Source organism: Conger conger, chromosome 5, assembly GCF_963514075.1.
Source record: "Conger conger chromosome 5, fConCon1.1, whole genome shotgun sequence".
Classification (NCBI taxonomy): domain Eukaryota; kingdom Metazoa; phylum Chordata; class Actinopteri; order Anguilliformes; family Congridae; genus Conger; species Conger conger.
Genome location: NC_083764.1, coordinates 56,285,837 through 56,407,732, shown reverse-complemented (window position 1 = coordinate 56,407,732; position 121,896 = coordinate 56,285,837). Strand labels below are relative to the sequence as shown.

Sequence of the window (121,896 nt, the reverse complement as noted above, 5' to 3'; positions counted from 1 at the left end):
TATTGATGTATATTTTGACGTTATTCTTTTTTTTTTTTTGGTGAAATATATTTTCATGATAAAGTTAGGTCCTAACAGCCACTGAAGAAATATAACACTGATTGGCCACATGGTGGTACTATAACTCTCATTTTAATTTAAAACATTCAAACAGTCATAACTTCTGCCCCGTTTTGAGGTAGACATGAAACCAACCTCAAAAGATGTCATAGTGTTGAATTTTTCAGCATTTTTCTTTATCTACATGCTACTTCATCTACAAAAATATGCTCTGTGATAACCCAAGCTCCACATGCAAAATCTTGTTACAAGTCTCAGGTCAGAAGGAAGGGAAGTTGTAATGTAGATGCTGACAATTCCATATCCAGGTAAGGCACTGTCATTGGACTGAATACAATGGGAGTATATTAGAGATATTTCAAACATCTTCCACAGCATAAGTGGAAAATAACATAATATGTTTAAAATATATAAAGTCTCTAAACCTCTAGAACATTCAGCTTCTGGAACATTTTGAAATTTGTGACCTAAGAATTAGACGGTCCTAACTGCGTTATGGCTAGCGTAGCGGTTAAGGTACATGACTAGGACACGCAAGGTTGGTGGTTCAAGCCGTGGGGCCCTTGAGCAAGGCCCTTAACCCTGCATTGCTCCAGGGGAGGCTTGTCTCCTGCTTAGTCTAATAAACTGTATGTCAACCTGGATAAGAGCGTCTGCCTAATGCCAATAGTGTAATGTTCTGAGATACTGAGCTTCAAAGATACAACGTGAATGGGATCCAAACAGATACAACCTTTCATATTTTGCATATTCAGTATTTTTTTGTACTGTTTAGGGAACACATGTATTTAGTGCCCTATAAACAACATATTTATGACACTTAAATTCATTTTTCTAAAAAATGTCTATTATTTGTCTATAATTCTCAGTTCACGAATTGTCTGATAAAAGAACAGCCATTTACTAACAATGATTTGATTATATATGATGGCCTAATGTATTGTAACTCATTCATACATTGTAACTGATCATAATGTGGCACACACTGATTTACTTTCATGCTTCTCTTGTCCAGCCAGAAAATGTCAACGTACTCCACTGTATATTTCCATTAAAATGCCACTAGGTGGCAGTGTATGCAAGGATAAACCCTAGGGTCGGCTCAGAAGCCGGTATGTGGAGCTTTTTTTAGTTTAGCGGGGGAATAGTCACATCATATCAGATTAATAACATATTCCTTTTTAGCACTTCTCTGCAGTCATGTGTTTCAATGGAAGGTTGTTTCATCTTCTGCCCTTCAACGCCCACATGTTCCAATCAAACCCAGGACATCTGATTCATATTGCTCAGAAACCCCACCCCTAATTCTTCATCCAGTTAAGAACATTATAATCACATATTATTTATACACCTTAATGGGTTAAGTTAGAAATTACATGAAACATTTACACATGTGCATGTAAGCTAACCACAAAACAAAATAAGTTCATGTTTCTGGTCTATACCCTTCCTAAGCTAAGATACCTGTCTTCTGCCATTAACAGGGAAAAAAATAATTATTTGCTGAAGTCTAGGGACATTGTGAACAATTCAGGTTTATTTGGAATGTGGAGAAGGTTTCACATCTTGCAGACAGCATTAAAGTATACTTATTTAGGTCATACATATTGTTTCTAGCTCCTTGCTTTAAAGAGTCATACATTTTCCTCGGTGAGTCACCTCAATGAAGAGAGAAAGAGTCACGATCTGTCTTACCATTTTTGGAAAAGAATGAGAAGAAAAACATTACATTATGGAATGGTAATTTATTAATTATTTTTAAAAAACGAAAATATATGAACAATTCAGAATAACTGCTTTAAACAAACTGTACATTTTATACACGTTGTATGAACCGATTGGAATGTTTACGGATTATCATCTGACATTGACCCCCCACCACCTCCTTCAACTGTGCAAAAAAAAACAAACCCAGCATGCAAAAAAAAACAAAAACAAAAACTGCTACAGCACCTGTGGGAGAGAGACAACACCTCTCTTAACTAAGAAAAAGACAGAGCAAATTGATATATTCTCAGCTGACATACATGTATTAGTTTTAAAAAGAGTAGGAAGGCACGGACAGGCTTTCTTTGGAGGCGATGCGGAGGACGGGTGACGGGGTAACACTGTTGGGGGTCGTAGGAGTGAACCCGGGGCCTCAGGACTCCGTGTAGACCGAGGAGATCTGACTCAGGCAGCGGTCGAAGCCTCCCACCTGGAAGAAGACATTCTCCTCCGGGCTGGGACAGAACCCCTGCCCCCCCACGGCCTGGATGTCCTGGACCAAGCTGAACCCTGCGCAGAACCACAACCGGATCAGAACAACACTGGAAAAACACTCACAATGTAGATCTGCCAGTTTTTGACCTCTTTTTGAATGTTTTTTAAATATACTCAATTTTGCCATGGGTAAATGATGTGCCTTTTATATTGATTGCTGTATAATAACTTTAACTGTCATTTCTGCGAACCTTTGAATGGATTTAAGTGTTTGAAGCCTCTCTGTGTGGATATATTTTTGAGTTATGCAATGTGGATTTAACTTGGTAATATGTAAGTAATGTGAAGTTAATAGTTTCCTTTCTGTAGTATGTTTATTTAACAGAAATACATTTGTTATCCAATAGAAGACACATTCTTGACTATTGAATGGGGGTTTCTGGTATCACTTTGTGTGGCAAAGTGGGCAACCTTTTAGCACCCTGGCGAAAGGGAGTACCCTGGCTATAGTTCAACTTCATGGCCACAGGTGAACAGCTCATACACACAAAGGGACGACATTAGGGATGGGGGGGGGGGGTTAGGACAATTTCAGGGGCCCTACATTAGAACATCAAGGGTTCTGAATTTCTGTATGTTTACACTAGGACTCAAAACTATACTGTCCTCTCAGGTCCACTTTTGCACGTGTTCTTGTGTTTGATTTGCACTTTGTTGGATAAGGGCGTCTGCTAAATGCCACGTAATGTAATGTAATGTAACATAGGAACATAGAGCACTGCTAATACTACTACTGTAGCCCGAGACCAATATGCCTTCAGCTCAGCATAGCGGAGCCAGGTTAGAAATGCGATGCTGGCACAGGCTCACAGAGGGGAGGGAAAGCTATCTGCAGCGCTCATGACATGCACAGGGTGATGGAAGGCCAATATGAAACACGGAGCAGAGAGATCTTGGCAGGGACGCTCAGGAGGAGGACTGGGCCGTAACGCTCCTGACACAGGCCATAAAAGACATAAATAAAAGAGCGCAGGCATTATGTCCTGCTATCTGCTCTCAAAACTGCTGCTCTGAGCCAAATGCCGGTACCGTTGGTTTACAGCAGCCTTAAGCAGAAAACACTGCTTTACACCACTGACTCACGTGTTTACAGGACCCAAATGCCTGCATGGAATTTGTTTATTTCCTAAAGCTTTACAAATGCCTTTGAACATGTTAGAATATTTGAAAATAAAAATATTTGGATAATATTAATCTCCAGTCCAAGTGACAGACTGCATTGTTTCTAATCTTAATGCTTCACACGAGACGCTGCATCAAATTAGACAACACGCTTGTCCCAGAATAGACTAGGGCTAAATTTGGATATAATAAAAATGATGATAATAATAATAACAATAATAATAATAGTATTTACAGTATATACAAATTTACAAATTCTGTACTTTATTTACAGAGCACCTATAAATGTCCGCAGAAAAGGCCTTCACCACTTAAGCACTTAAACACCATGGAACCCCCAGCAGACAAGCTTTGCTGTGGCAGACCTGAGCAGACCAGAGCAGACAGGAGCAGACTAGAGCAGGCCAGAGCAGACCAGAGCAGACCAGAGCAGACAGGAGCAGACCAGAGCAGACAGGAGCAGACCAGAGCAGACTAGAGCAGACAGGAGCAGACTAGAGCAGGCCAGAGCAGACCAGAGCAGACCAGAGCAGACCAGAGCAGGCCAGAGCAGATCAGAGCAGACAGGAGCAGACCAGAGCAGACCAGAGCAGACAGGAGCAGGCCAGAGCAGACCGGAGCAGACCGGAGCAGACAGGAGCAGGCCAGAGCAGGCCAGAGCAGACCAGAGCAGACCAGAGCAGGCCAGAGCAGACCAGAGCAGACCAGAGCAGACAGGAGCAGACCAGAGCAGACAGGAGCAGACCAGAGCAGACCAGAGCAGGACGGAGCAGACCAGAGCAGGCCAGAGCAGACAGGAGCAGACCAGAGCAGACAGGAGCAGACAGGAGCAGACAGGAGCAGACCCAAACAGACCCGAGTGGACCGCAGCACGCTCACCCTCAGTGGCACTGCTGGAGTTGCTGAGGGCATAGCCGTTGGGCCGGTGGGGGTTGAAGCAGTGGGAGTCCACCGGGATGTGGATATCACTGACCACCGGCTCCATTCTGTAATTATCCCTGTAATGGAAGCAGCTCTGGAAACTACCCTGGTAACCTGCTGAGAGAGAGAGAGAGAGAGCGCGAGAGAGGGAGACAGAGGGGAAGAGAGAGGCAGAGAGGGAGAGAGTGCAAGAGAGGAGAAGGAGAGAGAGGGAGAGAGAATAGAAGAGAAAACAAAAAAGGATAATTGCATTACTTTTGCTGAATTTGAAAACCACAATGAAAGCAATCACAATGTAATTGTTTTAGCCAGGTCAAATATTTACATTCTACAGAGTGTCTGTCATTGTGTGCGTTCGGCCGACACTACGACGGACAGCTGACTCAGGAGGAGGTGCTGAAAGGCCCAGCTCTGAGGAGAAACTGTTTAAAGATTGGCCGAAGACACAGCCAATCAACTGCGCCGGTTCAGCCTTGAGAGATACTGTACCCACCCGACACCTCTGTGGTGAAATGTGGTGGTATACACTCAAAAAAATTAATCCTTGGATTTACATTAAAAAATGATGGTACAGGTACTAATCAGCTGATGTCCCATATACAGTACCGTGTGCAAACACTGTTCATCATTTTATTATCTAATCATTTTTGGAGTGTTGGCGTTCAGGTTAAACCACATGTGGTTGAAAAGTGAAAGTTCTCTAACCGGCTGGGCCATGGGTAGGCAATCTCAGAGTTAAACCGAGCCATACCGGGGTTAACCCAGTCCATTTATATCAGAAAGTATCCCAACCCACATTTCCACCCCCTTGACGTCTAAATTCCATCTTTTGCTCAGGGGGCGACCTGCTTACTTCAGTGAGAGCGCAGGGGAGACGAGGTCCCTCTGAAATCACGAGTATGGTGAAATTTCATACCGCCAGGATGTGAATGAATATGCGTAAGTGGAATAACTATTTAAACTGATTAGAAAACGACATGTTCAGACGTAATCCCACACAATAAATTAACCATGAGTAGCGAGTAGGGGGAAATGAGGAGTAGATTTACGTTCCTATTTTAGGTGTTTAGCAGACGCACTTATCCAGAGTGACACAGCTCTCAGTCATTCTGCGATACAGCTGGATATCTCTACTGAAGAAATACAGGTTAAGTACCTGGCTCAAGGTTACTGCGTTGGGAATTGAACCCAAAACCTTGGAGTTAGAAGCCTACTGTAGCTCTCTAACCATTATGCTACACTCACAAGAAACTGTTCAGGCTCATTGTGCAAATAAACCGTGTATAAACCCTTTAAGGTAATATTTCAGATTTAAGTTTAAGAATACAAAAATGTTCGTAACTGAACATTATAATGCTGACGTAACAATCGCTACTGGTAATTGAAAGCAATTGAGTTCTTGAACATTGAAAAAACATTCCAAAAAACTTGGTTAGTGGTAAGTTTGTCCATATGCATCGGGACAGGCTAGCTACAACTGTGCACAGCGAAATGCTCAGTGTTAAATTGTCTTAAATTGTCTTTTACACCGATGCATTGAATCCCAGCCGGTTCCGTGTAACCTCTGCGTTGAATTAACACACAACTGAACTTTACTGTGTGTTTTTATGCATCCCAATGTGTAAAATAAACAGGATTAATTTTTTGATAAACAATCCTTCACACTGCCACGTCCCTGGGGGGGGGGGGGGGTGAAGCTGTAAGTGAATGGAAACAGCGGCGATCTCTGCTCTTCGTTACCACCCAAAGCATGACGTGACTCTGCCTGCAGCTATCGAACACAGCTGGACGGTGATGGAGTCCTGCCGATGACCACTGACCACAATATGAATCAGATGTCCAGGGCTTGATGAAGCTAATAAGAACTAGGCATGGGACAGAGGGAGACCCGATGAAGCAAGACTAGGAAACTACGGGACTGGAGAGAAGAGCGATAAAAAATGAATATCCAATTAATATACAGTATGTTAATAATGTATTAAATTTTCTTATTAGTCTTATTAGCAAGGATAAGGGGGGCAAGCTTACATGACAATATGTTCTATAACCACTTATTGCTTTAATGGTCAAATCAGTATGACACTTGTGTGACAGGCCCACTTGGTCCCAACAGAAACGGATGTCAGTTTCATAGTTTACTAGTTTACTCAACCGCCACTGTCTGTTTCATAGTTTACACAACCGCAACTGTCAGTTTCATAGTTTATACAACCGCCATTGTCAGTTTCACAGTTTACATAACCACCACTCACATTCTTGGGACATGACTTGTGCAGGTATGAGTAGGAGGAAGACTCTCAGACACGCACAGCTCAAAAGGCAGACTTATAGGCGCCTGGGGTCTGAAGAGACACCACCGAACCAGCCGACTGAAATCCTCCCCTCCCTGGGTGACCCTTCAACCAATCAACTCGCAGGGCTGCTGGTCACATGACGGATGGTGTCCAGATCTGACATGAGACAGTGGGCCCATCCAGGCACTGCAGCAGTGCCTTAACGGGAGGAGCCACCCAGTGGGCCCAGCTCAACTCCTGGTTGAGGATCAGTGAACTAAAGCAGGGGGTTTAGACATTGTGCTGACAGAGAGGCATGGAGCAAAACAAAGGGCTGAAGAAGAAGTCAGTCCTCCATCTTCCACCCTCTCAGTCATGGTGCCGTGTTCTCCGGGGTACGCCAGGGGTCTTTGGCAAAATCAGTCCAACAGTCAACACCCAGATTTGGGCCACAGAGGCTACAGAGGCCCCTGGTCTGGACCCGCGATTCTGCTTAGCGGATGGTTCAGCTGCGCTCAGCCACCTCTGTCCGTGAACTTCCCGTTCGCTCCAGAAACCAGCACGGCCCTCTGTCGGGTGGTCTCCACACCTGTATCAACACGCTGAGTCAGCGCGGACTCCACCAATGGAAATCGCGCGGCTGCGACCATGTGACCGGCCAGGAACACTGTCTGCATTGATACTGTTCAAGTACAGTACATTTAATTTAAATGAAATAAACCTGCCAAGAACGGGAAGCATCTCTAATGTACCAATAACCGTAAAGGTTATACTGATAGGGCTGATAATTTAGAATGACATTTCGTGTTTTTCGTTAATCCTGAGAGTTTTTTCATCTGAGCCTTCGTGTCATACTAACTCCTTTAACACGCACTGTATCAGAATTTCCCCCTTTGAGAACAGTGGGCTTTTTCCAGTGAAGTCATGTCCATTATGTTCTAATCACGTGCCAGAAGAAAAGGACTCTCGAAACAGGGGAGGTGTACTCAATGCCCACAACGGCAGTTCACAGTCATTACCCTGATTCACTCCATCTGGACTTACAATGTGGATTAAACAACAAACACAATCACAAATGCGTATTAAAATAACAACAATAGCTCACTTTGTGAAACACGAGTTGCATGAGAAGAGGGCTGAACGACGGTCTGTTTTAGTGGTTAGCTGGGGACCCTGCCAGTACTACGGAACGGGCAGAAACCACAGCCGGAAGTTTCCGCGGTGTGTCGCAGTCCTGCAGGACCCGTGCGTCGACTTTCCGAGCGCAACAGAAAGCTGTTTTCATTGATACCGGAAACCCAGGCCTCTAATGCTTTAAACACTTCCTCTCCATTTTATCGATGAACACACACACACACACACACATACTCACATGCACACTCACACAAGTGCTCACACTCACACACACACACACATACACACACAAGTTCACACACACACAGACACACACACTCAAACAAGTGCACACACACACTCACACACAAGTGCACAAACACACAGACACACACACTCACATACTCTCTCACACACACACACACACACACTCACACAAGTGCACACACACACACACAAGTACGCCCTCACATACACACACATACAGGGGGGTTTGAGAGTTAAAGAAAAGGTACAGACCAGGTTCAAAGCCAATTCCGTCCAAGAATAATTGGCTGCATGAGCAACAAAGGTCTGTTTTGTTTGTGGAACGTGACTTAAAAAGTCAAATTGGACTGCTTAAGTATGCCTGGCATTGGCTGCCATTTATGAAACACTTGCCCACTTCCTTTCATCTTAATTTCACAAAAAACTACAACAACAATGCTAACAAAGTAAAGGTGCAGAAGCACAACCCGACCAGAAGTTATGTTCAGCAAAAACACGACATAGGTTTTCAGCAAAACCCACATCAAAACCACTCTAATGCCTCTATGAAGAGATGTATTTTATGTTACAGTACAGCTTAACTGTGTCTCAGTTAAAAATAAGCACACATGAGAAACCATGAGTTTCCAGTGAATAATATGCACTTTCAAAGTCAGTTTAACAGTAGGTGGATTTGCCCTCTAAGCCATCGTAAGCGCTTGTAACCCACAAAACAAGGTCCTCCATCTTGCTTCTTACCTTCATGTATGGGAGGGTCCTGGTAGTGGGTGTAGGGTTTGTGCGGGTTTGGGATCTGCTGCTGGTCGGGGTGGGAGCTGTGCTTGTCCAAGGGTGGGGCGGGGGCGCTGGGACTGATCCTGGAGGACAGGAGAGGGGTCGCCATCCTGGGACGAAAGGGAGGTCACAGGCCAAATTCAATCACCACTATTCACACATTACATTACATTATTGGCATTTGGCAGACGCTCTTATCCAGAGCGACGTACAGTTGATTAGACTAAGCAGGAGACAATCCTCCCCTGGAGTACTGCAGGGTTAAGGGCCTTGCTCAAGAGCCCAACGGCTGTGTGGATCATATTGTGGCTACACCAGGAATCGAACCACCGACCTTACGGGTCCCAGTCATGTACCTTAACCACTATGCTACAGGCCACTACGCTATGCTACCGGCCGCCCCACATCATTACATGACATTATTGGCATTTGGCAGACACTCTTATCCAGAGCGACGTACAACAAAGTGCATAACCAGGGATAAGTGCGCTGAAAGACCCCGTACAACAAAGATAAGGACCAGGGCCAAATGTTTTTTTTTGTTTTTTTTCAATCATCAATCAATGCATCAATGCATAGCAACCCTGGTTTCATTTTCTCCCGGGTCATTAGTGCTCCTGATTACCACACCCAACTCCCAGGTAAAGGGAGGGTGAACACACCCAACTCCCAGGTAAAGGGAGGGTGAACACACCCAACTCCCAGGTAAAGGGAGGGTGGAAAACCCAGAGATCTCGCCCCTTGAGGACCATCTGTCACTGATCCCTGTTACAGCATCAACGCCACTGGCAAGGAACAAGCTCTTAGACCATAAAACATTACATTTACATGACATTTATTTATTTGTCTTTACTCTTATCCAAAGTAATTTAGAACACCATTAAGACTACAGCTAATGCGAAAGACAAATGTCATTTCAGGCGCCAGCAACTCAGCCAGTACACAAGTGAATGACAAGATGTGAACTTAAAATGGCCGCCACTGGGAGTGCGAGTGCTGTGTTAACTAATTGGCAAGGCTCAGCAAATCACATGCAGCAGACTCAGGAAATAAAGTGTTTTTTTTTCCTTGGGTCCTTTGAAATGTCTGTTGAGAAAATGATTCACAAAGCACTTAAAATCCAAGCTTGCTCATAAAGGGGGGAAGGATTTGGAGGGCCTGATGAGTTCTCGTAATGACTCGAGGTGTACGTCCGGACCGTGGAGAGCCAGAAGAGAGGCGCAGATGCGAGTCATAAACAGCCTCATAATTTCTCTCCATGACAGAATGTTTTCATGGTCTATGACAATTCGTTTACAGACAAGATGCAGATTAGATCAGACAGGGCTTCTATCTGAGACTGATTTCATTAGACAGTTGAGTCAATCATATCACTACATAAATAAATCACGGTATTTCAGAATCCAAAAAAGTGACAACACTGCCAGACGTGGAAACAAGCATTTCTAATGCGGATTCATGTTTACATTGTCTATAACTGTATTTAGATGATTTGTTTCGGTTTGTTCGATTTATTTATTTGCCTTTATGGAAATTTGATGGAATTTGTTCACTTATGCTACTGAAAAGTTTTTGTTTCTGGGTTTTGCATTCCAAGTATGTGTTTACTTATCTGTAAATCCGATTGAAAAGATGTAGTGACAATAGTGTTATTATGCTATTAACAAGGCATGGCATTTTTACAGTGGACAATTCATGTTCAAAGGCCTTACTACATTTGAAATTCGGCAAAGAAAAGGAACATTTTAAAAAATGTAAGCATTTTAGCTTTTTATGTGGTAGCCTATTCACAGAACCTGGATGACTAATATCCTAATGCAACAAATCGGAAAAAATAAAGATCAAGGCTTATGTTAAATCTTGAAATCAAAGACTTGAAATGAAGTTGGCCCCTCAATGAATAAAATACTTTATTGACACAGTAAGGAACGGTAAAACGACCCGACAGCCTTTATCCCCTCTTGATAGTTACAGCTCATTCTTGTAATTGCTTGGAAAACCACAAAGGATGTACGTGGTAGCGGTTCCCATTTGAACCCGGCTTCAAAGCCGAAGGCAGCTTCCCTGCGCTGAGAAGGACATATTTCCGTATTTTCACTTCTGCCCTTCAAAGAGAGCCTGTCAGCATCACGGCCTGGGTCTTAGCTGGCACACGCTAATGGTCAAGGAACGCTGATAAGCTTTTTTCAGAGGTGCGGTGATTCTGTTAATAAATTGGCCAGCCCTTATCAACGGCAATGATTTCACGCCGCAGAGTTGCAGGCCCCCGACATTCAAAACTCGCAGGGCGACCACGCACCTCGCGCTGAACAAATATTTCCGCGGAAGTCTTTCTCTCTGCCTGTGAAGCTTTCTCTTTCCCTCGCCACTTGAAAGGAGCTCATTTGGAATTCGGCATTCCGCGTTTCGCGACGGGGGAGAGCGGGAAACGCGAAGGTGAACCGGAAAACGCCGCTCGAGCGGGGGCGTGTTGCTACTGCTCGATAAAAAAAAGTTCAGGTAGCAGGCTCCTAAAAGGAATCTCCCCCCCCCCCCCCATCGTCCCCACAGGCCATCGTTTCAGGTCCCAACCTGGAGTCTGACGCCGACTCTTGCCGAATTCGGCTAATCCGCGCGGCGGTGGGGGCCCAGCAAGCCGCCATGTGTTTCTGCGGAGAGCCAGGTCCCACGGGGACTGCTGTCAGCACAAACTCAGGAAACAGTTATCCTGTTCATATTTTTACAACTAGCCTCTATATGCAGCTAAAGTGAATCACGAGCTAATCACTGCCAGCTGCAACGAGTCGAGGCCGGAGGAATGAGAGGAATCTATCATGCGCCAAATAAATCCTTCCCAGGTATTTACCTTGCTGATCATCTTCATGTTTTACCTTCTCATTCCGAAGGGCCTCTCTCCCTCTCTCTCTCTCTCTCTCTCTGAAAAGCCTCTTGACTTTGGTCTCTGGAGAGATTGCTCCCAACTGCCACTCCCTCCCTTTTCGGAAGGTGGTCCGGGACCGGTGGGGAGGACGGGGAACGCGTGTTCGTGGCGTGACCCTTAGTGCGGAGGTCGGGTTCGTGTGACGATCCATCACTCGATGGAACGCAGTGATGAGGAGATTTTTTTTCCCTGTCCTTTTGGGAACTGCCACAGATAAAACTCTCCGTTTGGATGAGATGGAGGAATGAAAGGGTTGCATGTGAGTCTTATTAAAGCTCCCTGCTCATGATGGGGAACATGCTTTGTCACGGAAACGCAACTGCCTGAGAAGGATTCATCTGAGGTTAGCGGAGAGCAATTTGTACAGTAACTAATTCAAGGCTTTCCCTGCGTTCTGTTCAGTTTTTTTTCCTCTTTTGCCAAAGCGCATCTAGATTTATTAACTGTTGAGAAGAAGTTGAATTCTGGTGGACATGCATGTGGTAAGGCCTGGGTGTAGAAGCTTCCAGAAAACAGGAATCCTCCAAAGGGGATCGCCTCAGTGCAGCATTACACAATACAGCAACAACGCCACAGCAGGGAAGGGCTGTCCTTGGTTTACCTGCACCGTCAGTGAGATAACAATAACGTACAATGTGTTTGGCTGGTCTGGATCGAAGGACAGGTGAATCTGTAGTGAGCCAGTGAGTGATTTACCGTGGCAGGGGTCTGGGAAGCACTGGGAAAAGGCAAGGGTGTTATTTATGGGGGGGAGGAGGGTTACAACCACCCCCAAGTATTAAAAACAGGCCAAATAACTGCCCCCCAACAATATAGCAGGATGATGAGAAAAATAATTTCATAGAATAAAAATGAGGATTTCATGTTGCGATCGGGAGATCAGTAGCCTGAAGAAGTATATACATTATTGAAGCATGTTGAGTAATTTGTCCTCTGCATTTGACCCATCGTAGTTACTTAAGATCAGTGGGAAGCCACCAGGCAGCACCCGAGGAGCAATGCGGGGCTAAGGGCCTTGCTCAAGGGCCCAACAGCTCTGGAGAACTACACCGGGGCATGAACCACCAACCTTCCAGAACTCAGTCATGTACGTTAGGCACTAGGCTACAGGCTGCCCCCTCGATACAAGAATCTTCCCCCTCAGAATTCACCAGAAATGATCAGTTCACAGCCGTCCTTTAAAGAAACGTTCGTCTGGGGGAGCATGCCCTGGAACCCCCCTACATGGTTGCAGTTCCCTGGATCTATGCATTTCAACCCCCCCCTCCCCCAAATATTCAAACTAAAGCTTTGCACTTGAGAGTAGGGAGTAGGATGCCTGATTTGAGACATGAGTACAATGACTCCGGTGATAAATGAGGGATTAGCCACTGCATCCAGGTATGTATAATGGCGTGACTGCATGCACGTGAAGAGCAGGATAAATGCTCTAAGCTGCAACAGGTGGGCGCCGCACATTCGTGATAGCTGAGGTTGGCTTACCTCCCTTCGTCCCCCCCCTCATTATAAAACAATTGAAGAGGCTGAACGTCTCTATAATGCAATCCATTATCGCCATCATCTTGGTGTGCGCTGAGACAGGGTAATTTAAAAAACACGGCCCGGCCTCGGCTTTCCACACAGCGAAGCACATTCGCAGAGGGCCGATTCGGCTGACGGGATAAAGGGAATCAGACGTGCGATAATAGAATATTCCGCGGGAGGAAGATTCATGAGGGGAAGGCCCTCTATCCCTCGTTCATCTTCGCTCTTCACCTGGGCGTCCCCCTCCTTCTGGGACCGCCCGTCAAGGTGCCTGGACCGGGTTCTGACGGATCGCCGAGGCCGCTTGGCGCGGGACGGTGGGAATGTTTTCGGAGGGAGCCCGCTTCTGGTTCTGGTTAGCGAGGCGGCGCTCCTCTTTAAAGCCCGGCTTTGCTGTGCTGTCCTCCGCAGCTCCGCGTCTTCAAGCGGGGAGAGGAAGGAGGCCAAATCAGCGTGGCGGTAGCCACTGGCTTCCAGTATCCTTTCATCGCGATCCTCCTCCCTTAGTTATTACACTCCTCCGTTCTCCACAAATGCACACAAAGGGACCATTTCTTCATGTCTTGAAAATGTCTTAATTTTTGTGGCAATGCAGTGATGGATAGCTACTCTTGCAGTGATGGATAGCTACGCAAAGTGTAGGGGGTTTCCCGGTGTCCTGGCTAAATTCCCTGGCATCTAATCATACCCTGATTTAATTGCCAAAAACATTGTTTTCTCCCTCTCCACCTCAGCTGATGAGGTGAGCATTCTGGCACAAAATGGCTGCTGTTGCATCACTCAAGTGGGTGGTGCTCATTGGTGGTGGTTGAGGTGAGTTTTCCCCCTCATCACTGCAAAGTGCTTTCAGTGTGAGAAAAGCGTTACTGTATAGTATATAAATGCTATTATTTATCTGTCAAAATAATGCCTTTGTCGAACTTAAAACTGAGCAAATAATGAGATGAACAGAAAAGATTAAAACTAGTAATGAGTTATGTAGTTTTAGAGATCAAATCACTGCTGGTAGATTTCCATTTTCCCCTTTCAATAAAAACCTAAGATGATGATTGTTTCAGACGGCAAGAAATGTACCCATTTTGTTAAGTGACATATAATGTAATCCTGCATGACATATTGAATGATGCACATCTCCTCACCAAACCGCAACATCTTACTACTGTGAGTTCCGTATTAAAAATGTGACTCTCAGGGATATCTAAAGAACACACAGTGTTCGAGTGTTACTCAGTGAAAGGAGTTCTCTCTATCTCCCCTTATCTCTCTCTGGTAAATTCAGCAAGGAGCTCAAATACAGTAGTGGCATGTACAGTAGGTACATCATGTTCCAATCATGGATGTAAATACAGGAGAAATTTACAGGGGGACCGGGATGGGAGAGGGCAGTCATGGACGAGCTGGGGTGGGAGGCATGGAGAGAGATTGCAATCATGGACCAGGGTGGAACCTTCATTTTCTGGGTGTAGCAATCAAAATCTGGGTGTGCCCAGGACACTACTGCCCGTGCTCCAATCCATCTCCATTGAAGAGTAGCCAAAACATAGTAAAACTTAAACTTCCTAAGAGCTCCAGGCACTCTTGCGTTATGAAGAATGTTAAAAAGCCTTTATTGTAATGGCATATCTACTGATATATAGTGTGAAAAAGGTGTGCCTGAAACTTCTACTAAGTTGATTATTATTTTTCGGCTACTCTATAAGCACTCTCCCAAGAGCACCTTTGTTTTGCATTTTGCGTGAGCTACCTGGAGTTTACCCACACTTATTGAGTGCTCTACCTTTCCTTTTACTGACCCATCTGCACTGAGTCTCCCTTTATTGCAGTCCTGTTGCCTTCTGCCACGACAGCTCTGCCTGACTGCGCCGTGTTGGGCCGACGCCTTCATTTAAAGCGCTGTTCTGGGGAGGGGGCACGGTTCCCTTCATCCTGGGGCGGTGACGACTCCGTCCCGCTCCGCAATGTTTGGGCTGCGTTAGCGGCGCCGGGCGGCTCCCAGAACCTCGGTGGCGAGGGGGCTGAATTTACGGCCGGACCGGCCGGCTGGACGTTTTTACGAGCGCGCGAATCAAAGGGGGCGCCGCGGGGGACGGGCACCCCTGCCGATGTCCTGCTACGGAGACGGGACGGAGCGCGCTTTCTCCAGGACCCAGACCAACACGCCGCCGTGCCCGCCGTTTATGCGGCGCTCCGCTGCGTAGCATAGCACTGCACACGCCAGGGACAGGGCCCGGTACAGCAGGGTCTGTGCGTAAACGCGCTGGGTCCAGGGGAAGGGTTGAAATATAACGGGTACAACGCAGTGCCCGTAGCGGCTACCCTTCCACTCCGCCTCGTTTACACAGTCTGACGTTTATGTGGGTCTCATTGTTGTGGCTTGGCAGCTCTCTTACCCCACTGGATGCAGGACTGACGGAGGGGTTTATTGGATCTTGCACTTGTTGTCAATGCGCCTCTTTCGAAATGCTGTGTGAAGTAAACTGAAGGCTGGTGAAACTGAAGGCTTCTTGGGGAACCGTGCCATCGATCTCATCCAAGCACCAATCACAGGCGATATAGCTGAGGGTGGATGCGTTGTGCAGTTAATCATACACCAAAACTTGAATTGAGGGCGGACATAAAGTCTTTCAGAAATGCCAGAATCTTCTGTGCTTTCTGTGCTGTTAATAAACACGCAACTGCATTTCACAATACATGTCATGCCATTTCGATATAGAGCCTGAAGTGGGAGACTTTCAAAGCTGGATTTATTTTGCAAGTCATTTATATGACTATATATTTTCTGAAGCAAGTCAGGTTCCTTTTTCAAGGGTAAAATGACATTCAAGTTAATGTTCAATCTGATGGGGAACTCACATTGCCACAAGAACACAATATTGACATCGCTCCACCTGGACATCAAACCTTTTAGTTACAAGAACAGTTCAGTAATTCAATTCACTTCAATTTCCTCAACAGGCCGTCCAATCCTAGCTACCGTACCTGGATTCGCTTTTCCCCCGAAAACCACAGATTTTATATATACGCAGTTCAGTTTTTGTTGGGAAGTGCAGCTCTGGGTGTCTGGCTGACTCAAGAATAACTCGAGCCTCACGACGATCGTACAAAGATGAAAGGAAGCATGGTGAGACCCGACAAATCCCAAAGTTTAGCGCTGTAATCGGGGTGGTGGTGACATATCCTGATACAACAATTAATCATCACTCCTCGTCAACCAGCTGCGCGATTCATACTGTAACATTCTCCAGATGTGACATCAGCAGTTTTGCTTAACTGCAAAATAAAGCTCGGAATTTGGTCGTCAGGAATGTGTGGAGTTTTCGGAAAAGAAGGAGCGTTACTTTCCTCAAAACGCCAATGCCAGAGAAGGCTGCAGTCTCGCCATTTATTGCGACTAAGGCTTCATTCACATCCACCTCTTCTGTCTGGAGGACTGCAGTCCTGATCTAAAATGCTGTGTTCACCATTTTTCTCTCCAAAGTAAGACAGGGAAGCAGCTGTTGTTTTTTCACCTTAGCAGCTCATACCCAGCTAGACCACCTTTATGACCAGCTTGGCCATACTGGTTGACCAGGTCATACCCAGCTAGACCAGCTTTATGACCAGCTTGGCCATACTGGTTGACCAGGTCATACCCAGCTAGACCAGCTTTATGATCAGCTTGGCCATGCTGGCTGACCAGGTCATACCCAGCTAGACCAGCTTTATGACCAGCTTGGCCATACTGGTTGACCAGGTCATACCCAGCTAGATCAGCTTTATGAGCAGCTTGGCCATACTGGTTGACCAGGTCATACCCAGCTAGACCAGCTTTATGATCAGCTTGGCCATGCTGGTTGACCAGGTCATACCCAGCTAGACAAGCTTTATGACCAGCTCAATTTTCAAGCTGGTCAAACAGACATAGCTGGATTTTACAGCAGGGATAGCACTGGTACTTGCATGTTTGTCACCATGCTCATATATGACTGGACAGAGGTCATTCCCTGTTTGTACAAGGAACACAGCATGACGAAGAGAGCTGAATCAAGGGAAAGCCACAGTTACTAATGCATGAGCCATATCTGAAATTGCTTCTGCAGGCCATGATGATACATGCATTTCGGGGAAAAAAAACGGAATCTGCAAGGCTTCAGAACAATAAAAAATGTCATCTGTTTACAAAATGTGTTCCCAATAAGCATATTGAGCCCTTTTGCAACTCTTTTTAATCATACTGCTGCAACACTAAACACAAACTCAAAGACAATTTCTTTGTCTCTGCATCTCTTTTCAGGTTTAGCTACCAAATAAAATGAAGGTTTGTGTTTGCAAGGTTTGCTAGCGTTGTAAAATTGCTCATTTGCAACAGCCAATACTAATAAACAACACTGCTTGCTAGTAACACACACAATTTGTCATTAGAATGCAATACTCTTGTACTATCAAACAGTAAGAGTTGTTAAAGAAACAAGACTGACAGCTGGCAGGGGCCATTGTAAATTTTCTGCATTTGCACCTGACTGTATTTAGAGAACAAAGGGGAACTCACACTCATATATATGCTCTGTGTGAATTACTGGTTCTTAAAAATGTGTTCTGTAGTTCAGTTTATAAAGGTACTTCCTTTCAGGGAGCCCGTCAAATGTACTCTCAGTATTTATTCTGCTTATTTTTTAGACTTATTGGTCTAAAATTCAGGTCTGTCGACAGGTCTACCTAAAGTGCTCAGTGAGTGTACATCCCAGCCCGGCCTAGTGGACTACAGACCCATTCTGGGACCCACCTCACACACTCCTGCAAGCCATTTTAGCTCCTGGTCCATAGTCCCTGGTGTGAAGGAACCAAAGAAACAGGTGCACGCGTTTCTGCTCCGTAAAGAGCGGACCCAGGACAGTGAAAGCTTTGACTTTGTCGGCGGTTTGCAGCGTGGCGACCAAGCCAGCCCAGAAGGCGGCTGCCCTGCTCCCATCGATTTTCGGCGGCCGAACCGCGTGACTTCCCGCAGTTTCCCCCGTCCATAAAGCCCGTGTTCATGAGCGGTTCGTGGTTTGAAAGCGGTCCAAGTTTTTTTTCCCCTCCGTTTTACGTGTTCAGCCCCGTCGCAGTGTGGCCGCTAACCACAGATTATACACCCAACACACATCACAAATATACCTCGACTGGCATGTTTCAGTATTAGCTGCAGAAATAACACTAGCGTTTAATAAGTAAAATGAGTCTAAATGGCCCATTTCAGCCAGGGTAAACACATTTAGCCATGAGGTCAGAGGCTGCTCGTGTACGGCGAAGTTAAGTCAGATAATTTTGTCAAAATGTTTAGTGTCCTGCAAAACCATTTGGGAAAAACAAGTGCTCGGCTGATATTGACCTTGGCAAGGGATGCCACACCACAGGCTTGGACTATTTAAATCAAATGCTCGATCTCCTGACCGATGTGAGGAGACGTTTTGTAGGCCGTCTGCTGCAGGTCTTGGCCCCGCGCTTTTCTCCCAAGATTCGCCGGGATGAAGCAGACATCTGTGTTTATGTGCATTTTGATCAGCCACATCACGCTAATGGAATCCACAAATACGGAGGACGGAGCTGTGTGAAGGCTGAGCTGTCAGCGCCTCTCTCCCCTCAGACTGAAGGCTCTTTTATTTTGGTGTAAAGAAGAAGAAAAAAAACCTCGACTTCGTCAAAATGTCTTCAGCGAACGACGCGGAGACAAGCTGCATTTGGTGGGATCGAAATACCCTTTCCCCCCATTTTTTTCTCTGAGAGGATTTTTATTTTGAGAAGTGTCGGGGGAAAGTTTATATTGAAATACAAACTTTGATGGATTTTGGTTCTCACCGAGTACACTTTTTCCCCCCTTATTCTTTGTCCCACAGCCAGGCTGGAAATATGGTCATAAAATCCATGAACACACACGAAACTGCGCTTGTTTTTAGAGGGCAATGGGCTGAATCTATTCATATACGTGAATGTACACCCCTAGATCATGGTTCAGGAGAAAAATGTACATATTTGGGCCACATTTGGTCATTAAGACATTTTTCTCTGTTATAAGAAATCAGTTATACGGTCTGGAGGCCTGGTACGTACCACACATATGCCCCCTTGCCATAACACACATTTGTTTTTTAGTTTATATTGGCCTGGTCTACCATATTTGATTATCTACCCTTCTGTAACTTAAGATCTTACTGAAAGCTTCATTTCAAACATTGCTGATCCAATTTGCATGGCAATATGGTATGCATTATTGATGGATTAGACAATATTCTGGAGATCTGGATACACTGAAGTAGAACAAAATGAACACCATAAGTCAGTTGGCTTTCTGTATCTACATATGACATGCAAAAGAGTGAAGGTAATTCACTGTATGGTTATTAATCCTCCCGATAGGTTTATAAATGGCATGACTCAAAGGACAATGTGAAATGAATCCTTTAAAATGTGTGGATGAGGCCTAATCATTTCTAGTGGTTCTTCTCCACAAAAGAGATAAATTGAGCATGAAGTCCTGGGCCTTGTACCAAAGCCTGTCTACACTGCAAAGTAATAATATAATTAATAATAAAAGTACAGCTACAAGCTGTTTCAAAACATAGCATAGGTCAACCAGAAAAACAATGTCAGGCTGGGAGCTGGTCTGAATTGGTCCACCAGCTACCAGCTACTTCAAAACCTAGCTTGAGCTGTTTTTTTTCACCAGGACTGAAAGACCTGAATTGAGTATTGTCAGCAGCAGCCTTTTCGCACTGATTTTTATTCATTAATTCTGTAAAATTAGTTACGTACATCATGATCTCAGTATTTATGTGACATGCTTTACTCTTCTCAGCTATAATCTCACTCACACCAACAACCAGGAATATGGGAGGCCACTGTACTCTTGGGGCTTTGTCAGTTCTGCTTGCAGATATGTTTGCATATTACATTACATGTCACTTAACTGACGCTTTTATCCAAAGCGAGTTACAGTTGATTAGACTAAGCAGGTCACAATCCCCCCTGGAGCAATGTGGGGTTAAGGGCCTTGCTCAAGGGCCCAACGGGATCTTATCGTGGCTACACCGGGGATCGAACCACGACCTTGCGGGTCCCGGTCATGTACCATTACGCTACAGGCTGCCCCACATATTTGAAGCTATCTTTAAAAATCTGCTCAAAGCACATATAATTTTGCTAACTGAACAGTCAGTTCATTCTAAAAATTAGTTTTAAATATCACTGCATCGTTTTCTAATTTTCAAAGGGCCACATCAATCTCTCATGATCAGTTTCTGTTATGCCGTGCTGTGTGTCATCATTTACAAACACTGCCATTTAGAATATTTCGTTTTCATGAAGACCGTGAAGGGCAGAGGATGAAGCGCATCTGAAATTCTGTTTGGCAGATCTTTTTATGCGTACGATCAGAATGAATTAAAGAAATTGAGAGCTGACAGGGAGAGAGAAGAGATATATGCCTGGATCTGTTACAGATGGTTCCTCACAGTGACAAATAGTCCATGGGCCACAAGAGTTATTGGTACCATGTGCAGAGAAAAACCCATAAAGCTTTAACATGGGTGTCCCCTTCTTTAAATTTATAGCTGATATCCTGAATAAGATTATCTATATTGTGTTTACAGATAATTATCCATGAAAATTCCATGATGTTACTTAAAAATCTCACAGTTGGTACGCAAAGAAATTGAGAAAGCATTAACGATGTAGAATTTAATCATTAATTTGTGCAAATATGGAGTAACAAAAGAATAGTTATTTGGGCGTGTCTACCAATCGGTCATCCGACATACAAAACTGAAATGCAGCGGAATTAAGTTGCTGCAAAATTTTTCATGATGGGGCACATGTATTTGGAGAATTTGCTAATTTTATATGACAAATGAACTTTACATGTTGTGACCAGCAACATTTTCTTCTTCATAGTGGATATAGCTTCTTGTGAAATGAATATTGCAGATGTGGCTGCTACTGTCGCTTTGAACACAGTTGAAAGTGAGCAGTCCGGTATTATTTAGGGGTGGGGTTTTCGTTGATTGAGGGACATTCTCTCCTGTTGTACATCTTAGTCAGAGAGCAATCATACAATTATTTTGCTGCTATAGCAGACATCAACATGTTTGTTCACTTACATGCTTCCTGTGAATAAAATTAATAAAGAAAATGGCCGCCTCTCCTGGTTTAGTCACTGCATCCCAAGCAAAGCAGGACATTAAAAATGGCATTTTGGACAGCAGCACAGGATAGAGAGTAAGATAAAATCAGAGGGTCTCCGGGACTGAGATGCACAGCTTCGAATAAGATCCTTGTTCCCACGCACTCAGCGAGACGCGTATAATTACGAATCACAAACGTGGCGCTGCAAACCTTGACCACGTCCCTGACCCAGTGGAAAAAACCCAACTGGAAACAGATGAGTGGATGTGACCGCACCCCACGCCCACCTTCAGCAGACACTGACAGGGCTGAGTCAGAGCGACTGGACTGCCTGCTGTGCTGTAGGCTGGGGGTCCACCATCGAGATGCATGTCAAAGAACCGGCCATGCCAGTCCATGGAGGCTGGCATGTTTGACTATGGGGCATTTGGCACCAGGTGCACAAAAGCAGTGCATACCTAAATGGAAAAGGCTACATACGGTATACACTGTAAGAGACCTGGAGACAGCTTCCACATACCGGTTCCATGGATTCCTATGGGAGCTGTTCGTAGGTGCATGAAGCCAGTTGATTGAGGCTGCCATGTATGACTATACGGGGCTTTTGGCACACTGTGTGTCTAAACGGTGAAGGGTATGCAGTGTGCTTGTGCATCTGGTGCCAGTGGCTCACTAACCTGCAATACCTCTGGTAACCACTGGAGTTTGTGAGCTTCAGGCAGAAGTCAATCCCTGGTCCCCTGGGGTCTACCCCCACGAACTAAGGCTGCCCGTGCTCGGTGCCGACACCCGCAGGACGAGGGTGGATGACGGCGGATGTGTTTGCCGAAGGTGAGGGCGTGACCGGGAACTGTGCGGGTCAGTGACAGAGCCGGGTTTTTAGCACTGACCTCGAGCTGCTCCTCTCCCCTCAGGACAGGTTTAGCTGTGTGCCTGCTCTCCAGAGTGCTGCTTCTCAAAGTTCATTTTAACTCACTTTAATAGGAATGGGAAAATAATGAGCGCCGTTGAGGGCTGCTGTGGGACTTTGGCGAATCGGAAACGGATAGCTCTGGAAGGAACCTGTGACCTCTACAAGGGTTCTCCTCAGCAGTGACTTTGTTAAGGGACAGGGAAAGCAGGGTTGGGGGTGCAGTGACAGGGCGTTGGAGGGAACCGGGGGTAGGTGATGTGATGGGGATTGTGGGGGCGGCAGTTACTTGGATGGGGGACAGGGGATTGAGGTGACGTGATGGCAACACGACACCATGACACATCGGTGACGGTCAAACCTTGAGCAGCTGCCAAGACCCGAGGAGGCCTCACTGAGAAGCTAGGCCTCACTAAGAAAAACAAAATAAAAACAGAACCTGATTTCTGACGAGGTGTTCTCTGTGGTCTGTTGAGCCGTGCCACACCTGCACTGGGCAATGCGTAGCACCGTTTGTCGGTACGGGCGTGGCAGGTCTGTACTCACCCCTCCCTGGTGTTGTCCATGGCTGACGGCGGGGAGAGGTGGTTGTGGGGGCTGCTGACTCCCCCTTCAATGCCCAGAGGCCTGGAGGACAGGTCCGGGGTGGAGGAGATCAGCCCAGATGTGGCTCTGTTATGGGGGCCGGTGGAGCCAGTGAACATCCCTGAAAGACAAACAAAGTCAATCCGCAAACAGAAAAACAGGCCCGAATCAAGACTACGGCTCCCCGCCTTCGTTTAAGCCTTTCGCCAAATTAGGTAATTATCATGCCAACATGCTTTTGTTATGACAGCGAATCCCCAGATCGACCCAATCAGGGCCCTTTGAAAGGAAACGTTGCTTGTTTGTGCTGTTTGTAATTTGCAGTGCGGCGTTTACCCTGTTGAGCAAATTTGGAGCAGTCTGGGGTAAGCTGGTATCAAAAAAAAGAAAAAAACGTTTTTTATTTCATTGATCGCTTTATTTTTAGATGTTGAACATATTTTCCATGAAACTGGAAGCTACCACATTATGTTGTATTTGTGCACAATTTAACAGGTCTCCATGGTGCCTGAAATATTTTTGTAGGGCTGACTCAGGTTTACCAAAGAGTCATCCCATTGAGAACAAAAGCAGCTAATGGGTAACACTTTAGACAAATGTTACATGAATTGGCATTAGCTAATGTGGTTCTCAACTTATTCTCAACTAACTACGTTCATCTGTACAGCTTTGTTAATGTATTTGCATCATTAATTCATGTTAACTACATTAATTAAAGCCAATTCATATTAGAATAATAAATAAATGGTTTGCTAATGTATACATATTCATGCACCTAATACATTAGTTGTAGTTAACATGTACATTAACTAATGAAAAGTTAATTTCATGCTTAATTAATGTATTTGTAGATCATGAATTCAAGTTAAGAACTATATTAGTTAATGCCAATTCATGTAACTTGCACTTTACACTTTTTGTAAAGTGTGATTAGTTAAGGATGTAAACGGGCCAGACTACTGAGGCTTTGTGTTTTGTAGCTCTCTAGAGAACGCCTAGCACAGTGTGAACTACGTAACCTGGCAAGCTAGAGAGCTATGTGTGTGGAAAAAAATACTTCCTATCTTGAAAAGTAAAGAGAAAATGACACATCAAAAAAATGGGCTTATATAACAGTTTTATCTGTCTGGGGCAGGTATTGGCTGCCTGGCTCACGGTCACTGGATCATAGATGACATCACAGAATGCTTTCTGAAATAGATTTTTCTTATGGAATGGGGCAAGGGAAAATGCTGTCAAACAGTTTTCCACAGTAAAACATTCTTCAGATTCCACTTCACCAACTTGGTCGTGTGCAGTTGGTTTTCCCGTAAAAACAGAAATGATTTTCCTACACAAATGGGTCCAATATCACTACACACAACACTGACTTCAAGGAAACAACAATGGTTTTTGATGACCATTCGAAATGATGCTTGCATGTCTATTAATGAATCTGCTCCTTTGAATTGTAGTGGGAACACATGGACACACATTCTGTGACTGTCCAAGTCAGTTAGCAAAGGGTGCTCCTGGTTATTCCTTGGGTCCAGCTGTTTGCCAGGAGAACCTGGGTCTAGTGGACATGCTTTTGACATGATTACAACCATTCATCACCCAGAAACCATCAATCAAACCCTTTAAATGCTTTCCCCTTTAGCCTCCACATCTGCTGCTAAACCAGCAACATACCAGCAAACAATGGCAGTGATTTCTGCAATTTTAGAGGTCATTTTGTGGAAAACAACTATCCGGTGAGGGGACGTTTGGAGAGACCACACGGCACCAGACAGAAGGCAGAGTGCCCAGGGAAGGTGCCCTGAAACTGGGTACAGTCTGTTCACCAAACTGTTTGGAATAACTGTGGTCTACTATTGAGCAATGGTGATGCTGCTGCTGAGAGAAAGAGAGAGAGAGAGAGAGAAATGGATAGAAACTCAGAGAGAGATGGATATAGACTGAGATAAATGGATAGATCTAGAGAGAGCAAATAGATGGATAGACAGAGGGATGGATAGAAAGCAGGAGAGAGATGGATAGAGACTGAAAGAGAAATAAATGGAACGGAGATGGATTTAGATTGAGAGGGAGAGAAACTGATACAGATGGACAGAGACTGAGAGAGAGCATGAGAGAAGGATAGAGAAATGGATAGACTGAGAGAGCAAGAAAGAGAGTGCCAGAGAGAGAGAGGTGGATAGAGAGAGACTGAGAGAAAGAGGTGGATAGACTTAGAGAGAGTCTGAGAGAGCAAGAGAGAGAGAGAGAGAGAGAGAGAGAGAGGCAGTCTGGGATTGCGTGCCTCTCGTCTGTCTTTAACCCCGGTCACCTCCTCTTCTCCTCTGAACCCGCTGAGCCCCCGAGCAGCTTTGAAGACGCCTGCAAAGGGACCCGCTCCGTACACATAATATTCTGAACCGGCCGCCTCGGCTGGCTTCCTCTCCTTCACTCATGAAAGGGCAAGAGACTTGGAACATGAGAGGTCTCAACTGACCAAAGAGAAGAAAACATGATGTGCTATGTTTGTCAAATTTCCGAGCGACTGTATTAAGTTAGTGGACTTGCATGGGTTTTGGGTCAGGGTGACTTCAGCTTTTCGCAACTCTCAGTGAACGAAGGCTGAATCCAAAACCGCCCTCTTGTTCACTTATTGACTCAGTTTTCGAGCCAGACGTGTGAGCCTCTTATTACCGAGGGACATCCTAATTGATTGAAGGCTAAGTGAGCAAAGTCGGTTTATTACACAATTTTTCCCCCACTCAACTGCCCCTTGAAACCAGGCAGCCTCATTAGGCGACCCTTGAGTGTGGAACTAAGCACTGATGAGCCACAACTTTGCATCAGAAGAAAATGTTAAATCGAAAATGTAATTAAAGTAACTGCATTACTGACAGAAAGAAAACAAAAACAAACTTTTAAAGAAAGCTACAGGGTACGATATAGTGAAGTCTGTGTTGCACACAGTGGAATCTTTACTGATGAGGATGAACGGTCTGTTGCAGTCAAACCTTTTTCATGTTAATGTTCTTATTTCAGTGATTGGAGATAATGGAGATGCTGGAGGTAAGTGGTCTGGGGCAGGTAAAGCTGCCCTCTGTACCTACATACCTGTGAAGATGGATGTGAGAGTGGTCTGGGGCAGGTAAAGCCTCCCTCTGTACCTACACACCTGTGAAGATGGATGTGAGAGTGGTCTGGGGCAGGTAAAGCCTCCCTCTGTACCTACACACCTGTCAAGATGGAGGTGAGGGTGGTCTGGGGCAGGTAAGGCTGCCCTCTGTACCTACACACCTGTGAAGATGGAGGTGAAAGTGGTCTGGGGCAGGTAAAGCTGCCCTCTGTACCTACACACCTGTGAAGATGGAGGTGAGAGTGGTCTGGGACAGGTAAAGCTGCCCTCTGTACCTACACACCTGTGAAGATGGAGGTGAGAGTGGTCTGGGGCAGGTAAAGCCTCCCTCTGTACCTACACACCTGTGAAGATGGAGGTGAGAGACGGGTGGGCCTACACACCTGTGAAGATGTCGTGACTCAGCCCGGGGGACCTGCCGGCCTTCCCGTTGTGGAGGTGCTGAGAGGGGCCGGAGCTGTGGAGGTGCTGCATCGCCAGGCACTCGCTCAGGATGTCCGGCTCCAGGTGAGGACACGACTGCACCTGCCAATCAAATACGGCGAGAGAGAGAGAGAGAGAGCGTGAGAGAGAGGTGAGGAACCATCACACGTTTTAGTGAGAGAAGACGCCTAAAAAGAATGTGTTTTTTTTTTTTTACAAGTAATACTTTTTCCAACTTTATGGAACATATTTTTTCACTTCCTCTGTCGTTCCGCTCGACCGGCGACCATTTTGAATCTCTTAAATAGAAACGGAATGGCACCAAACAGCATGAACATAAACGGTTGATTAATGAGGATTATACGCCCCCCCCTCCTGCTCAGCGTGATTAGCCAGAAACCTCATGGTAGGACGGATGCAATTATGCAGCCCCATGCCTTCTTGTATGGCTTTCCAACTGCATTTCCCCAATGGGTGGACTTCTGTTTCAGCTTTGTGGAAAAGAATGCCCTTTCATAAAGGCCTTTGTAAGAAGACAGGCTGTCCTCATGACACAGTTTAGCCTCCTCTCCAGGATAACAAGACCTGCACTGGCAGAACAGGTCGGGGAGACTGTAATGCCATTTATTGTTTTCAATAACCCTGCTCTTCCATGGTCAGCGACTTGACTCTTGCGTCTATATTCTAGTTTGTGCAACTTCAGGACTTGGCTCTTATTGACGTTCACTGGCCCTGATGTATTTCTTTTTCTCCCTAATAAACTTGATGTACAGTCAGAGATGGAGAGGGAAAACACATTTTGTATTTTCTCTGAGAACAAAAAATAAAAACGACATCGTAAAGAATGTGGCAATTCATTGTGGTCTCCAGAGGAAACGACTTTCGTCAAATCCTCGTTCTGTGCCGTAGGCCCCCCATTTTATCTCGAACATGAGGACAATTAAAACGCGAAAAAGAAACAGCCTTCAAGTATTTACACGTTAGAAAGCAAAGATGAGGGCCAAGTACAAGTTGCGTTAATGAGTTACTGCTCTGAAGCAACACATGTTGCTCCGCTTGCGATTGCAAGACGACATTGACAGGGATTAGCGTGGCGCTGTTTCCATAACTCCAGGGACGTTTCCTGTTCACTCCAAATATCTTCAAAGGGGGAAAGTTCCATCATCGTCTAATGAAGTTCAGATGAGACCGTTTAGAGTTAACACCACAGGATCGACCGCAACGGCGCAACTGTGGTCATTGGGAAAAGCGGCTGTTCCTTCCTTTGCATCTTCCCTTAATATAATTAGCAGTATTATTTCCTGATGCAAAAGGCATGGCCATGTTTGGAGGGCAAAACTTGTACACATGGAAAGCATAATGTATTTACTTTAAATTCCAACTGAATTCATTTTATTAAATTCCTTCTGAATTAAGTCTAAATTCCACATGGTTACCGCATTAAATCCAAAGCAATGTACTAGAAAAAACACAGGGAAACCATTCTGATTTCACATAGTTCCCTATAGACTTTCATTACGAACAATTCCAAACTTTATTCCGGAGTGTTACAGATTACATGCATCAACACTAAATGAAAAAACGTAAGAAATTCTTAGCGTATGAAAGGGACTGTTGGGATTATAGTTATTCATTATTTACTTATTAAGAACCATATTTCTAAATACTGCATGCATGCAGCACATGTTTTGTATGAAGAAATAGCTTTTTTAATTTGGTAATATTTACGATTGTTTGAATGCTCTGTTCGGATTAACAGCTGGTCTTGTCATTTTCCATTACTAATTTATATTCTACATTTTGTGGTGTTCTGTGGTTGTGTACAAGCAGAGGTTGTGTAATTTAGCAAGAATTTCAAGGAAATAAAAGCATTAGTAATAAAACTACAGTAATGAGCATGATGACATCTTGGCACTGTTGACCAGGCAAATGCTTGGGCTTCGTGTCGCTTGAATCTATGTGCGTATTTACTCGAAAATACTTGTTACAGTTGCTGTAGTCCTTATTACATGTGCATTGTGTGTTTGATTTATGTAAAGTATATTGAATAACAAGTTTGTTGTTGTTTCCAAACACTCTGGCTCAGGTGAAACATATTATTATTATGTACTGCTGTCAGGTGTATTGTCCTGGCGATGTCTAAGGTCTAGTATTCGGGTATTGTAACTGATATTTGTAATTTACGCATGTCTTTGCAAAACAACGTCCATTCACCAGTGCTTTCATTCCGCTAATTGTTGAAGATTTTCAGAAGCAGCCTTCTGCTTGGGAAAAAACATCCCCAAGCACTCTACTGAGGACTTCCACTCAGTGGAAAATCTTGGAAAATCTGGGAAAAGGCTGGAATAGCTACAACGTCAATAGCTGCGAGAGCTCTTTCACACCATTTGTCATAAACCACACGCTGCAGTTCATCGAATCGAATTCTCCTCTTTCCCCCCGATGTTATTGCTCGTGCGGATTTTTCTGTGCCGAGATGGAACTGACAGGCTTGTTTGACGTTTTTATGCCATAGCTGTCCCCTGAGGACTCCAGACCCACAGCTTATTAACAACACTACAAGCTCACATGTGTTTCTGTTTACAATACAAAGCATGGGAATACAAGCAGGACTACATCACCCACAGCTGGTACATGGCGAATCCCCGCACAACAATGGCTCCATTCTTTTGATACGTAGAAGGAACTCATTGTGGATAAGTCATTCATTTTCACAACGCGCAGTGATACTCGGTCATATCTGGACACATCTCCCTTGTTGTGGAAAGCCTCTTTTAAATGACAAATAAAAATCCAATTAACTTCACGGAAGAGTATATAACAGGAGAAATTTGAATAATTATATTTTTATAGCGTGGCGTTATTTTGTTATTGCCTGTGGGTGACCGCGTCTAGCCGTAAAACCCCAAAATCCTGCCCCTCAACTTGAAGCGACGGGTTTTCCAGAGAAAAATGGTGAAACATAATATAATAAAGCAGGACATTTAAAGAATGTCAAGTTAGTAACATCCCATAATCATTCAAAAAATGCTATCTTCAAAGTATCAAATGATTACTTCATCCAGTATTTCCCAAATGCTATTGAGTCAAGCTCTTGGCATTAGCACAAACAGTGACCATTTTAGCCACAGACTTGCATCTCCTTTCATCAAATACATTACATTACATTATTGGCATTTGGCAGACGCTCTTATCCAGAGCGACGTACAACAAAGTGCATACCCATAACCAGGGATAGGTGCGCTGAAAGACCCTAGAGGGAAGTACAATTTCAATTGCTACCCGTACAACAAAGATAAGGACCAGGGCCTATTTTTTTAATTATTTTTTTTAACAACAAATAAACAAATAACAAAGCAAAAGGTGGCTTGCATGGTGACCTTTTGTAGTTGGTTTGTGAGTGTGTGTGAATGGATGAATGAGAGGCATTAATTGTACAGCGCTTTGGAAAAAAGTGCTGTATAAATGCAGTCCGTTCACCAAAGCCACTTAGATTGGGCAGTGACACCAACCTCCTGCTGGTTGACCAGGTAACTCACCTTTTTGTGAACCTGCTGCTCCTTGGCGGAATGCGCCTTGACGTGCTTGCGTAGGGAGCTGGGGTCGGTGTAGCGCTTGGTGCAGCCGGGGATCTGGCATGCGTAGGGTTTCTGCCCACGGGAGATAAAGCGAGGAAAGGCATCAGTAACACAGCGTGCTCAGTCCCCCGACTAACGCCGTAGAGACACTGAATGAGACGACGCACAGGGACCTGAACATACAGTAAGGATGTAGAGCTAGGTATAAAATCAGCTCCTGTGTCTCTGTGTCAGTCTTTTCACTGCCTAGTTTTCATCTTTGCCCCCTGGCTCAGATAGACTATAATCCAACAGAAGAATCAAGTAAGTAAGTGCTACACTTTATTGACCTAATTTTTCCACTGCATTTGACCCATCCTTAGCAGTGGGCAGCCAGTGTAGTGCCCTGGGACTAGCTCCAGTATTGAAGCCTTGGTATTGAAGCCGCTTGAAAGCTTGGTCAAGGGCAATGGCGGGAGTTTAGCTAACTTGACATGCATGTCTTTTGGTGATGACTTACAGACTAATACGCAAACATAATGTCTGTGGCACAGGGCCCATAAGTAAGTTTACTGGTCACTGAATAAACCGATATTCACCATTTATTTTCTCTGAATAGCTGCGTGCAATCCAATAACAGTTTTTCACTACCTTACTGTAAAACATGCATAGAAAACATTCAGTGTAAAATCAACTCTAAGAGAGTCCTTTTAACTTTAATAGAGTGCATTTGGTGCCTGTTGGGCTCATAAAACCTTGAGCTGATTTAACAATAAAAATGTTGCAGTGTAGAAGTATATTTGTTTCTTTTTTTCTTGTAACAGTCAAGGCAGAGTTCAATTGGTATTCACGATAAAATGTTCCAGGGATGTGTTTATATTTATAAGTATTTACTGTATCATGCATAAAAATGGGATTGGTGGGGATGTCATCTGCTCAGTTAGGTTATGCACGCGCCAACGAATTAAATCAACTCCACATCTGAATATATCTAAACGGTACATAAACAATATTTAAACCCAGATAGCAGGTGACTTCGGGCCAGAATCAGTGCTAATCCTACCCGGAGTCGCTTGCTGTCTGGGAATACTTGTCACACACAGTTACTTAAGCGTGTTAAAATGAACTAGTGGTGGCCCATGAATCGTCCTGAACCAATTCCGAAAAACAACGAGTTGTGACTGACAATCTTCGCTAAGTTAATCAGTAACCTAAGTCAGACATATGTATGTGAAAGCAATCCGCTGCTGATGAAACATTGTCGAAGTAGGCCTGCATGGGACGACAATCCAAAACAGATTGAGGACAGTTATACAATTAAAGATATACAACTCCCCTGCCTCTTGCTCAATTGGGCTGTCACCGAAAAAAGCACTTAGATAAATAAGTGCAATAAATAAGTAAGGGCTATTAGCAACAATGACGGACAAATGATCGTGTTCTTTTCTTCTTCCTCCGTGTTTGGAGCTCTCTCGTTTCTCTCCGGCGCGGTTGCGTGTGTTAGCGTTCCCCGCGCGCCGTAGCTATGCAGCCCATATGGAAATGGAAGCCCCTCTTGGGGGGTGGTTGTAAGGGAGAGCTTGGTAACACTTTCAAGCCCAGCTACCACTACTCACGGCCAAAGCCATCTGTGCAGAATGTACACAGGGAAGCCCCCAGGACCTTAGTGTGAATGAGCTGGTAAACACGCCAGAGACCTTTATGAGAATTCCCTGCGCTAACATTACACGTCCTGCGTTTTGTTCGCGGAGGAAATGTAACGTTTGCTAAACATTCGAAATCTTACATGTCACTCGCTTCCCTGATGATAATATTCATTTGGCGTAATTAGATGGTCAAATATTTTTGCTGGCTGTATGTAAACGATAAAAGGCCCCTTTGGTTGCCCCTCATGCAGGTGCAGCAGTGTGTGTTGTAGCGACACTTTAGGGTCGACTATTACACACAAATATTATGATATTCTAAGAGACGGACGTATTACTTCAGGGTGGCTTTAATCAATTGAGAAAGGTCGACGTGATGGATGAATCAAAACAGGATGTAGAAACAGTAATCACTTGTTTAAGAAAATGAAAGCAGGGTGAGAGTTATTTGAAACAGCACAAAGTTAAAGCCATACCTTAAATCCCAGCCTTTAAATAAGGATGAAAAGAGAAAGAGGAAACACAGAAGAGTTTATTTTCAGGAAAGCATTTCTCATGTCCATTGCTGCATTTAGAATGTATTCAGATTCACGGGATAACAATAACTGATTGCTTTACACATCCTTTTACAAAATCTGTTAAATATTCTTATCGTAATGTATTGAATGTATCTTAGTAAGAGCAACGGTTGGGTTAACCAATTGACGTATCCAACGATGGTGCCTGCAAGATCTAATATAATAGCTTAATATGGAGGACTTACATACAGTAAGCTTGCAGTTATAAGCGCATGAAAACAATGTGAAACTATGGGCTCAGTAACATAAAAATTCAAAAAAAACAAAGCGGCTCGTTAGAATTAATGCGAACAGGGTTTTCTAATAATATCCCATTTCTCATGTGTAATTTTCTGTAAATGCACACTGTTTTTGGTAGGCTTGGAAAAAGCAGCCTGCATGCACCTACTACACTTTTAGGATAAAGCAACAGTACACATAATACATTCCTTAATATGTGTCAGAATGGAAAGACAAGGGGGAATAAGTGAAGTACATCAAAAAAATAACATTATTTCACCCCCTTCAGGTTGTGCACCATTAACATTAGGCGGTCAAGGCGGTAGGATTGAGCGGTCATGCGCAGTGATTGCCATCCCTCTGTCTATTATTGCTGAAGCAGGGGCATCCGCAGGGCAGAGGTGGTCAGGCAGTGTACTGAAGCAGATGTCAGTGGTGAGGAAACACATTCAGGGAAGCCCGCAGAACCAGGAAGTGAGGTCACAGCCACATTAAAGCTTTTTTTCTGTACCGGTGGTAAAATAATGAGCGCTGTCTTCCCCAGATCAGCGGTTATTATTAGTTGTAATGCTCCTTATTATTCAAATTTGAGCCAGTATGTGAATTGTCTGCACGTGGGGTTGAGTGGCTCGCATTGCTGTCAAGTGTGGCGATGCAAGTATGTAAAGACGCAGAGCTGCTTTGAAACATGGCCGAGAAAATTACATCTGACAAGTCCCAAAGCACCGGGGCTTTCTGCTGGGTTAAATTATGCAAATGCACACCCCAGCTGTGAGGTGGATCTGTGCATTTAGCAAACAGGGCCCCTCGACCCTACAGCACTGCTGGGAGCGAGCGCTAACACTAGCGCTGTTGTCCGCCGGCAAACCGTGCAGCCCGTACGTTTATAGAGAAACATGTAACTGAGCTTGGGCGCGTGTTTACCCACACGTCTCTGTGCGTTATTTAGGAAGACCGACATTATGTACAGTATATTCACGCTTAAGTACTACCACGACGTGTAAAAGGAATTGCTGCCAAGTTACGGTAGCGCAAGAATATTAGCATTCCCCAAAAATGGCTACTGTAAGCCGTCAAGCGGTGGCCGTATGGCGTGTTAAACACTGTGCCATTGACTAGGTGTGAGGAACCCGTCGGCGAGCTCACAGTAAGATTTCCAGTGAGGTGTTCGGCGCTGACAGGCGGGCGGAGAGGTGCGGGGTGTATTTACGGGCGACCTGCGAGTGCACGTGCGTACCGTGTCCAGGTGCGTGCGCTGGTGCTTGGCGCGGTCGCTGGAGTTGCTGAAGGCCTTCTGGCAGCCCGGGTGCTGGCAGAGGTAGGGCTTCTCCCCGGTGTGGCTCCGCAGGTGGATCTTAAGGTTCTCCAGCCGGGAAAAGGCTTTGTTGCAGCCCTCAAACTGCGGCAGAGAGCACACACACATACGTGCATACGTGCACACACATACGTGCACACACACACGTACACACACACACACACACACACACACACACACATATACACACTTAGTGGGGACTGCTACAATGAAAGTAGTGTACCAGCATATCCTCATGAATCATACCACTCTTACACATCTGCTCTCTGTCAGGGTTTTTGTCCAGCAGCAGACATAGGCCTAAGAAGGTTGGCAGCTACTGTATACACAGCCCCACTAATGTATCCTCCATCACAACACAAATTCTGAGAAAAAAAAATGTACGACATTTGTTTTTCCACTTTTCACTGGTAGCTCAGGATCCTGAAACCCTGCAGCACTGTCCTCTATCAAGCCAGTGTGGTTAGCATTTCATTTTGAGATTGTTCTGTTTCTATCACACCGAAACAAAAAAAAAAAACTTGACACAAGTGCTGCTTTGTAATGAAATGGACTGAGCCAGCATAGTATTCTTTGACACCACGCACTTTGAACAAGAAGCAGCTCTTGTGTAAAGTTTTTATTTCTGTTGCTTAGCATTTCATTTTGACATTGTTCCATTTCTATTACACCAAAACTACCATTAAAAAAAAACTTTAGACAAGAGCTGCTTTGTAACAGAAAATGTACCTTGAAAAATAAAATTAAATGCTTTTTATATGCTTGAGACAACATCCATCTGCCTTTTTCCTGGCCCAAATCAGGTGTCTGACAATATGGCTGATATTGTTGAGCAAATGGTAAATAACAAGCCGCACTTTATAATGAAAGTTGAGGTGCACGGTCAAAAAGGACTGAGCCAGCAGGCCAATCTTGGACACCACACACACTTTGAACAGGAAGCAGGCGGGTGCACGGGACACCCTCAGGGCACTATAAACCATTTTAAAGAGAAAAAACTCCAAGCGCAGCAGGTCGGTCAAGATATGAGCCCGTATTAAAGCAATGCCATTTACAACCGTAATACAGCCCAACCCCGAAATAAATTAAACACTGTAAATTAAACGCCTCGGAAAACAGCGTCGAGCTATACAATAACAAGTACCTCGAATTGCATGTGACAGAAATATGGTTTTAAAAGTGTGAGAAAAACCGCGTGAAAACGTGAGGTCCAGTTTAGTGTTACCCGCGCAGTCTGCTGCCCGAGGCCGTTTATTGTGCTTGGCCGCGTTTCACAGGGAACCGCTGTAAAAGCTGAAATCGGTCCTACGGCTTGCGGGCTTTGAGCATGGCAGGTATAGTGCGAGGCGTGGCGTCTGACTCGGCAGAAGCCCGCCTTTGCGCTGAAAGGCCGATTGTCCCTGACGCGCCGGATGAAAATCATATAGACAATCGCGCGGACAGCGCAGCTCGCGGAGCAGCCGTGTGGACTTTCTCCAAGCGAGGCACAGAGGTAATGACCCGAGAACATCGATTTCCGATGGCTCCCAAAGTTAAAGATCCATAAAAAACTATCCCCTGGAATTTGAGCTCAATCCAAAAACAACAGTTCAGAGAGCCAGCTAATTTATGCTGTAGTACTAATTATTATATATAGCCAATAACTCATTTAGCGTTTAAGTGGTGAAAGAGATACTACTCCTTCGCACCAATGATTTATGGCATGCATTGCGCATGCTCTGATAAACCTCTAAATTCGGCTGAAGCCTTTTTTTTTTCTTTTACCATTTCAGGCATTGTTTTGGCCTTTCGATCCAGAACCAAAGGAATTTCAAGCCTTTGTTTCCATACCTTTTAATCCTTGTTATGTTCCATGTTTATCTGGTACCCAAACATGGTCTGAAATTGTGTGCAAAAGGATTTTCAGATAGCATACAACCATTTGACTGAAAACAGTGCATTTCAAACCATTTTGCAAGCCTCTAAAACTGAACCATACAGTGCCCTGTAATTGAAAGCGTAGATAATGTTGGTATAAACCTTTAAAACTGTGAAGGAACAGTCATTCTGTTCTGTCTTACAGCATGGCAGCCAAACCTTTTTCATTTAAAACTGTGCTTTGCTCTCGAATATAAGAGCCCTAAAGCAGAATCACAGTAATTTGTCCAGATTAAAAGGCAATGGTGTTTAGGGTAACAACCTCTACCCTTACTATTTGTCACCCTAAAGAGACCTCAGAAACAAGGCTTTGCAATCCATTAAATTGAACCATAGTTCCTTACGAGAGTAGAGCATCGCATGGATTTAATCAGCATTCATGCTTTAAGTAAAATTGTACACTCTACTAAATGCTTTATTTAAAAAATTTTTGCCAATGTTTTGTTCAATGTTTTTCATTATAGTATGTTTTTCATTTCAGAATGTTTGTCATACCGTGTTTGTAAATATAACATGTTAGAGTTTAATTTAATTGTGAGTCACAGATAAGGACAAACGCCAACTGAATCCAGGCCTATGTCATACGGTTTTGTCAACCATATTACATTTCATAAATTATAAGAAAACATGACCCGACTCGAAAAGTTTCAGTTTTAATTTCTGTGTTATGCAATGCATTGAAAGTGAGTAAAAATAACACATGCCTAAACAATGAAGCCATTTATAGCCCGAAATCCTTTGCAAGCACCCTTGAATAGCTGTGCGCTGTTCTGCCGTCCCGCAAGCCCTATACGTCTTCAGATCGTTTAAAGTAATTATATTTTCCTCCGTGGCACTTTGGTGCACGCTCATCTAATCAAAGTCTCTGGAGCGCCTCTCCGCGTGATGTGTAGCCATTCCGCTAATGGTCCTATACGATTACATAGGATGCTCGGTTGCCATGGTAGCTGACATCAATACACACACTCACGTAATCAGGTTTGCCCCAGTCACAACAATGAGGCCCGCGCCATTCAGGAGTGTGCTGTCCGCTACCCCAACCCCGCCCCGCCCGCACAATAACGTGACTGTTCCCTTATCTCAGCTCTCCATCTCCATCGCCCCTTTATCCACCAATCAAGAGTGAGACACACATTCATTCAGTGTTGCCCCGGCATGAGATTATATTTAGCCTCTCATTGTCCGGGGACAGGCTGAAACCCGACATTGAGGACTCTCTCTTCTTTTGTCTTCCCCGCTCTCGCCCATTTGTCTCCTCCCCCCGGACCAGCGAGACAATGGCAGCAGAAGATCTCTATTCTCCAAATGGCTTTTCAACCCGTCCCCTGCGCTCATCCCTGGCCCTACTCTATTCAGCGGTCAAGCACTTGACACTGGGTCCGCCGGACTGGAGGGGTAAGTGAGCCCCGGCATCAGAGCGGGGGATGGGGGTCATATGACCCAGGCTGGAGGGACGTGTCACTTCAGCACCTGCAGGGATCAGATCGCACCCCGGAAAGAGCACAGCTATCCTCCGCTTTGATAGCCGCTACACGTCGTTCCACAGAAACATATGTCCGCCCTGCTGAAGAAAACGGCTCAGGCTAGGCTTTGAAACGGCTGGCAGCTGTTTGACCGGTTCAGACCAGCTCCGTAATCAAGATGGTTTGAGCAGCACAAGCTATGTTTTGAAACAGCAGGTCGCTGGCAATTTCAAGCAGAACATAGCTGGATTTTACACCAGGGCAAACAATGCTAAGTGACCAATCACCAGTCAATAAAACAGTTGACCCAGTCCTGCCTCACGCCAACCCTCTCCTAAATTGCTTTGGTGCTTTCAATATGGTGAGAACAATATTGTACCCATTATATGGTACTTTAAAACAAAAAAAAAGGGTTACCCTGTAGAGGCCTTATATTTTTGGTTGCCCCATAGTTTCCCAATAGTTTTGTCCTAAACATCTTTAGCCATTTGTCTTTAAACAAAATCCCCACTTCCAAGGTTTAAAAAGCAACATCTGAGCTGTGAGAACCAGTGCTGTACACACTGTAGCTGCGTTTGCTACATAATCACTCAAAACTAAACTGCCAAATACTCCGCTGACCGCAATAACATGTAAAAACAAAATATAAACTGGGCCATGTTACAGCAGAGTTAGGGTGGGACTCCGGGTGAGTCATCCACAGTTCCTCAGATTGCCAATGTACTACTTCCCCTCATCTACACGTCAGGTGCTCACAGGTGACCAGTTGACATCCTGTAACCTTAGGATTTATGAGGTTCCATCTGTGTTCTGAAAGATCCCAAATTGAATGGGCGCAACCTTTTACATTTAGCATTTTTCCGTATTTTTGTGTAAAACTTCACACATAGACAGTATTTCATGCCTTATAAAGAACATATTTATGTCAACTCTTTTTTGTCAAAAATGTCTGTTAGAGCCTCATAATTCTAAGGTCTTGGTCTGTCCCAGTCAGACCTGCCGCTTTGAGCACCGCTGGCTCTCTCCTGTAGCACTGTGTGGCCTGCAGTATGTGATATAGTCACTGGCTCATGGGGTGGTCGTACTGCAGTATTGCTTGTGTGCTGGTGTCAGTGGCCCAATGGTAACTTGAGTCATAACTTGCTATTGCCAACTAGATTTGAAACTGATGAATTTGAAAATAATTCTGTCATGTTCTATTAACCTTGCTTGAGTTCCAAGGAAAGCTCGGGCAAAGCCCAGAGGGTAATCTTTGTGAATTGCTACTGGCCGTAATAGGTAACTGGCAATGGAACGGTGCATCCAACCTTTTCATAAAACATTCCTGTATGTATTAGCTGTTTGTACATACGCAGACATTATGCATGCTCCCCTGTGTGATAAAGTAGAAGCCCTTACGCTGTATGTTGAAAATGTCCTTTCCATTCAGAACGTAATCTCTGAGGCTGTACAGCATCTTTGAGGCAATCTTGGAAACCCTCCAGAGGAGCAGTTAACTAGCTGCACAGTAGTTTCACAGAAGATTAAAACGGTCCAGTAAGTGAATTAGTCTACACATGGATAATATTGTCCTTAGTGACCCACAATTTATAACAATTAAACCAGAATTAGTCATGGTAATTATGGATTAATTAGAGGCAATTATGCATTTGTGGATATGTAAAATGGCTGACAGGCTTAAAAGCAGTTGCTCCAGCAGTTCAGTGGCAGTAGTACAGAAGCAAACATTAATCCGTAAGCAAAACTATACCACATTTTGTACGATTTTATATTCTTTAAACAGCTGTCGCTTCTATTGACTGCTGTTCCCTCACCTAGCTTTCTCCTATTTATCCACTGTGGGGGACCACTGTACAGGCCATTTGCAAAGTGCTGGCACACTAACAGCTGTGTTAGCGGTGTGCCGCTAGTGGGCACAGTATGTGTACTGGGTTTAGGTTAGGGCTGTCCTTTCACCGCATATCCAAACCTCTGAAAAAGGGAGGATGAGACTAAATAAGAACGACAGTACTTAGGTATCCTGAATGTATGGTTTTGTTCTTGTTTTTAACTTTCATGTCTATGTGTATTGCTGTAATACATCTTGGTTTTCATTTAAGGTATTATCTTTGTTTGTTGCTGATTGTTTGTCTATGTGTATTGTGCATTGTTGTCTTGGACACCAGGAAGACTAGCTGGTTGTCAAGGCGTGAGCTAATGGGGATCCTTATAATAAACAAATAAACAAATAAAACAAATGTCTAATGATGGTGTATAACTCTTGCGACTCTCTTGGTCTCTTGATCAGAAGGCAGTTCATTAATATGGGGTGGGCCCATAGCTATGGCTCAGAAACCAGACACTCTAGCAGAAACGCATTCACTACAAAGGTTCTTTAATTCTGCCCGTTGAAACGATTTCACAGTCAGCCCTCCCCTGTCCGACAGCCACTCGAGTAATAATAACAAGGTTACAGTGGCATGCAGAAGTTCACCGCAACACCTGACTCGAATCCGTATCAGACAATTGACACAAACGTGTGTGACATTCCGGCCCGACATACGTGTTTCGCGAGTTCAAATCGCAACCGACAGATTAGGAGGCCTTAACAGACCGGGCCTGGAGCTGGGGCAGAGGGCAGTGTTTTCATGGGAAATGAGTTCTGACTACAGGAGAGAAGCCTTCACAGTTCTGCAGCTAAATAGATGCAGTGTACCATTATAAAAGCTCATTAATAATCCACACAGCCATAAGATCATCGAAACAAACTGAGCATTGTTTTGTAGCACTGGGGAAAGTACGGGTCATGCCGACTGTTGACATTTCAGACTTCTGATGGAAAGCACCGGAAAAAACGAGAGAGAAAAAAATAAAAGCCTCAAAAAGATTTTATACCACCGTTAGGAAATCTCCTGCCTGATCCTTACACTGTCTTACAGCCTGGCCCAGGTCCGCCGTCCCCTGGGGCCGTTACACTTTTTTGGGGGAGTGGTGTCTTGGCAGCTTTTTCCTTGCGAATAGCCGGCGGGCTGACCTGCCTGGAGACAGACACAGCCTCATGAAGGTGATGCCTTTGAAAGCGGCCGTGTGCCCGCCACACCCGGGCTCCAGTCCGACCGCGTCCTCTGGGGACCGCCGCTAATGATGGGAAAATTCGGATTAAAAAACAATTAAAACCTTTGGCTGCTGAACGCCATTTAATGGCTCGTAACTCACGCGAGGCTGGGCTGGGATGAGAGCAGGAGTGTGCCGAGCTGGACCTGCGCTGAGGTTTCCCTCGTTCCTGCTGCCTTTTTACCCCCTCTTCTTTTAATAAGGAGCCAAGACTATCCATTTACTTTAGGTGTAGATCAAGGAGCAGAATTCACACCTACAGAACATACTGGCTAAAAACGAGCTCTTACGAGGGAATTGCACTATTGGATTCAGCTGTTCAGAATCTCTCAGAAAGCCTTGGCTTGCGATTTTGAAATATGGGACTGATGACAATATAAGAAAGAGCCATGTAATTGACAAAATCTGCAAAAGTGCATATGTGAAACAGTTACAGCTAATGTAAATGCAACACGTTTTTGGATAACTTTCGGATTATTAAAACGAATTGGTACTTAAACCGCATGACTCTAAAGGGTGAACTATTTTTGTCAGTTTACTTTTTACAGTGTGATTTGGCAGTATAAAACCACTGTGTAGTAAAATTTATTTGTTTGAGGAATAACGTTGTTGCCTGAGTATGATTATTATTTTTTAAAAAGGCCCGATAAAATCTAGCGTTGGTCATTTATTACCAAAATCCTCGCTCCGTGGACCTATCAGGAAAACCACAATCACTTCTGCTACCTTCGGTGGAGATTTCGAAAGGAAATGTTCGAGCGGCAGGACAGAGAGCAACATGTGCATTTAATCTTTCTGGTTACAAATGCCCTACAGCTACCACAGTAAAGGGCTGAAAAAAACCCGTAAATGGATGAAATTATATCCATATGATTATATGAGACAGTTAAGGAGAAACACGTTTCTCGTGTACTTCATCGGGGACGAAATTAAACACAGCTTTGCCTAAACATTCAGATGAAATAGTTTACACATATCATTTCCACATCCAACCAACACTTCTCTGCACGGCCCTGCTACATCTGTTGCAAATCAGCTTCATCTGAATCAAACATTTGCTGATTTTTTTTTTTTTTTTTTTTTTTTTGCGTGTCTTGAAGTTTGTTCGAAATGAATTCATGCATCATGATATCGTTGGGAAGTATTCTCCTTCTTTGTTTTGTTTCCCCGAATTTCAAAATACTTGCTTTATGGATGGTTTAAGTGAGATAATAAATACATAACCCGTTTAAATGCTTTCCAGATGAGCTGCCTCACTGTAGCCCTGGTGAGAGTTAAGCTAATGCATGAGTAAGGGAGGTAGTCATTCAGGGAACATATTTGATACAGTATTGTACAAAGCGGCCATGTTTGATGCCTAACATGAGTTCCTGCGTTAGCTGAAAAGTTAACTCAAACTAATTAGATTTGTATGCGCTCCATGCGAAAACAGGAAACGATTTTATTATTACTGAATTAAGCATCTTAAATGGTAGCAATGGCAGCAAGTTTTCCGACTTCCAACCAGGCGTTCCTGGGCTAGATTTATGACCTGACAGTTTGACAGAAAGTGAGGAGGAAGCATATGATTGATTTTAACCAGGGCAGTCTGTCGTCATTGCTAGTTTTGGGGTTATTGTGGTACACAGTGCTCTTATAGACCTTTACAGTCCAACAGGCAACACGCTGTTTTGTAGCCGTTAGCAGCAATGCTTACAGTGATATTTATCATTGCGTAATTGCGCTGTGTAAATGGCGGAGTAAATCGCAGGTGTTTTACTAGCATCCACGCTCTCCTGCGGCCTTAAAGACCAATTCTTCCTTAGCAAGCAGCTTAATTACCGTGAGCCACTGTTTGTGTGATTCTGTTAGAAATCACGGGCCAAGGGTGAATCACACAGTGTTGTTGAAGAACATCCTCCCAGCTTTGTATCATGGGAATGGAAAAGAACACTCGTATGGTGGGCATTAAAAGATTTCCCAACAGCCCTCGCTCTTGGCTTTCTGAGGAGAAACAATCCCTGAAGCATTTATCAGAACCGGTTTGCCTCTGACAGACCATTGCTCCGTCAATTTTTTTATTCCAATTTTTTTTTTCGCAGTTCCATATCTTCTCTCGCCCGCCATCTGCTCGTTCCTTTCTTCGAACAGTCTGGTCTCCGTCACCTGGAGTATCAGCGCATTGGGATCAGCGCATCCACAGAGAGACTTCAGTCGGAAAGCAGGGAGGCTAGGTCTTGTGTCAGGCAAACGGCCGATAACATTCTTGTCGTTGTAAAATCCAATTGGGCTCTGTTTGTAAATATCTCAGCACTTAACCATAACAGTTATTACCATGTATAACCTCTTTGTCCCAGATGCTTCAAGTAAACATGAGCGTTTTTCCCTCTCTTTGTTTTCATGGGTTCATCCTATCTACTTGGCTATCGCTGAAGGTAAATATACTACAGCTGTTACAACAATTATCCCCGCCCCCCTTCCCCCCACACACCAATTCATCTAATCTTTTTAAAAATGCTAATTGGACAGGGCTAAGCAACAATTGCCTTCACCACTAGCAGTTCACGGAGACACTTCTAACTGCAACTTCATATTCTTCTGAAGACTGAGAACGGAGAATGACAGCCCCTCCCCTAAATATGAGGTTTTGTCCAGGTTCTGCAACCTGAAGGATATCACTTTAAACAAACGGCGCATCAATTTGTGGTGTCACGTTCTCCTATCTGACAGCCCGCACCATTTCTGTCCCACACACTACCCCCTTGTGCGGTTGCCGTGGAGACCTGCCATTCGAGAGGGAACACCATGCCCCCCCCAGAGCTTGCCAGGTGAGCCCGGATACTGTGCGAAAAGACGGAAGCACGTCAATCGACTCCCAAGGCTTGACGGTGGCGGGCATTTTATAGCCACTTAGCACTTGGAGGAAGAGCTCTTTATGTCCGCAGACACCTTTGAGTGACACGCCAGCGTCGTCACGTAATTGCTTTTCCATGGAAGCCAGGCCAAGCGGTTCTCCAGCAAGCCTGACGAAGATAATCTCACCCGCCGACTGTTTCTGGGCCTTCCCCCGAAGCCCTGCCTGCACAGACTCCAGGCCAAACTGTCAGGGATTTCCCTGTTTTTTGGGTCCCGCCAACATCTTCAATTATTCCTATTTATTATAAGTCTTTCATTTATTTAGGATTACACTGATTGTGAATGACTGTTCTGCTAACTGACTGTTGACCTGGATCTCTTATCTCATGTCCTCGGCGATGGAGGAGTTTTTTCATTTCTTTGTTTCTTTCTTTCTTTCTTCCTTTATTTCATGAATGTAATATTTAACCACGTCGTACACACTCACACAAATATTTTCAGGATTAATAGTATACTTAACAGGAATAGTGCTTCTAGCATATTTCTTTCTTTTTCACTGCCACCAAACTAGGGTTTTAACCAGCGTGTGCACGCACTGCTCTAACATTCTTCTTTTAAGGATCACAGCCATAATCCAGCATACCCACAGGAACAGAACAATGTGTAAACTGTGATGCTACAAGGGGCAGGGGGTGGAGACCATATGCCACTCATTAAATATATAGAAAACACTCGAGTCGCTTTAGCGTAATAGTCAATAACGCAGGGATCGATCCGGTCAGAGCCACAATGGCGGCGGCATAACCTCAAACCGCTCTTTGTATTTATTTATTTATTATTCTTTTTTTGCATGTATAGGCGCGGCAGAACTGCCGTTTTTTTCCGAGACCAGCTGCGTACAGGCTGCACAGGGTCTGACAGCTTGTATACAGTGGAGCGGAAGCCTCGGTCTGCGTCCGGTTTTACACACACTCCCAGTGCCTGCAGTCCATTATGTTTGGAGTCCTCAGCGCAGTTTATTTGAGACTGGACCCAGGTGCTGGGCAGACCAGCCGGGGCAGTACCACACCAGTGAGCCTTGCGGTCTGCTGAAAGATGGCTCCCAGTGGCTCCGAGTGACAAGACAAATGCGGTGAATGCTGTCTTCCGCCCGGCATAGATTGGCTCCATATTGATTAATATCGTAGCCGACTGTTGTAAGAGTTGAAATAACATCAGTGCTTTTTATTAAAGCTGTTATTATTCAACTTTAATAAAGCTTTTATTAAAACATTCCCTGATTTTCTATTATTAAAAAAATCCCAGCCACTCCTTGCGGCTCCACGTATTGTAGAAGAAAATGGTTTCCTGGCCAAATGCGAAACAACTACTGCATAAGGTTTGTGGTGCACCTCAGTAGCACTGCCAGAGAGATGGGGAAACATGGCATGTAGTTAGAAAGGGCTTGTTGTCCGGGCTCTTAAAAGGCATACCATACACCCCATATACAGATGCTACTCTACAGGTGTAGGAATGACCAACTCCATGTTCCAGACCCTGCTGAAAAAAACCAGCTGAAGCTAGGTTTTGGTAGCTGGTTGACCTGTCCAGATCAGCTCCATACTCACTGTGGGTTGACCAGCACAAGCTATGTGTTGGTAGCTGATCATTTTAAGCTGGTCGTAGCTGGATTTTACACCAGGGCATACCGGTCTTGACAAACATCACCATAGTTCAATTTTAAACTCAGAAGGAAATAATTATAGAAGCCTCTCAGTTATTTACTCCTGAAATCAGCAGCCAGACACGGACGTGCCAAGGCAACATCACTCATATTCTGCTTCCACCTCAGGACCCCATGCACGGCTTTTATCTGTGTTCCTGAAAGAATGTCATTGTTACCGGGATTGTTTTGATTCGCTTGGTATAAAATCATTAAAAGAAAGAAACGGTTTCTTGGAAAAACGCGGAATCACCGGACATTCGGTGCAGAATGACAGCACAGATGGCAGCAGTGCGATTCTGTCATTCCCGAGCACGGTCTTATTCCAAACCTCTGGCCATGGCAGGAGAAACGAAAAATGCCATTTCAGTCAAATAAACATCCCAAAGGGGAAATTAATTGCCTCTTCCACGAAGCCTCGTCAGAGTGCTTCACGTTCTCAGCACGCTGACCCTCCGCGATGTCACACTGGCCGGGCCTCGCTGTTCCCTCCTCTCCCCGGGGAGGGGACTTGGAACCGCGAAGCAGGGAATACTGGGATAGGGGGGGTGGGGCCGGGGGAAGGCAGAGCTTAATCAACGCAGACGATATTACAGCGCGTTTGCAATCAGCTTAGCAGAAATCGCCGAAGGCGTCCGTGGGCCGGTACCGTCGTCAGACTTGAGCTTTCTTTTTTTTTTACCCATAATGCCTACATTCGCTTGCTGTGCTGTTCGGGCCAAGCCGTGAAGCTGAGGGAGCTACGCAGAACACAATGAGCGCCTCGCTCTGTCATCACTGCTGACTGCTGCGGACATATTGCTTTTCTGATGTCTTTCCACATACAAAATGGGCACTTCACTTCAGCTCAAATGCTCCCCCTCGACGTGCAGTCGGACTATGCGGCTAAAACGAGGGCTGTAATAGACACGGCCGATACAGTGGCTTCCCATGGCACCGCCGCTGTGAAACTGCTAGCGCCGGTTTGATGTCAATAACGTGATGATCAGCACGCTCCAGGTTATTTTATAGTGAGTCACTCGCCAGATGTTGCGGTCTAATAGCTTTTCCTGCATTGCCAGACAAGTTAAAGCCCCTCTTATAGCCTCGTGGTTCTTCCTCCGGGCTGCAGAAATGTGTAGCATTTCTGTAGGGAATCTTCCCGGGGTGTTTGACAAGAAAAAAAAGAAAGAATATATAGTGGTTTGCAGAGCAGAAGGTATTTTAGCAATGACGGCTGTTATGGCCAAGTAGCTGCATAATTTTGTGGTGGATGCAATGATGGTTAAAGAGACAGAAGGTAATATTTTAGTTTCTCAATTATTGAAATGAGGAAAAGGTAATTTTGTGATGAACGAGCACATTGTTCTCAGGTTAAAATAAAACGGGCCATTTTCGGGCAGGCTCACGTTTAAAAATGCAAGGACCTCCAGTGGAAATGTTCTGTATTTGCGATTCGAGTTGGTCAATTACCGGGATGTGAAAGCACCTTTGCAACAGATGTGCCGTGTGCAGGGGGAAAATGAGGAACACATCCTGCATTTACTGCAAACGGAAAAGCAGTTCCACTTAACCCCTTAAAAGCGGGACCAACCGAACCCAAACACCTAACCCCCCAAATGTGGGACCAACCTAACCCTAACCCCCTAACCCCCTAAACGTGTGACCAACTTAACCTCCTAACCCTAACCCCTTAAACGTGAGACCAACCTAACCTTAACCTTAACCCCCTAACCCAAACCCTAACCCCCGAAATGTGGGTTCAACTGTACCCAAACCCCCTAACCCCCTGAACACGAGACCAACCTAACCCTAACCCTAACCCCCTAAATGTGAGACCAACCTAACCTTAACCCTAACCCCCTAACCTTAAATCCCTAAATGCGGGACCTAGCACTATTCCCAAGAGGACTGAACAAACACACATACAATTCCAACACAAGAGGGACCAGTTAAACTACTTAAAGACTCTAGTACTCTGAATGGCCCGTGTAAACCTTTCTTTCCCCAGGGGCCCTGATAAGGGACAACATTATAAAGAAATATATTTTCACTAACCTAACCATAACCCCCTAACCCTAAACCTAACCCCCGAAACGTGGGACCAACCTAACCCTAACCCGCAAAACGCAGGGCCAACTTAACCTTAACGCTCTAACCCCCGATACGTGGAACCAACCTAACCCTAACACCCTAACCCCCGAAACACAGGACCAACCGGGGAACCATTTCCACCGGACTTCATTCCTCAAATCAGCAACTGGTCGAGCGTCAGAGTCACCCCGCACAGAAAAAGCACGGCCTCTCTCTCTCCAACCCGGCGCGGCTCTCTCTCCCTCCTCCCGCTCCCTCCATCTCGCATTCACGCCAGGCCAGGCAAATGGTTCGAATCTGACAACAAATAAACATGTCGGTGACCCTCCAGGGTGCCAAGCAAAACACACCTCCTTTCCAGAAGTGCGCTAATGCACGAACCCGGGAGGACGGGAAAAATGGAACAATGGGTCAAAGTGGCATCGTGATCAATGCCAGCTGAGGTGCCCCGTAAACGAGGGGCACTTGTGCAACGCTCGTACTCGCCAAAGACATAAACTAAATAAATAAATAAGATGAACAGTAGTGGTTGGTACACAGGAAAGTGGGGTTTGGCAGCTTCTGCCTGGGCAGAAAGACCGTGGCCAAGAAAACAGGGAAAGGATTACGTTTAAGACCCCCGTGGCTGTGTGTCACTGGTATTACTTTGCTGGTCCTGGCTCTGTGCTCCACAGTGTGTTTTTTTCATCTCCCAGTAGCACGCGTAACCTCTTGCCTTCCAAACTCACCCCTCTGCTAACCTCTCCATCAAGATGTACTGCCATGACCAACCATTTAGCGATTTTAGGTGAAAGATCTCGATACGTGACTGAAACTTTCTTAACTCAACATTCTCTTGCTGATGTTGATGCTGAATCGCACCTCATGTGTGAGTTCTATGACCTTGATATGCACTGTTCCATATGTCACTTTGGAAAAAACGGTCTGCTAAATAAAATGTAATGTGATGTAACTATCACTACTGGTAACTGAGAAGCAACCTACTCTTCCCAGGGTTAATACCTTCGTGCCTTTGTTCATGTTGCAGGTTATTTGTGTCACTGTAATTTATGAGTTATTCACACACTGATAAATGGGCAGTCCTAAACTACGACATTTTCTCCTCATAATTCAGTGGTAGCTGTTCCATACAGTTTGGAGTTTGTATTTGGAAAACTGTTTTCCTTCACTTTAGGACATGATTGGGCCAATTCTTGTTTTCTCTTGAGAAGTTTCTGGGGCCATGTTGACAATGGCTGGTCTGTTGCCTCTGCTTAATGTCCAATGAAAAATATTACTTGTGATAGCCTGCAGTCACTTCAGTGCATTATCAGTGTATTTATTTGTTGAGTTTCCTTTAACTTATTTATAGAAGCAGAGGCAACCCACCCGCACCAGAAGACAAAATGACAATGTACTGTGCTGAGTAATCAATAAAATAAATAATAATGCTCCACTGATGATTCAACACAAGATCATATCGATTCAATCAATCTGATTCAATAGGGGAAAGTATTGGAAAGAAGAAGTCACTGAGTTCAAAAGTTTAATATGATGTATGATTCAATGCCTGTTCCTCTGCAGATAATGGGGTATGACTGTTTTAAATAGCTGTAGTGAAGGTTCCCGAGTGGTGTAGCTGAGGTACTCTTGCGGGTTACAGTGATGCAGGCCATGGCCAATGGGTCAATAGTGAATAATGCCAGCCCCGACACTGGTGGAGACTCCCACAGCCTGACACATGATTGGCTGTAGCCTCCCTCAGGGAGGGAGGGTCTCCGGTCTCCAGGGCAACCCCTGCCTTATTGCCCGCCTGGGGCTCCTCTGATTGGTCAGACTGCGCAGACCACAGTTTGCTGTGCCAGCAGGCCTGGCAGAGCGCAGACCTGAGGAAAAGTGGTTGGCGGAGTTAGAGGCTCATGCTAGAGAGCTAGAGGATGCCATGGTAACGGACTGGCCAACGGTTTTGACCGTGCGTTCCAAATTGGGGTGAAATATGTGGAAATAAAAACCCCTAATAAAGCCGTCTAAATCTGCGCCAAAAAAACCCCCAAGAATTACAGGCCTATTTCTAATCAGGCCCTCTTTATTAAAAAAACTAAAGTCTTGACTTTTCACTCAGATGAAGCAGCACCAATCAGGTTTAAGGTTGCGTAAGTGAAAAATGCTCCAAACTGAAATATGGAGTGCTCCAGCGCTCTCTTCTTATCTCAGTGTATTCCCTGTGCCCATGTTCCCCGTGGAGAGACGCAGTGCCAAGTTCCACTGCTACGCTGATGATACAGTCCGCAACCGTAACTCTCAGTGAAATATGGTGATCTACCAGCCGAGAGGAAACACATTCCATACTGACACAAGGAATTGGATTGCTGTGAACATCTTGCATGTAAATTGGTATCCTAATTCAGAAATTTGTCAGAATATATGACGATTTGCTCTTTAGCAACTTTCCCCCTCCCTCTGTCACTCGTCCCCCCTCCCACCTTAAATCCCCCCCTTACACCCACCGCCCCCCAAAATACTGAAATTCCCCTGAAATCAATAAACATTGTTAACCTGATATTGTGCTGTGATTTGTCTCCTGCTAAACAGCATACATGCATACATACATGCACATTGCACAAAGCCCAGCTACTGCATGTATAAACACAAATTCACAAACAGAATTTATAAAGTAAACAGACAATAAACTGCACATGCACAAGGCCACTGCCAGGTGTATATGCGACAGATCATTTTTGGAATATTTCATCCAAACTCAGGGTTGAAAGCTAACGTCGTTCAGCGCAACACCTATTTCTGCTCCCACCTAATTATGTACAATTTGATTAAGCCAACCTGCCAACTGCTGAAAAGTGTTCCCATTAAAATAAGAACATTACCATTCCAAACATAATTTAAAATGCCGTTTTCATATTTATGGAAAACTCTGCTTGAAATTACTCACTGGGTACTTGTTTACCTTACAAGTAATATGAATTTGAACTTGGCACTAACTGGCATTACTGTGTTTGCCAGTGAGAGTGTCGAACCAATTACAAAACTCTGTTTATTCATATTTAATATAAATTTTCCAAATACGCACTAAGCATGACCTAATTTAATGTCTTGGCAAAATCTCTTATATAGTATAAAACTGGCTCATCCGTAACGCTCGTTCAATTTTATTTTTTCCTTCCAGAAAATAATAAGCAATTTCTGTGGAAACATTTAGCGCCATACTCTTTATTTATAATATAATCTGCATGAGACGCATAGCTGTCTAAGGCATGCATAACACAAACGGCCCCTTTCACTCGGACACAAAGCGGGTAACGGTTTAAACACATTGTATTAATATAAACTAATAGAGAAGATGCAATTTAGATGATGAAATTCTAAACACATGTTGGGTTTGCTCTGTACTGTACATTGCGTTTCTTTTTGGAGAACGCCGCTGCTTTTCACAAGTGTATTGTAAAAACAACTATTAATTTCATTGTTTTCTAAAACAAAACACATTTTGAAAAGAAATACTGTTTGGCGCGGTTTCAAAGCATAGCATTTCACATGGTTCCTGATAGCCTTCCCCGGAGGAATATAAAAGAGTTATAAACCTCGGTATGGTAGTATTTACAAACCAGGCCCGCGATGGCCTCCATAATAATTCAGTTCAAATGTACAAGGACTTCTGAGTTTCTCGCCAAACCAACCGGCATTCCTGAGAAGTAGTTCAGAGGTTCAGCAGGCACAGTGAATAACTCTTAATGGAGCAGGAAGCACAGGTGATGCACTGTGAAAAATACCTGAAAATGAAAATGGAGGCATGTGTGGTTCTATCTGACCTAATGCAGAGTGTGCTTCACTCTCCTCTCTTTCAACAGAATCACAAAGAATCACATAAATTAGTGAATTAAATATATTCCAAGCATGCTAATATCATAAGCATGCTAATGTCTTAAACATGGTAATAAATACATGCATAGGGAGGTAGCTTATTGATAGTTTGGATTCTAGAAGCAAGTTGATGTGGAACACATCATTGTCCTATAGGCAATGAACAGCCATAGGTAGCTTTGATTATGATATTTCTGCCTTAAATATTTTGGCTGAACTTTTTGGCCCAAATATTAAACAGGTATTTTTGTTGTGAACAAAACAACTGAATCACCCGACCTTCCCTAAATAGCTTTGAGTGTGCTGCATCTCCCACAATTGATCTAAACAGATGCAAATATATTTTATTGGCATCCATGAAGGGGGAACACATTTTTATTATTATTATTTTTAATAAAATGTCAAAATCCTCCTGACCAACCCATAATTTATATGGTCAACTACAAACCGCAAACGTGGTTTCACAAGAGAAACCTATTACCCAAGAGCTGTGGCTTTACGAGTGCTTGGCTGAAGAGTCGGTTCCGTCCGTGGACCGTTGGAAATTGGACAGACTTCCTCCATCAGTGGAAGAAGCAGCTTATTGTTGAACTGTCAGCGTTTGTATCGCTGCCCGAAGCCTCACGGATCTCCCACCCTAATTAAGATATGTTCACGACCGATGGCAAAATGCCGTAAAATTGTTTTTGGCTACTGCGCCCCCATGGGTTATTTTTTTGGGGGGAGGGGGGGGGGTTCTGCGAATGGCTTGGCACAGGGGTTGTGAAATGTGACAAAGTGGAGATGGCACGAGGCCCAGGCCACGGTGTCACTTGCTGCAGAGGGGGACAGCTGTAAACCAGCACCGCCGTCATAATGCAACCGTTGATCTACTCCGCCACTGCACCAGCATTTTGACAGCGAGTCTCCCCTCCTGTCCTCTCTTGAGTGTGGTCAGGATCACAACGCAGTTCCCTGAAGAGGGCATTTTGTAAATTGCACCATTCGATGCAAATTAGTTCTGCGAAAAATGTGAACCAAAAATTCAAGTTTGGTCTTCGTATTTCCTTGAAGGTTCAGTTTATGGAAAGGGCAGGGCCAAGGGCAGGTCTACACAGGATTGACCTCTCTAAACACCTACTCTGAGGCTGTGACCTGAGATATTAGCATCATTAGCAAGGCTTATCTATGTTAGTAGCCTCATTAGCAAGGCTTATCCGTGCAGTGTTTACCCTGCTGATCCGTCCGTTTCTCGAGATTCCCTCCTTTACCCCCTCACCATCTTCTCCCCCCTTTTGGGTCTGCTAAAGTTACACTTCTTTTTTTGTGGGTCTGCTCCCTTTGGCTGTTTGGCTGTCTTTGTAACTAAAAATCAAAAAAAGAAAATCAACAAAGGCAACCTTGCTTGAAGTTCAGCAAATAAGGGGGAAAAAACAACTGTAGAAAGAAAAAATCTGTTGACCTCAGAGGTACACATTTGAAAGTCAACAGTGAAAGTGAGCATACACATTTGAGAAAACAGCTCTTTAGTTAGCTGTCATCGTGGCTGGTGTCTACTTTCCATGCAAGATGCACAACGCTTGGTGTGAAATGCAACGCCGGCGTGAACATGTTATAAATAATGTACAGAAACGCAATTCCTTAAACTCCCCGGGAGAGGGGGGCGGGCTGTGGGGGGCAGATCTGTCAAAATGCACCTGATCTCAGTGAGTGTTCTCACATAGCCACACGTGATTAGCCTAGCTTCACCCAGGGAGGGAGGGTATCAGATATCGGGCATTCCTCTGGACAATTGGGCACCCACGTTCCGTGACCGTATCGTGTGCTGAATAGAAGCGTTCGTTCTGCAGCATTTCGTGACAGAGAGTGCTCACCAGCTCCCACCCGAATCAACAGACGATGTTGTGGCAATGGGACAGGCTCACAATACCACTGGTCATTCCAGACTGTTAAATAACTGAAAGAAATGGGATGAAAGTAATTGAAAATAAAATCAGAAAGGCAGTGCGCTGCTCAAAATCTTTTTTCCAAAAGTAAGCATAACGTTCCAGTGCGGTTTGGTGTCGATACACAGTCAGTGATGTTAACAAGACATCGCCACAACACATCAGACTGACTGCAATCACTGCCACATGTCAACTTGACAGGCAACACCGCAATACATAAATCTGACACAGAGTGGTTTGTTTGTACTAGATTCAGGACAGCAACATACGCAGGTCTTCATATGGTAGTTCAGTGTGAAGAACGTCTTGTGCACATTTTTGATGGATTTACCTCGACCTGGACACATTATGAAGACATATTTGTACAAGGGTCCCTTTCTGTCGATGAAAATTGATAATGAAAATGGACATCTCAGGGGTAATCGGATGTTCCCTGACATTTTGCTACTTTTCCTCGCCTCTCTGCTAGAACAAAATTCTTATCTGAATATCATACTTACAGCATCAGGATCACTTATTTTTGACTGATATCAAAAGATAATTACAAATGTACTTACACGCACTATCGTTTAGCAGCAGAGAATTAGCCCAAATGCAATTATGTCATCTTACACTCCTAAACCTGGAGCTGAGAACATTTAAAGAGGTTACCAGTGGACTGCAGAGATTTTTTCTTTTCCTCTGCTCCTTCCAATTCTGAAACTATCTGGCAACTTAAGTTAATCACTAGTGTGGAAATACAATTTATCCAATTCCCCTCAGAATATTTTTGGATCGGCCTAAGACTCCTCAAATCAAGTTTTAATCCCTCAGAGATCTGCAAAATACCCTGAACTGAGCTGGTAAATCTTTCTGCATTCGTTGCATTTCTGCTCTACTGAACCTGATATGCTTTGCTCTGAAGGTTAAACTAATTAAGGGCTTGTTCAGGGAGAATTATGACACAATAATAATGCAAAGTTGAGCTCAGCCGGACTATCAGGTTTCATTTTCAGGACTCCGGCTAAAGGTTTTTTACGAAACCCAAAATAACATGTTTTCTGAGAAAAGCGATTAGAACAAATCGAACATGGTTCTTCTCCAAAACATGCAACGGGGCCCTGGTTACACAGAAATAGCCGAGGTTTCTGAAAAGAAAAAGAAAAAACGAAACAAAAACCCCTCAATGATAGCTTATTGCTGCCGACACGTGGTCCCGAGTGCTCTCTTTAGCGAAAGGCGAAACACATGTTGTTTGGAAAGAGAGAAGAAACGGCCAATAGAAGATAAACACACTGAAACAAACTGTGAAATTCATTTAATCCCAACGGCAGTGATGAAGACAGGTCTCTGGATTCACCCAGGCACCGATCACACACACTTATCGTGTGACCTTGGAACAGCCGATAGTACAACATGCCCTTTAAATGGCATTATGTGCATGGGCTACGTCAGCATGGAACTGGGGAGTGGATGACCGGTCAGAAGGAAGAAGACACACTGGATGGTCAGCTGATGAGCTCTGTGTACAGTACCATATTAGCTATATGCGCATATTATGCCTATATTTTGTCCTGCTAAATTAAAAGCTGTTCTTGCACCATCCAATGGCCTGGCTTAATCAACAATGTTACAACCTATGGATTACTGATGCATAGAGCTGCTACCAGCATGAACATGATCATGACGATCTTAACCCCAGACAGTCAATGTCCAGAAGGTGATGGCAGAAACACATACCTATCTGTCTACCTATGCCAGACACCCACTTAGCATACAACATTTACTTTTATAGCAACTAAATCTACTAGGAATCTACTGTATACCCATGTCATACATCTTCTCAGTAAGATGCTGAATTCAGCTGAGAGAAACTGAGAGTAGCAGTTGAGTGATGGCTAATATTATTCATTTTAAAGTGACAACATGGACTGGAGAAGTGGGGTGAAATGGGAGGAAACTTGCCGAGGATGCACTAGCCACGCTGGTAATTGCAGATGTCCAGGCCGGACTCGAGGCCTGTCTCCAGCACAAAGACTATGCTCAGACAATGCAGCCACCACATCTCCAGCACAGAAATGAAAACTGCATTAGTGTAAAGTCTGACAGCAGGGCTTTGATGGCTTGACAAGATTTTGGCTGACCCATTCCAGCAAGGAAAACTAGCAAGCGCTATACATTTCCAGGCCTTTTATGCTCTATTGCCAAAATGTCAGTCATCTGACAGTCCTCATACAATTGCAGCTAATGCATTTCATCTTTATCTTTTTTTTTACATATGGCTTATCACAGATGGTCAGCGTTTATCTTATTAACGCTGGGCTCATGCAGCTGAGGGGAATACAGGATGAGGCAGCAATGGATGTCATCAGGGACTGTCAAAGTTAATTTGGTAATATACGCCTTCTTGACTCAACGGTGCATTCATATTAGAGCGCGTGTGCATTTTGAAAACAGGCGAAATAACATGGGCGCTGTCCTTCTGGATTGTGACGTTCTGTCTGTTTTGGTTTCCCCGGGTCATTCCCTGGGGTGACATCACCGTCGTAGAGGATGGGCTTCTCGGCTCTCCGGTGATGCCATTCGGTTCCTGGAACGCTCCTTCTCTTTTTCCAGGGCGCACCGAACGCCGCCTCAAACTCTCCAAACTCTGACGAGGACTCTAATCAAACGAGACGGTAGTGTGCTCGTCTGGAATCGATAGCCTCTAGCGCTTTCCGCTGGTCTATATTTTCCACCGTCGCCCGGACCAGGGGCGAGACAAGTGTCTGCTGTTGTCTGCTAATTTACATGAGCCCGGGCGCAAAAACATGATGTCAGTCAGAGCAGGTGTCTGCTCCAAAAGCCTAATAAAACCAGCCGCCTACTTACAAGAAATCAAATTCATGTCCACGCGTCAAGTCAACTGAGCTGAACTTGTTATTCCTGACATCCCCTCTTATAAATGATTCTAAGGGCGATCAATCTCTGTGACAGAGGAGATTAATTTCGCTCACTCCTGTACTACATCACTGTCCTTGTACTGGGTTGCAGGGCATATTAGACCAGTTAGGAGATGTATAGTAGATGGCCATTTACACTCCATGGTGCCCATACAGGCATTCAGACTGTTAAAGGTAAGTTTTTATATGTTCTACTTTCTCCAGTAGATTCAAGAGCGTGTATAATTGACATGTCAGGTCTCCTATCCCATGCCTCTCACCAACATTGGCGTGTTAGGGAAAAAAAAAGGATTCAAACACTCCGTTGCCTTGGCTCATTAACAGAAACTCGACACAGGAGGGAAACTACTGGCTCAGTCTTAACCGTGGGCAGCAGCTCCCAGCCTCAACGAGGGAGGCCTCGTGAGTGAACGCTGTGGCTAAGCTATCCGGACAGGCTTCGATGGCACGCGTTCATAGCGCTACAATCCCATTAACGTCAACTTAACGAGCGCCTTCTACAAACACGCGGGCCTACCGCTGCCCCGGCCCGGCTGTAGCAGAAGAGACGCGTGGGCCTTTCGCTTTAATCAGCTCGAGGCGCTCGCCCCTTTTTAAAAAAATAATAAAAAACTCCACATCGCGCTTGATTGCTCACCAAAGCCCATTGTTGACATAAGGTCTCCCCACACGCGCCCACTCCGTCCAACAATGCCACTCTATGGCAGTGTCTGGACCCCATTCCGGGAGACAGCGTAATAGATCTGAAAACACCGTCACTGCAGTTGTTCCACCCTGCCGGCAAATTTATTGACATCATGCTTTCTGAAATATTAAATTCCGTGATATATGCTGACTTTTATTTTCCTTCGTGTAAGGACACGGCTATAAGTTTTTTAAACACTGGCTTACTTGACATCAGGCCGGACACTCCTGCTAGCACATAATCTCCCTCTGTAGCATGTGTCAGCTAATTGTGAGGCGGTCTGCCTCTTACTCCATTTTCGAAACACTCCCTCAAAAATTATCCAGATGGTATGGTTTAGCACCTCCACTTTTCAACAGAAGAGATTTAAACAAAATCTAAGTTGGCAACACTAATATTTTCTCTGGAAAATTAGCAGTTCCTAAAACATTTTAAACATTTGAAAACTCTCTGCCTGTATTTATGAAAAGTATACTCAGATATGAAACACCCACCACATGTGCAACCTTCACATTTCGGGTTTGTGAATAAGTCAGTTCATTCTTGGACCGTTGAATGCATTCGTTACAACACACTTTCCATTTCTTGACAGAGAAATGTAATTACGGCCTTATAGCAAATCATTTTAAAATGCATCAAATTCAACACAGCACTTTTAAATTGTCCTCCCAAGTTTAAACAATGATTGGTCATTGGAAATAGTCTCTGCAACATCTCTCTCAAGTTGTTCAGCACAGAGTGAGCATAGCTGCTCTCTGGGCCAATTTATCAACATGGCAAAAAGCTAATCCAAAATTCATAATCAGAACAAATCTTCTGTCAAATCTAATTCAAAGACGAACTGAATGACTAATTAAAAATACTTTGCTTCAGTTCATACTCAGACCGACCATAGCCATCTTATGGTCTTTCAGTTCCCTCTGTTATTTGAAATTAAATTCAGACAGCAACTTCAAGGTTTTCACAAATTGAACAGGATTAGAAATGACAATAAAAAAAGAGAATTAATAAAAACCAGAGGTCACGGCATACAATGCCGCTTATCCATATGCAAATTTTGCCTGTGTTATTTACAAAAGGAATCCAAAGCTTTGATAGATATTTACATGAACTTCAGGTTACATATTTGGGTTGTCTGAGTCATAAAACCCACTCAATTGTCTCACATCAACAACTAAGATACCAGTCTTAGGATGATTACCAGAATATTTTTGTTGGATATATTTTTAATATTAATGCAGACAACAGCAAAATGCAATAAACTAAAACAACAGCTGAATTAGGTATGAAACATAACAGGATATTGCAGAGAGATTATGTTATTTCCTTTTAACTACTTGGCCTGCCTGAAGCGATGGCCATTAAAACGGGCATCGGGCGGCTGCCATTTTAAAATCTGACTGTAAAGCGCGTGTTTACTGTTTACGGATGTTGTGCTTTTTTGCAGGTCATACAAAATGCACACAGGTAGGGATATTCAGGGCTCGAACGTTCAGAGAGGCTTTTCTGTTTATAATGAGTTCTTTCTGCCAAAATGCCGTATTTAACAAACGCAAAGCAGCTGTTTTCAGGGGGTGTGGGAGGGGGGTGTTATACTTGGACGAAAGCAGGCTTACCTCATGAGTGTGTACAGTGGAAATGGCTGCTGGAAAGATAATAAAGGACTTAGCAGGCTTTTGGTCAAGCGTTTGGTTTTAAATCAAGATGTCTCATCTGTTTCCTCTGAGCAAATCGCTGGAATTCCAAAATGCCTTTGTCTATTGCATACAGTTCACGCAGGAAAGCAGTGTACACACACACACACACACACACACACAAGCACACACACGTACGCACTCACACACATTCACTCAAGAATACGTCATCACTGAAGCAGCCATAGAGACCCAGTATGACTAGAGGCCTTAGGTTTTCATTTTGAAAAAGTGCAGAAAACACATTCAAATGCATAGCACTGTATCAAAATCTGAGTTTTGATTTGTCAACACAATCCACTCTGTAGAATCACTGTTCAGCGTAGCAACAAATTGTCAAACACTGGTAATTAAAACATTTCAGACAGGCCCAGAAAAATGTTCCGCTGAAATGCTGTGAAATGCAATAACACCACAAACTGTGAATAAAATTCATCTGAGATTCATACACTCGAAGCTCAGGGCCAGAATTCACACAAGCCTCCCTGCATCACCACATACCAGGGATCAGGCTGTTATGAGCTGGGCAGAAATTGCACAACCGACTGGAGTTTTTGGCATTCCTGTGGGCCTGTTTAGAACACCTCACCGCCCACATTAGCCCCTCATCGTCTCAAAACCTGGAAAACTCATCCGGGTTCCGACATTCCAAGAATTCAACTTAAAACAAATTACGCAATCTGCTGCGGTGTTGTTTGTAGATATCGCAAAAATCCAATACATACTCCTTCGTAGGTTGTGCAAATGCACGCTAACGCAATGAGGTTGTGACCTGAAAGATGAAAAACGGTGATAAACATTATGCGCATCTCTCCCGCTCCTCACTCCACTGCAAATACACATTACAGTTTGTTTGAATGTAACAGTAAAGTTATCTCAATCATTGAGGGACAGAAAGCCAATTTAGTCATTCATGTAATGGTAAATAAATATGACGACTATAGTGATGCATATACGATAATAATAATAATCATGAATTGAAGCAAATGTACCATCATCGCATTGGAGGAGTACACCCCATAAGAAACTACAGAGGGTTTGATGCACAATCAAAAACAAGCCAACCAACAAAGTCATGGATGACACTATGATCAATGATGTAGTACCTAGAGGAGCCCCTGGCTACAGCTGGACCTGGCTCAGTCAGGATTGGACACCAGAACACAGGGAGCTTAACTATGCTGACAACCAGTGCCTCAGGAGGAGTCAGGAACGGAGTATGAATATCAGAATTATCTTTGTACTCTACACAGCATGGCCAGCTAATTGAAAGCAAAGAACAGTATGTGGTTTACCCTCAATACGGATTATGGAAAAAATGAATAATTCATGTAAACTATTGGGGCTTTTAGAAGAACTTGAGGGTATCAGGAAGAATGACAGTACGACAATGTGTTGAGTGGTTGCACATGGCCATCTAACGTGCTACGAATACAACACATTCCACTTAAAATAGAAAACATATTTGTTTACTTACAAACTGAATTTGTAATGGGCATTTTCAGTAAATGGTTGCAAGTGTTCTTCTCATTTCACAATGAAAGGGCAGGGATATAGCATGAGCTTAGCTATGGTACACACATCAGTGCCTCCATACATTCATGTGCATTCATGCAGTAGGAGGAGCCTCCATTTTGAGAGCTGATTTAGATTTTCTCTCCAGTCTCTTGTGAAATGACATTGAATATTGATGCAGTGTATACTGCTCACAGGCACGTGAGGTAGCAGTAGCACTGTGTCACAGAGGGGGAATAAACAAAAACACATTGCAGTTTATCCCAGGTCAGCCTAAATTAAGAGGCTAGGATGGTTAGACAGGGACACTATGCACACTGCACAGAGTCTTTTGTAGTAACCTAACCAACATGGGGTATCCATCTCTGGAACAAAATGGCAGAACCGTGGTCTATTAGGCACATACAAAATTACCCTTGTGCAAGGCCACTTCGGGATAAGTTCTACAAGTTCTATACAGGGCTGTTAAATGCAGATTCTATATTTATTTAAAAAGAAAAAGAAAACAACGTTCAAATGGTTAAAATGAATGTTTGAATATTTAATTACATCTGCACACTGAAAAGCTAAATTCCCTGTATCAAATATTTGCTTCTTGCTTCTTGTTTTTTCACTCACGCATATCCACTTAAACAAGCCAATCACAGAAGAGCTCACGCACGCTCACAAACTTGGTGACCCAAGTTGGAAGTTGGGATGGGAACGTCCTTTAGGTGAGCTGCATCACCTGGCTCCATTCTTTCAAAAAATGTATTCGTTTGACTCACTCGTTCATTCACAAATAACCTTTGTATATCTGGAATTGCCCAAGGGTATTTCATGGCAATGCAGTAATAAGACATATTTTGACATCGTCAAACAAATATTGAAATACATTCACATATTCACTTTTTGTAGTATACAGTAATTAAAATAAAATGTTTTGGTCCAACTGATAGCCCAGCAGGCATTACAGTAAAAGTATTGATTGAACTGGAGTTGATAGGATGGATACTGGATATCCATTCTATTACACTTGAAAGATCACAGTGTGGAGTTCAGCACCTTGTGTGTCTTCCTGTCCACCATTTGGTGTATGGGTGGGGTCTTACCATGCATTTGTTGGGCTTCTCTCCGGAGTGAACCCTCATGTGGATGAGCAGCTTGTAGCGGGCGTTGAAGGGCTTGTAGCGGCGGACGCATCCGGCCCAGAAGCAGGTGAAGTCCTCGCCCTTGCGCTGGTCGATGTGTACCTTCTCGATGTGCCTCACCAGCTCCTCCTGCTGCTCGTAGGAGGCGCTGCAGTCGATCCAGCGGCAGGCCTGGTGGTCTCCGGGCTCCTCGCGCTCGGGGGCCGGGGCCAGGCCCGAGGGCTTGTGGGGGAGGGCGGCGGAGGGCGGGTGCTGCCCCTGGAGGTGCAGCAGGGTGCCAGGCCCGGGGCCGATGTACTGGTGCAGGTGGTAGGGCGGGGGCAGGCTGGGGTGGAGCGGGTGGTGGCGGTGGGAGTGGGAGAGACGGAAGAGCTCCTCCTCGCCCGGGGAGAGCTCGTCCAGGGGCTCCTGCTTCAGGGCCCCCGCTCTGCCGCACCCCTCCAGCAGGCCCTGCTGGAACACGCTGTTCACCAGCACGCTGAAGCTGTCCGTGGCCTCCGGGGGGGGCACGGCTGTCTGGGGCGGGGCCCGCGGGGCCTCCTGCATGGGGACGGGCCTCTCGCAGTCCGCCGAGGAGGACGAGGCGGAGGAGGAGGAGGAAGAGGAGGAGGAGAAGGAGAGCAGGCAGGCGGGGGAGGGCAGGCGGCAGGCGTCCTCGGGGGCCTGGGGGCTGAGAGAGGGCAGCCGGCGCTGCTCCGCCTGGCTCCGCAGGAAGGGGGCGCCGGCATTCACGCACGCCACCACCGACATCTGGGAGGAGCAGATGATGGCGGTGATGTCCAGGCCCTCGGGGGCCCCGGAGGAGGAGGGGGTGACGGACAGGCAGCGCCTCTTCAGGCTGCCCGCGTGGAGCAGCCGGGGCGGTTGCCGGGCGTCGCCGGGGGGCTGCAGCGTCGGCACGCTGTCGCTGCCGAACGGGTACGAGGACAGGGCGTTGGCGAAGCCCCCGTGGGTCAGCTCGATTTCGGGAGGCGGGAGGCTCGCCGCCCCCGGCCCCGCCCCTGGCCCCGCCCGCCCGGGGAGGGGCTCTTGGGTGGACGGGACCCCCGATGTGATTTTGTACTTGCCGGGGCTCTCTTGTTTTATGTGCTGTGGGTGACGGCCTACTCCCCCGAAACAGTGGACCCCATCGCCCCCCAGGCCCACTGACACGAGGCTCTCCTGAAATCCTGTACACCTACAGACACGGACAGGGGAACAGCTGTGGTACTCTGGTCAGCACTGCAATCTCTACTTAAAGCCAGTCACAGAGGCTGCAGTAACCACTACGACAGGGCTGCCCAACCCTGTTCCTGGACATCTACCATCCTGTAGGTTTTCATGTAAACCGTAATTTATCTGACTTGATTCTACTAAGTAGCTGCTCAATGAGATCTCCAGCTGTTGAATGAGGTGTGCTTTGTGACTGTTGGAGTGAAAACATACAGGATGGTATATCTGCAGGAACAGGATTGGACAGCTCTGAACTAAGGCACTAACCACTTGTTGTAGGTATGGCCACCTAACAGATAAATCCAAGGTCGTTGAGCATGCAGTGGGCCTGCATACACATACAGTATATGTCTATGAAAGTGAAGTTGTTGACATAATTGCACGCAATTATAAAGCACAATATTGTGGAAACGCTCTCACTGTGACTAAGTAGGGGGGTTCATATTTAATATGCTACTGCAGCTGCTGCGGTCGTTTCCTGAATGGTTCCTGTCAGGTAACTCATATATACTGCACCAATGTCCCAGGGAATTAGAGGCCTCTACGTCCTGCTCAATTTAGTCCCTTTCCCTTTGTCCAGATCCTGATCATTTTCCCAACATCATACAATACTTTCTGCTCTTGATGACAGAACCTGAAAAGTTCTGTCTCCTATTCAAAGATTCAGCTCATTTTACATCTCTACTGGCAGGATGGATTCCTTTGTTATTTTCAGAAACATTTGTCAACCCCCTTAGATTTTATTCTCTTAAAAAGTCGGGTTTTGTGTGGGGAGAGGAGGGGGGTGGGGTGGGATGAACCCCCAGCTTAGGCTAAAGGACTCCCCGCTACAGTTGCTGGGCCAGTTTCATTAGTGGAATATTTTCTGCACAATTTCACCCACCTTTGTATATTTAAAAATGTTTGTTCTCTATAAATGTTTCCGAAATTAGTAGGCAATTTATTTTAACAAGAACTTGCACAATTTTAAACTACACAAGTACAAATATGAGTAAGATTAGTTTACATACCCACTAAACTAATATTGCATATTCCACAATCATAATAATGTGAATTATAAGCCCTGGTGTTTGAACTTGATATAAACTACACATTGTTGATATATTTTTGACAGCATGATCTATAGTTGATTTTATAATAATCTCTTGAACATAATAGGTATGCATTATCCTGTACTTTGTCCTTTAACAGTTATCTTAATTAGTTCCCTTGTGCAGTCTGCAGTTAAAAGTAATTTTGTCTGATTATACTAAATTATTAAAACAATACTGAACCTCCACTGCGAAAATCTTGACCTTTGCTCCTATGTGTGTGTCTAGCTTCCTGTTTACACATATGTTGAACCATCTCTCAGGTTTATGTTCTATAAACTTTGAAAGTTTAAGCACAGTCTCCACATAAGCTCGACTAAGCCCTGACTAGCTGAACCTGAGCCCGGTTCTATCTGGCCTGAGAGAATACCTGGAGTCCTCATGGTGATGGTTGCCCTGGATACAGAGGTTCTGAGTGGGTCGGTGGCAAGGGGCTACGAAGCCCTCTCCCACAGCTTGGCCCGTGGAGCGGTTCTGCTCGTTCCTCGACACAGGCACGCAGTCCCCACCCATGACCTCCGATCCATCCTTCTTCCTGGGGCAGAAGAGGCTGCAGGCTCCCCCGTTCACTGCAACACACGGAGGGGTTCATGGAACAGGCTTCACACACCATTTACCGAAGAGAACGGGACTCTCTTCTCCGACCTGGCCCCCCCCTCTTCCTCGAGCGCTGACAGCGAGGTACGTTAACCGGCTTGGGCAGGCCTGCCAGTCAATAAACTACAAGGTCGGGGCTGACAGGAAATCCTTTGTACAGTAGCAAGTTGCCTGGAACCCGGACCGGTTGGGGACCATTTACCGAAGGATGACTAATGTCACAGACCTCTCAACGAGTCAGTGCTTTGACGAGAATGCTTACGAGAACCACCGTTCAGTAGTTTCGGGCAATTTGATTCCTTTCACTGGAGCGACCTGTTAATTTAATTTACGCAGGTATGATTGACTTCCTGACTCACAACTCACTCATTTCATTCATAAACTGTAGGGCTCTGGAATTCAAAACCAGCCGTGAATGAGAAGGCAAATTGAATAGTGTCCAGAAGAAGTCTTAAATCACCGGGTTAGACTAAGTGACCGTTTCAACTTCATACCACAAATGCACAGCTACATTTTGGCAGGTTGTTTTCAGTGTGATGGCCATGTTTGTGAATTTTGACGGGCTGAGTGAGTATCATTCAAAGCACAGGGGCAAATCAGATAAGTCTGGATCCATGGCTGGCAGAAATGATTAATTCAAAAGAATGAATCATGTGAGAATCGGACACCACCGAACCTGATACCTGCCTCTTACAACGGCCCTTTGACAGGATGTTGCATTGTTTTGGAGACTATATTCTGGAGTCTCCAACATTTCTTATTGTTCTCAACGCTCAAAATGAACTCTCGCACTTAGAGTACACAAAAGAACGCATGCAACACATGAAACATCCCCAAAAACAGAGAGATAATGACTGTTACTTCTCGATGAAATGCGGGGGATTGTGGTTTTATTAAGGGCGCTTAGTCTTCGGATAGCAAACTAAAGCATAGAAATAGAAAGATCCCTCTCACATGTGCTCAATTACAATGCTCCCCCACTTTTCAAAAAAACCTTGCATGAAATCAGAACGTTATAAGAGACAGGAATTCTTAATATATGGACGAGTTGTCTGTAAGCATTATTCATGGCCTTACCATTGAAAAAAAAATGTTCTGCCCTGGAGTTAACCACTTCCTGTGATGTGATTTTTACCATTGCACAACACAGGGAAAGATGATAAGGAAATCTGCTGAGACACAACAAGGGCGTATAGTCCCAACAGATCCTTAGAGGGGGAGCCATGCAGCCTACTGCAGTGTACAGTCTACCTGGACTTGGGGGTAGATGGTGTGGGGGGAGGGGGCATTGAGGTACAAATCAAACATCTGGATATCTACTGTATTCAATTTCAACACCAAGAAATGGCCTCTCTACTTGGCACACGGCTATGGGATCTTATCAAAATCTGAATCGTTGCTACACAAAACACTTTAATGCAAAGCTTTAAAAAGATGAAAGAAGAACGCGATCTGGAGTAAAAGTGGAAATATCTCCTGAGTGAAAGTCAATACCTTCATGGCACTCCAGGAAAAATGTTCCATATGTGATTCCCAACTTGCTTAACTCAATTTCATCTAATTCAATTGACTTTTTTTTAATGGTGTTTATGATAGCGGCATCACACTGATGGATGTTCTTTTTTTTCCTCTCCCGCTTTCCTTTTTTAAATCCACGCCAAAGCCCAAACAATCCAGACCAGGTCGAAAGAAGGAAATGCAGAATGAATTGAGCCAGGTGCTGTGCCCGTGTGCTAGCCCTAGCCCCCCTGCACGTCGCTATAAGACCGGCCTGATGCAGAAACATGAAAATGCTGCAAGCCAGCAGAGTACCGGCTCTGTTCGTGTACGAGTCTGTAACTGTCTTTAAGACTCACATGAATCAGTCATGTTGGGAGCGCGTTGTTAGCAAACAGTCTGGCTGTTTATATGCAGCCTTCCCACCAAATTGTATTAAAGCTGGGCTGCCCAACCCTGTTCCTGGAGATCTACAGTCCTGTAGGTTTGCACTTTATGTGTTGTGGGTAACCCCTCACTGAATCTTTTTGTTGTTGTTGTTATTCTGTTCTTAAACTTTACTCATCTAAAGTGTCACTAAACATTCTACATTTCTAAAGGCTGCACACTATGAATCCAGGTGTAGCCACAATAAGATCCGCACAGCCATTGGGCCCTTTACCCTGCATTGCTCCAGGGGTGGATTGTCTCCTGTTTAGTCTAATCAAATGTACGTCGCTCTGGATAAGAGCGTCTGCCAAATGCCAATAATGTAATGTAATGAACAGCTAGAGATCCCGTCGATCTGCTAATTAGTAGAATTAGGTGAGCCAAATCAGGAAAACCTACAAGACCGTTGACCTCCAGGAACATGGTTGGACAGCCCCCGCATTACGGTTGGTTCAAGATGTAGCAAAACAGCTAAAGTGCAGTAGTGGGAGTACTGTGCGTGCTTGGGAAACTGGAAAGAGAGGTGACCACCAGAGGAATATCTATGGCTTTGCTCTAGCCTGAAGCACAGGCCGGCCCATGGGACTCTTTTGGTGGTCTGCGTTTCATCTCTTGGACAGATTTATTTGTAATTTTTTGGCGGGTTGCCGTCTTAAAATAACCTATCATTGTTTGCGCTGCGGTATCAACTGCCACAGGCCCGGAGCCAAGCACGTCTCTCACCTGGCAGGAGCTGAATTATCACAATAAAACGCTCAGTGTTAAATCAACTCTTTCAGAGTGCATGTGGTCCCAATTGGACTCGTATGTACTCTGTTAGAGTTGAGTTAACTGGACAATGATGGACAATGGAGGGTCCATGATGGACAGGAGGCTTACTTTCTCTCTGTCGTGTGGCGGGTACACTCTTGGATCCAAAAGGAACCCCACTATTCCACAGAAGAACCCTATTTAGTTAAGGGTTCTTTGTCGGAGACACTTCACACCTACTATAGAGGGTTCTATAAAGAACCAAAAAGGGAGCCCAGCCAAAGAACCAATTTTTCTGAGAGTGTGTCACTTCTAAAATCTCAAGCCCTCCATATTGGATGTCCACCTGAGCTGGTCTCTATGTTATTCATATCCCATTACTTGTGAGATCTGGTCACCGGAGAACACAGAGGTCGGGAGTAAATGCATCGCGGGTCTAAAGGATCCACTCTATCAATGCTTTTTGATGAGTCCCCTGATCGAATTGCAATCTCCAACAACGTTTTCTGCACAGATACTCTCAATTCACAATAGGAATTATTCATTTTAAGCCACAGCGGCAAAATACATTCTCATAGATTACTTTTTTATTTCGAACCGTTTGGCTTTCACTAACGGTGAGACAAAGACCCCACTCTCTCCTGCACGTACAGCATGTGAGGCAGGAACTCACAATAGAATAATGAGGAAACAGCTTTTTAACCAAACAGGAGCTCTGTAATATCTTTGCGTGGAGCTGCGGTGAATGGCGGCAGTTTGCTGGGATTCTGAGCCAGACCTGCTCCTGCGTTCTCTCCCGTGTCCTGGCCGATGCTGTCATTGGTGTGCAAGGTCTGTTTTCACCCCCGTGAAGGGGAGAGTGATTCCAGCAGAGCGCTGCAGCGTGCCACTGAAAAGCTCTGTCGTCAGTTATGCCAGGAGAAGTGTGGTGGAGGGAGCCTAATTACAGAGGCCGCAGGGCTGCCATGTGTCTGTAAGCAGCAGGGGGGGACACGAAAGCTCTGGCCAGTATGGCAAAACTGACGGTGAACTACCTGTCAGGTCTTTATTCTGCATGTCTTTTTTTGTTCATTGCGCACATATGCGGTCATGAATGAAATTACTGGATAATTGTATCCAAACAACGAGCAATGCAGTCAGTGGCTAGCACTCTCCGATCGCAATTCAGAGACACCGTGGCCCACAGGTAATGTTCCTGCAACGGTACGATAGCGTTCAGGCAACGCTGCGAGCTAGCCAGGATTACAACGCTCCAGTGCTCGGGCATAAATCCTTTATAGAGTTCCACATGGAACATTAAAAGAAAACAGCCTGAATATTAAAATAAACAGTGCTGTTCAAAAAAAAAAGAAACTGCCCTTTTTACTTCAAAAGTTTGCTCAAGTTGGCACAAAGAATGCGGCGTTAACCGAAACATCTGGCTCTCCGTACAAATATTTCGCTCAAAACGCTGTCATCGCTGCAGCTCAGATCCAGCAACACAGAGCAAATTGATATGCTGAAATACAGAAATCAGATGCTATCGGAATTATAACCTGACAAATGAAAACAATAACTCCAACGTTATATGTAAAACCAGAAACACTGGCAACTGCCACAATTCGTGAAAACCCTCAAAAAGCAGTAATGAAACGGATACAAATGTTGTGATTCCCTTCCTTCTTGTAATATTTAGGCCTCCCATAAATCACAGTCATTTAAAAGGGGTTGCTCGTACAGTTCTCAAACACATTAGTATTTGATACCATGTAACAATATAAACATTCACAACTTTTCACAACTCTTCCAAACAGCACAAAAAAGCACCATGAAAGCAATTGCACAATAACTTTCACAGCAGTTCATATTTATATAACCTATCACAGCCATAGTTCCTTTATGTGCACATACGCATATTCTCACAGGCCAATAAAAGCACACTCACTAGGTGTAATGAAGAACACATCATGGGCACGGACCCAAAGCAATTTCCATCAACAACAGTGTTTTGCCGACGAGGAAACTTCAAAATCCCCAAATATCAGGTTTACGAGGGCACAAAGCTGATGGTTAAAATGCTTCCTACATCTGGAAGTTTACGAAAAAAATAGTTTGCTTTTTGCCTTTAACAATTTTAGAAAAATGCACCCTCGTTTCTGCCAACCATTCTGGCACGTTCTAAGCTGAAGCTACGCCGGGATGATGTTCCCCAGAGAGAACCAGCATGGAGCCCTGTCAGCTGAGGGTTGGCTATCTGCCTGGGGACTACAAAGCCTCAATGCTGATTCTGTCGGAGGTAGAACAGAATGGGTCTAGTGTTTTAAAAAAATACCTGGCGGTTGCATCATTTCTGTTCTTCTCTGGGAAAAGCGTTTAACATTCAGCAACATCTCCCTGGCAGCGGCTTGCGAGCTGGACGTTACTCTGTGATCCACAGAGATGGCACGGAGTAAATTCATATCATTTTTCCCCCCACTCAGTGAGCTGGGTAGCAACACTAACGGGTTTGAGGAGGGGATGAAACACGGCCAAGGTGCAGAAACCTGGAGGGGAATCCCTTCCACTGAAGCATGTGGACCTTTGGAAGCCCCCTAGTCCCGTACGAGAAAAAGGGACTAGCAACGACCAACTATTGCTGTTATTCAATCCAACAATCCTTCCGTGCAGATACACTCCCCTATGTTAAGCACTGTGCTGCTTGTGATTTATAGCTTAGCTACATTAGCACAATTAGTCACGCCCGGGGAAGGAAGAAAGGGCTCTTCTGCATATGGCGGCTTGGAAGGCGACCAACAGAAAACTTGGTTTATATTAAAGGCAGGGCAATAACTCCTGGTATATTTCATTACGTGCGAGGCCTGTTTTGGTCCAGAGGTGGGAGTGCGTGAAAGCTCCAGCGCGACCGGCCCGAAACGCAAGAAGTTTGAAACGTGAGGCCAAGGGCAGAGTTTATTCCCGCTCCACTGGTAAGTTGACGACCTAATAAGATCACGCTGCGGTGTGGCCGGGACCCGTAGATGGGCCCACGGGCGCCGGGTGGCTGGGGCTGCTTAGCGAGACCGTGGGTGGCCCGCTACGCGCTTTCATCACACACTGCCGGGCCTTGCCTTACACACCTCTCCCTACGCACATCCTCATCCTGCCCAGTGAGAAAAGGCTGATGTGTAGATATCTAGAAAGGAGAAAATCTAGATTGAGAGACTTTCTGACATAAACAAACTAGGTTAACCCCCAAGATAGCTCGCGTTTTGCCTGGCTGCATCCTAGTCGGCTAGAAAGCCTTCACGCTTAAGCAAAACGTAGCCGTGTTTTCATCTGAATGCCTAGACAGCTTTTCCCCGACTTATCACTGTCTTTTCACGACAAAAATGTCCACGGTCAGTTATCTTTGTTCATGTTTTTCTAACAGATAGTAATAGTGCACCGAAGGTATGTTCTGTACCTCTTCCTGGAAACACATAATATCAGGAAATGTAACTGAGGGAAAGAGGTAATATGAAAAGTAATTACATAACTCATAACAATAGCAAACACAACCTGAGCCAGCCAGATAAGGATGGGCTCCACCTTCTGAGTCTGGCTGGCTCTAAGTTTTCTTCCTATAGGCTACAGTACCCCGGGTGCCGGGGTATGCAATGAAGTGCATTACAACAAACCTTTTGGTAAAATGGGCTGTATAAACACATTTTGGACTTGCTAATTGCCCATGCGCTTGCTGTGAAACTTGAAAAATGTCCGCCACGTTGTGTAACATGCATAACAGTTTGAGGACTCACACCCATCCTACACACACGGGACCACTTTCCGACAAGGGACGCGATTGGTTTCCTGCCCCTCACGATTAGTGTGCCTCATGCAGGAAACCGACTGGGCTGTTGTTTTTTGACTCTAGGGAGTGACATCACCATGCAGCAGTGGTGATCCACACAGTACTCAGCGTATTTACATATCGGGGAAATATTAAAACTGATACGCTACTTACAGGAGCGTTTGTTTTCTGTTACACACAATGACAGTATAATAGCCAAGATGAATGCAGGACCATTAGTTCCCACAAAAACAATGAATCATTCTGGCTGTATTCATTCCAAGAAAGGAAATGAATCGTGCCGTATTTATTATTAAGCCTTTTTAATAGATGGCAACAAACACTTAAGTGCCAAAGTATATATGTGAAATCATCCGTAAATGGTAACAAATAGCCATGTGCCAAAGTACATATGCTATTAAATTCATGTAATGGACGCACACTATTTTCCACTGTGCAACAAATGAGGCACATTTACATCTTCAGCAAAAACGCAAACAGATGAAAAGCACTCTCTCTCAAACTGATAAAAAGACATGTTTCACATTATTGTTTTTTATTTAACCAGTGTAGTCATATTGAGATTGACGTCTCTTTCGCAAGTGAGCCCCTGAGCCTCCATGCCTGTGGGAGGAAACCAGAGTACCCGAAGGAAACCCACACAAACACAGGGACAGCATACGCACTACGCACTCCGCTCAGAGAGGGTCCAGGTGGATGGGGCTCAAACCCAGAGCCTCCTTCTTGTGAGGCAACAGTGCTAACCCCCGGCCAAAAAAATAGCGCTCTGAAAATGAGCAATTGCTCAGAGAGCTCTTGCTTACTTCATATTTTACTAATCGGCCATTTTTCTCTCAACGGATCAGCCGATGGTTCCCATAAGTCTGCGGCCTTCTGCGGATAGTGGGAACCGGCTTTAGTTAACACTGTCTCTTGCGAGCGTTCAGGGCCCATTGCGGTGATGGCTGCGGCACTTAGATTTAAGGGCCGAGCTGTTGCCATCTTCTGCCAGAATAACCAGGGGCTACTGATGCGTGCCGGCCAGCGGAGGAACAGACCTGCCGGGCCTGTCGACAAGACGGTGATTGTTGTCAGAACGAATAATTACGAGGCGAAGAGAAAAGGGGACCCCGGTTAAGGGTGTCCTCTGCGAGTACTGCAGTCCTGCGGGGCTCTGGCACAGGACCACAGAAAACAGCCATTATCCACTTTGTTTCCTGGGGATGGAGGCGGCGTTGGCACCCCCCCCCCCCTCCCCCTCCCCCCGTTTCTGGATGTTTCTGAATCGAGGAAGCGTCGCTGACGGGCGTGCCGGGGCCTCGTGAAGAAAGGGCCCGATGGCCGCGCCGATAATGGCTAACACTCCAGCGACGCTCACCTCTCGGCGCGTTTAGCACCCCTTCCCCCCCGAAAACCTTCGGCCTGCGCGATTAGGACACTTACCGGGGATGTTCTCATCTAATTTCTCCCAGATTGGGAGGCTTTGGAGAGGGTACGGAGGGGCGACCGTCGCCCCCGGGCCTTCCCTGACACCCCGTCTGCCAGCTCGCCGGCGAAAGGGCTATTGAAGTGCTAACGAAGGAGGGCAGTTAACGGAGAGAACTACAGCCTGGCCCTGGGTGATGACTCATCAAACCAACAGCTTCTTTTCACACGCAACGAGAGGAAGGCTAAATAATAAAAAGCCCTCTGAATCAGCTGCACCTGACGGGAAACTACCCTCGTCGATTAAAAACGGCCATTTTTGTGGGCGCAATAAATTTAACCGCCCGCTGCCGTCGAATTCGAGATCAGGGAGTCATTACGGATTCTTTCTTCGAGCAACCCAATTTCTGCCACACAGCTGTGATGACAAGATAAGGGTAGCCATGTGTTGGACAAGGGACCCATAGCCATATACGAGTATAGCACTCACTACAGGACAAACTGAAATCCTGGAGGGTCGCAGTGTCTGCAGGTATTTGCGGCCAGTTGAGGCCTTGAGAACGAGGTGGGTGAATTTGTTAGCCAATCGACACCTTAAATGAATCACAGGGCGCTGAATTGCTGAAGACCGGCAGACACCGCAGCCCACCCGGACAGGATTCTGACACCTGTGACACACAAGATATCTCATTTGAATTTACAAGAACTGGCCAGTCAGCATTCAGCTGTCCGTCTGCATTTTCCTGAGGGTGTGCTTTCTACTGAAACGTGTCTTACAATTCTCCATGCACTCCAGTGCACAATTGCAGGGCTCGATAAACTATACACCTAATGCAACTAATTTTTTTATCCTGGTCGATTGCCCGTCACAAAACATTCCATTAGCGACAAAATGCTCTGTATCCTGAACCTCTACCCCAGTCAGTAATTGGACAACAAATTCCATGCACTGTTTCACCAATTTTTTTATGTTATTTCAACTGTCCTGTTTGTCCTCGATATGCAGCTTCCCCTCTCTTTCATCTCCCATGATGCAACAGGCCCGGTGCACCTCAGCCACCGATGGTCCGCCATTATTATGTGCAATTTTGCACTAATCGTGTGATTTATGGCTGCAGTCGGGAGAAGCGATGTGAAAAGCTCTCTCTCTCTCTCTCCTCCCTGACTGACTGACTGGTTCAGAAGCTGATTGGGCGAGCGAGGGGCTCCCTCAGTAAAGATGTCCGACCGCTAGAGGTCACAGCTGTTGAACAGGGCTCGCTCGGAAACTTGATGTTTTGGCGACACGTCATTTTCTATAATTCTCGTCTGGGGCCTAAATGACGGGTTAACTGGTGTGGCGAACCTGCGCTTGTGCCAGCGTTTAATGTTTTTCGGGTTTTCTGAGATGCGGAAAACTCGAAGCAGATGTGCTAAAACTGAACTTTTGTCATATCCTGCATTTTTCACCCCCCTATTTGGGAAAGGGAATTTCAGACTTGATGCACGTCAAACAGCTGAACTCCGTTTAAGACAAGCTGCCAAACCCAAAAGACAGATGCTATTGGAAATACATCGTGACACATAAACTGGGGCTACTTTAGGCCCACATATCATATGATCAGCATTTAAGCAGGTAATAATCTCATAATTTTATACCCGGCTGCATGGATACTGCATGGTAAGGCATGTCTAGCCGATGCCAGAGCTGTGGATGCGCAGAATGTATTCTCTCTCACCATCATATATTTTTTAAATCAAATGACACCTTGTACATAAATGTTTCAGATATCCTAAATTAATTTACTATTGCTTTTATTTTATTTTAAAGCGTAACCCTGTAAAACCCTGTAAAATGTAACCCTGTTTGAAGACATCAGCCAGAGAATGAAGATGCACCCAGCCATACATCAATAACTAATAAGAATAGCCAGGTAGAGAAAGTGTAATATTTGTAAGACAAATTACTTAGATGCACATAAAGCACACATCTTTTGTGTTAGCTATCGATGAAATTTCTTTTAATTACCAATTTCTGAAGTCTCAGTAACACTAACATTCCCAACACATCTTCAGAGCCTTTTAATATACTGATACTTTCCTTCACAAAAAAAGACAGCAAGAAAATCTTGAACAATCCTGTGGGAAATTTAGTTTCTCCAAAGAAACATTTAATTTAGACCACATTTGTATGTTCGGGAATGAATAATGGCTTAAAGGAACCCATCTTTAAAAAAAAAACATACGCAGGCATTTCATAAGGAATCTGGCTTAGCAGCTGTAATGTAATGCCATCAACAGAAGGTCAGTTTTCCATTTTCCATCAAAAGAATAAACATTTAGACATTTCTTTCTCAAATTATTTTAATAAAAAAATAATTGACATGGATACTTTGGCTTTTATCCAGGCATATTCCAATAAATTAAAATGAAGACATTGCTAAGGATCGCTTTTGTGTTACATACGTATAATCAGATAACTCACATCTACGTATATTAGTGTCTGCTACACAAGGCCAAGACTTTTTGCCTGACTTATTTGTTTTCTTAGTAATGCATGTATGATTGAAAACCTGAGGGCAAAAGTAAATGAAAAATAGCTAAGTCTGGACGGAAAAAAAGCACTCTTGAAACAGGTGCTTGGCTGAAAGAGACATAGCTTCGGGTCAGTGGGAGAATGCTGGACTAAGCCCGGTAGCCAGAAATGTCTGTGTTTCTCTTACAAGATTACCTCTATTACAGACATGAAACCCTATTACAGACATGGAACCTCGCTGGTGGATGAAATCCGTTTGTTATGGCTGCTTTTGGCCATGGCAGGAAAAGGCATCGGATGCTTCATGGCATTTCTCCTCAGCTGCTTAACGCATCCGCGGTTGATAGTGTCCAGTCTGAATCCCCAATCATTAACCCTGCATCTGTTAGCGGGTTGGTAAAAGGATCTCAGCTTACTCGAATATACTTGTGACCAAAGGCACTAAAGATTTAAGAAAATGGTACCGTATAATCAACAAGTCAAAAAGATCCCATTGGATGCCAGTGTTTTTAAAAATGGGTAGAGGTTGAGCAAGTTTTCCCCCCAAGCATAACTAAGCATAGCTAAGCATTGTGAAAAACTGCTTGGGTACAGCACATTGAGTTGCTTCCTGCATGAAATGTGCTACATAAATACAATTTGATTTGATTTGATTTTGAGCACAGAAGAGAACAAGCAGCCTTTTGCCTGCAGTCAGAATGATGTCTCCATACTCACTGTGTATTTTATTTGGGGGAAACGGGGGGAAGGAGAGGGAGGTTAGTGGAACTTAACAAATTGGTTGTATCACAAAATGACAACTGTTTTAAGGGGGAATTGCCTACAAGCTGGGTTTTTTTCAAGACTTTTTTAAACATAGCTAGATTTTGAGAGTTAGTAACTGTATGTGTTATGATTCGAACTTTCGTATAATAAACACAGTGATGAAAGAGGTCACTATTCCCTCTGAGGATGATGGGAAGTAAAGATGTAGGACACTGAGGTGCAGTGAAAGGGAGTTTCACCGTTTCTAAAATCCTAATATAACCACTGCAATCCACCTGTGTGGTCAATTTGCTGCTAATGCCGGTCTATTTTTATATGCTATTTGAGAGAGTGTTTTTCTTACAAACTATGACTTCCCCCTCCACTGTATCACCCACAGAAACGGCTGCCTTGCGCAAAATCCAAATAAACGGCGACACAGAGTGTCTTCAGACATACGTCTCGGTGTTTGGATAACAACGGCGAGCGTGTCACCAGTCCGAAGACGGATGGACGACGGGGTTCTGTCCAGCCGAGCGGGACCTGGAGATGTTTCCTCGTCCCGCGGCGGGAAAAACAGCGCTGACCACAGCGCGCGGAACCAAAATAAACCCGCGGCCAACAACCGCTCGACCGCAACGCCTGTGGTCGGGTGACATCACAGGCCCGGTGTTACAAACCCACATCTGTGTGAACTGAACTGCGCGCGCCGCCATTACGGATCTGAGCGGGGCACGCGGTCGCCTCACCTGCCATTCGGTTGCGGAATTATGCGTGCGCTGGCGGGTACAGCCGAGCATAATTGGTGGGGGCCAATCAGGAAGGAGAAACACCTCAGAGGGTAGGCCTTTACCACGCCATCAATAGTGTTAGAAATATCCTGGTTCCAATTAGTACAAATTGGTGCATTACATTGCCATGTGTCACCACCTGCTGGTTAGTGACTGCCAATGGGGACCCCCCCTCCCTTTAATTATGACTTAACTTCATTTTTCTTTTTGCCGTAACAGTAACGTGGCTTACATTTTGGATGTTACCCATTCATATGGATGGATATTGACTGATGCAACTCGGGTTGCGCAATAGCTGGATCACAGGCCATGTGACCCCCGGTCATGAGTTTGGCTTTCTAGTTGCTATGCTCGCTGCCCCTGTTTAATTTGGTTTAATCCCCCCCACCCTCCACTGAGGACAGTGAGGTTCTGTTTCATCCCCCTTCCCAGCAGACCTGGATCCAGTTAACTCGCTGTTACGATTGCGTAATCATAATTCTATAAATCTGCAGTTGCAACACTGGGAGTTGCATGACGGGTCCCAGTTTTTTTCTTCTCTTTTTTTTTTTTTCAAGGACATCCCTATAGTTTGATTGTCACAGCTAATGTGTTTTTAACTTGCAGTTCTTCTGTGTAAATACATCAATTTAAAAGCAAAAAAAAAGTTTCGTAACTTGGGGTGGATTCACGCAAACTGGCGTTTTGATGCTGCAATCTGCACACACTGTACAGATCAACTGGAAGCCCCTTCAGGAGAAGCCCTCTCCCATCCAAAGAATCACATGCAAAAAATCTAATGCAAATGCAAACATTTATCATTGATCCCCACTCCAAGGGCAGGAAATGGATGAATAAAAAACTGCAGGCACCAAACTGCATGTGGGTCACAGTACTGTCATGAGCAGCTCCAATGCCAACCATGTGAGTGACCTCTGACCTGTGTTCTGAAGATGCACTCTCAGAAATAAAGTGACAGTGGAGTGACATTTTTATTCTTCACAGATCAATTTTCCCAAATGTACCCTGAAGACACAGTAATGTTCTCTTTGGATACAGATGAGTACATTTATGTATCTACTGTATAGGGTATCCAGACAATGCAGCTCCAGTGTCAATGTGAGCATGTGACAAAGTGACCTCTGACCTGTGACCTGCCCAGCTAACAATTTTAGATTCTTAGAACATTTTCTGAAGGTTAGTTTTGGTTCCCAGAATGTTCAATTTGTCAAGTTTTCTGGGAGAACATTTGTATGCAATGCTTCTTAATGTTCTCACGTACAGAGTAACTTAATACGAACCGTATTTTAGGTTCTTTTTTGGGCAACTGGGGAACATTATAAAAATGATGTGCAACCAAGCAATCTTAAACCAGAACGTTGCAGGAACATTATCCTGGGGACGTTATATGAGAACGCTCTAAAAACATTCTTACATCACATGTTTCTAGAACGTTCCAGGAACTTCTTTTTTGGAACATTACAGCGGAACCTTCACAGAGCCAATAGATAATGTCACCGAATGTTCTCAGAATGTTCCATGTTCTGGAGATGCCTGGAGAAGTTCCTGCATCAGCTCCCAATGCCAGGGAAACACAGAGAGCCGAACAGAGACAGACAAACAGAGCTGTGACCTGACGCCTGGTTGACCTGAAGGACAGGGATGCTCTGTATTAGCGGAGAGACGCCGCAGAGTGGTTACAGAGTGCAGCAGCCGCCGAAAGCGCAACAGAAACAGCTGTCCGTTCGGAAAACCGAAAGAAAACAAACGCGACTGGGAGCGTCTGCCGCTAATATGTCCGCAATTAGACGCTCCGAGAGAGGGCCGTCTCTCGTAGGTACGCCCTGCAGGGAGGAGGAGGGCGGGGTGAGGTTTTTGTGGCCGAGGAGAACGTGTAGTTGAGGGTTAGGCGGCACGGCTCAGTTGGTCAGGGGTGCCAGGCAACAGGCCGCTACCACCGCACGCCACCGCGTCGGGCAAACCAAACAGCGTCTATGTCCCTCGCCTGGGCGCCGCGACTGAAAACATCACTGTCATTGTCGTCTCGGGAAGGGCAAAGCCTACAGACTACAGAGAGGAGGGGGTACAGGGCACTGCATGCACACAGTACACCAGTCACATAAACACAGCTCTGAGTAAACAGGATGAGGGTACAGACTACAGAGAGGAGAGGGTACAGGGTACTGTACACATGCAGTATACCGGTTACATAAACACAGCTCTGAGTAAACTGGATGAGGGTATAGACTACAGAGAGGAGAGGGTACAGGGCACTGTACACATGCAGTATACTGTTCACATAAACACGGCTCTGTCTAAACGGTTGAAGGGTACGGACTACAGAGAGGAGGGGGTATAAGGCACTGTACACACGCAGTATACCGGTCATATAAAAAACAGTTCTGTGTGAAAAGGCTGAAGGTATAGACTACAGAGAGGAGGGAGTACAGGGAACTGTATGCACGCAGTATACTGGTCATATAAAAACGGCTCTGTGTAAACAGTGGAAGGGTACAGGTAAACAAATGCCGCAGGCAGCTGGCAGGAGCCATTTATTGCTGAGCTCAATCACACTCAGAATGCGTTAATGGGGCTCTTTCTATCACAGCACAGCTAATAATATGGCCGTATGTTAGCTGCTAGGCCGCTGCAGATGTTTAGCCAGCGAAGCGCAAAAGGAATTCCTGAAAAGGCAACAGATGCATTCAACTCAAATAAACACATTTACAAATGCGAATTAAAAAAACACACACACACACTCACACAGTGATAGCTTTGTTTGGAGGAGGCCAGTTGTATACACGCAACGTCTTTTTGTTTTCTTTTCAGCTGACCTCGAATGACCCTGGCAGTGTGTTTGAGTTCCCCCAGCATGGAAATGAATGACTAGTGTACTATCTACTGTACGAAAGACAAAGCCCAACTGTGTACTGTCATGAAAAAACCCAGAAATCATCTCTTGAGGATGATTTCCAGTGCAGGTTCTTGTTTAAGTCAAAATAACAACTTATGACTTACTGTGAGGATGCCACTGGCGCCACAATGACCTGTTGGATGTTGAACACCTACCCCCCCCCATACCCCCTTTCTGTAAAGGCCTTTCTGTTTTCGGGATCTGTTTTTGGTTTGTATATACCACCGCTCCGTATGCAGTTGTGTAATAACTGCCCTTTTGAATAATAATGAAAAAAACCCTACTGTTCGGATCAAAGGTGGTTTATTGGCCAGATAAACAGTAGTTTTGCCAAAACGGTTACACACAAAAGGCAGTATTTGCTTCGGAGCGTATCACACCCGCAGGCATAGCATGTGTGCGCACTCAGAGAACACATGGCCGGGCCTGGCGTTATATATAAATATACCCCAAAACATATATTGTAGTATCCATTAAAGCGGTGACAGGTAGACGTACAGTACATACCACGGTCCTGCAGAGGCTGGGGCCTCTCTCAGTACTGCACGACCGGTGCTCTTTTCAGCGTCCGTAATGTTTGTATAATGGGGTAGATAATCGCTCATCCTATGAAAGATCACCCCCATTCTGGGAGAGTTAATTGCGGGGTACAGAATGTGAATCTCCATATGGTCTCACCGGCACTTACCCCATTTGCCAGGATCTGCTTTTGCATTGTGTTTTTTTTTTAACACCTTAAAGGGTTAGCCGAAATATATCATTAGAATGTTTGGAAATTAACATTCTAATGCTGATGTAACAATCACTACAGGGAATTGAAAGTAATGGAGTTCTAGAACACTGACTTTTGAATAAGCATTCCAAAAGTTCTAGAACACCGATAGAATTTTTTAAAAGCAAAAAATCTACTCTTAGCAGGTATTCTGCTTGGCTCACAAGCTGAGCCGCACTGACACCACTATTGTTTGATAGTTCGGTTTGCTCCCATTGCTTCGCAGGGGTTCAGCATCCATGTGTAGAAGATGACTGAAGCAGCGTTTCTTCGTTTTTGCTGAACGTCAAGACAGTCAGCCAGTTGAAAGCGCATTCTTCTGACGCGTGCTTTCAACTTACACCACAAATCCCCTGAGATAGCAGGGCTTTGTGGTCTAAGCACTAGAGGGAGCGTGTTTTAAATGTTTCCAATTTTTTAAAGTTTTTTACATTTTAACAATCCATAAATAAACACCTCGTTTTTTGTGCCCTTGTGTACGGTTTCACGCAGGGAGAGGTGGACAAAATGGAGGGAGACTATGGCATGAAGGCACGTCCACTATGGTGAGGTCATCTCAGCACTTATGACCTCACCAGTTGCCAATGTGTTATTTTAAGAACTGTTGGACAAATAGACATGTTTGATTTCTCCGTTACGAGCCGGTTTAGCCCTTTTTCTGCTGAAGGCCAGAGTAAATATGAGTAAATATCTGTGCAGTGGCATCTCCCGCTGTGAGCCTCATATGTTGGGAATGCGGAGAATGTGGGTACTGGGGAATATGTGGGGAATTCTGCTGAGAGTGTGTGTGCATTTTTGTGAGTGTGTCTTTGCCTGTGGGTGTGAGTGTGTGGGTGTGTTGGTCTGTGTGCGTGTGTGTGTGTGTGTGTGTGTGTGTGCTTGTCGGTGTGTTTGGCTGTGTGTATGTTTGTGTGCATGTGTGTGTGTGAATGTGTGTATGTGAGTTGGCCTGTGTGTGTGAACTGTATGTTTGCCTGTGTGTGTGTTTGCTCATTTGTGTGTGTGTGTGTGTGTGTGTGTGTGTGCGTGCGTTCGCGCGTGCAGAGAGAGTGCGCCATTGTGCAATCCTCGTTGAAAATAACCACAGCAGACGTATCTGCTGTGACAAAATAAACAAATCCACGTTTTGGCAGAAACGCTGCTCGCCTCTGAAACAATAACCCTCTGTTATTTCCCCCAGCCCAAAAAGGCAATACTGAAACACCCCTCACATCCCCCTGCTAACCGTATTAGAAATGGAAGCAGGAACACATAATTACACATCCCGCTCTGTTTGTGAGAATTATAACCAGGACATAATGATACGGCTCCACGGCAGCTGTTCAGAGAGCCTCGTTCAGAAGTGATTGATTTTCGCTCCTCTTACCTCAGATGAGTTTAATGAAATGGCGCTACAATGACTTCAAAGGCCCAGTTCTGTCTCCTCAGGAGTCCCCGACGCCACTTGCAGCCCCGCTCTGTCGTACAGTCAACTTTACTTCTGGGGGGAAAAAAACCTGCAAGGGCTTATGGGAAGACCCCCGAGTCATGGTCACCTGCTGGCCCTTTGTTTTTGGAGCGTCTCTTTCTGGCTTGGGGGGGGGGGGCGAAGCGGGGAACGGGGCAGATCAAAATATAATCGAGGCGCTTTCCGGAAAACTCCGCGACCGCAAACCGAATTAGATCTCCCGGCCAAGTTGAGATTCAGATAAAAGAGTCCCGGGCGAGATCCGTCACGGTGTCACCGCCGGCGCAGGGGATTGTGGGTAGGCCCGGCGCGCGCGCTGACCCGGTGCGCGGCGTAGCCGGGGAGGCACCGCGGCACGGCACCGCGGCACGGCACGGCGACACGGCACCGCTTCCCGTCAGCGGATCGGCCCAGCCGCCGATCGTAAGAAGAACAAAGTCCTCTGTCTGCCGAGGCCCAATATTTACAGGCTCGCAGATGGCAGGAAATTCCACAGAAATGACAGCGGCCAAACTCAAACCGCAAGACATACAGATAATCCCGTACACCGGGCTGATAGAGCCCGGCCCTGTGGACCCCTGCCTCAGGCCGCCCGCGGGTCTGCCATTGATTACCGTTCGACATGAGGGCGGATTTATAAGAACTTCTGTAAAACAAATAATTAATTTGAAGCAATTATATATTTTTTAAAGGGGTTATTTTAACGACGCGCTCGTGAAAAAAAAGAAATCCCCATCGTGTTTACGAAGGTTCGGGAAGAAAGGCCCCCAACCGCCCCCCCCGACGGTGCCTGACCCAACAGAGTGAGGCTGGATTTAAGTGGCGGTAATTACAACGCACTTAAATGGAAACAACATTTGAAAATGATTATTGTGTTACCGGCGAAGTGCATTACCTTGTGCAATTTTCGGAGGAAATGCTTGTTATTGGAAAAGGAAACAAGATGTTTCAACAGGGGTAAGAAAGAGAAGAGTCACGTTTCACTTCCTGCTTTTGTTATGTTTGTTATGATTGTCTTTCGCAGAACGAAAAATGAAACGTCCCTCTTCAAACAAAAATGCGTTCAAAGCAGTGGCTTGTAATTGGTGTGTGTGTGTGTGGGGGGGGGGGGGGGGGGGTATGCCCTGTATTAAGGGTAAGGAAAAAATGGTTCCATAATTCAAAGTGACAAAAATGACACAAGAGATTGTATGGAACAGGCATTATCAAATACATAAACAAACAGACTATAGCAGTAAAAAGATTCGCTATCTAGCGGAGGCTCTATCTAAATGAATATGAACCTAATCTGAAAAGACGTTATTTGAATTAGTCTGGCATGAGAAAGTAACTGTCCCGTTTCACTCATTTATTTGTTTTGCCTAAGCTGTTTTCATTTCCTCAGACCCCAGTGGGAATAGTCCAACGATTAGGGGTAATGGGCGCGGAACTCTATCAAACGATACCATAATCCCCCTTGATATTGTACAAAAGACCTTTGTAAAACTTAAGACAGATGACAGACCCAATTTCTTCACGTGCTCACATCTTAACGAGCCAGTCACCGCCAAACTACGCATCTGTTACTTGACGAGGTGGTTTTAAAATGTTTTTGCCACGTAAGGCTGGTAACATTTTAAGTTACCTGAACAAGCCAAAAAAATGTATTCAATGATCCAGGTTCGCTTTTCGGGTCCAAAACAGAACCGCTTCACTTTATTTACCCTGAGCGAGAGAGAGAGAGAGAAAGAGAGAGAGAGAAGGAGAGGAAGAATCCAGGGGAGGGAGAAATAGAGAGAAAGAGGGAGAATAGTGTGTGTGTGTGTGTTTGCCTGTGTGAGAGGGAGAGAAAGCAAGAGAGAGGTAAGAGGTAGAGAGAGTGAGAGGGAGAAAGAGAGAGTGACAGAGAGAAATAGAGGTGAGATAATAGACCCAGGCTGTTGGCTGCCTCATATGGCAGCGCAGATATGACTCTTTTCAGGTAGAAAACTGTAAACCCTGGAGCAGCCAAGGAACCTTCCAGAGAATGAATGGGGAGGCCGAGAGTAATTCATACAGTCAGGGCTCTTTGTCAGGGGGGAGCCATCTTTTTCAAAGGCCTGCGCTCTGGGAACACCTCCTTCCTCACAGACATCCGTACCACCCCCCCCACCCCCACCCAAATCCCTCCGCCCCCCCTCCCCGGAAACGAAACCTGGACCAGTCAGCCCCGCGATGCTCTCAGCCTCACATCAGAGGGCACGGCACCGTACGCTGGAAACAGGTACGGGCGTCGGACCACATCAAAGCGCCGGCGTGACGGCCGATCGGGGAGAAAAATGACGAGCCGCGCACGCACAAAAGGCGCCATTGTTCGCGAAACCCAATATTTCCAGAGAGATGAATGAGCGTCATACGGCCGTGAGAAGAGCCGCCGGCGAGCCGCTGGATCGGCCAGAGGGGCGGACGAGCGCGTTGAAGGCCGCCCTTTCAATCTTAGTCTGCGGATTTAACGCCGACGCGGGTTTCTACGGCGAAGGGAACGGGAGGACGAAGAGCCGAGCCCGCCATCAAAGACCTCTGAACAAAGTTATTGCGGCTGTCTGATCTCTTCAACCTCATTTTTTAAAAGCCGTTAAAATGAGTGTATTTCTTTCATTATTTTTAAAATCTTACAGACGGGATTCCCGACTGATTACGGAGAGGAGTCGTTCGGGACATTCCACGTCACGGGGGCATCTGGCCTAATCTCCAGTGGCAGGCTAAATTAAAGACAAACAAATCAATTTGGGAACCTATTGAGGAAGCACGATAGCCCCGAAACATGAAAGGGCTTTAAATCAGCCCCAGTCATGAACACTGTCCTCACAAGAACGTCAAAATGTCCATTCAAAAGCACTCTTTCAAATCCAAAAGCTGTTTTAAATGTTTTTAATATATATATTTTTTATTAACGTTTTGTAACACGGGTGTCGTTGCATTAGCAACGGTTCCTCGGCACAACGATGGGAGGAATTCTGAACGTGACTAATACAGAGTTCCATCTGCGACATGAGTCACAACGACGGGACTCCTCGTACCAAAGCCGTTCACCGCTAAACCTTCCAAAGTACACAAAGGGCACTTTGAGAGGGGGATATGGGGGGTGGTGTGTGAACATCAGTTCTGTAACATTCATTATTAACCGAACGGCCCTGGCGAATGAGACGACTCGATGATTTCAGCGTTAGTCAGCACATTTTTCAAGGCCCCACTCAAAAAGCCACAGCCATTACGCGTATCCGTATCACACGGGGCCTTCCCTGCAGCAACATCTCATTCTGAAGAATTCAAAAGTGGTGTCGAAACGCGAAACAAACTCGAGGCAGCACACACTCGCATAAGCAACTGGTTCTAGTAATCAGACTTTATTGGTATTGCTACATATTTTTGTGCTTTTCTTCCATTAGCTAAGAGGTTCCAGTCGCTCTTTAAAAATGTTTATCTATGGAGGGCCAGGGATGCCGTCAAAGAACAGAAATGGTTCAGGGCACAGAAATGAAAGAGCATGAACTACTTCTAAAAACTAAAAAAAGGAAACCTAGATTAATTTAATGTTCTAATGTTCTAAACATGAATTACATTTTCAAAAATAACATTAAAATAAACATTGGCAAATAAATGTTTTTGATTTTTTTTGTTTCAGAAAACAGAAAGAAGAAAAGCTAACTAGCATGTGGTCGATATAAATGGCTAATCCCTCTAGGCTCCTTACTGGTTTCCACTAGCAATGCACCCACCAACAAACCCTCTCAGAAAATCAATCATTAAACATCTTGCGATAAAAAGGAGACTTTAATACACAAATGAATGGGTACACAGGATGCATGCGCTGTAGCTCTGTGGCCAGTTACCCTCTCCTATTGTAAAGAGTGTTTTAGCTTGACAGGATGCCACAGAGTAACTATCGAACTAACCTGTTTGCCAAAAAATTGTGGTATAATACATGAACATATGACTGTTTCTCTGACATGTATAGTGATTCCACGTAGCAGTTGCACAATAGTGAATTACTTATTCAACTGAATTTCAAAATGTTAACTGACACGGGATTGAAGTTTTCTACTCTAATTACAATCCACACATTATTTTCTGAGGCAGTGCTACATTAGGGAGTAAACATAGATTCACTGATCCATTATGGAAAAAAAAATTACATCTTAAATTTCAGAATACAGCATATTAAATATCGGAATACACAATAGAATAAATTCTATTCATTTTGGAAGAGATTTTGCTTGTTCATATTTGTTTGTTTTTTCAGGTTGAGTCAATAATCCACCGCTCGACATATCAGTAAATAGATATTAGAGAAGGACATATTTAGGTAACCTTTTCCCAAAGGGCAAGGGCGCAATAACAGTCTGTTTTGAGAGGAGTGGATTTGATCAAAACGAGATCACATACAGTAAATTGGCTTGGGACTCTATTTGGCCTGTGATTGTTTTGCTCACTATAACGAAATGTCCGTGCCCCCGCCCCACACACACACACACACACACACACACACACACATACACACACTGTCCAGTGCTTTTCACAGCATTCCAGCCCTTTCGCAAGCGATGAAAAAACCCTCCGTTCCTTCTCACACACAATTTTCCAATAAGGATTCCAAAGCCATAAACGGACTCGCTTTTCATTTCACTCTATATAGACAGCTTTGAAATGTAAATGCGCGTCTACAAAAAATGAAGGCAAGCTTTTGGAAAGCAAAATTCTAAATTAAATGTGAATTTTACCCGACCAAAACACGGGAGCAAAGTACCGTACTGCTCCCCTGCCACTGAAACCAGGGCCTGATGCAAAACTCTTTGGGCCTGTGATTCCCTGATACACTTGGCTGTTATTCTTCCATGTAAACTTACAGGAGCCCTGTTTTCAAAAGCTAACTGCAATTTTTGTTTGAGCAACCCTGACAATTTTGGGCCATGATTTTATTTTGAAATTCAAAGCAAGTCTGCCTCTGTAAAGAATTACACTTTTATGCATTACACTGTAGAAGGGGGCTTATGTACCCCACCAGAGACAATAAATATTGTTGTACTGTTCTGAGCTATGGTGGTTTTTAATTTTAATTTCTTCCAATCAACAATTTAACACAATGATTCAGCCAGGAGGTAGAACATAACTACTGATATCAGCTGACTGAGTTCATGGGTGGAAGAAACACAGGGCAGGACCTTTACTTTCTGACCCCTGGACTTTCCACGTCTGGTTCATAAGCATAACATCAGAACAGGTGCTGCAGAGATAAACCAATCTTTATGCAGTCGGATGGAGTGGACACAGGCTATTCAATTACCACATTCAAACAAAGATGAGCAAATTTGCATTGTACACTGACAGCCGTGAATAAGCTGCATGTCACACTGTTGGATCTGCTCATTTCACACTTTAATTGTTTTGCCCGACTCAGAAATACTCTTGAATACTGTATTATTATATTTACAGTACGTCTCATCGTGATTCTATATTGGGCATTCAAAATTTGAGAAAATATGGTGATAAATATACCTTTTGAAAATATACCAGCAGGTGACCATGAATGCAAAAACAATTTACATTCCACTCCCTTTAAAAATAATGAAAGAGATATGGCACCATTTTGTGATACATGGGAGCAGATTATCTCTCTGGCCTCCTTGCCTTCTTCCTCCATGACTGCCATTGACTATGAAATACTTACCAATGCTGAGATAATGTGAGGAAATAGCTAGATAGATACGCAACATGCATTAGCCAGATAGCATTGTGATCTGGCTGGTTGGATGGATGTCAATCGCAGCATAGTTACATAAGGAAAAGCCATTGAAATTTCACCTTTTACTCAACTGTTTTAGGTTGTTTGTGACTGAATACTTCAGCAGAACACTCCACAGTGAGACCAACTGATATCTATCAACTGATAACCGCTTGTAATAAGATTGTCCAACAAGGACGAAATGAACATCAAGAAATAAGGAACAATGGATATTCCAGTGGACTGTTGTTTCACCATCTGTTTCTCCGAGTAACTCCGTCTCCATCTGTGCAGAAAATGTCTGTGGCTTCAAACACTGTATTTATACAGAACTTGTATACAAACACGCAGCCTAGACAGGCCAAACTCCCACGCTCATTACCCTGACATAATAATCATGTACTACAGTACCACTGGCACCGGCAATTAACCAATCAGGTGATGGTTAGATCCATTAGCAGTCACCACGCTGCAGTTTAGACTGTTGTCTTTCATTAAGGGGGTTCTGCCTCTCTTTGCTCCCAGCTAATTCACAAAGCCAATCGAATGCTTTCAAAGTGTACTCCAATTCAAACATTTCGGAGAGACTAATTGCAAGACAAAGTACTGCAGAGATGCGGCTAACCCCTCGCACGCGAAAAAAAAAAAGGAGAAGTTTATCAAAAGGCAATCCCAGTTCGCAGAAAGCGTGAAAGATGTGGTCTGCAATGCATTCTTCTCATGCGGAATGAGAAATATATTCCATAACACTGTTGATCTAAGAAACCTTAAAGGATTTTCCTTTTGGAGGAGGGAAGGGGGGGGGGGAGGGGGTCACAGGAGATTTTTCCTTAGCCCGAGTAATGTAATTGTGTTTAATTGTGTAAGGTTATGTCAATTGATGACATTGGGTTTTCTTACATTCGACTTGCAGACTGCTGAACATAAAGGGAGCCATAGAACAACAACAGAAACCCAGCCTGTGAGCATCCACTTGACCTGATTAAGGTTACAAACAAGTACTTTATTTTTTAATTGCATGCGATCAATTTCAAGCTCCAATAAGATGCATACCAGCATCAAACGATGGTGGAATAATTTGTTTTTCATTCATGTAGTAATTTAACCCTTCGAAGAGTTGGTTTATTGCATTTTCTTTCCTCAAAATTAGAATTTGGTGTTCTAGCATTCCATTGCTTTCAGTTACCCGTAGATACATCAGCATTGGAATGTTCAGTTAAGAATAACATATTTCTGACCTGACACCTTATAGGGTTAATATACTCTCAATAAAGTGATCAGTTTATTACGCAGACCTGTAAGCATGCAGACGTGGTCAACAGGTTCAGCTGTTTTTCAGACCAAATGTCTGAATGGGGAAGAAATGTGATCTAAATTACTTTTACCGTCGAATGATTGTTGGTGCCAGACAGGGTGGTTTGGGTACCTCAGAAACAGCTGATCACCTGGGATTTTCACACACAACAGTCTCTAGAGTTTGCAGAGAATTGTGCAAAAGAAAAACATCCAGTGAGCAGCAGTTCTGCAGGCAGAAACTCTCTTCCTGTAGCCCTGTGTTTGTCCGAGTCCCTCAGGGGCCCTGTTATCATAGTATAATATAATCAATTTTCAACGTACAGTACCATATGCATTCAGTATGCTATACTGTGTGCTGTGCCTATCACAGAGTAAAAGCACTCTAAGGACTCCTTCAGGACACAGTTTCACCGCAGCTGAGGAAGCTGATTTCTCCAGGGCCAGATCAAGGCCCGACCACGGTCCATTATTAAATAAAACCCACTAAACTACACTGCCTGCAGAACAACCCGCTTCTCCTTAACGAGGAAATAAACCACTTGTATATATTTCATAATTTAATTAGCTAATTGGGTTAATGTTTTGGAAGGAAAACAATGAAAAAGATACACTTTGCCAAGACGGATCACAAAAAGTCATAGCAGTATATGCATCTCTTTGTGAAAAAAGTTAATTATAACTATGGTTAATTTGGCTGCTATTGGAACAATGGCATACCCTCGAGCAATCGGTTTCTAGCTAGCCACATAATCAATTTAAAGTCTTCTTAGTTACAGTGTTTACTTGTGTTACAGCACATTAATAGCCGTAATGACAGGAACATCTGTTTTGGTTTTGTGTTTTAAATCATTATAAGATCAGTGGCAAAGGTAAACCATTCTCCAATTAATTTTAGAATAGTTATGTTTTGTTATTGAAACTGAAAGATATTGTAAGAAGTAGCTATAAACTAAACCTAAGAAAAAATAGAGAAATTCTTTATTGTTTTTCATATTTGAGCCCACAATACAAATGCAGGTTTGTTAAAAACTGATATTTGAAACTAAAAAAACAAACAAACAAAAAAACACTTTTGGAAGCTAAGAAAATGCTCATGTTTTATGAGATTTCCATTGGAACTGCTGTGTTGCCAAGTAACAGACATCATTACCATCATCATGCTTGACACCTGAGTGCTCCTGAAGTAGTGTAAGGAGGGGGGGGTGACACGTCTGTTATCGCCTTCTGTAGATAAAAACCCCCATACTGCCGCATGTGACCCTAACAGTACCATGTCACAACATTGTAGTGAAAACCATGACGATAAAAATGTCAAACACACGCTGCAGCGTTATTGAAAAGCTCATTTCTCCGTAATTAAGTACAGAACATGTCGAGGTTTTAAAGGGATGACTGCAGTGACTGTATTGTACAATCCGGGCCTGGAACTGTGGGATTCCGGGGGACAAGCCTGTCTCGCATAAGGAATTTACAGTGCCATTAAACTTTTTCATTTCAGTAGCCTAAAGGTAGAGTAGTAACCTTTAAAACCTGTGTGGTTTTAAGTAGTGTTTTCTGAGGCTGGAATATTCATCTTTTTTCCTTCTACGGGTCACCAAAAAAAACAAGGTTCAAGCTACAAATGCTACTCAAATGCTACTCAAAAGCCGACTCTATAAGCCAGGTAGAATGCGCTGTCGAGACTGTTTGAAGAGTCTTCGGTACGACAGTCTAGACCCCTGACAAGGCGGGTAAGAGGCTTTTCCTGGTCATTTAAGCCCCCAAATTACAACATGATCAATATTCCCCAGAGGAGAAATGCAAACAAAGGATTCTTAAAATGTACATACAATAATTACATCATGCAAAGAATTATTTTACAAGGAAAATACAACTGTCAGATGGCTTAAGGTAGTCACACACAGGGTTTTTTCTGAAGAGTACCCTTTGCTTGGGTCATGGAGTCCTCTAGTAATTAATGAAGTGTTTGGTTTGGGCATTTAATATTTTCCAAACATTTCTAATTGCCTTGTATCCATTTTCAGGGCACGAGACCCCACCCCTATAATCCTCTCCCGTTTCCTCACTGTAATTAATGCAGCCCAAGGCAAGACCAGATTACATAATTGAATTATCCTTCTGTTTCAGAAAACACTAACTGTAACATGAGGGACCCTCAAATTTGCTTCAGCCCACATAAATGATCTTAAAGTTCAGCACAAATGACAGGCGCACTGAGCTATGCCACAACCAATACTTGCTCCAGATCTATTTTCCTGAAGGTATTATCCCGGAAAGTTCCAACAATATACTGTAAACACGCCACAACATCGATAGTAAATTAAAAGATGTTTGCACTTTCCACTAAACATCTGGACACTGGAGGCCAAATAATACTATGATGTCAGAGTCTTCCCCTCATTCAGTTCAGAATCTGTGTGGTGTTGCATTTATAGAGAGAGTTCATAGCAAAAAGAAAAATTAACCTACCGCTGAGTAAATTGCAGTTGACACTTTTACAATGTTAATTGAGGGGTTAACAGTCGAGTTCAGCCTGCTCTGTGGTTTATCTGAACATTTATTTGTGTAATTTGCAACAACGTGCAGGGCGCTGATTTTTTACAGAGTGAAGTCAGGCAGTTTGGCAGCAGAGTCATTATTGCCTAATTTCTCATAGCGAACGTGTAAAAAAAAACACAAAAAAAAAAACAGGAGAGGAAACGCAGATAACATTTCCTCACTGACAGAGAAGCCCTCTTACTTCCAGCGAGAAGATGGATACAGGGCAGAGACTTTCCCCCCGATGTGGGAGCCCAGAGAAGGCAGGCTGGGCTGTCGATGACAGGCCTGGTTGCAGGACAGGGGTGAGGGCGAGCAGCAGGCCCGCATTACCATTCTGTTTGATTTGGCCTCTTTCTCGGCCTGATCCATTTGAACACGGGGGCTGTTTTGACTAAGGCATCTTTGAAAGGGTCTATCCGTGGAGACTCCCGGCATTTGCTACAGATTTGCTCCGTTTCGCTCCCGGGTCAGGGAGAGTGCACCGGTGCCAAGTTCAGTGCCTGACGCTATCTCTCCATCTGCCGCAGTCAAAGGTGGCGTGTCTTCCATGCGTATGACGCAGATCGGAAATAGGATAAGTGCCCGTGATGGAGGCGACCTACATTTAAAAACGAGGAGGAGACTTTTATGCTCTGTACCGCGTTTCAGAGGTAGCCAATTTTAGACCCCCTTCTGTCATGCATTTACATTCGACAAGAGACTCTCTCTTCACGGACCTGACCAGTCTCGCGGTCGGCCTGGTCGTATTGCACCACACATCCAGCAGACAGCCTGCGCCATATCTCTTTCAGGACATCACTGTTTTTACTCAGGTTGTCATTTTAACAAGTCCGTGGAGGGCCCGCTTACGTCTCTGGGTCAAGCGTTCTCGGAGATGTAGGCTAATAGTATATGTTGTAACGCACTTCTATATTACGTAATTATGTTCAAACCTTGCCGTTTCTAGCCGTCGTGGGCAACGGAAAATTGAATTTGACCACTGGCTGCTGCTTTCGTTAGCTTAGCCGAGCCGAGGGACTCTCTCACACTCGTGGCTGAGGATAGGAGTATCCCGTACAGCAATAAGCTCTGCACGCATGGCTAAATTCATCATTAGTCAAAACGGACAAATGAAAACCAACTGTGCAAGAACAATAAAATAATATGTCTGGGGAAAAGGACACCAATAAACCTGACGAAAGCCAATTGGCGTGCCTGGCTAGAAACAAGGCCACTTTCCACCTGGCTGTCAGAACATTTACGCACTTTATCTTGATATACTCCTTCAATGTGATTGCATGCTAACGTTATTTTCAGCACCACTCACCGTAACAACGTGATTATTGTGATTTTTTTTTCATTGGTGAATCACAAGCTTTTTTTATCATTTATTTCATTTTGCAGGACGTTAAGTTAATAGAAGTGGAGAGAATGCCCAGAGTGTTCAGTGCAGGCCAGAATTTATTCAGGAGATTGTCAAGGGGTCATGGAAAAGAGTTAAAAAGTTTAAATGATCGATGAAAACCGCTGGCTGTATTTTTTTTTAAATAGGAGTAATGCCAAAAAGTATGCATGTGAGAACATCACTCCAACAGTCTTACTGATGTCCAAAACCCCCCAGTGATTGTGCTCAGTTTTACACAATCAAATAAACATCCCATAAGCGTGAAAAGGCTCAGACAACAAGATAAGCCGATTATGAGAAAAAACTATTGATTTATAACTGTTATTTATTTCCAGGGCAATATGCCTGGAGTGAACTTGAGAGCTGAAGGTGCCCAGATTGTGGAGGATAGGAAAAAGAAAGATGGAGATCTATTTTAAAGATCTGCTACCATTACTGTACACCATTTGTCTGCCATTTCATTCCTCTACTCCTTTTCTCTCTCTCTCTCTCTCTCTCTCGCTCTCTCCATTGTTTCTGAGATAAAAACTGACAGAAAGGTTGTTAGAAGGATAACATTAAACAAGATGTTGCTCCGCTCCTTGCTCATAAAAGTCGCCGATTTAATCTCCACGTCATGTTCTCTCTTTACCGTGTGACTTGGTCTGGACGGCAGGTGCTATGAAGTCCTGGTTTTTTAGGCTACATTCTACAGAGAGGTGCGTCGCGCTCACAACGCCCGCGAAACGTTGCGGCAACGCAGCGGGAACGGTAGGCCTCAGCCCGAAGAGCGCCCTGGATTCTGGAAGCATCTTACGGAGGATCAGATGGGGTTAGGCAGGAGATCCGGACCGTGGGAAAGCGGTTTCTCCGTACCGAGGCCCTTGATTGGAGCAGCGACCACTCCACCGGACTGCCGTTTCAAATGAAAAATAATTCTGCAAAAATAGCCCCAAGCGCCGCAGGCCTGGGAGATTACAGGACATCCAGAGAGCTCTGAACTTTTATTAACAACTATTCTCTCTCTGGCGTGGATCAGCACTTAAAAAACCACTATAGACCAGTCAGAAATCCTATAGATTCCCATTTTAAAGTGCCCTAATCCTAGGAAAAATGATCCGGTCCTATAGGAGATATTTGTGAGGTACATCTGATGAGCAACGTCCTCTGTTAATGTACATAACTGTCAATCATCTTGTCTTGTACAGTCACAGTGTAGCTGTATGACTAAGGTGGCCAGATATCCCTATATTCCAGCCCCCTTTCACGCATATCTATTTTTCTCAAAATATGTATTTTCCCATATTTTAGTCATAGCATATTTAATGCCATATTATCATAGGTTCTCAGTGCATTGTAGACATGGGAATCTGGTCACCCTACCTATGAGTCATAGTTATGTACGGGATTACTTATTATTATAGATAACTGTCCTGTCCTGTTTTTGGCTCAATTAATAAAAACTAAATCAAACTCTCAAACTGAGCAGTGGTCACTGCATACCCCAAGAATCAGGTTTTCTCTGCTTACTGAGAAAAGACACACATATATTGTAAAAGCACAAAAATATGGTTGGCATTTATATAGCGCTTTATCCAAAGTGCTGTACAATTGATGCTTCTCATCCACCCATTCATACACACACTCACACACCAACGGCGATTGGCTGCCATGCAAGGCACCGACCAGCTCGTCAGGAGCATTTGGGGGTTAGGTGTCTTGCTCAGGGACACTTCGACACAGCCCGGGCGGGGGATCGAACCGGCAACCCTCCGACTGCCAGACGACTGCTTTTACTGCCTGAGCCATGTTGCCCCCAAAATATGGTGAAAATGGGCTCATTTTGGATTTTCCTTGTGGGTTAAACTATTGACTCTGAGGAACCTTGCTCTACAGGGTAAGTCTGAGCTGCGCTTGTTCAGCTCATAAAGCAATGAGAAAGATTTTAAACTAAAGTAGTGGATGGAGGGAACTCTTTTTTCAGCTGTGGGTTGGGGGGTTTTCATAAAAAGTGCGTGCCAGGTAAAAGAACAGGAGCAACCAGTAGCAAAGCACAGTCCACTGATTTCATACACTTTATGATGGCTTTCCAAGATCACTCTGACATAGAGCAAAATGTGACTTGAACAGGACCACGATGCTATTCCCAAAGAACAGGGAAGATCGTCATGTTGGCTCTTCTCTTCCAAGTACCGTGACCTCTGGCAATCCTTGTCTTCCCTCCCTCACACACATTCAAGGGAACAACACACTGCATGGCTCCAAATGTTTTAACCAGATCCAGAAAAGAAATAGATTCCCTTTAATTTTACCATGGGAAATAGGCAGATTCTTCCACCACACACAGAAAATGGGCCATCAGTATGCAATTTCAAATGTTCTCCCTTTGATTTCTGGAATTCGAAACAGAAATCCAATATTCATTTTCCCTTTGTTTATGAGGGCTGAGTGACAGGTCTGTCACTCAAGAGTGTTGCACAAACCAGCCCTCTGTTCTCAAACAAAAATCTTTTACAGACTGAAATTTGCATTTGTTGGAGTGAAGCTATCACAGTCAATAAAGTTTCAAAACATAATTTGATATTGTATAGTGGCTGGGCTTGAGCAGAGAATTATTATTTGTTTAAGAACCTTCGAGATTTTATTAACGACCAGTAACGGACCTTATAAACCCCGCGTTTGCAGTGTACAATGTCCGTTCATAGTCACCTGGAGCCAGGCCAGCCAATCAGCTTCTCCGCTGAGTGACCACTGCCTCATGGCAGCTTCCTGGAAGAAACTTAAGGAGAACAACAGAGGGGGTAGAAGTCAGCCTTTTGGCTGCTACTCCACGCTGGGCTAATGAAGGTATAAAAATGTTTGCCAGTGTGTGTTTTTACCATGCAAACGAGGCCTGTGGGCACCGTAAGACCTTAAATCAGACGCTTCGCCATTTGCCTTTAACGTGCCCAGACCAGCCAAAGACTATTTAAAAAGTGAGCTTTGGAATGCTCTCGACAAAGATAACTATTTATTCATTTTTATTTATTCAGCATTTTTCACAAATTAAAACTACAAACTGGTCTCTAGAATTGTACAGAATAGTTACAGAAATGTGAGAAAATATAACTCGTAGCTTATTCTTCAGTTAATACCGTATGTTGTTCACATTCATGCTCATATTCACTTTTGTCAGTTCGGTGGTAAAGACAGGTACTGATACTCTATCTGGCACAGGTACATGTCCAGATGCATCAGTTTGCAGAAAGTGACTTTCTATGCCTACTTTTTAGGCTTAATCTCTCATTCTTACTGTAACAGATACCCAGAAATTCCCAATGTCAATTTAATTTAAGACTTTCTGCATAGCCCGATCTGTAGAACCCTTTCCGTCACAATGTCAACCTACAGACATGAGGGTTATTAGATCAGGTTGATGGTACAACTTCCAATAGTGACAGTTTCCTGTCAAAGGCAGCCTTTACAGTCCAGTTTCCCGCATAGTGGAGTTTAATATGTTCTTTTAGTTTGTTTGGTAATATAAATATCATCTTTACGACATGACACAGAAACAGGAGAGGGACACCACCTCACCAGCAGGAACAGAAGCGGATGCGATAGGCTGTATTCACACTGACACTGGTGGTGCTGGGATCAGAGAAGACATGGTGTTTGCTAAGACACGGCTGAACAGCCAGTGCAAGCAACTAGGGCCACTATCCTCCTCTCCCAGATGCCGTGGCCACACTACACCCCTGATGGCGGTAAGAGGGATGACACGTATCCTTCTGAAGCAGGTCCTGGTGGAGTGAATGAGAGGCTGCTGAACCTCACCTCCAGGCTCACCATCACCACAGGGTGGAATGAATCTAAACCATACAGACTGGCACCAACACTCAGCCACCCAGGTTCAACCATCAGGTGTACCAACCGCTGTAAACGGCAGACACAAAAGGTACCGCCGTTGGCCGAAACACTAGCGGTGTGCCCCAGGGGCCCACTCTCGCTCCCTGCAAAGCCGCACCGCAGGCCACACGGGCCCTCGGCGTCTCGGCCGGGCGTACAGTAGGGTATTCATTTCACAGCCACGAAGCAGATTTTTCTCTAATGATACAAGCCGCCGGCGGGCCAAGAGCAGCAAGTGGCACAGCCGAGATGTAAATCAAACGGCAGCCGCGCTCTTGAGTCACACGCGGAGAGGCCTGGCTCGGCCCCGGCCTGGTGGTCAGGGCGTCTGAAGAATGTGTGAGTAATGCAGCTTCTGAAGCACCTCGCCGGACGCTTTTACGGTCAAATGTTCCCCTCGCAAAAACAGAGACAGCGAGAAACTGCCATCCCCCAATATCCTCTCCCCCCCCCCCCCCCACCCTTTCTGGGAGAGGCGAGGAACGGGCTAAAACCGAGACAAAACAACAAGATCCATTTCACTTCAAAAGGGAATTTGACTCCCAAATTGGGAAGTCGGACGATGTGGGTGAAATGCTATGCGCTATAACTCTCAAGTCTCAGCTCCATCTATAAATACACTTTGTGATGAAACCTCTAAATCCATCTTTATTTTCCTTAGTTTAAGAATGTTTGTAGCCGTGATTTTTTTTCTTGTGATCTAAATGTTTCAACACTGACATGAGACATGACAGTTTCTGAACTGACGTGACCCTTGTTTTCTGGCTCTTTGGTCAGAATTTTGACGTGTGACACGCAAGTCCTCAAGAAACACAAAACACAAATGTACCCTTCTAGAAAATACCTTTTTGCCCATGTCATCGATTTTAACATGGCTTGTATAATTAAAAAATGACTGCACTATGCTGCATATATTTCACCCGATGATACAGTATGAGATCATAAAGGACATACTGTCCATTTATGCAGAAAATCAGATTACATCAGATTAAATACACTTAGTTGATTACTTGAAAAAATTGTTTTCCTGTCAAGAAGAACAACATTGAGAGTCTAAGGAAGAAGGATCAGCTCTTAAATGAAAATACTGCCATTTCAGTGCACATTGCTATGGTTTCCAAATTATACATGTGGGTGAAACATCAAAACATGCTTTTCAAATGATACTCCCCTATAACCAAGGATCAACCACGCATCTTGTTTTTAAAAAAATGCTTTGGTTATTTAATTTAAATTCAATTTCGTGAAAACCAAAGAATTTCCATATTACACATCAATAGATAAAACAACAGATCGACAGATACAGTATGCGACATCGTTATATCATTGAGATTAATTCAAATTCAGTTTGATTCAATTATGAAGTATATCTTTTTTTTTTTTAAAGCATTCCATAACTCCATTATATGCCAAAATAAAATTCATTGAAATCTGGCAGGCCATTTAGAATGAAGTAAGCACTGTAAGATTATCCACTACTGGATGTGTGTGGATGTGGCGGTTTAAAACAAAGAGCCTGATTGAAAATATCAAGCGAGGGGATGTTCTTTCAACAATCCAAAGGGGTATTCCATTACTGAAGTGGGTGTCTTTAATATTTAAGGTACATTCATTTTCCTGATCCAATGCTCACTGAGCAAATACATCAACTTTATAGAAACCTTTTGCATCAACTTTATCGCAAAATTGGGGCAGCAGACTGTATTGTGCCTGCGGAAGTCTGCTGGATTTTGGAGTTTAGCACTGCTAGAGTTGATTTCACGCTAGTAATTTTACTATGCGCTTAGAAAGGATTGTGGTTTCAGAAGTGTTCTACAAGGCCCAGAAAGGCAAAGCCAATACATTTCTTTACAGCATACTTGCAGTTGCTTAGTGAGACGTGGCATGGAGCTGACTTTAGACAAACGAATCCACCATACTGTCAATAAATAATTACCAGAAAGGTTTTTCTCATTAAAAACAACAGTCAAACATTAAAACAATCTGGGTGGCCATGTTCATTTTCATGCGAACAGAATATCGCTTGCAGGATATCTAGCTCTTTTACAGAACATATAAACAGCAATGCAAAAATGAGCTGGACTTAAGACCGCATACACTAATCGGGAACAATAAACTGTTTAACTCTGTTTACATGTTTGAGTCAAAAATACTAACATTGATGCGTTTGCCGTTTTCTGTTTGTTAGCAAGTTTCAATGGAATCTGGCCAAGATTCTGAGGAGGAGCAGAGCTGGTTAGCATGTCGACAGCATGTCTCTCGTGTGACACGTTGCGTGCACAATTGCATGTTTCCCCCTACTACTGTGTGTGAAAACCCGGCAACATGCCATTGAACCATGTTTCCTGGTTTTCTCGGACTGATATTGAGCGTTTTCAAAATGCCCAAGTGGAAACGATAAAAATAAACAACAGCACAAGGCTGCCAATTTGGCAGTAATCCAGCAATCCTTTTAATAGGGCTAACAAATCTAGATAAGTAATGCTGATTATTTAATTATATATGCAGTAGCAATGCCTGACAAAGTTGTGTTCTGTAATTAACTAACAGGGAGATATTAGTTCATTTGTGGCACTCTAGCAGTGTATATTTGCCCTGAATGTAAAATGTCATCATTGAATGGAGTGACTTAAAAGTACCAGGGTGTCTAAAACGAGACCAAAATTACATTCTGTAATTAACTAACAGGGAAATATTTGTTCATTTGTGTCGCTCCAATAGTGTAGATTTCCTCTGACCGTAAAGTGGCAGTGAATGGAGTGGCTGAAAGTACCAGGGTGTCTAAAACGAGACCCCAGTGATTGCAGAGGCTGCCTGCACCGCTGGGTTCCCCTGCCGCCCGTTATGTTTACAGAGCCCTGACAGCTGTTCTGGAGGACCTGAGAGGCAGCAGATACTCTGCGCTCTGTTTGATTGTTTAACGAGGCTGTTTGTTTTAAGTCTCACTGTGCCTAATAAACAACATAAACGCCCCGTTTCTGCCTCGGATTGGTTATATCATTCTGTTGTTTCATAAAATCATAGCTACCATGTGCTTATTTTAACCGAAAGGGAAAACCCGAGCGCTTTACGCGGTGCGGACAGCTTGAAAAATAATTCCCACAACTTTGGTTTTAATTAGGTTCCCCCGTCCGCATGGATTCCTGATCTTCAAGTCCACAGAAATTATATTTCTGCGCTCTCTCGTTTCATAATTCACGATGAACAGCCCCTTCCCCCTGCCCCTACGCACCGCACAAAATGGCCGCAGGACTTTGGCCAAGTACCAAGTGGAATAGGTGCTATGATAATGAGTCCCATCTCCTTGTTCCCTCTCAGTCCACATGTGCTGAGCAGGGTGTCATGAAGACAGCACTGTGTGAACGGCGCTGCCTATTCCCGCCTGCCCCACAGCCTTCTGGGTATCGCCCCGCATTCTGGAGGCAGGACAGGACGGCTGGTACGGAACACAGGAAACTAAGTCAGGTTGGGGGAATTTGACATGGCTGCCAAACACCACCTCACAGCAAGCAACCAAAACTGTGTTGCATTGAGCTTTTCAAAATGTATGTGCACGTGTGTGTGTGTGTGTGTGTGTGAGTGTGTGTGTGCGTGAGCACGCATGCCTACGGGTGTGCTCATTTGTTCTTGTGTGGGTGGAGTGGCAGGGGGAGATTCTGGGGTTCGGTGTCATTGGAAATCTCACGGCAAACTCCTTCCCAACGCTGCAAAACCAATTATTCATCTTTTCACGAGGTGACTGTACAGCCAAATTCTGCAGTCATCTAACAAAAAAAGGTGGGGGAGGTTAATTAGCAGTATGCACTCATGGAACATTTCTTCTCACTGACCCTTTCAAAGAAGTATAGGACTGAACTCAAACGTGAGCACCGGGATGATTCTGTTTAAAAGATGATGATGTTTCTGGCAGAATTTCCTCAATGTAAGTCGACCTCTTTCTCCGGTCAGTCTTGTGGCAAACACTATTTTGATAACTTTGAAGCAGGTGTAGGTTTGGATTGATAAAAAAAACTCAACTCAAACTGCCTATAATTTATTTTTCTTTATGTACTGTAATATTTCCTTTGCTGGTGGGCACTTGTGTATTCAGTATTCACAGCGCAGGAAAAAAATGCATCATCTCCCATTACACACATATTAAAATGTTACAAAGGTCGTCCGGCCCCCAAAAGAAACTGTTATTTGTCCAAAAGCTGAGCTCCAAAGAAACCTGATATCACGCCTGCCCTTAATGTGCAAAGCAAAGACTGGGATTTCTATCAGGGAAGAAGATTTCACAGCATCCCAAGCCCAGTTCTGTCGAAAAAGCAAGCTGACTGCCAAAAACAGACAACCCCACTCTCCCTCCAGCGGGAAACTTATTTTCGTCAAGGACACGCTTCACTTGCACGTCTCTCCCTTGGTGTCGCAAACGGAAAGCTAACTCACCACGGTGCTAACCGAAAAGGCACGAAAGGCTACGTACATGTTTGTTTTCTTCAACGAGCTACGGGGAATTGGCGTGGACGACAACATCATGTTAGCTGTTAGAACGTCGTTAGTTTGGGCACTATCATTTCATAGCGATCTGCCCGGCCCAGCCAAGCAGGATTAAGCCGTCATTACCGACACAAACGCATTTGAGCTAAGGCTTTGACTTAATGAGTCACACGTTGCACTTTCCCTGTGCGTCCATGCGATGTTTCACAGATGTGCGATTCAAACAGGCCTTCTTCTGTGGCGAAATGTGCAGCACACATTTCCAGCTTTGAGACATCGCCTATATGTAGCATTTCACTTATCTTATGTGACACGGCTCTGTCCGTCAGAAATGATGCAAGAAGGAATTTCACCTTGCGCTGTCGTGCTGCTTTCGTTGATGTATGCTAAGACATTTCCTCTTACATTTTAATCTTTCAATGATCCGTAGAGTACATCCTTAATGTAAACATTTAGGTTTATTTTCGTGAGGGAATTCTTTGCCTTACTGGCCTATCATTTCTGAAAACAGTTTATCTAATTGCCACTTCATATTAATTTACTGTAGGTCAAGTAACTGGCTCAAATATATTATTTAGATAGAGCTTATGCCAAAGGATTATGGTAAGTAGATCAGCTCTATTTTGCAGATGACCTCCTCACCCTGCATAATATACTAATTTTAAAATATTTAGAGGAAATACATAGCACAAGATCAACAATAGCTGGTACGTTCACAAAAATGGCCACATTTCCAAAAACATCTTGTAAAATACCCAAGATAAATGAATATTCTTGCCATCACCCTTGTTTCCATCTAAAAATAACCAGCTGTATTTAAATAAATAATGTTAGCAGTCTGTTGAAGATACATAGCTGTACAGAAATTGAGAAATGTATTCTGTAGAATGGTCAAATGAAATGAGTATGACCTATTAAAATCTGTCCTGGTAGGTTTTCTTGGTGTATTTTTCGAGTATATTAATTTATTTTAAAAACAGGCTAGCCAAAGAAGAACTCATCACTGATGACAAAAACAGTTTGCTTCACATTTGTAAAGAATACTATTGCAGTCTTTGTGCATGACAGCAGTTAAAAAGCATTGTAATTATCAGTTTTCTTAATTAATTAAGGCGTAAGATCACAAATACACCTGATGCTGATGTTACAATCACTGTTCTAAAAAACACGGGGGTTTGAAATACACGCAAGGAGCATTTTTTCGCCGCTTTTACAGCAGCAAAGCTGACCATTTTCAGTCAAATGGTCACTGCACAAATAAAATAAGAATTGTGTAACTTTATAGTTTAGAGTATGACGAATCCCAACCAGCCAGAGATAGAATATAATGACATACTGCCACAACCCTATATAAGGGAAGTGGCTTACGGTTGCTGATCGAACACCTCACAGAGAATCCGAGGTGCATAGAATCACGAGGACTCGATATCTGAGAAACTATTATTTTAGTGTTGTTGCCTGCACGAGGCTGGGGCTCATGTCAGAGTTGCCGGGGTGAATCTGAATTTCAGAAGCTTCCGGACGGGAGCCAGAACAGACATGTCCAGCTGCCTCTCGGTGACACTCTCGGGGCTTGTAGCCAGATGGAATGTTCATGCTCATCAGCTGTAACATTTGGGGGGGTTAAAAGTCAAGCACACGCTGAGAGCAGTTCTGTTTCCTCAGTGAAGTATGGACGCTGGTCTTGGTTAGTTTTTCTGGGTTGATTTGATGTTACCACATCTCGTCCCGTAAGACTCGATGGAAAGAGAGACTTGAGCTGTACTGCGTATGGTATGAAAATACACGCTTCCAGAGAAAGGGAGAAAGGGAGAAAAGCAACGGCATTTGGATCTCATTTTGATTTGTTATCAAATGAATGAATGTTGTTGTTTGTTTTTGTTGACAAAACTACATACAAGCAGTGCCCATGCTAAATTATTTCTGTTACCGATAAAATTGAAAAGGCCTTCGCAGCAAAGCCCAAGTGTAATGAATTCTTAATGCGTTCTGTTCTAATAACCCAATACCCCTCGTCAGACGCGAATGTGTCGACAAAGTGGAACCGTAGACGGGAAAGCGGGCCACGCAGATGGAGATCACGCGCAGATAATGAAGCCATGTCAGCCCCTGCTTTCTCCAGGGAGGGGCGGCCAAACCCAAATATTATTTTCCCAACACGTCCAGTTCTGTTCTCCGCGTGCACTCCTCCTCAGCTTTGCCGTGCTTGCGTTAAGAAAAATGTTTTTATATTTTAACAATCTATCACAACTATTTAGACTATCCACAGCACTGGGGGGGGGGGGGGGGGGATGTTGTCATAACATGATGTGGTGTCAGTACATTGGAGTTTTACAAGTGCTTTCTTTTCACTTTAATTAAAGCACGCTTCTGAAATGCCAGTCGACCAAATCGTTGGCTGTGTGGTGTGTGACCACCTACAAGATCTGAATAAGCAAAGCTAGGTTACATTAACACACAAATATCATATTAATAATATTTGTCATATTATTTTGCTGTTGTTGGCATACATAATTTTATATGAAATTATGAAATCAATACTTAATTTGATATGTGAGATATGTTTTTTAAATCCTTACAGTACACTACGGGTAGTATGCCCCTGTTGAGTAGCTGGGTTGAAAAGGAGGCTCTTGGCTGATGATGATCCTGGAGAGAAGCGGTGGTAAAATCTGTGAAGTGTCTGAACCCCATAAAAACAACACCACGCATATTTGCAGCATCATCAAAGTCAGAGCTGGATGCAGCACAAACTGGCAGCAGGGTCGTGAGCGCATTTCTCACACACTCAAGAACACACAGCCAATTGTAAAATGAATACTGTTGCTCTCTGCAGTTTCAGCACTATTAGAATCGTAAGATACATATTCAAATTTATTTTCCAAAAGAAAAACTGCAACTTCTGGCCTATTTTTTGTCATGACATCAAACCTAGTAGATACTGATTACATTGCTAAGTAATGCCCCAACCAGCTCAGCTAATCTTTACAAAATGTAGCATTGCTGTAATCTATGGCTATAATTAACCCAAGAAACTAAGTTGCTGACCCACTACCCACCACACACACACAGAGTATTGTAAAGCTGTGGTACTCTAGCACTGTCATAGCCATGCTTACACATATATAATCAATCATGAAAAGCATGACTCACCCATGCAGTGAAATGAATTAAGGCCCTAACGAGGCGGGTTAAGGGAAGCAGGACTTGGGCTGTGGATTGATTTGCAGTTAGCGCGGGTCTTTTTTCACCTCCGGGTTCCAAATAAAACACGGGGCGACCCGAGACCCTGCGTCTGACTGGCTGGGCTGTTATTGGGCCGATATCACTGAAGCGCCCCTCGGCCACATACTGTAGACCTCCGTATTATGCCTCCGGTCTGTCTTTATTTGACACGACGTTCAGGGAAAATCATTTCATTTCGCAATTCGAGAAAGTGGCACGAGGCGCAAGAGACGAAGCCGCTCGCTGTCGGTGGAAAACCGACCCACCGCCTTGAGAGGAAATGTTTTAAAAATGCTGAAGTAGCTTCTTTAGCTACCCATAATAAGGCAGTATACTTTGGCGAAAATTAAATCAATAAAAAGAGGAGGCCTGGTTACATGGGAAATGTTGATATTCAGATCAGAATTCAAGGGCTATAACCTATGGTGTCTCATATGGGCAAGCGCTGAGAAATGGTCTCTATGGAAACCTACTAAGCACCACATAAAAAGATCCTATTGTGACATAATGCGAAACATTATTTTAAATTAATGTTTTAAGTTATATGTATCAATACCTTGTAAGGAACCTCTCTTCATAGCAATGGTATTCATGCTCATTTGTTGGTAACTTCAAAATAATGTATTTCTTTGTCATGGTACACTATAATGTACGTATGTTTAATGTCTGGTTAATATCATGGTGAAAAAGTTTACAAACAAACTCATGCAGACTCAAACAGGATCTAAAAATGCATTCGAGGAATTTAACAAGTCAATCACTCAAATATGAACTACCGCTTACGTAATATATCCAGGAAATATTTTATGTCACTTGGCTGCCTGTAATCATAAAATAACATGTCAGTAGCAGTGACATATAATGAAATGGAGATTAATATAAATATTAGCAGCAAAAACGTTTATCCAGTAGGTTTGATGAGCAGACTGAAATGAGGCCCAGACAGAGACCAGCCTTTCATTAACTGATAACCCCGATCTTATTCATAGCAGAAGAAAATGACTCCGCTCCTCCGTACATGAACAGGATCAGATGCGATCACACATCGGCAGCTTCAATAACGCAGTCTGTCATCCACCCCGCAAGCAGCAATGCATATAACAAAGGGCTTTGGGACAGGAGACATTATTTCCGCGCTCTTATTATGATAGGAGTTTAGGGTTAACCTCATCAACATGGCAATCAGCATACCAGCCGGTTCCTTCGCCCGGACGGAGAACGCGGAACATCTGGAAGCTGGAGCAGGGAGATTTGAGCCGTGAAAAGAACCGAGCGTGTCTTTCTGTGGCCTGCTTAGGGCCGGTCGGGCTATCTTTCACAAACCTACGGCGATACCAAACTCACCGAACGGCTGTCAAACAAAAGGCCGGGACGCGTTTGGCATTCCCACTGTGCCGAGAGCTCTACAGCCTTCCGAAATTATTGAGGAAAAATGGAAACATGGAAAATAAGTTGTTGAAAATCACCTAAGTTTTTGTTAGTTTGAGGAAAATCAACCTGGATTCCAGAGTTTGGTGAATTTAACCCTTGGGTAGTCTTAACATTCTGTATACTCCCCTAGCCCTGAGGGTCAAAAATGACCCGCCTTCACTAAACCCCTAAAATAAAACAGCTTAGCTGAATTTGAAACCTAAAAACCATTTTGCATGAAGAAACGATCTGTCACTCAGGTTGGCCGGTCATTTTTGACCATTAAGACAACACACGGGTTAAGTCAAGTTTGAATAAAACTGATCAATGCATTTTTGCTAATATTTAAATTGGCGGTAAAACAAGTAAACTCTGTTTGTCATTTAAAATGAACATGGCTATAAATGTATCACTATAACCTCAGCCCAAACCACTTTCTGTTTGGCATGGAAAAAATGTCCCTGTAACCCATGTTGTGTTAAGAATAAATCACATTTACATTTTATAGTTTAGTCATCTAGAAGAATCCAAAGTGACTTACAAGTGCATAAGTTCCTCAACAAGTGAAAAGCAGTTGTTGTGTTATACATCGCTTTGGAAGATAAACCCATGATACACTGTATCCCTGTCACAAAGCCGTAACCACAATAGCAGTTTAAGTGACAGTATTTTAAATCTACATTACATGGTCCTGACGAACAGCAGCGACACTGGCAGGATTGTTAAATACATATGTAACCATATATTACATCAGTCACCACATAATGACCAAACCAAAAACGTTTTGACTGAAATGTGTTTGTATATTATTCCTTATAAACAAAAGATGAATAGAAATGGCCTGAATTACTGAGATTAACATCTGAACATCACAAAAAAAGGGAAACAAAAAACTCATTGCAAAAGGGACAGTCACTAAATTATATGTGTGTGATGTTGTTTGAGCTGAAAAATATATAGACATTCAAATGATATATTTTGGTTGGAAACTCAGGAGTTGCGTAGGTGCAATTATGATGTAAAAGCTTATAAATGTGGTACTTCCATGCACACAGAGAGACATGTGGTTTACATTCCGCCCGGCAAAAATAATAATCAAATGCACTGAGCTGCCTTTCACAAAATCGCATGTGTAATTACTAATATAAAAGCCTGTTTTGTGTAATTATGATTTAGGACAGACGGGTAATTACCACCTCCGTCCTGCAGGGACATCACCGCTGATCATTCAAACAAGATTTCATCTTAGAAAACAATTAAGCTTTGTTTGAATCGCCCACCCCTGGCCCGCATATGGGTACACACTCCATCAAGGCTTCGGAAACGCACAGCATCTTTCAGGCGCAGATACCGTCTCGCAAAGAGTGCACTCGGCATGCATGAAGCGTGTTTCAAAATTGAAGCCAGCAGGCAGATATTTACAGTACGGTGAAGCTACCGCAACTTTCCAATCGGCCAATCCGGGAAGCCGTACAAACAACAATTTGATAATTCAATATTTTAATGGACGCAATAATTAAAAATTATTCCATTTTGCTGCTTATCAGTCCAGAACAAATGTCCTGCGGCGGTAGAATGGAGAATAAAACATCCAAAGAGAAAAATGACATCTGGAATTCTGAAATAAACTTCTGCTGCTCATTACCATTTGTGTTCTACTTCCCTGAGTATCTGATTGGGACATTTTCTATTCTAAGATTTCTTGAAAACACAACATTTATCCTTATCCTCTGTATGATGACTTGAATCAAATGAATCAACTAAGGATTTGTATGATGCATTAATTTCGATGGTAAATACATTTAAAGTGGCAATGTGTGTGCTCGTGCTTGTGTTCGATCACCAACGGTCAGTTCTAGCGTGACCCTGCTGTAGCCTACTTAATTATGCTTCGCCGGCCTTTTTAAATAAGCCGTGCAGCACTTAAATATTTCTACTCTATTTACTCATATACTTTACATTGTGTATTTGTTTGCAAGCCACCATGAATTTGACAAAATTATTAATACATTAACGTAACGTTATATTCATTAAATCAAGCATAGTATTATAAACAGCCAAAACTACATAAACAAATAACAATAATATACTCGTATAGGCCCTACAAATTTTACACGTTGTGTTCACACAATTAATGCTTAAAAGTAGACCAGGGATGACAGCGTTAATTACAAATGAATCAGATAGCTCCTATCTATAGCCTATATCGTATGAAAATACTGTAATGTCCGAAAACAGTCGCCAAATGATTTAGCATTTATTGTTGTTTCAGCAAAGTAAAGCGAGAAATTGGGGTAATACGGAGAAAAGCTAGTACTGAGTCTATCGTTTTCATAAGACAAGCATATTAGAAAAGCATTTGCCATCAGCACAAAGAACATCATTTGCAGAACTCTACATTTCGAAACGGTCATAATACCATCTAACGTCAATGCATGCACCTGTTCATTCTTCCAGTTTTTTTCCTGGCATAATTCCACAAATTAATACAAACCATGAGAACTCTGAAGATCTTGGCTGTTTAGACACATTGTTTGAAGTCATTTGGCATGATTATATCAATAACTATTGTGCTGCGATTAGCAAACCTTTTCAACATGTTACTATATCGATATAAAAAGGCAGAACAGCTTTTAAAAATAAGAAAATAGCAATTCCGTTTGATAGCACAGACATGATTAGCCTAATTTATTATTACAAATTGACCGTTCAGCCGTTGTTCTTCCGAATACCAAATAGTGCGTTTTAATGTAAGCACACAATAGAACACCAATGAGACAGTTTAAGCAACAGGTCTGATTGTGAAAAAAAAATAATAAGAATTTAATTGCCGTTCTTCTCCTCGCAAGTAAATCATTTTACGTCAACATATAGCTCAACACATGCCAGGTTTCAGTATTTTTGCGAGGCATGTGCACACACGTATGTCAGTGAGGCCAGCTGGCTCATCCAGGCTTACCTTGCACCGAGTCCTGCGAGAGATGTTCGGGCTGACTCTTGAGTTCAGGATAACGCTCCACCGGCGCGGGAAGTCTTTTGGGGCTTGAAACTTGCAGTTGCACATGACTTGCGTTATCGTGTGGACTTCTGCTGGGATCACCACCACCACAGCTGTCGCTCCCGGCTCTCTTCACGCAGCTGTGTGATTTACCGCTGTACACAGAGAAGCTCAACCCGGAAAAGTCTGTGGCCGAGGGGGCTTGGTGATGACTGACCATTCCAAAGACGGCTGTGGATTTTTGCATCTGAATTTCGGATTTGCCGGAATGCATTTTTACTCTTCTTTGTGCAAACCTCTGTGACTGTTCTTCTACCTGAGTTAAAATATCGGTACATGCGTATCAATACCACGTTAAAGAAACATGCCAATCATGCACACATGGAGAGAATCTAGCCTTCATAAACTTGTGGCAACCTATTTCCGAAACAAATAAAGCTTCCATGTGAGTTTGCCAATATATCTAAATGTATTTTGTTATTTTTATAAAACATTGCCACAGGAACAGTTTTCTGAATAGTCTAAACAAAGCATGTTATCATCTAGGTATAGCCTACGTACATATTAACAGGTTATTCATGCAACTGTCATTGTCAGTGTGGTTGTAGCTTACCTTATCAGATCTTTGAATATAGTACGAAAACGGGACGAGCCGTTGTAATCAACTTCTTCTTTGTCCCAAAGTGTATAAAACGCACAGCATCCTTTCCAAGTTCAACGGGAATCATTGTAGGCTACGGGAAGCATAAATTTCCAACAACCAAAGCACGCGTGCTCTCACTGATTGACACTCCTCCCATCCACTGAATGCCCGCTTTCGAAGCCCCAAAATGTTTCCCTTCCAATTGGCTCTTAGCACTGATAAAAAGGCGGGGGCTGGTAAAATTGGATGTGAAACTATGTGAAACTTCCCACTCTTGTATGCGTTCAGCGAGATACGCGAGTTTGCTGCTCTGCCAATGCACCGCAAAATATGTAAAAGTTTGTCAGCTCTTGGCTAAAGCAGTCATGATTAAACATAGCTTTCCGTTTGTTTTTTTTCCGTGTCGAGCCTGGAGCAGCCCGTTACGGCAGCCGCTAAACATTATTTGTTGTCTTGTAGGAGTTTTTTTTAAACTATTATTTCACAATTTACTTTCAGTAAACCTAAATGGCAAGACTAATAATCGAAGGCTGAAGCACAATTATTTAACTATTCACGCGCACTTATAAAGAATTAACGGCGCGCTTTTTGTCAAAGGCATTTTAAACTGGTTGTATTTTCTGAATTAATTATTCTAAAATCAGTTTACACATCTGAGGACTCCTTATTTTCCTGGGGATTACATTATGGCATGATACGTGACGTGAGTTTTTGGTGGTGTAGTCTATTCAATAAACATAGAGTAGTGAGATTGAAAAGAAAAATCTTTTGTTAATACAATAGTTAGGTAACTGTCGGTAGACAAACGGTACTGAAGCAAATTTGAACTTTTATATATTACACACACATGTGCTCCAGGATATATGGGTAAATTAAAATAGGTCTGCTCAAAAAATAAGATGGTATAATTATTGCACGGCATGACTTTATAGGATTGTTAATCGGTATAAAGAATAGGGTACAATTCCTGTGTATGAATACCCATCCTCGGGGATAATTCTGCTTATTGTGGTATATGATTCACTTCTCCCCCGGTGATGGAATAAAACAAAACATATGCAGTTAACTATACAAGACAAGCTCGCACAAAATGTTATAATTTTCTCACAGATTGAGGTCTGCGTCAGTGTAATGAGACAGAATAGCATACAAAGCCCACATTTACCTAATATCAACTAACCGTATGCCGGCATACACACATAACCGGAACTCCTTTAAATCTTAACACGACCATCATAAATTAGTATGGCGTTTATTTCTCAAGACAGTGGTTACGACTACACAGCGAACTCTGCTGATATTAAAACGCAAATGCAGCAGTTTTAACGATTCGCGCTGGTAAACCATTGAATCATGACACGAAGTAAAGTTGATCCAAACATGCAACTGATTATTTGAGCAATTGAAATACTTAAGTAGCCTACATTACATTATCTCGAATAATGTGTCCGACTAGTTAGTTGGAATATGTGCGTTTATGGAAAGATCACTGGATGCAATTGTCCTGGAAACAAATAACCCGTGTCCGATCAGAAATTTCTTGGAAACACAACGCTTCATTTTGATTTTAAAAAATCACGTTTTCGATATGAAAAATGAAGGAATCAGTACATAGGTAGTAAATTATTCAATATTAGGAAGTATCTCAAAGAATACATTGGATCCCTCCGGAAAACGTATAAACCCCATTTAGACTTTCACAAACACTGAACATTATACCGTGTAATGCGCGTGATTGGCCGTATGCATGCATATTACATTACAATAATGGCATTTGTTTAAAAACGCGCAAAATGGATAGCCTACTATAATGAGACCCACAGGTGAGACATACGTACAGGCCAAACATGTGCTGAAACAGGCTGTATCCATTATTCAGATGAGCTTTATTGAGATTTTAAAAGGGCAAACATTTGAGATACCCAATAAACATGTGATGCAACATTTGTATTTGTATTCAGTGGTTTCTTCTTTTTCTCCGGATTTTTCCCTTTTTCTCCCAATTTGGTAGCCAATTGTACCCCGTCTGATTCAATTAGAGCTAGTATTAGATACACCGCCCATACCCCGTCCCTCGGCGGCCCGAAGGAGAACGACACGCCTTCTTCAAGCCGTCTCGTCTCATGCCCGTTGCCGTGATTCCGAGGCGCCCGAGGTGCTTTATTGTGTGGCGATCTACTAACCCTGCCAAGTCCCTCCCTCTGGAGCAGCGAGCCAATTATGCTGCTCCACGAGGGCCGGCCAAACTTGGCTTTTGGCAGGACCTAGAATCGAACCCCAGTCCCCGGTGTGCAACTGTAGCAAACTGCAACCGCAAGTCTGCTGCGTCTTAGCCTCAGACGGCCACCGCGGCGTATTCAGTGGTTTCAATGTAACATTTATTTATTTACTTATTTACTTATTTATAATATTCGGGTTCCAATTTCTAATCCCAACAAAATTTTAAGAAGTTGAAACAATCTTCACTTCATAGGCCTACATCATGGATCTTTTTATGGTTTTCAAACTTGTGTATATGTCTGTGCCCTTACTATGGTTTTTATTATTATTATTATTATTATTATTATTATTATTATTATTATTATTATTATTTTGTAAAAAAAAAAAAAAATTACCCGACCTTCATACCACAAGCCACTAGGTGGCAGACAAATACCCGGTAAATAAATTAGAAAACAGGTTTCATTTGAAGCCGTATATCAGGTAGGACGGTTGAGGAAAGATGGGTCGTTTGAAATTTGGGTCCATGATAATTCATGCCAATTGTGCCCATACAAATCCAAATCCAGTAACTGAGTGCATCTTGAAGTGGTTTCTCTCTGTACCTTTGTGGATCACATGTTGATGATTTACTTCTGTTTGCGCACAATAGCCCCGTTTCGATGTTCTCAGAGGTCGGGGCGGTTTACAGTAGGGAATAATCCCAACGGTTTTAGATCAGCTTTATTAGTTTAAATTGTTCTGGAGATGTCCACCAGCCATAATCCTGCCCAAAATGTGCTTATTAAATACAGGCCATCTTGGCTAAAGTCTGCAGTTATGAAAGGCTATTTATGCAATAGTGGCTCTTTCATGGGTTTGAATGAGCTATAGGCATAACCTGGAATGTGTATTTTCAAAGGGAGTTAGCATCAGGGTAAATCAGGACAACGATGGCATGGTTGATGGGGCACAATGCACAGACAGTGCAGGTGACCCCACAGAATACCACAGGGCCTGCAATACGGACATGGACCGACCAGCTGGAGCAGGCTCATTAAATGCACCGTGAACATTTGGGGAGAGGACTGCGGCCTTGTAGGGGGGCCCGGGGGCGTGCCACGCGGAAGAACGTTTTTACAAGGACAGGTGTGAGATTATCAGACCTCTGATCGGTGCTGTATACACCAATCACAACATGAAATCCCCATCTTTGTTGTATTATTTTCGTGCTATGCACAGCAAAATGTTCAGCATCAATTCAGCTCTTACAGCGAATATTTGGTCCCTATTGGACTGATATATGTACTCTGTTAGACTGGGACATTTTACTGCGCATTAATGGGGGGTTATTTGGCCTGTTTTGGGGTCTTGCATTGCACATATACTATAACCTGGGAACCACCATTTAGAGCACGTTTCAGTCTTTGTCCAAGGGAATACATGGATGATGAGTGGAGTACACTCGCGAGAGAACCAACAGGATTGGCATGTTTATCGCATTGCATTCATTTCATTTAGAATGGCTCCGAGTGGGACTTGCCTCTGAAGCTCTCACATTGATTGAGACCATTTTCTCCTACGAACAAAGGTTGAATGGACTATGGTTTTGTATTTACCTTTAGAAACCAGGCTGGCATTCTGATGATTCTCTAAAAGCCGTGTGCAAACGCAGACACCTGGGGCAGCCATGGGAAATGTTCCTTCAGCCTTTACTGCGCAACAGTGCACCGTTCGGTATAAAACTTGCCACTAGAGGGCACTAGAGGGTCGCTGTGCGTTTTTCATGGACACTGTTATAATGCCAGGTGTAATATTTCATCATGGCAAACTGCAAGATGTATAGACACAGCTTCGTAAGCCTGTAAACCTATCACGTGGTGGTTTAATGTGTTTAGACTTTAGACATTTAGACATTTTACTCGGTACAATAGAGACTGCCGTGACTTTTCTTTTTTAATGCAACTTAATTATATATACAAGGATACTATACCTTAATGGATGCAACCTGAACAGGCAATGTTAAATACAGTAGTTATGATGTACTTACTGTAATTTTCCTTTTTTTTTTTCAATTTGAAGTGCAATTTACTTTTGGAATGCCTATTTATGCATTTTATGATTCAACCGGTAAACCATTGCAATGAGCTATGATGCTGCAGAGAAGCATCTGGAACAACCGCGCTGGCTTGCAGTGCTCAAAGACAGGCCTGTATTCAGTGAGAACCGCTGTCTCGATCTGTGAAAACGTGCTGTTCCTCAGTGTGCATAATTCAACTGTAGATCGCACGTCTTTCTCACCGGAATCTGAAATTCCCAAGGACACGTGAGGAGATGGAAAAAAACAACCTGACCAGGGATGTCATTTGCTGTTTTGTAACAATTTTCTGAAGGTTGTGGAATTGATTGATGTCACCCTTTCTACTCTCTAATCCCTGAAAACCCTCAAATACACGACTAAAGTAACAAGACAATATTTCAGTCATTACTATACCCAGCCTGACCCCAACCTCAGCTGAGTCTATTGCCCTGGTTAAGCTAGATATGCCCTAATATAGTATCTCCGAGAAATTCAAAAACCTTTTCTTTCATTTCCTCCAAAAAATAGATGGAACATGGTCATTTGAATAATTAAATTCTGAGAACTATTCAGATGATAAGTGAGTCATTATTTTGGGTACAAAATGTATTTCTCATTGAGTCACTCATTGTCTTCAGTATCTTAGTTATTCAGGTTCTTTGTTATGTGGTTGGACGTTGCTCAATGCTTGTAGTAATGCACTGTTTTGAAAGAACATATTTTCCCTACTATAATTTTATATTCTTTACAGTGAGACCGCTAAATGCGAGGTCCATTAAGTCGACCATTTATGCCACAAATGGACGCAACAATATGAAACCACTAGACGGCGGTATTTATCCATTCCAGAAGAAGCCGGAGAACATAATGTTTAACCCACCAATCTGTAAATTGAAATCGTCTCAGTGGGCTATTTTCGTACATTAGGACGAATTAAATAGGATGCACGTACCCACGCACACGTCAATTACAAATCCATTGAATGCACACATGCACTTCAATTTGCATGAACGCCTCTTTAGATTAGAGCGCTGGCTAAATGGATGTGGTGGAAATATAAAGTGGAGCCTCTTTGTTTTAAGGGTTTATTGTGGAGTATTATTTTGTGCCCTGATTATGCATTCATACAGCACGGTTCATAAACCAGCTCAAAATCCCTTCGCGGTTAACATTCCTTTGTAGCCTCTGAAAAATCGCCTGCAGTCTTCGGCTAATTGCTGCCACTTTATAAACAATTAATGTGTTCTGAGATTCAGGTCTTTGTGAAAATCAGTTACCTGAAAAAGCATGAGCAAAGGGCTAAATTAAACAGACTCTCAATATAGAATTAGAGTGATCTTCGTTGTTATGGCACAAGCCATTAATTAAAGAAAAGGTCTGTAAAAAAAACCCCCAAAAAAACTGCATTGCATTGCATTGTTATTGAAAAGTGTTATGTTATCTATCCCATGTACCCTGTAGGCATCTTTATGAACATAACAGTCCAAACTCCTCCGCTCCCTACCTTCTCAATCTGCCAAGTGTAGCACTGGCTAGGTGGATCAATTTTTGGAATGGATTCAAAGCAGGTTGTGGTCTGAACATGTAGCAGCAGAGAAAAAAACACCAGAATGGGATCACACATTTATATTTTAACCCTGACACTTCTCCGGTCCTGATTCACAGTGTATGTGTGTGTATCTGTTCACATTGCCCACCCCCAGTTCACGAGAACAGAGACCTTTTCAATCAAGAAAAATTGCAACACTTATCATTTTACCAGTTAAGGGCCTCATTTACCAACCAGACCTTTGGCGTTTTAGCACGCACAAAGCAAACAGCACAACAATGATTGCTGCAAAACAAATTGGTAAAACTGTAAGTGATGCAGTTTTCCTGCAGCATAAGGGGTAATATCACGCATTATTATGCAGAGTTTGCGACGGCGTCACGCTGTTTTCCGTTTCGTTACCCTTCCTCAGACTGGTTATGAATACGCTCAGAGTTACAGGTGCGCTCTCCACAGCGATACAGAGTGTTCAGCTCCGCAGGAGCCGGCCCAGCTCCGCATTAATTGGCTCCCCTTATTCCGACAGCGAGTGCCGTCGCTCCGGTCGCGAGCGGGCCAACGACGCGGCTCTTCACTCCTCTCATCCCGTTTCCCCCGCATCGAGTGTCGAGGTGGTCCTCTCATCATCGAATTCCCCGGGGTCTCGTTTCGGGGGCCGATGAAGCGTTTGCCAGCGGGGAGTGGAGAGAGAAAGAGAGAGCGCGCGGGAAAGGAGAGCAGAGGGAGGGGGGGGGGGGGGGGGGGATTCAGGCTCACGCGGGTCGTGTTTGCTTGCTTGCGGGTATGCCTCGCCTCCGTTCAAGGACAGGAGTGAGGACTCGTCCCCATGCCGCTCATTAGAATAAGTGGACTCGTTAGTTTTTGGAACGATATGACATCCTCATCAATAACAAACGCCCGGCTGTGAAATTGGAATCAGAAGGGAAATGGTTGGATTTATAATTCAGTGTTGCATTTTGTGCTGTGCCCAGAAGTTTTGACCTCCGTTCAATCCAAACAATCCAGTCGCCTGAGGGAAAGTACTATTCAGTTCAGAAAGAAAGAAATCTTCCCGAGATGAATCCAGCCCCATATCAAAAGTTGTCTTTCTATACTGCAGTGCCGGTGACGGCAATGACAAACACAATAGATAGCATTTTGCTCGAAGCGCATACTAACGATTCCATATAACAGCGCAGGACATGAATGTATGCATGGGATGGACCTACAGTAGTTTGCAAAAATTGTGGGCGCCCCTGGTCAAGAAGCCTTTTACAATTAATTTCTAAGTATACCTGACCTCTGAATGGTACAATGTTAAAGGTGACACATTTCTTCAAATTTGAATGTAAGTTTACATGTTTTTAAAAGATAAAAGGCCTTGTGCAAAGGTTTGGGAACCCTGAGTTAGTATTTTGTAACCAGCTAAGAGTCTTTCAATTCTTGCTTTTGGAATCTTTCTACATTCTTCCTGGCAGTGCCGCACCCTTACAAACTATGTTATACATTTTTTGCTGGAATACACTATGTGCTAATATTCTCCATAAAGGATTACAGACCAGAATTTGAAATGGGAACATTACAAGAACATTGCAGGGTGACATTTCTGCTTGAAAATTGCATTGTCCATCCTACATTCTCGTCCTTCATTTCAACAAAACCTTAAAAGGCTGCATAGACCATCATCAGCGGGCTGCATTTTCATGTTGTCGAAGATAAATCAAATCAAGAAACCAAACTCTGAGCCACCGTGTATATGTGCATACATATACTGACATTTAAAAATCATATACATGTATTTACGTATATGTAGTGTGACCTTTGAAAATAATGAAAAGCCGTTTTGTTCAAACTAACTTCACGTTTCTCATTCATCCCAGAATTGGGAATGCTCAGTTGTAAGCCTGCTCATGCAAGGTCACAAGCACATACTGTATGCTCTCAACATTGGCACTTACAGCGCGATCAATACACATTCTCTCAGTCTGACCATTTCTGTTGTTCTGGCTCTGTACTTCTGCACATTATTCGATATAAAACAATTCCTATGACGTTAAAGCGCAGCACTCTGTACCCTAGTACCCTGAGGCAAATTACCTAACCTGACCTAATTCAGCAAATATAACTGTATAAAAATGCAATGCAAAAATCTGGGCTTTGTAAATCACTATGTTATTTCTGAACGATGAAGTGGTGAATTCCCAGAGTAAAACTCTCCCTCCCTAGATCGCCAAGCATCATCCCACAGGACATTGAGCAAGCCATGTCATGACTATATAACATTTATATACTGTATGCATTTTAGTGTTTATGGAATAGTTTACATATTAGAGTTGCATTTATTGTGTTTATGAAATGCTGAAAAATATTCAACTGTTGATGAAAAATTTGCAGACAGCGTACAAATGGGTAGGGTATGTCTGTCTTACGATGTGACTTCCAACGAATGCTTCGGTCGTTATGTTTGTCTCTAAAGCCTAATTAAGGCTCTTCACCAAGTGTGTAAATACAGTCGAATGTTTCTTCAGAAATAATTGCTGGAACAATGCACGACACAGCTATATATACTTCACTTGAGGCGACTCGTAAACTACTCAAAGAAACAAACGGGCAAAGAAAAGATAAAAAGTACACTGTGACTCTGAACACTGCATACCTTCCTGGAAAAGAACAACATGAAATTATATGCATTGGTTGAGACACAAGTTTTTTTTCTTCTTTGGATATGATGACGCTTGATGTTGGGAATCAATTCCTGTGGCAGTTCTCACACATGAAATCTCCCCCTCGGGACCAGACCTTTACTCTTCCTTGGGCATGGATGGAATTCTGAGCACCATTTTCTTTTCAATTTCTGACCTTAAGATAGCCATGACCTTCAATAGATATACAGTTCAGACCATAAGTATTTGGACAGCGACACTATTTGTGTTTCTTTGGGCTCCATCCATATAAAAATTCCTCCTCGCTTTTTCACTTAATATTTTGGTAATTTAAGTCTCCCAAGATAATAGTCTCACCTCCCTGACTTCCCCAATAAGCTTAATCCAAATATCCTCACTAGGCAGGAGTTGGTAAATTTCTGTAATCTCTTGCACATTAAGATTTTTTCTTATATAGACAGCCACACCTCCACCTCTCTTACTGGATCTGTCCTACCTAATAAGTTTATACCTCTCTATATTATATTCATCCCCATCTTCATTGCCAAGCCATGTCTCTGTAATCCCGACTTTATTGTTATAGTCAAATACAAATATAAATAATGGCAGGCTCAAGTTCCTCAAGTATTTAAACAGACATTTCAGTCTGTTGCTTCTACACTCTCCTGTCCCTCCACTCCCTGCTATTACAAGCCACCATCAATAAACTTTCGCCTTGAAAAGATTTAGCTAGTGCTCTCACCATTAAACGTAACCTTCACCTTTTCTGTCTGGGCAGTCTGTCCCTCCCTGCCCGTTTCACTCCCGGTTCTCCCTGGCCCTTAAGTCCCTAGTTTAAATAATCCTGTGCTGCTCTCAGCATACGCTGACCCAGTGCAGAAGTACCCCTGAAGTACTGGTTCAGGTGCAGCCCATCACACTTTAATAGGTTTGAATGAAAACAAAGCCAATCTTCATCTTGTAGCCTCCCCCTGAAAAGGCTTTTAAGATAATTCAATTAGAAATTACATGAGTCAGACAACGCTGTATTCAAGGATACAAATGCATTCTCACATAGAGAATAAATTAGAATGAATAATCTAGGCAACACTGAATGAAGACCTTCCATACCCTATGGCTCAAAGCACTGTATAGACACTTAAAATTATGATTCGAAGGAAGATAAATGCCACACAGTGAAGGAACAAACAAGCTCAAAGGACTGAAGGCTAATAATATCCAGTACTGTATGTTACATACTTTGCAGACACTTATGCATTTGTATGGATGATGCTGTAGTTGTCTGTAGCTACATTTTGAAGAATAAAGTATAAAATTGCAGGGTTAAAACACACCAACCTTGGATTAAAAAAGAAAGCCTAATTTAAGCTCAAATGTATGCACTAAGACGCTACTGATTAAATCTAGGTCATTACCACATTTAATCAGCACAAAGCAACATCTGTACTGTACTTTGTCTCCTCAAGATAGAACAGATGGTTAGACACTTACCGACCATTACATTTGCTTTCATATTTTGGTTTAGTATGCAACGAGGGCTTGTTACCTACCCAGTTCCCAAGGGTATCATCATCTCTTCAAGGTTTTGCATTTGCATGCAGCACTGTCAATAACTTACCCTTTCATCTTAAAGCAACGCTAGCATCATCCATAGAAATCAAAAGTGGTAACAAAGGAGGGCTTCATTCTCAATTCTTCCACCCCCCTGACACTCTTTGGCATGCAGTTTCCATGTGGAAAGATTGACAAGCCGGTTGGAAGACAATCATTGCCCAAGGGATCGATCATGTGTAAGCTTCAGCAATAACTGAGAAGATTAGATAGCTAGGGGCTGCCTATTCTTATGAGCATCTTATGCAGTAAATAATGTGTGTAACTGAACTTCACATCTTGTGGTATTATGAGCACAAAATATAGCTGCAAGCAATAATTCCTCCGGTCCAACTACCTGTTGCATTGCACCTGTATTCCTGCTGATAGGATGGAGTACTACATCAACTTTGATACCTACGTAATACCAGCAGTGATTTCTAATGAATTTTTAATGGAGCTTTGAATTGAATTGGTCCAATGCATTTGAATTGGACGAATGCCATAAGGTTTTGAGAAAAAATCATGCTTGAGTGTAAAATTAAAATGATGAATGTTATAGTGCCACCAAGTGGCCAATCAGTGCCAAATTCATCCAGGGACCATTAGTACCCACATTTAATAATTAAAAAATCTATTAAATAAAGAAATAAAGAAATAAATGATGGTTAGTGGTTAGTCTTGATGTGATTGTGAATACATCTACCAGATCTAATAAATTTAGGTCAAAGCATCTTAGACTTAGGCAGCACGGATGGTGCCGCCTCACAGCAAGGAGGTCCTGGGTTCGAATCCCTGTCAGCCGTGGCCTCTCTGTGTAGAGTTTGCATGTTCTCCCCGTGTCTGTGTGGGTTTCCTCCGGGTACTCCGGTTTCCTCTCACAGTCCAAAGACATGCAGGATAGGCTGATTGGAGAGTCTAAATTGCCCATAGGTATGAGTGTATGAGTGTATGAGTGTGTGAGTGAATGGTGTGTGTGCCCTGCGATGTCCAGGGTGTATTCCTGCCTTTTGCCCAATGTATGCTGGGATAGGTTCCAACCCCCCTGCGACCCTGTTCAGGATAAGCGGGTTAGGATAATGAATGAATGAATGAATGAATGTTAGACTTAGCCGGCAAGCATTTTCTTGAGGTTGATCCGTTGATGTTCCAAGTTGCGCCCAAATCGGTTTGAAACGGTGGTATTTTCAGAGAATTGGTCCTTGACAGAAATTGGTTCCTTGTGAGGAGAGGGACCTATGCACAAAATTGTGTCACTCCTGAAAAACAAAAACAACACAGCGTGAGCAGCCATAGTGCTCCGACCCCGAAACAAAGAAACAAAAAAACAAACACAAACAAGAGCGTTCCAGCAGGCGTCCTGCTAGAACACCTAAATATTCATGAACAAATGTTGGTGTGTACTGCAGATTTCTTTAGTTTGCATTGGCATTGGCACAATAATGTCTGACAGGTATTTTTAATGACTATGAAAAGAAAACAGGTCTTTCTTCTTACTTCCTCCCAGTTTACATGACATGACCATCAGACATCACGCATCGAGGCATGTATCTACCAATAATACTCACGCGAATGAAAATTCAACAGATCCTATGGAAGGCCTTCTTCTAAAGAATCATACACAAAGAGAAAGCTATTAAAACCCAGTGCAGACAAGCAGTATACTATTAAAGGATGCATAGATGTTCACATCAATTGTTACTGTTCACAGCACACTCACCACTTGTCTTTAGAGATGATTAATAACCCTGCCTGAGACACGTGTCTGAAACAATCAGCTCATCTCAAAATAACAAATCCTTCTGCAAAATGCAACGCTGAATTGAAATGGAAATCATATATACAGGAGCATACATATGTAATCGAGGAAACTTTATGCAAAATTCTTAATGAAAGGGACAGCCTTTTTTCCTTCCTAATGCAGTGCAGGTGGAAGAGCAATGTTCAAGCCCTTTGTGTGGCCGTAAAGTGGGCAGTGTTCAGTCAGAGCACGTCTCACACGTGAAAAAATCAACAAGTGAAATGCCCCGGACATTTAGCAGCTGGGAGTTCATAAATGTCAGCGCACAACAGGCTGATGATGCCAAATAAGCTGGTGATTTTACATATGTAAATTTAGATCGCGCAAATGTATGAAACATATGTCTGTTGTTTGACGGGCAAAGCAACCAGGGTACCGCATGAACGTGCCGCTAATGACAAAAATGACATTCCGTCCCACACCGCCACGTCTTATCAATATTCCTCCAGCAATGTAGAGAATTTTCGATGCAGTAAAAAGTACATACAGGCTCTGGATATATCTATCAGTGCTCAATTCATGTCAAGGTAGCCTAATGTTTGAGGCTCGAGAAAATTAGCGCCTCGTTTCATCTGCTGATGCAAGGCAGTGCTCTGCTTTCTCTGGTGTACCTCGCCTCATTGAGCATTCACAGAGATGCATTTGTTTAACCTTCAGTGCTATTTATTGGCTACTTAAAGTTCTGTTAGCGTGGGTTCACAAACACTATTCCGTCTCTATCCTGAATGCTGAACGCAGTGGGCACCTAATATACGAAAACAAGCCGGAGCGGGAAACGCAAGTGAGAAACATACGCTTTTACTAATGAACAGGCCTACCTGTTTTCTCATGTTATCTTCCCAATGGACATTGCATTACTGCCTGGTGGATTCAGATGTAAACATCCGCTGGTAAACAAATCACAGCACTTAAAACAAAATCTTCCACAACAATGTCTCAAAAGGCCTTATACTCTCAAAATTGCCTCTATACTAGTATTTAGAAGAGTAGAATGGGTATGTTTAAATGCATTTATGTGGGATGAGCAGAAAGTCCACACCTTGTTGTCAACAAATGCAAATCATCTCGACAGAAAAGTGAATATATACTAGAAAAAAATATAGAAAAGACATTAAGAATCATCTGTGTTATGGGCTGCTTGGAGGATAATTATGTTGAAGTGGACTGGTGAACTGCAGGGAGGGAAAAGGCTGTAGTTACAGGTTTCAGAGGAGAGTCTGTCAGTGCTCTCCTGGACTGACAGTGCACATTGCAGCTGTAAGCAGAAACTCATGTTTGGTGTGCCAAAATGTGATAAAAACAGCTATAAATAAATGTGTTCCTTGTTACACACTGCCAAATGCAGCAACTGGCAGCGACCTTTATCACAAGAATGAAACGGTATATACATTCTGTCAAGCAGAAACAACACCCTATGATATTTTTGGAAATTCTTATAAATAAGCAGACATGCAATAATCATTTCTGAAAGAAAGAAAGATCATTTGAGAGGTGGAGATAGAGAGAGAATAGGAGAGGGAGAGAGTGAGGGAGGTTAATAGAGAGAGATTAAATATGGAGAAAATAAATTGCAAATAAATTGGCAATACCGTTACTACATCTTGTAATATCCTGACTTTTGCACTTTTTGCAGCAACCATTGTGTTTATTTGGCAAAAATGGAAAGTAGAGAAACAAAATCCCCCATCACGCGGTGGTGAAAATGAGCTGTCTCACACGGCACATGGTGGGAATCAGTACAGCTCTTCTGACAAGATAACCAATCACTCCATATTGATTTTTGTCCTTCCACAGTGTTATTGCATGAGAACCCACAGGACATTGTCAACCAATAGCTATTGGGAATAAACACAGATGCATCAGGCAATGGGACAACAACCTGGGATTGGTAGGCTACAGAAATCACGAAGATAAACAAAACAAAATATATTATATATTATATCTCAAGGCTTATTTATAAACGTACATTTTCTAGATCTTGTGTTA

At 43.8% G+C, this 121,896-nt stretch overlaps 1 protein-coding gene across 1 annotated transcript; it reads right to left on the bottom strand.

The window, feature by feature from the left end:
* Positions 1–1,729: 1,729 nt before the first annotated feature.
* Positions 1,730–61,269, bottom strand: LOC133128921 (zinc finger protein GLIS1-like). The gene is made up of 8 exons (XM_061242728.1): positions 60,481–61,269; positions 33,634–33,795; positions 29,939–30,049; positions 26,360–26,501; positions 22,829–22,988; positions 8,757–8,902; positions 4,324–4,482; positions 1,730–2,337 (listed from the first exon to the last, which is right to left on the bottom strand). The coding sequence occupies exons 1-8, from the start codon at positions 61,267–61,269 to the stop codon at positions 2,201–2,203; spliced, it is 1,806 nt and encodes a 601-aa protein (XP_061098712.1). The 3' UTR covers positions 1,730–2,200.
* Positions 61,270–121,896: the final 60,627 nt, after the last annotated feature.

Bases quoted from the DNA above. Each gene is read 5' to 3' on its own strand.
- LOC133128921 (XM_061242728.1), bottom strand. From the start codon at position 61,269: ATGTCGGTGGTGGCGTGCGTGAATGCCGGCGCCCCCTTCCTGCGGAGC. The intron at 30,050-33,633 runs GTACGCACGTGC...TCCCGTGGGCAG, and splicing joins AGCGCACGCACCTGGACACG to AAACCCTACGCATGCCAGAT. The intron at 8,903-22,828 runs GTGAGTACAGAC...CTTTCGTCCCAG, and splicing joins ATGGACAACACCAGGGAGGG to GATGGCGACCCCTCTCCTGT.